We start from the raw sequence: 101,512 nt of genomic DNA on the forward strand, positions 1-101,512 counted from the left end.
CTGAGCACTGCGATCAGAGCCTCTGCCACTTATCCTTTCTCTTTTCCTTTACCAGGTCCTTCCTTTCTTTCTCTAAGTCCCTGTTATAGTATACAGTATAGTATATTGGCTACATGGACCAATTGGTCCAGATCTCTGCTCCCTTCAGCCACCAATTTCTGAAGCTTTTTACGAATATCTGGTGCTGACTGTGTTAGAAATTTATTTTTTAGGATGATTTCCTCTTCCTGTGACTCTGGTATAATGTTGGTATGCTTTTGTAAACCATCCTTTTGTCTCTGTAGGAAAGCTACTGGAGTTTCTAAGGGTCCTTGCTGTACAGCTGTGACTTGGGAGTAATTAAGAGGTTTTACCTTGGCTCTCCTTAGTCCTTCAAGAATGCAGTGGATGAAATGGTTACGGCTCCATTCATCCTTGTCACTTTCAGGGTCCCACTTAGGGTCATACCTAGGCACTGCCTGATCTCCTGTTGGAATTGGGAATTGAGGTTCACTTTTAGGTATCCAATGTCTTTGTCTTTCTTTTCCCTCCTCCCCCCCTCCTTCTCCTCCTGTGAGGGCCCAGTCTGAGACAGGGCTGTAGGGCCGCTTTTGTCTAAGTGATAATTGTCTCCAGCTGTGACTGCCTGATCTAGAACCCACTGTTTCTCCAGAGAAGTGAGGGTCTGAGATAGCAATAGCATTACATCTTTCCAGCTCAGTTCAAAGTTTTGACTGACTTCTCAAAATGCCTGGATGTACCGATCCAGGTTTTCTGTGTAATTTCCTAAATCCTTTTTTAGTTCTTTAAGTTCACTCACTCTAAAAGGAACATGAGCCCTATCCCATCCAGGAATTAACTGGAGGGGGTACAGTCCTGTGGGATGATATCTGGTGTGTGAGGTAGTTTGGTAAGGGGGAAGAAGGGGAGCTGATGGGTTTTTTGGTTCAAGGGAGTTTGGGGGCTTTTTGCAAAGGGTTACCATGGTCTGGGTATCTAGCCTGCGTTTGTTTAGCCATTCTGGGTGGTCTCTTAGGAAAAAGTACAATTGAACGTATGGAACTTCGGTCCACTTTCCCTCCTTTTTACAGAACATATGTAATTGAAGAATGGTATTATAATTAATGCTCCCTCCTTCTGGCCATCTTTCCTCATCTCCCAGAGGATATTGTGGCCAAGCCTGGGTGCAGTAAAACTTGAATCGCTTTTGCTGAAGACTTTCTGGATCAAGATCTTTCCAGTGTTTTAATAAGCAGGCAAGGGGGGATCCTTCCTGGATCTTTGAGGCTTGATTTCCCTTCTAAAAAGGGAAATAAGGGAAAATTGGTCACCTTAACAGAGGTTTCTCCTTTTATCTTGGCGTCCCCAGATGAGGAGAAACTCTAGTGGGAGAGGACATCCCTCTCTCCCTTGCTCCTTCCACTACTGCTTGTGGGTAAAGCCGTGGGGGATTTACAGATAGATATCTCAGTTGCACCCACCCCCTGAAGATGATCTTTGACCAATCTCTCATCTATTTGACTTGCCTGTTTCCCCTGCGACCCAGGTAGGCCTAGTTCTCCTCTACCAGCTGAACCTTTGTAATTTAAAAAAATAACTCTATCAAAGTAACCAAGAGGGCTTGCATGGCCAGAAGGAGGACCCCTGTAGAGGCATGGATGGGGACTCCTGATGAAGTAGACTTTTGTCCCCCTATATATCCTGTGAGGCATATATGCTTTCTATGAAAGGAGAGAGAGAGAGCATCTGGAGGCTTTTGCTCCAGTAAAGGGCAAAAGGTTTTTTGCCTTTTAACTGTTTCTTTTTCTTTCCCTGAAAGCAGGCTGTGGAACCTGCTTAACCAGTTAACCTGATGCTTGACAAAGACAGTTAAGCCTAAAGTGGAGACTAGCTCTTTCTGGTTCCTGTAGGGATTTTCCCCAAACTCCCTGAAGAAAAGCTCACTGCTATTTAGAGCAAAGCAGGGAGGGGGACACTCATCCTGAACTGCCTGGGAAAGGGGAAGGAGAGGCTGAGGGTTGGGGAAAAAGAGAGTTTCCAGGCTCAGTGCATGAGGGATTATTGATCATCCCTGCTGTCCAGGTCGATCCTGCCCAAAGGCAGTACTGGAGTACTGGAAGCGAGAGGTGACCTCCACTCTCGGGCCACAGAAACCATGAAGGAAGCCTAAGAGATCTGATTGTTTGCTGCAGACATGGCTGGAGGGGTCCAAGACTTAGCAACCTTTGGAACCTCAGGGTGGGTCAGGAAGTTGTGTCTTCAGCCTTTGGGTGACACCGGGAGTGCCCCGGCCAGAACACCTTTTGTGGCTTGAAGCCAGACTTTCCTTTCCATCAGCTGTTTTCGGACCTCCCCTTAAGCTGGTCAGATCTTGAAAGAGAGAGTTAGCATTTAAGGAGAGGAAAAAAGAAAAAGCCTTGGTGCACTGAAGTAGAGTTCTGCCCACGTAACATTGGCAGTGTGGCATAATCCCCCACCTGGCGTCCAAGTTTCCTCAGATTGCCTGCCGTACAGCTGTAGTGGGCTCAGAGCTTTTCCTCAGTTTCCCAAGGAAGAAACCCTCCTTAACAAGACAGAGAGAGAGGGAGAAAAGGTGGACTTGAGAGTTCCATCGTAGCTAGGACGTGGTGGGGGGTCTCTCCTGGAAAACAGACTCCACCATGATGTACAGATGACACGCGCAGGAATTTCAGGTGCTCAGGGTTCTTGAGCCTGCTCTGAGAATGAAAGCACAGACAGACTCTAACAGCAGAGGTCAGAAAGATTTTATTTGCAGGAATTTAGTTGGAGAAAAGAGAAGAGAAAGACTGCATATTGGAGAATGCAGGGGGATCCAGAAACTGGTGATCCCATGGGCCAGGGTGGGGAGTGGGGTTTTATAGCCTATTTGCATTGCCTGATGGCAGAGATGCCTTTCAGATGCAAACAGGCATTTCCTAGGGAGGAGAAGTGTCTCCTTGACCACTTATCACCTTTTGGGACCTCCCACAGTCCATCCTTCAGTCCTTCAGCCAGAGTGCTGGACACTCAGGGTCACATTCCTAGGCAGTCTTTCCCAGTTTGGCACAACCTATACCGACCTCAGGTGATGGCTGTTCCCTTTGTGCATTGCCAAATATGATGCACGAATGACATCTGCAGGAATTTCAGGTGCTCAGGGTTCTTGAGCCTGCTCTGAGAATGAAAGCACAGACAGACTCTAACAGCAGAGGTTGGAAAGATTTTATTTGTAGAGAATTTAGTTGGAGAAAAGAGAAGAGAAAGACTGAATATTGGGGAATGCAGGGGGACCCAGAAACCAGTGATCCCATGGGCCAGGGTAGGGAGTGGGTTTTATAGCCTATTTGCATTGCCTGATAGCAGAGATGCCTTTCAGATGCAAACAGGCATTTCCTAGGGAGGAGAAGTGTCTCCTTGACCTCCTGTGGTTTATCTTTCAAGGGGACAGCAGTAATGCCCCTTTATCCCTTTGGAATTTTGCGAATATGTTACCCATGCAATAGGAAGAATTGATTTGTAAATTGCTTGCAGTGTCAAATCAATATTCATTCCTAAACAAACTAACACGATGGCAATTTCCCAAGAGGAAGAAAAGGAGGACAAGTATCTTTTGTTTTTTGTTTAAGTATAATGAGGACAATTATTGGGACAGTTATTGTTTTGAGACAAGGTCTTGTGTTGCCCAGCTTGTCTTGAATTTTTGGACTCAAGTGATCATTCTGCCTTAGCCCCCAGAGTAGCTGGCACCAACTATTTATTTATTTACTTATTTATTTATTTTTGCAGTACTGGAATCTGAACTCAGGGCCTCACACTTGAGAGGCAGGCACTACTACTTGAGCCACTCTGCCATCCTGGTTTGGGATTTTTTTGAACAGGAAAAAGAACACATGAAATTTATTACATTCCTCTTAAGACAGAGAGTATTAAACTCCAGGACAATTGATTTTGAAATGCCAGAGGCTTCTTTCATGAGAAGTAAAATCCAGATCTTAAAATTGGACTGAAGTTTTCATTTCTCACAAACTTCTGATCTGAGAGCTCCTACTTATCTTTTTAAAAATAACATCCTGTTCTTTTGATAACCATTGAATCTATGAGGAAGTTTATTATAGTTTATGTGGCTTCTATCTGGCTCCATTTCTGAAACTGGGAGTTTTAGGTCCCAGGCTCAGATTCCAAGGATTAGATGGTGTATCTTTAGCATCAGATTAGATGTAGGGAAAGTGCGGGATTCTTAGAACATATATGACTTAATATGGTATTTCAGGTTGAACATTGTTCTCTTTGTCTGAGGCTTCTTTTCAATTGCAAATATGTGTCGGTTATTCACACCCTGGCTCAGGGACAGCGCAGACCACCCCTGCCTGGCCCAGGGACCACCCATGCCCCTCCCCACTCATCAATCATTGGTGGCTAGGAATCACCAGGTTCTTCCCTTCCCATAGGTTATCGAAGGTTTTTAAAGCACCTGGAGAGAGGAAGATTTTGCTTCTGGCCCACTATGGCCTTTTGTAACTCCTCTCCTTGTCTTTAATAAACGCCATTACCTCCCTCACTACATCCATGTCCTGACTGGATGCTTCCACATAGGACACAAAGAATTTGGAAATCTTCTGATCAGACTGCACCTGCCGAAATGTTCCAACAATTCCACATGTCAGGTCTGACCACTCATCGTTATTCCCAAATAGAGACAATGATGGTGAAGGACAGAGAAAGATTTATTCCATGGCACAGGAAGCCACATGGAGAGGTGAAGTAAGCACTTAGCACTTCATCTCATCTTCTAGCACGTCATCTCATCTTCAAGCATTTTCTGGGTACCGGCATGAGCTTTAGGTATAAATACAAAAAAGTTAGGGTAGGAGGCAAAAGGTATCTATAATTAAACAGTCCCTGTCATGAGTGTATTCCAGTGGATTATCTCAGCCCTGGTTTGGGGAGAAGTTCCAAAGAAGTTGTTACCATTGTCATCACTTGAGGGGAGCAATGTGCTCAGAATAAACAACATTGTTGCCTGGCAGGTGGTCTGTCCTGAGGAGGGGCTGCTGATCCTTTCCTTGGGGTCTGTTTTCTCCATCCCTATGTCTCTCTTTGTAAAGGTGTTATCAATAAGTCCTGTTCTTTCTGGATTCCAAGGAGAGCAAGAGAGAATAGCTCAGAGGAAAGGACAAAGATTCAAAATGGAGGTAGGAAGTTATGGAAACAGCCAAGATGCCCCACCACTGACGAATGGATTAAGAAAATGTGGTATCTATACACAATGGAATTTTATGCAGCCATGAAGAAGAACGAAATGTTATCATTTGCTGGTAAATGGATGGAATTGGAGAACATCATTCTGAGTGAGGTTAGCCTGGCTCAAAAGACCAAAAATCGTATGTTCTCCCTCATATGTGGACATTAGATCAAGGGCAAACACAACAAGGGGATTGGACTATGAGCACATGATAAAAGTGAGAGCACACAAGGGAGGGGTGAGGATAGGTAAGACACCTAAAAAACTAGCTAGCATTTGTTGCCCTTAACGCAGAGAAACTAAAGCAGATACCTTAAAGCAACTGAGGCCAATAGGAAAAGGGGAACAGGTACTAGAGAAAAGGTTAGATCAAAAAGAATTAACCTAGAAGGTAACACCCACGCACAGGAAATCAATGTGAGTCAATGCCCTATATAGCTATCCTTATCTCAACCAGCAAAAACCCTTGTTCCTTCCTATTATTTCTTATACTCTCTCTATAACAAAATTAGAGATAAGGGCAAAATAGTTTCTGCTGGGTATTGAGGGGGAGGGAGAGGGAGGGGGCGGAGTGGGTGGTAAGGGAGGGGGCGGGGGCAGGGGGGAGAAATGAACCAAGCCTTGTATGCACATATGAATAATAAAAGAAAAATGAAAAAAAAATAAAATAAAAAAAATAAAATAACCAGAGAAAAATGGAAAAAAAAAAAAAAACCAAAATGGAGGCAGGGATGCCAAGCTTTTCTCCTGCTTTCAGCTAATTCATGGGCCCAAGTAAGGAATTGGTTCTTTTTGGCCAAATCAGTTTAAGTACCTGTTACAATTCTTCCATGTTCTCTGATCTTCTTTTTGGTAGTACTGGGGTTTGAACTCAGTACTTTGCACTTGCTAGGCAGGTACTGTGCCACTTGAGCCACACCTCCAGCCCTCCTCCATGTTTTATTTATTTATTTATTTATTTGGTGGTACTGGGGTTTGAACTCAGGGCCTCATGCTTGCTAGGCTTGGTAGGCAAGCATTCTACCACTTGAGCCACTTCACCAGCCCTGTTTTGTATTGGTTTTTTTCAAGACAGAGTCTCATGAACTGTTTGCCTTGGGTTGGCTTCTTCCCATGATCCTCCTGATCTCTGCCTCTTGAATAAGGTAAGATTACAGGAGGGAGCCACCAGATCTGGTTTATTTATTTTTTATTTATTTTTGCTCATGCCCAAAATCTTCCTCAAATATCTCGTAGCCCTTAACTGAATAGTCATATTTAAAGAGAACCATCAACCAGCTGCTCTGGTACCTGGGCCGGAACGAGCAGCCCTCACTATGATGTGATTGACAAAGAATCTAGCTTTGTTTTTTAGTTTGGTAACACCCAAACATCAATATCTGTAGGTATTTTTTTCTTTAGAGGATCAATTTCCCCAGGTGTCCCCAAGGCCAGAATCTGTCAGGTTTTTCTTTTTTCTTTTTTTGGTGCACTGGGGTTTGAGCTCAGGGTTTTACACTTGCTAGACAGGTGTGCTTACTATTTGAGCCACTCAACCAGCCATCGCAAGGAGAATATCCATCCTTGTGGTGTGCTTTTTTCAAAACAGGGTCTCTTGGACTATTTGCCCAGGGCTGCCTTTGAACCACAATCCTCCTGATCTCTGCCTCCTGAGTAGCTAGGATTACAGGCATGAACCACTGGCACCTGGCCAGAATCTGTCAGTTTTGCCAGGATTTTTGGTGCCATTGGCTAGTATAAGAATTTACCAAGACAAGCAAGTTTATTAGGACACAGAGAAGCAGCAGGATCTGAGCACAAGGTAGTGCTGCTGCTACACCAATATGAGGGATGGGCAAAGCAAAGGTACACCCTCAACAGAAGGGTGGGTGACTCAAGAAGGAGCACTGTGCTTGGGGTCCCGCAGCCTCAAGGTTTTATTAGGATCTGCAGAGATGGGGTTGTCAGTCCTAGAAAACTGAGTGATGTGTTATTAACTCACAGAGACTAGGCTATGTGTCATTAAATCTTCCCATGACTAGGGATGGGTTTTAGCTTTGGATGATCAGACTAGGGCTGTTATTTTCTGAGGTCTCCAGGGACTGCTGGTCAGCATGACCCTGCTGTATGTGACAAACCATTCTGTTAACACCAGCATTCTAGGATGTGGTTCTTTGTGAGGACCAAAGCCATAGTTCTCAGCCATCAGGTTTCCTAACTCCCTGTCTTGTTCCCATCATTCCCTCCCTCAAGGATGTGGACCCTTATAAGGGAGGAAGGTTGTAGATCTCATAAACTGCTTCCTACTGAACAGGGACATTGACCTACCTTTTCTTCTTGCTATCTAGCAGGAATGACAGCTAAGACTGAGGTGGTGGCATAGAACTATGTGGTGGCCTATCTTAGAGGTCCTGGAGGTTGATATTTATCTTGTGGTATTGGCTGAAAGCCCTGGCATACATCATTTACTGGGGAGACTTTGGAAGCCCAGCAGTTGAATTTGTTGTGGGTTATTGTCATTACCACCCATTATAAGAAGAGGTTCCCATCAACTGTGGTGGTAGCAGCCATTACTTGTGGGGGGTTCTCTGAAGGTCCATTGCCGTCCAGTCTAGGTGAATGTGGACTTAGAAGCTAAAGGGATATCAAAGAAAACACTAGCAAGATCCAAAATAATGTAAGATCCCATTTAGCAAAACAGTGGCAATGCCTCTCTTGCTGGGGCCTATGATTTTTAGCCAACAGGTTTCTGTCTTGGCTTATAGCACCAAACATGGGTCCTTTCCATGGAGCAGACCTAAGATCCAATTGGAATGTGGCTGGTTGCATCCATACTGGTCATGTCACTATTGCTCTGGTGGGTACATCCTGCAGGGCTATGCTTGAATTTTTACTTATTTTTATTTTTTGGCAGTAGTGGGGCTTGAACTCAGGGCCTCATGCTTGCTAGGCAGGCACTGTGTTATTTGAGCCACTCCACCAGACCTCACTTGGATTTTTAAAAGGTCACCTTTACACATTTTTTTTCTTTTGGTCTTTCATGAGTCTAAGAGTTACATAATGTTACATTTCACTAAGATAACAAAACTTTTAATTGACCTTGGATAGAAAAACTGCCTTAGTACAAACAAGAAGAAGAAAGAAGGAAAAATTACAGAGAGAAAATTACATGTTAATCCTGTAGTTACAGTTTAGGATACAAAAGGCAGATTGATGGGAAATATTAGGTCTTTTTATACACTGGTGAGAGGAGGAAGAAGAAGAAGGAGAATTAGAAGAATTAGGGGGCAAAACGGGCAGTGAGATGGAACAGAAGAGAGTTGGGGAAGATCTAGGATGTCCTGAGAATTTAAACGCTCTAGGAAATGAGCTAGATACATTCAGCATGTATGCCATAAAAGCAGTTTTGGATCCTGTGAGGGGACCTCAGACCACTTTGAGGACTTATGGCAGAAAAGGTCGGGTTGGAGTATGGCATTATACTTGAGGGTGTCACTTAGAGGTCAGACCTACTGGTCTGGCAGCTTGTAGACTGGCCAGGCTACATTACAAAGAAAGACCAGGCATTTCTTTTTGAGAGTCTAAGGATCAAATTTTACCCAGTGCTGAAAAATGTAACCCAGGGTTGAGTCTTAGTGGAGTGAGGTGATTTGACCTGTGTGAGGGGGATGTCTGGTCAGAGAATCCTACAGAGAGAGAAGGGCCCATTCCCTCACCAAGAGACCCAAGGTGAAAATTCTGACAGGGACATCTCACCTAGTCAGAAGGAACTCTGAAGACTGAGTGTGGCCCTCAGACATGAGGGAACTCAAAATCAGGGAGATTAGTCCTGATCAAGAAAGAGGAGGAGAAAAGGGAAGACTCACCACTGGCACCCAACCATCCTCTAGGAATAGAGATGGCATCTATGAGGAAGGTCAGAAGGGATTTGACACCTACCATGTGTACAACTTCACTGATTCCTATTGTACGTGTGTGTTGGAAGTGGGGACATGAAACCAAGAAGAGAGTCAGACTCTTTATCCTTGTGGGCTATAGGCAGGCAGAACCCTTTTTCCCTGACTTTTGGATCCCGCAATAGAGTTACCCTTGCCAGACACTAGCAATTATCAGAGGTAGGTCATTCCAGTGAAGAGTCTGTGTAAGGCTCAGGTCTTTCACCCCTAAGAGCAATGCTTTCTTTTTTTTTTAATTAATTTATTTTTTATTATTCATATATGCATACAATGCTTGGGTCACTTCTCCCCCCTGCCCCCCTCTCCCTTACTACCCATCCCGCCCCCTCCCTCTCCCCCCCACCCCCTCGATACCCAGCAGAAACTATTTTGCCCTTATGTCTAATTTTGTTGAAGAGAGAATATAAACAATAATAGGAAGGAACAAGGGTTTTTGCTAGTTGAGATAAGGATAGCTATACAGGGAGTTGACTCGCATTGATTTCCTGTGCATGTGTGTTACCTTCTAAGTTAATTCTTTTTGATCTCACCTTTTCTCTAGTTCCTGGTCCCCTTTTTCTATTGGCCTCAGTTGCTTTTAAGGTATCTGCTTTAGTTTCTCTGCGTTGAGGGCAACAAATGCTAACTAATTTTTTGGGTGTCTTACCTATCCTCACACCTCCCTTGTGTGCTCTCGCTTTTATCATATGCTCAAAGTCCAATCCCCTTGTTGTGTTTGCCCTTGATCTAATGTCCACATATGAGGGAGAACATACAATTTTTGGTCTTTTGGGCCAGACTAACCTCACTCAGAATGATGTTCTCCAATTCCATCCATTTACCAGCGAATGATAACATTTCGTTCTTCTTCATGGCTGCATAAAATTCCATTGTGTATAGATACCACGTTTTCTTGATCCATTCGTCAGTAGTGGAACATCTTGGCTGTTTCCATAACTTGGCTATTGTGAATAGTGCTGCAATAAACATGGGTGTGCAGGTGCCTCTGGAGTAACATGTGTCACAGTCTTTTGGGTATATCCCCAAGAGTGGTATTGCTGGATCATATGGTAGATCAATGTTTAGCTTTTTAAGTAGCCTCCAAATTTTTTTCCAGAGTGGTTGTACTAGTTTACATTCCCACCAACAATGTAAGAGGGTTCCTTTCCCCCCCTCAACACCTGTTGTTGGTGGTGTTGCTAATGATGGCTATTCTAACAGGGGTGAGGTGGAATTTTAGTGTGGTTTTAATTTGCATTTCCTTTAGAGCAATGCTTTCTTGATGGGGGCCCCATCAGGAAGTTGTCTGGTCAGAGATAAGGAATTGTGCTCAAATCTGAGTGCAACTACTACCAGAGGCCCAAATGTGAAAAAGATAAAGGTCCCCATATGGGCCACCAAAATGTTGGGGACTTTTGGTGCCTTTGGTTGGTAAAAAAAATTGTCTAGAAAAACAAGTAGTAGCAAGTTTATTAGGCTAAAGGGAAGCAGCAGGTAGCTGAGCACAAGGGTGTGTTGCCACTGTGCCAGTATGAGGGTTGGGAAGATTTGTTTATGGAAAGCAAAGCAAACGTACTCCCTCAACAGGAGGGTGGGCAGATCCAAGAAGAAGCGCTGTGCTGAGGTGGTCTGAGACTTCAGCCTTTTATTGGAATCAGTAGGGATGGGGATGGTTAGCCCTGGAAAACTGGGGTATGTGTCACATCGTTAACTCTCAGAGACTAAGGTATGTGTCATCAACAATTCTCCAAAGTGGGAGTTGGGCTGGAGATGTTGCTCAAGTGGTAGAGTGTCTGCCTAGCAAGTGGAAGGCTCTGAGTTCAAATCCCAGTACTGTAAAACAAAAGAGAAATGTGGGAGGTGACCTTGGGCGATCAGACTGAGGCTGTTATTTTTTGTGGGCTCCAGTAGCTGCAGAACAGCAAGACTCTGCTGTGGGTCACAAGCCATTCTGTTATATGTCAGCCATCTAGGATGTGATTCCGTATGAATGGCGAAGTCATAGTTCTCAGCCATCAGGTGTCTTAACTCTGTCTGGTCCCGTCAAGTTTCCCCCTCCCAGCCCCTTTTCACGGTGTGCTGGGATGGGGCTGGGTGTTGCCTGGCTTACCAAGTTGTATGTGTGTAGAGGTGCTAGCTCTGTAGGCATCCTAGTTTCTTTAAAATTCTAAGGTCATTCTTCTATTGCACTCCTTCTTTCAAAGAGAATGGGGTCCCAATTCTTGTCTCTTAGCATTAAATTCTACCTCCAGAACCAGTTTGGGAGGTTTTTTTGTTTTTGCTTTTGTTTTTTGTGGTGTGCTGCTGATGGAACCCCAGGGCCTTCAGCATGCAAGGTAAGTGCTCTACTACTGAACCACATCCCCAGCACCCAGCCCCTTGCTGGCTTCTTGTTGCCTAGCAACTGCTCTCTTGGGTTTTGGTTTCTGGATTAGTGAAGTTGGTTATGGTTCTTCTCTCATTCTGTCAACTCTTTGCTTCTAAAAGAGTGTCCTTTTTCATGTGGTGTGGCTACTTTTGCTTTCTTTGTTCTTGTGGGTCTGTGCCATTTTTATTTCTTTACTGTCACTTCAGGGAGGTTTGGGGCATGAGGAGAGATAAAATTGAATATCCAATTCTCAGGATTTCACCAAATGAGCTTAAAATTGCCTTTATATTCAAAGAAATGAAGCTAGAATGTGTCCTTGAATTAAGATATACTTGTTTTTGAGAAGGACTGCTTTTGTAAGTCTTTTTTATTTGACATTGGTTCAATTATTAACTCACTCAAAAATATTTTCAAGCATTCAGTGTAGGCAAAGACTGGACAAGAGGGTGTTGGTCCACACCCTCATGGAACTGAGATTCCAGTTGCCAGAAAGGAGAGGCACAGAAGGAGAAGAGAAAAACAAGTAAATATTATAACTGTGGTAAACATTAAAATGAAAACAGGGGCTGGTAGAGTGGCTCAAGTGGTAGAGTGCCTGCCTAGCAAGCGTAAGGCCCTGAGTTCAAGCCCCAGTACTGACAAAAAAAAAAGCAAAACCCAAAAGTCAAAGAACAATTCTGCTCTCCTTTCCTATTCATGTCAATGCTTCTACTGGCTGCTCTGCTCCCTACCTCTTGCTCATTCTGGTTGGCTCATTCCAGTTGAGCTTTGCCTCTCTCTCCAAATTCCCTGATGGCCTCCATGTAGCTAAATCCAATGGACTTCCAGATCTCCTCTTACTTGATTTCCCAGCAAGTAAGATAAATGGACTCCCACTTTTTTGAGACATTTATCCTGTAGTCTTTATGACCGAACACTTTTCAGAATCCTCTTTGCATCTCTGTGGAAAACCCACGAATTCTCAGGACGCATAGTGCTGTACTATGGACTCTCATTTTTTCCACAATGCCACTCAACAAATCTAAAATTTTCACTTTACTTAAATTAAGCACATTCACTTGTTTTTTGTTTTTTGGTTTTTTTTGTAGATCTGGAGTTTGAACTTAAGGCTTCATGTGTACAAAGCCAAAACAGGCAGGTGCTCTACTGCTTGAGTCATACCTCCAATCCATTTTGCTCTGGTTGTTTTGGAGATGGGGGTCGCTGGACCTTGAATTTAGATCCTCCCCACCTCAGTCTCCCAAGCAGCAAGGCTAGGGTTTCAGGTGTGAACCACTGGTGCCCAGTTAACATATTCACTTTTACCTTTCTTTTGGGACCTCATTTGCTTTTGGGAGGCATATTTTCACAAAATTAAGGGGAAACAGTAAATCATACAATGAGTTAAATGCAACTGATGATAACTAACATGACTGAGAGTTTCTCTGCATCAGCTGAGCTGCATCATCCATGTGGGAATTTAAATTTTTTTGTTTTAGAAATTTCTTTTTTTTTTTTAATGGGACTTGGTCAAAATCATGTGTAATAAATCCACTAATAAGGCCGGATGCCAGTGGCTCACATTTGTAATGCTAGCTACTTGGGAGGCTGAGATCAGGAGGATCACAGTTCAATGCCAGCCTGGGCAAATAGCTCACAAGACCCCGTCTCCAGTCTTCCAGTCCAAAGCAAAATGGACTGGAAGTGTGAATCAAGCAGTAGAGTGCCTACTTTGCAAGTGCAAAGCCCTGAGTTCAAACCCCAGCCCCCCCCCCAAAAAAAAGTCCATTAATAGGCAGATTTACTGTACTCTTGGCAAAGCCCTAACTTACTGTCTCATGTGGCTGAATATAGTCCATGGGGTAGGAAGGAACCATACAACCAGTACTGGCCAATCTCACTTTGAATGTGTAGTAAGCACTCAAAAAAGACTTCAGCTGGCCTAGCGCTCACACCACACCTCCTCAGCCTGTGGTCTTCAAGCTAGAGTGTGCCAACCCCAAGAAGTACACAGTGGTCTCACAAGGGTATAGGGAATGGCTAATCATTAAGGTATCCATTTTCACTTCCTTTATTTCTATGTGTCCTTTTCCTAAACCTGATTTGCATCAGAACTATTCTGCAGATTTTCATTGCTCTACTAGTCTTTTACAGTTGCCTCGCTTTCCCAAGATGGGGAAATGTAAAAATAGATCTGAGTTTCCAAACAGAATTACCATTTGAAATGTTTTTGAAAGTGAATGATTCTAATGATTGAGTAATGAACCCTTTAGCAAATCAGGTAGTTTCCAATTCTTTGCTTTCAATGAAATTGTAGGAGAATCTAATTGAGTTGGCAGCTTAAATATTATTAAAAATAATTTTAATGATAGCTTACAGTGTGATTCTTGACATAATTCAGAAGTAATTCAAAGAAGTGTCATTGATATAATGAAAGTCTTTCCAATACCATTTACTTATCTATTGGAACAAGGGCTCTTGGCCCTTACAATGATGAAAAAGAAAAAACGGAAAGAATTGAAAGCCAGGTGTCATGGTGTATGCCTCTAATATCAATCTTGGGGAGGCAAAGGCAGGAGGATCATGAGTTGGGAGCCAATCTGGACTTCACAGAGAATTCCAGGCCACCCAGGCACTAGTGGCTCTCCCCTGTAACCTCAGCTACTCAAGAGACAAGAGATCAGGAGGATCTTGGTTTGAGAACAACCTGGGGAAATAGTCTACAAAATCCAGTCTCGAAAATACTCAACACAAAAAAGGCTGGAGGAGTGGTGAAAGTGGTAGAGTGCCTGCTTAGCAAGCATGAGATCCAGAGTTCAAACTCCAGTACCACAACACACGCAAAAAAGAATTCCAACAGGGTGATGGTGGTTACACCTGTAATCTTAGCTACTCAGGAGGCAGAGATCAGGAGGATCACAGTTTGAAGCCAGTCTGGGCAAACAGTTCCCGAGATCCTATCTTAAAAAAAAAAACCCATCACAAAAACAGGCTGGTGGAGTGGCTCAAGGTTTAGGTCTTGAATTCAAACGCCAGTACCACAAAAAGAAAAAAAAAAGGAAAAGAAAAAGAAAAGAATTCCAGGCCAGCCTGGGTTGCATTGTAAGTTCCTGTCTTAAAAAAGAGAGGGAGAACCAATACCGAACGTTGTCTCTCTTAGCAATATGATTCAATGATACATAAATCAGTTGAAGGCCAATTAAAAGTTGTTATTCTGATAAAAGTGTATAGTTATATTTAATAATTATCTGTAACCTTTATAATATATTTATATGACTTTGATCAATTTGTAATAATAGTTCAATCCAGAAGAAAAATTTGTGGTCTTTCTTTGATGTTTAAGAGTTGCAAGAGAGCTAAGCATGCCCTCTTACCACTGAGCTACACTCCCAACCTAAATGAAAAATTTAAACACTTAGAATGTTATAGTCAAAAAAATTTTAAAGAGCTAAAAACATTTTTTAAAGAGCTAATTTTTAAATATATATTTGTCATTTGGGCATGGTGGCATGTACCTGTAATCCTAGCTACTTGGGAGGCTGAGGAAAGAGGATCTCCAGTTTAGGGACAGCCTGGGCTGCATATCAAGACCCTGTCTCAAAATAAAATGTAAAGGGCTGGGAATGTAGTTCAGTGGTAGAGCTCTTGCCTAACATACACAGGCTCTGCATTCTCTCCAAGGTACACACACACACACACACACACACACACACACACACACACACATTTGTGTAAAAGAAAAAATAAAATAAAAATTTTGTTGCAGAGAAATGCAGGTTGATTAAAACTTGCAAAATATTAAAATTAGGAGGCCTCTGGCCTCTCCATCATGAAAGCTTGTTCTATCAAAGTCAGTCCTGTGAAGTTGGGGTGCTTGCCCCCAACCTGCACTGTGTGGTCTCCAATGGACAAGGCTGACCAAATCTGTTCCAAGAGGTGAGAGATTGTTTGCACATGCTAGGCGAGTGCTCTACCATTGAGCTACATCCCTAGCCCTTTTAAAAAATAATTTTTTGTGTGTGATACTGGGATTTGAACACAGGGCTTCATGTTGGCGTTCAAATAATTGAACTCAAAATTTTAAAAAGTAAGGTTGTGGAGTGGCTCAAGTGGTAGAGTGCCTGCCTAGTGAGCATGAAGCCCTGCATTCAAATCCCAGTACTGCCAAAAAATAAAAATAAAAATTTGAGTAAGGATCTTGCTAAGTTGTTTAGGTTGCCTAGAATTCATGATCCTCCTGTCTCTGTTTCTCCAGTGCTGGGATTACAGATATGCACCACCATGCCTGGCTATCCAAGAGATTTTTGTGTTTGCTTAATTTTTGTTTTGTTAGAACTGGGGTTTGAACTCAGGGCTTTACGCTTGCAAAGCAGGTGATCCCAAAGCAGGAGCTCTACTGCCTGAGCCACACCTCCAGTCCATTTTGCTCTATTTAGAAGATGGGGTCTTGCAAATTTTTGCCCAGGCTGGCTTTCAACTACAATCCTCCTGATTTTAGCCTCCCAAGTACCTAGGATTGCTGGAGTGAGTTACGTGACCCACTGGCTCCTGGCTGTATTTGCTTTTGCTTTGTCTTGGTTTGGTTTGGTTATTTGCCTCGTATAGACCCGCAGTCCTATACAAGGGTTTTCTACAAAGCTTGATCTGGGGCCATCCCCATTCCACCCATCCTTTCTTCCAGGCTGCACCGGGGATGCAAAACCTCCCTCCTTCTTACAAATGCCCAACAATCAGTTTCTAATCACAAGCCCTCGGCCCTCGTACCAACAAATCATGGTCTTCTTTTTTTTTTTTTAAACAAATTTTCCTTGAGCTCATGCAGCACCGCGGGGCCTATCAATTAGGGAGTACGCTCCCACAGAACCGTGAAGAACAAGACGTTCCTCCTTCGCCCCAAAAGATCCGGCTGATACCACCCGCTGGGTTAGGAGAGCCCCGACCCCCCCCCCCCGCCCCCGCGTAAAACCGGAAGCCGCTTCAGATCCTTGACTGACCTGCTCACTATCTGCAGGGGCCCAACACTGTGACCCTTGAGCCTAAAAACCCAGAATGACCGGCGGCTCCAGTTTGTCACTCTGCTGGGCCTTTCGAATCCAAACTCCCACATTATACTATGGTCAAGCTGAACAGTTTAGGTATCATTTAGCGTAGGCCTTTCACCTCGCACTGGATGATTAATTGTTCCCAAGGCTCAGCAGCTCTTCTCTCTTCTCCCTAGGGGGCTGGAATTAGGGTCAGGGCAGGCAGGTGTAGGATTCAGCACAGTCACACCCCTTAATCCTGGCAATGCTGAGCCAGGCTTCCATCCCAGTCCCACTGATCCAGCAGCTGTCAGATGGTGGGTGAAGATGGCAGAGGAGGAAGGCAGTGTGGATGAGGAGGATGTGTTCCTGGCATTTGCCCAGGGTCCCTCTCCTCCTCGGGGTCCCCTGCGTCGAGCTTTGGACAAGGTCTTCCTTATCTTCCTGGTGTTCTTCCTGTCACTGCTGATGCTGGAGGCTGCTTATAAATTGCTGTGGCCGCTACCATGGGCAAAGTTTGGGGACTGGCTTTTGAGGACTCCTCAGGAGGAGGAGGAGCTGGAGTTGTGATCATCTTTTACAAACATCCTCTCTCCTTGCCACAGAGGTGAGAGGGGGAGATGGGGAAATGGACTGCCAGGGGCTGTGTAGCTTAGGTCTGCAGTCTAAAATACCTGAACCTATACTCTGGGTAGTAATTTTGAAAAAATATCTACTCCACATATTTTAAAAATGTTTAAATTGACACAAAATGTTTGTACATATTCATTGGTACAGTGTGGTATTTTGACCCATGTGCAATGACACATTAGGGCAGTTGCATATTCATCACCCTGAACATTTATCATTTCTTTGTGTTGGGAACATTCAAAGTCTTCTCTTCTAGCTTTTTTTTTGGCAGTACTGGGGTTTGAACCTATGGTCTTGCACTTGCTAGGCAAGTGCTCTACCATTTCAGCCATGCCCTCCAGCCCCCTTCTAGCTATTTTGAAGTATAAAGTAATTATTAACTGTAATCACCCTATTGTGCTATAGAACACTAGAACTTAATCTTCCTATCAAACTGTATTTTTGTAGCTTTTAACCCTTTCTCATCAGCTGGCAGTCACTATTCTACCCTCTTATGAGTTTCTTTTTCTCTCTCTCCTTCCTTCCTTCTTTCCTTCCTTCCTTCCTTTCCTCCCTCCCTCTCTCTCCCTTCCTCCCTGTTCTCTTTCCCTTTCTCCTTCCCTCCTCCCTTCCTTTCTGTGGATCAAACCCAGGGCCTAATATGCTTCTTACTGAGCTGCATTCTCAGCCTGAGATGAAGGTCAACCTTTTTTAGCTTCCACATGACTGAGAACATGTGGTATTTGTCTTTCTGCACCTGGCTTTTTTCACATAATATAATGCCCTCTAGTTTCATCCATGTTACTGCAAATGATAGGGTTTGATTCCTTTTTATGGCTGAATAATATTGTGTATACATATACCACATTTTCTTTATCTGTTCATCTATTGATGAACCCACGTTGATTCTACATCTTGGCCTATAGTCATCCCTTGTTGGATGAAAAGTTCAAAAATATTTTCTCCCATTCTGCAGAATATCTTTTCTCTCTTGCTTCCTTTGCTGTTCAGAAGTTTTTTACTTTGATAGTACATATATTTTTAAGTAGGTTTAAATTTTTTCATCATAAAAATGTTTCAAGGATGTAATTCCTGGCACACTGAAAACATTTGCATTTTAAAATAAATCGTTTTTTCGAAACTACAGGGGAATTAAAATATCATAACTTGGAACCCATCACCATTCATTTTTAAATAATAACAGCTTTCCTTTCCTCTCTTCCTCCTATCCTTTTATTGGGTGTGTGTGTTTTGGTGGAACTGGATCTTGAACTCAGGGCCTCATGCTTGCGAGGCAGGCACGCTTACCACTTGAGCCACTCTGCCAGCCCTAATCTATATTGGGTATTTTCGAGATTTGCCGGAGCTGGCTTGGAACCGCGATTCCCCTGATCCCTGCCTCCTAATACAGGCGTGAGCCACCGGCGCCCGGCAGGGTTTCTTTTTCTTTCTTTCTTTCTTTTTTTTAAGAGGGATAAAGTCTATGGGGAAGGGAAGGGAAGGGTGGGGATACCTTTACCATAGGTATTTACTCAGGAAGACCCATTTTGGGAAACTGGGATCTGGAAGTTCCATCCCTCGTATCTCTCAAGTCCCAGTAGCATCTTTGGAGTTTTCTGTCCCCAGTTAGCCGCCTCTCACGGAAGGATGCGGGAGGGGAATCTCAGCGACCCGGAGAGGGTTAACCCGCTGGCTTCCCCGTCAGCCCACCTGCAGCCCCAGCCTTGCCTTCACCAGCCCCGTTGCCCCCCTAAACCGGGGGAGACGGGCGCCACAGTCGGTTCCTCCCCCTTCGTTCTTTCCTCAGCGCTCCCAGAAGAGGGGACGACGCGGCCTCTTCGAGCCCCCCCGCCGCCGCCCGCTCCGCCCGGACCCCACGATAAAGCGCGGCTGGCTCCTCGGCTCCCACCGGCTCGCTTGGTCACTAAGTTCCTCGGTGCAGCTCGAACGGCAAAGCATCCACAGTAGCAATAATAACACATTCGTGCAGCGCGTCGTGCTCGTTTCTGTGATTTCTAAGTGCGGCGGCGTGGCCACCAGCAGTTAGAGGTAGCTGCTGGACAGCGGCGCGCCGCGCGCCGCCCTCGGAGGGAAGGCATGAAGCAGTGGGAGAAAGCAAGGCCGGAGGGCTTGTCAACAGCCCGGTAAAGGAAAGATTTTATTTCCCTCTAAAGACACTCTTGCCCTCCCTCAAAGCCCTGCACAGTCTTAGAGATCCCAATTCCTTATCCACTCTGCTCGTTTCCCCCTCCAACCTCCCCGCCTTGGAAAGGTGGCTCAGTCCTCCTCATAGGATATTTGCGGGCGGTTGGAGAGGCGGAAAGTTTCTGATTGGCCGAATCTCAGGAGCCGCGGGTGAAAAGAGCTCCGTCGTCTGTCAGCCCGAGTCCCCGTGAAGCCAGTGCCGTACGGCAAAATGGCGCACCCTAGATACTCTGGAACGCCCTGCGGGGACAAACCAGCCCGTACAGGTCAGAGAGAAGGAAGCCGCAGACTATGGGGGCGGACCCAACGCCACTTCCGGTCACAGGAGTCGATTCCGTACGATGATATGGCCGCACTTAGGCGCAAGTAGGCGGAAACTCTTTGACTTCCGGTCCGTAGTGGGGCCTGCGGTGGGAGGGGGGAAGGAAGGCGGAGGGAACCATGCGAGGTTCTGAAATCAGCGGCGAGGGTCGCCTCGAGAGACCGTTTCTGAGGTGGGGGCCGGACCGTGCGGGGAGCAAAAGTGGGGGTGGGAATATCGAGGTTGAGGTGTTCGGGAAACCTCAGCGCTGAGTCTGAGGGGCAAGCTGTGGTACCTTGCTGTCCCTGAATGGGAGTGGGGTGGCCGGGGGCTGAACTGGGGGAGGGGACTTGGCGGGAAGCTCAGGTGCCGGCCCGGCCCAGCCCGATGTTGGGACCCGAGAGGAATTAGGAGAGTCAAGCTGGGGCTCGCAGTCGAACACAAGTCGCCGAGAGAATGGGGAAAATGGGGTGGGTAAGAGGGAGGGGACTTGAGGTGAAAAATCTCCAACCTAATGTCCTGGTTTGAGGCAGCCCATCACAGGGCGAGATACGGAGAAAATTCCGGGAGGGGAAGAGGGAATGCGTTGTTGTGAGGGAACCTTTTCTCCTCAGAGCGTCTCGGAGTTGGGGTGGTGATTGGGGTGGGGTGTGGGCCTACTGTGTTTGAGGGCGAGGGGGCACACACCTGAAGTGGCACCCACAGGGGTGTGTTGTCTGTGGAAGGGCCTGTCGGAAATTTGGGACCGGAATGGGAGGTGCAGTTGGGATGGGGAGTAACAACCAACTTGGCAAATATGAGAAATAGTGGGGAAATGCAACTGAAAGACCGGAAATGGACGTGGGGGGTGGAGCAGGGGTGGGGACTTAAGGTATTGGGGAGGTTTGTTACCCCGCACTTGAAGGGGCAGAAGAGCACATAGAAGTAGGAGTTGCCGAAGCTAGGCAGTGAGGACACCGTCGGACAGAACCAGGCTGTGTGGAAACCCAAGGGAACCGGAAACTAAGCTGAAGGGATGGGGCTATGCTGGAGGGGCCTATTCTGAGGCCCCATCCCCTTCCAGCAGGAATTCTGAATTCCCCAACACTTCCTCCCTCCGGGGGCTTTGATTCCCCCCATGGCCACCGCTAACAGCATCATTGTGCTGGATGATGATGATGAAGATGAAGTACCTGCTCAGCCAGGGCCTTCCCACTCACCCCCCAGTCCGGCCCTACGCCGGGCAGAAGCCCCTGGCTCCTCTGAGCCCCATGGGCCGGGAGGAAGCAGTAGTTCTGGCGGCAAGAAATGCTACAAGTTGGAGAATGAGAAGCTGTTTGAAGAGGTGAGCTTTAGGGGAGAAGATACTTGCACCCCAGGGAGGGGGATCCTGACTGGCTCTCCTGTCCTGTCTTCCCCACTAACCCCACTTCACCTTTTTCTCTCAACCCCTTCCTTTGTCCTTTCCCCCTCCCTTCCCCTGAACCCTCCAGTTTCTTGAACTGTGTAAGGCACAGACATCGGACCACCCTGAGGTGGTCCCATTCCTCTATAACCGCCAGCAGCGGGCCCAGTCGCTATTTCTGGCCTCAGCGGAGTTCTGCAACATCCTTTCTCGGGTCCTCTCTCGGGCCCAGAGTCGGCCAGCTAAGCTCTATGTCTACATTAATGAGCTCTGTACTGTTCTCAAGGCCCACTCAGCCAAGAAGAAGCTGAACCTGGCCCCCGCTGCCATCGCTCCCAGTGAGCCCTCTGGGAATAACCCTTCCACAGACCCCTCCTTAGGCTCTATGAATGCTGAAGTCACTGCCTCTGAGGCCCCAAGGACCCGTGGTTCCCGAAGGCAGATCCAGCGCTTGGAGCAGCTGCTGGCACTCTATGTGGCAGAGATCCGACGGCTGCAAGAGAAGGAGTTGGATCTGTCAGAATTAGATGACCCAGACTCTACATATCTGCAGGAGGCCCGGTTGAAGCGGAAGCTGATCCGCCTTTTCCGGCGTCTTTGTGAGCTGAAGGACTGCTCTTCCCTAACTGGCCGTGTCATAGAGCAGCGCATCCCCTACCGGGGTACACGCTACCCAGAAGTTAACAGGCGCATTGAGCGGCTCATCAACAAGCCAGGGCCTGATACCTTTCCTGACTATGGAGATGTGCTTCGAGCTGTAGAGAAGGCAGCTGCCCGACACAGTCTTGGCCTTCCCCGACAACAGCTCCAGCTCATGGCTCAGGATGCCTTCCGGGATGTGGGTATCAGGTTACAGGAGCGACGCCACCTTGATCTCATCTACAACTTTGGCTGCCACCTCACAGATGACTATAGGCCAGGTAGGAGGTTAGTGGGCTGTCCTTCAATGACCCTGTAGGTTGAATGTGTGGTGGAGGGATCATCCCTCTAGTCCCTTTTAGGGTTTGAGCTGAGTGCTAGTACTATATCTTAGTGCTCTGACTGTATTTTCCCACATAGGCATTGACCCTGCACTATCAGATCCTGCATTGGCCCGGCGACTTCGAGAAAACCGGAGCTTGGCCATGAGTCGGCTAGATGAAGTCATCTCCAAATATGCAATGATGCAAGACAAAAGTGAGGAGGGAGAGAGACAGAAGAGAAGAGCCCGGCTCCCCCAGGGCACCTCTTCCCACTCTGCAGAACCCCCCAAAGCTTCCTTGGATTCTGGTGAGGTGTGGAAGGGATACACCCTTCAGAGAGACTTTGTCCTCCCCCTACACTGGCAACCAGGGATTTCAGGGTGGTTAATGAGGGAGGATATAGAAGGAATGTAAGAACCAAATCCTCTGGGGCAAGAGATTCCTTACAGAAACTCCTTTGTGTCCCCCAGGGCCCTAGTGGAATGGCATCCCAGGAGTGCCCTCCTACCTCCAAGGCTGAGACTGATGATGAAGATGATGAGGAAAGTGATGATGATGAGGACGAGGAGGAAGAGGAGGACGAGGAGGAAGAGGATGAGGCCACAGATTCTGAGGAGGAGGAGGATCTAGAACAAATACAGGAAGGTCAGGGGGACGATGAAGAAGAGGAGGAGGAGAGAGGAGGTATGTAAGAGGAACATTCTCCTTGTGTCAGTTCTGTTGAGCATGAGCCACCTGTTGAGAATCTTTCCTTCCTCCTCTTACTCCTCGTTTCTTTGCAGCAATATCCACCATCCCAGTCCTCATGCCATCCCTCTCTTTTCTTCTTTCCCAGGCGACAGTGGAGACAATAGCCCTATGTCCACACCACAGATCTCCACTGAAAAGAACCTGGAACCTGACAAACGAATCAGCAGGTCTTCAGGGGAACATCAAAACAAAGGACTCACGGTGTCTCCAGCTTCACTGTTGGAAGAACCCCGGGACCCCTCCAGCACAGATGCTGAAAGCACTGGAGAACAGTTTGAAGAGTTGCCCCTAGAGGAAGAGAGTCCTGAGTCTCAGCTCTTTGAGCTAGAGATTGAAGCTTTGCCCGTGGATACTACCCCTTCCCCTGAGGAGAGGGACATTTCCTCTTCCAGGAAGCAGTCAGAAGATCCCCTCACCACTGTTTTGGAGAATGGAGCATCCATGGTCACCTCCACATCCTTCAATGGAGGTGTCTCTCCTCACACTTGGAGAGATTCCAGTCCCCCCTGCAAGAAACCTCGGAAGGAGAAGCAAACAGGATCAGGACCATTAGGAAATGGGTAACAATAAGAGGAGGCAGAGGGAAGCCAAGAAGGGATTTCAGGGGGCTTTCTGAAGGAGCCTTGAGGGACTGAGTCTGCTGGGAGGGACTGGATTCTCTCTCCAGCCTCAGGCTCCTCATACCCCTCCTTGCATTTATGTTTTGTTCTCAGCTATGTGGAAAGGCAAAGGGCAGTGCATGAGAAGAATGGGGAGAAGATATGTACTCTACCCAGTCCACATTCCCCCTTGGCTTCCATGGCCCCAGTTGCTGATTCCTCCACAAGGGTGGACTCTCCCAGTCATGGTCTGGTGACCAGCTCCCTTTGCAGCCCTTCTCCAGCTCGGTTGTCCCAAATCCCCCAGTTTCAACCTCCCCGGCCCAGTGCTTACAAGGTAAGGAGGAGAAGGGGCAGGCAGTTGTTTTTCATTCTCTTGTTTTAGACTCTGTCTCAATATTGCATCCATCACATCTTCCCTCTTGCTTTTTTCCCACCCTAAATTTATGGTCTTTTTAAACTCTTTCCTCTTTTCCTTCACCTGTACTCTAGACTTCTGACTCTTTTTCTCTCACTTCCCTGCAGATGAGTGTGGCCACACAGTGTGATCCAGAGGAGATCATCGTGCTCTCAGACTCTGATTAGCTGCCTCCTGCTCTCCCTGCCTCCAAAATGTTTTGGGGTACCATTTGGAGGATGGTGGGAAGCCATCCCACTGAGAAGGGATGGACTGTGCTAATCCCTTTTTGGTGGTCTTTCTTTTAAAAAACCAGAAGCTTAAGTTTTACACAAAAACGTTAATAAACAATAAAAGTCTTTTCTTATTGTTTTCCTGTCTTTTCCTTTTGCTGTCCTTTGTGTCAGCTGTTCCCTGGATCAGGATTGACCAAGATTCTGGGGTAAAACGATCTGACCTTTCTAGCCTGGACACCTCTCTTGAGGTTTCCTTGAATCCTCCACCAGGCACCTAAGAGCTTCAGCTCTCTTAACGCGCCTTACTTTCTCACTTCAAGCGGTAGGAGTTAAAAGGCCAATCAGGGGCTGACTCAAGGTTATTTGGCCAATCCAGGCCCGGAGGAACAGGGCGGGGCTTCAGGAGGATCGTCAGAAGCTGGGACAGGAGCTATTAAGATCCCACGAGCTAGCTAATGGCCACAACTCAGGACGGAGTGTGAGGAGCTAAGGCCAGGACCCGTCGCCAGTGGGAAAAGGCAGGCTTACAGAATTAAAGGGGAAAGAAGGTTTCGGCCAAATCAAGACCTAACTAGTCAGTGAAGGAGGGGACCTGGTACCTTTAAGATGGAATGATGCTACGGTTTTTTAAAGGAGAAGTGATTATGTCGGCCGAATATTACCCAAGGGCACGGGCGGGGTGTCCTCCTGTGCCTTTAAAGTCGGAGGTTCAGGAGGCGGAGCGAGTGCGGAGGGCGGAGGGAGTCGGCGCAAGATGGCGGCGGGAGGGGCCCAGGCTGCAGCTCTGGCCGCCGAGTGAGGGGCGGGGGGGGCCCCGGGGCGCGCGGCCCGGTAAGCGGGGACGCGCAGGGTTGGGGGGCGCCTTCCGGGTGGGAGAAGAGGCTGAGGTAGTGCTTGGGGTGGAGCGGGGGGGCGGGGTCCGGTGAGGGCGGGGGTAGACAAGGGGCGGGGTCGAAAGGACCTGGAGGGCGGAGCACAAGGAGGGTCTTGGTGGGGGCGGGGCTTGGTGTGCTGGGGGCAAAGGAGGCGTGGTCTGTGAGACAGCTTGGGGGCATAGCCGAAGAGGAGATGGAGCCAGGGCTGGTTTTCAGTAGCCGAGCAGATTAGTCCCCCTCCCAAGAAAAGGGTGCAAAACTCCAAAAAGATAAATTTTGGAAAGCCAGGCTCTCAGGCAAATGGTAAATAGGGTGTGGCTCCAAGGGGAGACACCTACTCCCTAAGAACGCCTTATTTCTAACATCCAAGAACACTAAACTTGGAGTCAGAACACCTGTTTGCCGACGCTGTCCTTTAATAGCTGTATGACCTTGAATGATTCAGTTTTTCTCAGCCTCAGTTTCCTCATCTGTCAAATGGTGCCGAGAAGCATACTTATCCTGTTGTGGGGAGTTACTTAGAAGACTGGCGTGAATACGCTTTTTAAACTGTAATGGGATGTGTTTTTACAAAATGTTACCATTTCTTCTCTTTTTTTTTTTTCCCAGAGACCCCCCCGGCCGCCCTCCTCCTTCCTTTGTTCCTGTGGCTGGGGGGGTATCCCCTCTCTCCACAACATGGAGCCATCTCCTATGTCGCCCAGTGGGGCGGCACTCCCCCTGCCTCTGTCGCTGGCCCCACCCCCACTGCCCCTGCCAGCAGCTGCGGTGGTACACGTGTCCTTCCCTGAGGTGACCAGTGCCCTCCTGGAGTCCCTTAATCAACAGCGGTTGCAGGGTCAGCTCTGTGATGTGTCCATCCGAGTGCAGGGACGGGAGTTTCGGGCTCATCGGGCTGTCCTGGCTGCTTCTTCTCCTTACTTCCATGACCAGGTCCTACTCAAGGGCATGACCTCCATCTCACTGCCCAGTGTCATGGACCCAGGTGCCTTTGAGACTGTCCTGGCATCTGCTTACACTGGCCGCCTCAGCATGGCTGCTGCTGACATTGTCAACTTCCTCACAGTGGGGTCTGTGCTCCAAATGTGGCACATTGTGGACAAGTGCACTGAACTCCTCCGAGAGGGCCGAGCCTCAGCCGCTACCACCATCACTACTGCTGCAGCCACCTCTGTTACTGTCCCTGGTACCAGCGTCCCATCAGGGAGTGGGGGCACTGTGGCCCCTGCCATGGGTTCAGTGCGTTCCCATACCTCCAGCCGGGCCAGTGAGAATCAGTCTCCCAGCAGCAGCAACTACTTCAGCCCGAGGGAGTCCACTGATTTTTCATCTTCTTCCCAAGAGACATTCGTAGCTTCTGCAGTGGGCAGTGGGGAGCGGAGAGGAGGTGGCCCTGTATTCACAGCCCCAGTGGTCGGTAGTGGGGGTGCCACTTCTGGGAAACTACTTCTGGAGGCAGATGAACTGTGTGATGATGGTGGGGATGAGAGGGGGGCAGTCGTTCCTGGGGCTGGGCTCCGGCGGCCTACTTACACACCTGCCAGCATCATGCCACAGAAACACTGGGTATATGTTAAGCGGGGTGGAAATTGCCCCACACCAGCATCTCTGGTTCCCCAAGACCCAGATCTAGAGGAGGAAGAAGAGGAGGAAGATCTGGTGTTAACCTGTGAGGATGATGAGGATGAGGAGCTGGGGGGTGGCTCTGGGGTTCGAGTAGGGGGAGGACCTGAGGCTACTCTCAGTATCAGTGATGTTCGGACACTGACTGAACCTCCAGACAAGGGGGAGGAGCAGGTCAACTTCTGTGAGTCTTCCAATGACTTTGGCCACTATGAAGGTGGAGGTCCTGGGGGAGGGCTTGATGAATCAGGGGGGCCCACCCCTTCCTCCTATGCCCCCACTCATCCTCCACGTCCCCTTCTGCCCTTGGACATGCAGGGCAACCAAATCCTGGTCTTCCCATCGTCTTCATCTTCCTCCTCCTCTTCCTCCTCCCAGGCTCCAGGCCCGCCACCAGGGAACCAAGCAGAACATGGGGCGGTGACCCTGGGAGGCACATCAGCGGGGGGCCTGGGCGTACCCAGTAGCGTTGGTGTTGCTGGCGGGGCCCCTGGAGGGACCGGAAGTGGGGAAGGGAATAAGATTTTTTTGTGCCACTGTGGGAAGGCCTTCTCCCACAAGAGCATGCGGGACCGGCACGTGAACATGCATCTCAATTTGCGACCCTTCGACTGCCCCGTATGCAACAAGAAGTTCAAGATGAAACACCATCTGACCGAGCACATGAAGACGCACACAGGTCTCAAGCCCTACGAGTGCAGCGTCTGCGCCAAGAAGTTCATGTGGCGAGACAGCTTCATGCGTCACCGGGGACACTGTGAGCGCCGGCACCGAATGGGCGGGGGCGGGGCTGGACCCGGAACCGGACCCGGACCCGGGGCGCCCGCTGGGCCAGCCTTGCAGCCCAAAAGAGAGTCCTCCGGAGCAGGCGGGGGCAGTGGCGATGAGGCGAATGGGGCTACGCCCCCGTCCAGCAGACGCGTCTGGTCCCCACCCAGTGTCCACAAGGTGGAGATGGGTTTCAATGGGGGTGGAGGAACAAACTGAAGAGTTAGGCAGTTGAGGTAGCTTTTGGAGAACAGGGAATAGGAAGCACTTTCTAGGGGTGCTGTGGTCCCTGGGTTTTCTCTCATCACACCTAGCTGTCTTCCTTTATCTTTATGGACTTGTACATACTCTGGAGACGGGCCAGTGAGAATCAGTCTCCCAGCAGCAGCATCACCAGCCCCTTCCATTCCTCGGCCCCTTCCTTCCTCTTAAAGTATCTTTCCAACTAAGTAAGACTTTCCCCTCTGATGGGTACACCAAAGCCCTGGCTCCACAGAGTAGGGTGAACATGGTGGTGGGGGGAGGAGGGAATGTTTTGAGTATCCTGGAATCAGGTTGTTGTAGTCTGTGTCTGAAGTCTGTGTTCGTGTTGTGGGGATGAGGCCTTAGAGTCTCACTATTGTCCTAGAACCTATCCCCTTTTGCAGGATGTGCACCTGTTTCTATACTATCTCACATGCCTCCCATGGGGATCCCCAATTCGATTTTCAGGAGGGAGTGGGTGGAGACAAGGGACTAAATCGTAGTACAGGTTTTAATATTTTAACAGTGATTAAAATATTTATTGGTTACTTCACTTGGCTTCTTGACAACCCCTCTGTGTTTGCTGGGGACCTGGCACAGGTTGGGGAAATTGGGAGTAAGGTTCTAGGCTGCGGGAAGGAAACCGGAAGCGAAGCCTAGGTATGGGAAGGGCATTGGTGCTGCCGGGTGGTCCAGGGGGGCGTGGCAGGTGCCAAAGAGAGCTGGAAAGGATGTTCGGGATCCCTGCACGGCTCTTGGGCAACGCGCACGCCTCCCACGTCCCCTCACCTATCCAGAGCAGGGGATTTCCTGTGCCCCTCCTGCTGGCCTTTGAAAGAAAGTGAAAGTGAAAGGGGGAAGAGGAGGCTTCAGGGTAGAGAAGATCTCAGCGCCATGAAGTCCCTGTCCCTGCTCCTCTCTGTGGCTTTGGGTGAGCTAACCCTGGGACTTCTCACTCAGGATCCGGGTGGAGGAAAAACGGAGAGACGTGGTCCCAGCCGGCGTCTGACGCCGTGGGGAGGGTAACTCCACATCTTGGCCTCCCAGTCACTGGCGCCCCTTTCCCCCAGGCCTAGTGAACGTCGTCTCGGCAGGACCCGCAGCCATTGAGTGCTGGTTCGTGGAGGATGCAGGCAGGGGTAGTCTGGCCATGAAACCCGCCGCACTGCTTCTGCGCCCGGGACCGGGGGGACCGCCGCCCCGACCGGACCTTGACCCTAAGCTCTACCTCAGCGTGGACGGTGAGTCTTCTGGGACTCATCCCTCTCCCCAACTCCCTCCATGGAAAACCCCGCTTTACAAACTTTTTATTTTTCCGGAGAGAAGGAGCAGCCCCTTCTCTTTCAATCTCACACTGAGTGACCATAGGCCTCAGTTTCCCACTCTGAAAATGAGTCAGAATTACCGCTAAGCTCAGTACGGGGTGGTCTTGCAATTGAAGTTCCCCAAACGCTCCCTTCCAGCCCCTTTCCCGGCGGTCATTCTACAGCTGTACTCCCTTCTCCGCTCCCACAGACCCCGCGGGCACCCTGCGGTCTGCCTTCAGGCGATACCCCCGGGACGCCGCCGCACCACACTGCGAGTTGAGCAGCTTCATTCCGCTTCCCGCCTCTGCGAATTGGGCCAGAAGCCTGACACCGGAGCAGAGGTGTCCGCGAGCCCTGGACGGGGCTTGGCTCATGGTCAGCATATCTAGCTCGGTCTTCAGCCTCTCCAGCCTCTTACGACAACAGCCGGAGCCTCAGCAGGAGCCTGTTCTCATCACCATGGCAACAGGTACTGGGGAAGGGAGATAGAGATGGATGGGTCCAGATCAGCCAGCGACTCCCTGTATGGACTTGAGCAAGTCATTTCTCCAATCGGGTTCAGTTTCCTTTTTGTTAAGCGTGGCACTCGGCTAGAATTAATGTGTCTCTACCTCTTCTTGTAGCCTGAACTGTAAAACAGTGGTTTGGGGGCGGGGCTTCCTGGTCCTCCGAAGGGCGGGGCTTTGCTGAGACTGGACCTTGAGAAACGTTTAAGGTGATGGGGTAGGGAGTGGTTCAGAAGCTGGAATTCTGGAATTTTTTTTCCTCTACTTCTTCTAGCTCTGTATCTTGTATCTCTCACCTTTGCAGTTCACCCTGTTTCAAAAACCAGACTTCGAACCTCACCCAAACCCACACTGGCGCTGTGGCTATAAGCAAAGCAACAGATCTTACACTAAAGCACATTTATTACCTTCCCTTACAGCTGCTTTCCTAAGATGCGCGGGCATGAGCTCACTCTTTATGGTTTGAAAACAGTGGGCTCTAGATGGCGGAAGGGACCTGGTGGGAGACTGGATGTTTCCTTCTGCAAAGTTTGAGTGTCCATTTTGCTGGGCACAGGGAGGAAATGGGTGAATAATGCTGAAATGGGGTTGATCCAACCTGGATATCTAGAGGCTCTCACTTCTTGTTGTGGAGGCCAGATATAGGCAGAGAGAATCCTTGACTTCTGTCAGTCTCCCTCAATTTTATATAAACACAGTCTGGTAGATAGCAGGAGCCCAAACCGTGTCCCTGCACCCTTTTGTCCCCTGTACCCTTTTCCTTCATCTTTCAGAATCACCCACAGGACCAGGAGAATGGACTCTGAAACTCTCTGTGCTTAACACACTTCCATTCTTAGTTCCCTGGTCAGGATCAGGGCCCGGGCAAAGGAACACTGCTTGTTGTGGGGACAGCAGCTCTCACCAGAGGAATATTTCCTCGAGCTGGCTTCACTGTGAGGTGGTGGTCAGAATGTCCTTCTCTCTTTGAGTCTGTTTTTGCAACTATAAAGTAGATATTATTTCCCAGCTGCCTCTCCATTGTTGTGACTATCTCAGGAGCTACTGTATTAATTTACCCAGATTCAATAAATATTTACTAGCATTAAGAACAAGTTAGGGCCCAGTAGTTCTTAGACCGGGCTGCAACTAAGAATCTTGTTTAGAAGCTTCTAAAATATACCAAAGCCTGAGCCAGGCATGATAGCACATTTCTGTAATCTCGGCACTCAGGATATTGAGAAAGGAGGATCAAAAGTTTAAACCCAGTTTACTGGGTTACACAGTAAGACTCTGTCTATAAATAAACAAACAAACTGGTGCCTATGGAGGAAATACAGATAGGGGGCCCAGGGGTTGCCCAGGTGGGAAGATTGCATCTCACAGACCACTGGGGTAAAAGCAAGTTACTATGTTCTATCTTCCTTGTCAAACATTTCTCCTTAATTAGGGACTTAATGAAAGCTGTTGCTTTGATGTAAAACTATAAATGAAAAAAGTGAGATCATTGATAATTTTGCTAATATACACTTATATAAAGTAACTCTTACAGATATGCTTTTTTTTTTCCAATGCTGGGAAATCCAACCCAGGGCATCCAATGCTAGGCAAGTGCTCCACCACTGAGCTACATAGCCTGAAATATAATTTCTTAATGTGTAATGTTTAATTCTCACCATTCTTTTACAATATTGTTATGAAAAATGTTAAAGATACACAAAAGAGCTGGGAATGTATCGAAGTAGAGTGCTTACTTAGCCAGCCCCAAGACAAGTAAGTGAATATGACAAGAAAAAAAAAGATCACTCAGACATTTCTGAAATGAAGTAGCAATGGAACTGACCTTGGAGGACGTGGAACATTTAGATGAGGAAGAAAATGAGAAGGACACTGTAAACTGAAGGAACCACATGACTAAAGCAAAGAGATGCCTGATGATTAGTGCTTCTATTAGGCACAAGAAAAGGATTGTATGTAACTTTTTTAGGGTACAAGAACTCTAGTAAAGTGGTTTGGTGGCATGGTTATCTTGAAGACTGGGCTGTATTCTACAGATGATAATGAAGTCTGAGAAGTTTTTTTTTTTTTTTAAGAGGGAGCCATTTTTCCAAAAAGCCTCTTATTTACCAAGAATTGGTAATGGAAGGGGTGGGGGTGGGAGTGCAGTGGTGGTTCACACCTGCAATCCTAGCTACTCAGGAGGTATGGATCAGAAGGATCACAGTTCAAAGCCAGTAAATAGTTCTCCAAACCCTATCTTGAAAAACTCATCACAAAAAAGGGCTGGTGGAGTGGCTCAAGCAGTAAGAGTGCCTGCCTAGCAAGTGTCAGGTCCTGAGTTCAAACCCCAGTGTGGCAAAAAAAAAAAAAAAAAAAAATTGGTAATGGGACTAAGTGAGGAAAATACAGACTAAAAGTGATTTTTCCCAAGATACCCAGCAAGTCCATGACAATGATGAAGATAATGAAAATAGTAACTAACATTTATCAAGCATCTTCTGTATATGCATAATCTTATTTATTCAATTGTCATGTTGCAAATGAAGAAATCTGAGACACAGAGCAATTAAGTTATCTACCCAAGAACATACAGTTTATAAAAAGTAGGACTTAAAATTGAACTTAGGTTGGAGGCTGCAGGTGTGGCTCAAGTGGTAGAGCACCTCTGCCTAGCATGAGGCCTTGAGTTCAAACCCCAGTACTTGTCTAAAATAAAAATTGAACCTACACTATCTAGCTCCAGCCTGTGTGCTGTGTGCCTTTAGCTGTTGTCTTCTTTGGTAGCTGCTGTTGCTGCCTTTTCTTCATCTTCTCCTTCATCTTTTTTTGTCTTTTGAGACAGGATTTCATTGTGTTGTCCAGGCTAGTCCCAAACTTGAAATCCTAAGCAGAAATGATCCTCTTACTTCAGACTCCCGAGTAGCCAGGCCTACAGGCATGTGCTACCATGCCCAGGTGGCAGTTAGGATTTTAATTAGGCAAGTGACCTGATCAGATTTGTAGCCAGCCACACTGCCTATAGTGTGAAGGAAGAATTGAAGGAGAGACTCATGGCAAGGAGACCAGTGAGAAGGCTGTTTTAATTGTCCAAATGTAGGTTGAGGTCAACCTGAGTTGGAAATAGATGTTATGTTTTAGGGCTTGGTGGGGATAGTACATAGCATGTTATTTTTGTTAATTTACTTGTTCTTCATTAGATTATAAGCAATTTGATAAGCATAGACTGCCTATCTGATTAATCACTGTGTCCTATCAATATGCATTGAACAGCCTAGATGTTCAATAAATATGTGTTGAATTAATAACAGGAAGGAGTTTGAATGACTCCAGGTGTTTGCCTTAGTGTCTGGGGAAGGGGAGGGGAGGCTGATGATGACCATTCATCAAATACAGAGGTGGGCATTGGAGTTGAGTTCGGGAATGTTGGCAGGGATGCTGTTGAGTTGGTTGGGACATAAGTCAGTCTGACGCACTGTTAGGTGCAATCACAGCAAACACTTTTTGTAGAATTCCCATGTTCTAAGTACCTTTCAGATATAGATGTCTTGTTATCTAAAATCAGGAACTGAACAGATTTGTGTAGCAACAGGTATTAAATAATTTAACCTGAACAAAACTCTGGTAGTTAGGTATGCTTATTATCATCCCTATTTTAGAGATTAGGAGGGGCTGGGGATGTAGGTCAGTGATAGAAAGCTTGCCTACCATGTTTGAGGCCCTGGGTTTGATCCCCAGCATTAAAAGTCGAGTGGTGGTGGTGGAGGGGGTGAGTTCAAGTATGATATATTTGATATATTGTTAAGAACTTTTATATATGCCACAATGTACAACCACCCAGCACACACCACACACACATGGGCAGCATCATCAGAGCAGACTTCAAAGATTGCAGCCCTCACTGCCCTTTCCACTCCTACACCTTTCTGCTCACTCAGACACACTGGCTCTCAGTGCAAAGGGATGTACAAATAGGACTCAGAGATGGTGTAACAGTAATGAGGTGTCTTCTGAAGGGTGAGTAAATTGGAGTTTGGTCCACCCTTTAACTTCATTTCTCTCCATTTTTTCTCCTTTTTCTCTCCCATGTCTGTCTTCCTCCCATTCCACTCTTTCCCAGTGGTACTGACTGTCCTTACTCACACACCTGGCCCTCGAATCCAAATGGGACAAGATGCAGTGCTGGACTTGAGCTTCTCCTACATGCCCCCCACCCCTGAGGCTGCTTCATCTCTGGCCCCAGGTCCCCCTCCCTTTGGGCTGGAGTGGCGACGCCAGCACCTGGGTAAGGGGCACCTTCTCCTGGCTGCAACTCCTGGTCTAGGTGGGAAGATACCAGCGACCCAAGAGGGGGCAGTGGCTTTTGCAGCTTGGGATGATGATGAGCCATGGGGCCCATGGACTGGGAATGGGACCATCTGGCTGCCTGCAGTGCAACCTTTTCAGGAGGGCACGTATCTGGCCATTGTACACCTACCATACCTGCAAGGACAAGTCGATCTGGAGCTCTCTGTGTACAGTAAGTGGGGGACAGAAGTTTCTAGGGGTAGAAGAATACCATGATACAGTGAAGATGATGAAGAGGGTGCCTGAGTGAGGGGTAATGTGAGAGGTGGAGAGGCCCTGGGAATCTGAGGGACTTTGGCATGGGGATTTCTGTGAAGCACCAATGGGGAGACAATGAGTTCTCCATCCTTGGAACTCCACCCACATGCTGTGAGAAAGCCAGAGGGCAAACTGAGGGCAGATGCTGTGAATTGAGTCATTCAAACTTCTTTCCTATTCTTTCCCCAGAGTCCCCTAAAGTGTCCCTAACGCCAGCACCCCTTGTATGGGCTGCCCCAGGGAAGACACCCCCAGAGTTGCTCTGCCATGTGAACCACTTCTACCCTTCTGAGGGTCTAGAGGTGGAGTGGGAGCTCCGAGGTGGCCCAGAGGGCGGCTCTCGGAAGGCTGAGGGGCAAAAGTGGCTCTCATCCCTCCGCCACCACTCTGATGGCTCTGTCAGCCTCTTGGGGTACCTGCAGCCACCTCCGGTCACCACCGAGCAGCATGGGGCACGCTATGCCTGTCGAGTTTACCACTCCAGCCTGCCTGCCTCAGGGCGCAGTGTGGAGGTCACCCTGGAGGTGGTAGGTAAGAACCAGAAGTGCCATGGAGCTGGGGGTGGGGGGGGCACTTTGGGAAACACTTCACGCACTCTCACTCCTTCTACCTTCTAGGTTTCTCTGGGCCCTCACTAGAGGATGGCATAGGCCTCTTCCTGTCTGCCTTTCTCTTCCTCGGACTAGTCAAGGTGCTGGGCTGGGTTGGTGAGTGTGAACCCTACTCTTGACCATGACTCTCAATTCCAGGAGACAGTCCCCACCTACTCCCAGATGCCGACTCTCATCCCTCTGCCTTCTCTAGATCACCCCCACATCCCATTCTCTCTCCATCTTTCCACAGTTGCCTACCTGACCACTTGCAAGGATTTGAAAGAGAAGGTAACAATGCTCCACTTCTCCTTATCTTTCCCTTCTCAACCCTTCCCCAACTCATCAGTCATGGAGGGAGAGGCTGCTGGTGTGGAGGGCAGATCAACTTAGAATTCACACAGACCTAGATTAAATCCTGCCCTACATCCTAACTGTAATGTCCCTTGAACGTGCTACTGATCTTCATTTCAGTTTCTTTGGGTATGGGGACTTTAAAAAGTCAGCCATGGTGTCACATGCTTATAATCCCAACATTTGAGAGGCTGAGGCAGAAGAATCCTGAGTTCAACCTGGGCTGTAGCGATCCTGTCTCAAAAAAAAGTAAACAGGCAAATTAGTTTAATAATATATTTAATCTTATATATTCAAATATTGTCATTTTAACATATAAACAATGTAAGACACTATAAAGTTGGGATAAAGTGATAGGGTGCTTGCCTAGCATGCTTGCAGGCATGAGGCACTTGGGTTGATCCCATAGTCTTTTTTTCCTAAATCTTCACAAGCAAGTGTTTATTGTCATCACAACTCCTTCCTCCCTTTCTTTCTTCTCCTCCCTCCTTCCCTTCTTCCCTCCCTCCAGGAGATTAAACCCAAGGACTTGAACATACTAGGCAAGTCCTACTCTAACACTGAGCTATATCCCTAGCTTCTGTCAGCACATCTAAATTCAGACTAGCCACATTTCAAATGCTCAGCAGCCACATATGCTCACATATGCTCAGCAGCCACCAATACGGTGGCTATCACGTTGGACTGCTAGGAGGCTTAAAGGAAATAGCATATTCTCTTTTAGAAGATGCAAGAGATAAAATACTCAGCACAGCATCTGGCAGGTAGAAAACGTTAGCCCCATCCTTCTCCCACTCTCTGTGCTCACAGTGTTGTTTCTGGATTGACCACGCCCACCTCACCCTAACTCCTAAAGCCCCTAATCCCTCACTTCCTTCTTACTTCTCTTCCAGAAAACACAGTGAAGGCACTCACACCATCCTGTGGACACCATCATCATCTTTGGCCCAAGCTACTGTAGTAGCTCCCTGAAACAGTACTCATTATCTGCTCCTACTGCCTTGAAACTTCCTCCACTCAGTGGCTGAAATTTTATTTTCTTAAAAAAAAACATCTTATGGCTCTACGGCAGTGGTTCTCAAAATTTCCGGTCAGGACTTCTTAAAAATTATCAGACAGCCTAAAAAGCTTTGTTATGTGGGTTATACTAACTACTGATATTTATTTACCAAAACTTGAGACACCAGAACACACAAGCACACATTCTCTTCATTGAGAGTCATGGTGTCAATACACATCATATAGCTTCTGGGAAACTCCACTTGTACACTCTTCATAGAATTATAACGAAAAAGGCAAGTAATATCTTAACATTGTTAGGGAAAAGTCCTGGAGACCTCTAAGAGAACAGTCGTGGAGAACCGCTGTTCTAGGGCCAAATTCATTCTCCTGGCCCGACCTGTGTGTCCCTCGCACCCGACCACTGCCTACCTATTTAGCCCTGGGATGCTCCCCTGTCCTCCTCTCAGACGACAACTAGGCCTTTCCTCCAAGGAACCAAACGCCTGGCCTGCCTCCGGGATCCCGACGCTCTGTCCCCCTACCTGCTCCACCCTCCCCCTCCCGGGTCGGCCTCGTAACTTCCCTGGGCCTGCTACGTGTCACTCTCATGCGGGTCACCAAAGCTGTAATTACGTGATTGTGTGAATCGTTAAATGCCTGTCTCCCTCCCCGACTCGAGGGCTGGGACAAGCCGCCTGTCCTCCGCTGGACGCCACGCGCCAGCACAGGGCCTGGCGCCCACTGGAGGGCGCTCAGCAAACAGCTGCTGGACACGACCAAGGAAGCGGCGGCGCGGCTTAAGGACCTTTGAGGGGCAGGACGGTCGTCCGCCCGGCGATCGGGAGAACAGGTCTAGTGGTGTCGGAATAAAGTGTTCCAGTGCTTCCAACCGGTCTCTCATTCTATCCCCTTTCCAAACACAATGAATCTTCCCCTCCCCTCTACCCTTCCAATCACCCGGCCTCCCAAACGCCTCGGAGGGAGACCTGTCCCGTTGGGAATCAGTGCAGACGCCAGAGCTTGGAGACGCCCAAGTAGATGGTTCTCCAGAACCCAGCGAGCTCAGAGCCCAGCCGCGAGCGCCGGAAACCCCAAGCGCCTAGCCTGAGCCGGAAGCGGCACCTTCCTGTCCCGCCCCCTGGCGGGTGGGCGGGAACGAGGGCTCCTCAGAAAGCCCGGAGTGGATTCGGTTCACTGCACTCGTGGGTTGGGGTGGGAGCGTAACCTTGCGGGGTGGAGTAACAGGGTCCCTCCCCGCCTAAAATACTTACCGCGGGAGTTTTATTCTTGCTCTTGTTGGGGGTGGGGATTCCAAATTCCGCTCCTTCCCTCCCTCGGAGGCCGGAGAGACGAATCTTTGTCCAGATTGAATGTTGGGTGACGTAGGCCCCAGAATCCCGAAAGGGGGTAGCAGGGGACAGTGGAAGTGGGGATCTGGACCCGTGGGTCCCGGCCCCTGGGTATCCTGCGCTCCTCTAGTCCGCCACCCTGGCTCCTGTCCTCACTTCCTTCCCCTTTTGGCTCCTGCTCTCGGAGCGGGCGGACGCGGGGGGGAGCGGAAAGGGCGGGAGGGCCCGGGAGCCCGGCGGAGAGGGGGGCACAGGGGGGTGCGGAAAAGTCGGGGAGGGGATTCGGTCCGGGGACTCGGTTGGGGGCTGGAGACCGACAGGAACAGCGGTCCGGGACCCGCGCTGCCCCCACCCCTCCCGAGCAGGTCAGAGCTAGAGCACTGGGTGACCCTGCCGTACCCGTGCTCGTGATCGCCTCACCCCCGAAATGTACCCTCTTTTCCACCCCTTTACCCCCTCCCGCAGACTTCCTGCAGGACTCCCATCCTGTTACCTAGACCCACCCGAGTCCCTTCCCTGCCCCGCTCCCCCACGCCCGCCTGACTCTCCAACCCCTCACCCCGTCTCTCCCCAGGCGCCCCCATGGCCCGACCCCGCTGATTCCTTCACTCGGCCATGCTCCCTCGGCCCCTACGGCTGCTTTTGGACACGAGCCCCCCCGGGGGAGTCGTGCTGAGCAGCTTCCGGAGCCGAGACCCCGAACAGGGTGGGGACCCAGGTGGCCGGGCCGTGGGCGGGGGGCAGGAGGAAGAGGAGGAGGAAGAAGAAGAGGTGAGATGCGGGTGGTGGGAGTAGGGGGCATAAATATTACAGAGACTTTCCACCTCTCTCGGTATCTCTGGGTCCCACCATCTCTTCCTCCCTGCCTCAGTTATATCTGCGCCTGTGGCTGGGTATCGGCCTGTCTCCCTGCTGTGGGTCCTGGCGTCTCAGTGGTTCTGTGTGTCAGTGTGACTTAGGACCTGCCCCGCAGGATCCTGTCCTGTTCCTGCCTGGAATGTCTGGCTGGGCTGTGCCTGCGGGGCCCTGGCCCTGTCTGCCTCTGCCTGCCTGAGTGTGTTTGCCCCTGGGCAGTTGTGTCTTGGTCCCTGTATCCCTCCCTGTTTTTGTTTGGCGGGGAGGGGTTTGTTTCCACAGTAACCAGCTCCTCTCACTCTGGGATTGGGGAGGGAACCTCAGATTTCGTGACCCCTCCCTCCCCCGCCCATCCCCTGGTGCTAGTAGAGGTGGGAAAGCCAAGGTTCTGGGACCTGGAGGGGTGATCCCAGGCTAGGTACGGTGTGATCATCTCTATCCCTAGGGGCCAATAGTGGTGGCTGGGGGCAGGATTTGGGACTTTAGGAGAGGCTGGATATTAGATTTGGGGCCAGAGGCTCTGGACTCCTGGGTCCAGACCCTGGGTAAAGGCAAGGCGACTGGCAGGGCTGGTTTTTCGGGATTGGTCGGGGGAGGGGCTAGGGCCACGTGACTCTGAGTCTACCCCACCACCACCACCACCACCAGCACATCCCTACTTCCCCTTCTCCTTCCTGTACTGGGATTGGAGCCGCCACCTTCTAGGGGATCCCCAGGGCTGAGATAGTGGAAGGCCCACCCTAGAGGATCTGGGGAGAGGGGCCTAATGGGAAGGACTAAATCTTCGGGCTTGTCAGGTTTTGGTGGGGGAGGGCGGGGCATGTGACTGTGCCTGTGCCTGAGGTTTCAGCTTCTCAAGGTCTCTGCCTTTGGCTTTCTGCCTCTTTGGCTTCCTGCCTCTTTGGCTTCCCTCTCCTGCCCTTTGCACCCTGCTTCTCTACTGTGTTGGGGCTCAGCTCTGGGGGGAAGGGGCCTCAGGGATCTCCAGGATAAGGGTTTCTGCATTCAGTCCAACCCTCCACTGCAACCCCCAAGACTCTACCGGGCCCTGAGGCGGCTGGGGGGGGGCTGTCTGGGCCCCAGTGGGGGAGATCTGGGGTCACCAGCCCCCCCCACCCCTCGCACTCGTTGGTACTGTCCCCTGCCATCACAGGTGAGGGGTACAGAGGGGGAGCAGGGCCTGGAATAAGAGGGCTGGGGACCATGGGTGGTGGTGTGGAACTGTCTGACTTCCCCTTCCTTGCTCCTTCAGGCCCCTGTGTCTGTCTGGGAGGAGGAGGAGGATGGTGCCACTTTTACAGTCACAAGCCGCCAATATCGGCCTCTTGATCCCTTGGTGAGATCATGATTTTGGCTTCTTACCTCTGATCCCTCACTGCCCGGTTCCCCTTCCTCTGGCTGATTTTCTGGCCAGAATGCTGGGTTGGAGGTCTGGATTCCAGGATTCTGCTGTGTGACTTAGGCCTGGTCCTTTGTCCTCTCTCTCTCTCTCTCTTTCTTCCCCCCACTCCTCCCCCCGGTACTGGGGGTTTGAACTCAGGGCTAACACCTTGAACCATTCCACCAGCCCTTTTTTGTGATGGTTTTTTTTTTAGAGGGTCTCATGAACTATTTGCCCGGGCTGTCTTGGAACTGTGATCTCTGCCTTGTGAGGATTACAGGCGTGAGCCACCGGTGCCCTGCTGTCTTCTCTTAATCTCAGCAAAATGAGCTGGGTTCACTCCTAGGACTGGGTTTGTCATAGATACCCTGTGGCAGATTTGAAGAAAAAGTCAGTGACCAGCCCTCTGTGTCCTCCAGGCCCCCACTCCGCCTCCACGTTCCTCCCGACGACTCCGGGCTGGCACCCTGGAGGCCCTGGTTAGACACCTATTGGATGCCCGGACATCAGGGGCTGACATGACCTTCATATCAGCCTTCTTGGCCACACACCGGGCCTTCACCTCCACGCCTGCCCTGCTTGGGCTTGTGGCTAACAGGTCAGGATCATAAGGGACCATGGGTGTAGAAGTGTCTGGATTGCCTAAAGCTGGGACATTCTTGCAACAGTCAGAGCCATAGGGAGTTTGTAAAAATGTACAAGTAGATTCTCTTCCCTTCCCCAGACTGGAAGCCCTTGAATCTCATTGTACCGATGAGCTAGAAAGGACAACAGAGTGAGTGACCCCTGACCCTCATCTCAGTCCCCTCTGTCAAAGCTTCAGCTGGACCTCTGACCATTGGCTGGCTCCCCTTCTCCCAGGGTAGCCATCTCTGTACTGTCAACCTGGCTGGCCTCTCACCCTGAGGATTTTGGCTCTGAGGTCAAGGGTCAGCTTGACCGGCTTGAGAGCTTCCTGCTTCGGACAGGGTATGCAGCAAGGGAGGGTGTTGGGGAGGGCAGCACTGACATCATCCGAAACCTCCGGTCCCGGGTGGACTCCCAGGCCCCTGACCTTCCTAAGCCCCTGGCCCTCCCCGGCGATCCCCCTGCTGACCCCACGGATGTCCTGGTGTTCCTCGCTGACCACTTGGCCGAACAGCTGACCCTGCTAGATGCGGTGAGACCCTGACCTTTGACCCCATGCCCCTGACCCCTTACCTCTCCTTGACTCCAGATCCTTCCCTTGCTTCCAGTCCTTCCTAATCCAGCTCCCATCCTCCTCCTTTTATTGTTTTGACCTTTCCCCTTCTCCCCTTGGTTGTTACCCTTCAAACCCTGTGCCCCTGTGATTCCTTGGCCACCTGAGATCCTCAGATCCCTGATGTTAGAAGGCTCATCTCACTTGATTATGAACTTTAATCTCTTGATCTCTGTCCTGCAGGAGCTATTTCTCAACCTGGTACCTTCTCAGTGTTTGGGGGGATTATGGGGTCACAGAGACCGGCCAGGACATTCCCACCTCTGCCCATCTGTCCGAGCTACTGTCACACAATTCAACAAGGTGGCAGGGGCAGTGGTTAGCTCTGTCCTGGGGGCCATCCCAACTGGAGAGGGGCCTGGGGAGGTGACCATACGGCCACTCCGGCCCCCCCAGAGGGCCCGGCTCCTGGAGAAGTGGATCCGTGTGGCAGAGGTAAGAGAAGATTACCCTATGGGGGACTATGATGTGGAGAGGGGCCCCACAGCCTTGGCTTTCTTCTTGGGCTTCCACAGGAGTGCCGACTGCTCCGAAACTTCTCTTCAGTTTACGCCGTTGTGTCAGCCCTGCAGTCCAGCCCCATCCACAGGCTTCGGGCAGCTTGGGGGGAAGCAGCCAGGTGGGAGGACATAGCACTGGACTGAGGGTGGGAGTTCCCCTGAGGAATGGGAAGAGGGGGTGACTGAGCTGAACTGTCCTGAGGACCACTGTTCTCCCTCCCCCAGGGACAGCCTCAGAGTCTTTTCCAGTCTCTGCCAGATTTTCTCTGAGGAGGACAATTATTCCCAGAGCCGGGAGCTCCTTATTCAGGTGAGGTTCTGCTTTCTGCATTCCCAACGTTTCCTGTGCCAATCCCTCTCCCCCCATATATCCTGGTTTGTCACCATCAGGAAGTAAAGTCACAGCCCTCTCTAGAGCCGCACTCCAAGAAGGCCTCAAGGTCTGGTTCCCGGGGTGGGGTGAGTAACCAGCCTGGGATGGTGGTGGTGGAGGTGGAAAGGAGTCTGGAATGTGTATGAGGGGAGCAGTATGTGTGCTGGGAAGGGGACTGAGGGGATGAGAAAAATGAAATCTGTTCTCAGAGGCTATGGGGAGGAAAGTGCAAAGGGACAAAGGGCCCTCAGAGCACTGGCAGGGTGTCTGACCCTGACCTCCTGATCTCTGAACTGCAGGGTGTGGTTCCATACCTTGGTACCTTCCTGAAGGACCTTGTGATGCTGGATGCAGCCTCAAAGGATGAGCTGGAGGTCAGTAGGTTTTTCTTCTTTGTGGGTGTGTATGTGTTTGTGTATGTTTGCACTTCGATGACATACAGGTGTACCTCAGGGTCAGGCAGACTTCTCTCTAAAAAATCGGCTGCAAGACCTAAGCAACTGAGAGCTAGGCTCTGGAGCCAGGTTTTATTACTGTAGCAAGTTGGTTAATCTCTTTGCCTCAGTGGTTTGTGAATGGGAAACTAGTTTTACCATAGGTGATCGATGGTATCACTTACACTATCACTATGTGATAGGTGATAATATCTACATAAACCTGTTACTGTGAGAGACAAATTAATTTGCATGAAATATCATCATATGTAGTTTATAAAATAAACAGATACCCAAGAACTGGGGATGAAGATCAATATTACACCTGCCTAGCATGCACAAGGCCCTAGGTTCCATCCCCAGCACCACAAAGCCAAAAATAAACAAAATTAAACATTGTTCAAGCAAATTCCTCATCCTTTCTTTTTTTCTTTCTTTCTTTTTCAGTACTGGGGCTTGAACTTGGGGCCTTTACCTTGAGTCACTCCACCAGCCCTATTTTTTGTGAAGAGTTTTCTTGAGATAGGGTTTCACGGAACTGTTTGCCCGGGCTGGCTTCAAACCTCGGTCCTCCTGATCTCTGCCTCCTAAGTAGCTAGGATTACAAGTGTGAGCCACTGGCACCCGGCAGGTTCCTCACCCTTTCTGAGCTCTATTTTCTCATCTGTAAAGTTAGCCATATTTTCTACCTATGACATTAATTTAAAGGGTGGATGGAGAGTTTAGGGCATGAGAGATGTGACAGGAAGAGGAGGCCTGGAGGAGACAGGGAGGCTGGCAGAGCAGTGTGAGTTGAATGTGTGGGGATGTGTTTAGGGGAGGGCTGTTCTTTTCTCTGAGTACAAAGCGGGGTTAGCACTTTCACTCCTTGTTGTCCTTGCAGAATGGATACATCAATTTTGACAAGCGGAGGAAGGTGAGAGGACCACATGGGCTGGATACCAGACATCCCTATCCATGTCACAGAAAGGGGAGGAAGAGGGGAATGTTGGGGGTCCCTGAGTTTTGGCTCCTGCAGTTTGAGGACTCCTTCCCAGGAGTTTGCTGTCCTTTCTGAGTTGCGGCGGCTCCAGAATGAATGTCATGGCTATGACCTCCAACCTGACCCTGATATCCAACAATGGCTTTCGGGGCTCCGGCCACTGACTGATGCTCAGAGGTGACTGGTTAGGAGAAGTTGGGGATCTTTGGCTGGGTATAGGGGATTGATGGCACATACTGACCTCTGCCCATTGCACCCTTCCCTAGTCACCGTGTATCCTGTGAGGTGGAGCCATCTGGTACCAGTGAACCTGCTGCCCCAAGGGTGCTTCGGCCAACGCTGGTCATCTCACAGTGGACAGAGTGAGGGAGTCAATGGCTGGGAGGTGGCTTCTTGGGGGCTTTCCACTCTTCCTCAGATTCCCTCAATCTCCTGTCATTCCAGGGTTCTGGGTTCTGTTGGGGGTCCCACCCCCCTTGTGTCCTGGGATCGGCCAAGTGTGGGAGGAGATGAAGTACCTGGAACCCCTGCTCCTCTGCTGACCCGGCTGGCCCAGGTGAGTTCTCCTGACCTCTGATCACACTGACCCTGACTCTGAATATTTCATTCTTAACTTCCCTCACTTCATAACAGACCTCCCTGTTGTTTGTCCCTAGCACATGAAGTGGCCATCTGTCTCATCTTTGGACTCTGCCCTGGAAAGCAGTCCCTCTTTGCACAGTCCGGCTGCCAGCCACCTCTCTCCTCCAGCTTCCTCCCCTAGGCCTTCTCGAGGTCACCGTCGCTCAGCCTCCTGTGGCTCCCCATTGAGTGGGGGTACAGGAGAAGGGGCCTCCAGGGGGACTGGATATGGGGGAGGGGGATCTGGGCCTGGGGCCTCTGATTGCCGAATCATCCGAGTCCAGATGGAGCTGGGGGAAGACGGCAGTGTCTACAAGAGCATTTTGGTGAGGGAGCTTTGGACTGGGGCAGGGGTTGAAAAATGGTGCCTTGTTGGACTGTAAATGTCTTAGATTTGGGCAACCAAGTGGAGTTGATTCTAGTTTTAATTCTGACCTTTGGCTTTGGCAGTTTTATTTCAATGACTACTTTGCATTAGCAGGTACACTTGTATCTTGGGTGCCATACTAGACTTTCAGAAGCAACAGCAATTTTCCCACAGGGAAGCAGCCCTTTTTCACTGGGTATCATGTTGGGCTGGCTTATGGGGTACAGGGAGCCACCATATGGGGTTTCTTGTTCATTTTAAAGCATTGGACACAGGTAACCTTTTTTGGTTAAGTAGGTGGCTGAGATAGCAAGGATGGGAAACAGAGGTCATTGTGGTCTATTTATTGCTCTTTTGGTTTCCTGTCCTGCCAGGTGACAAGCCAGGACAAGTCTCCAAGTGTCATTAGTCGTGTCCTTAAGAAAAACAATCGTGATTCTGCAGTAGCTTCAGAATTTGAGCTGGTACAGCTGCTACCAGGGGAGCGAGGTCAGAGGCCAAGAAGGAAGGCAGACTTGGGAGGGGAATGGTGCCCGTCAGTGGAGTACTTCCACATCTGGGCAGTTGTGGGAGGAATGACTGTCTGTTCTTGACACCTACCTCTAAACCTGCAGAGCTGACCATCCCACCTTCAGCTAATGTCTTTTATGCCATGGATGGAGCATCTCACGATTTCCTCCTACGGCAGCGGCGAAGACCCTGTACTGCCACACCCAGTTCTGCTAGCGGCCCATCTGCCTCAGGAACTCCCCCAAGCGAGGGAGGAGGAGGCTCCTTTCCCAGGATCAAGGCCACAGGGAGGAAGATTGCACGCGCACTGTTCTAAGAAGCCCTGTTGGCTTCCAGAGGTCATGGTGTTCATATCAGATGTGGGTAGCCATCCTGAACAGTGGTAGTTACATCACATTGAGACAGAAATTCTGAAGGATGGTCCGACACCTTGGGGCAGTGAAGTGCCATTTGTTTACAACTGCTGAGAAATCCAGCCCCGTGGGAGCTGGTGACCTTGTAACCAAGTGGGATACCTGTGTTCAGCTCCCCACCTCTGGTGAATGTGGCACACAGGTAGTGATGGGAAGAGGCACCCGTTTCTGACTGCTGCCACATTCTAGCATGTGAAGGGCCAAGTAAAGGCCTAGAGTTGGGGTGGGGGAAGAAAGGCCTAGAGGTTCTGAGCCCCAGGTCAGAGGGGAATGGCAAGTAGTTCTAATGGGAGTTCCTTTTCCCGTTCTGGGGGTTACTGTCACTGTGACAACACTAAGATAATAAACCAAAACACTACCTGATTTCTACTCCCATGCTTGCAGTGCACAGGAACTGGCTGCCGGGAGTGGGAGTGGGGGTTGGCTGAAGGTAAAAGTCATGGAGCAATAAGGGGCACAGTGTTTTCTACTCCCATGAAGAGCTGAAGCAACATACTGATGAGAGTGTTTTCCTCAGAACTTTATTCTTCTCCAGTGACTTCTTGCCTTCTGGTCCCTTTAATTTTTTCTCCTTACTTCTCACAGATACATGTGAAGCAGTAACCACCAAATTAAAATGATCACTATGGAGAACTGCCCTGAGGTCACATTTATAAGAAACAATTTTAGGACAAAGAAATGAAAAGAACAACTTTGTGGACAATACATAAATTTGCTGGGAATTTTAAGTCAGTTTAAGCCACATCCAAACAAATTTTAGAAAGACAGAGGTTGAAAAGGAACTAAAAGAGATGCCAGGGCTATTTGGAGACTGACAAGTATTCACAGCAGAATATAACATTTCATCCCGGACTCAGGTTAAAGAATTGTGGATTCTTAAATTAAACTGACATTCTCAATATGCTACAGTGTAAACGTCCTCATGTTTCTTAAAGGGTTGCATATGCAGGCAAAAAGCGGGTTGGAGGCATTTCAAACTTGAGTTTCAAGAAAGGATCACCCTGCCAGTTCCAAAAACCTAGACCAGAGGGAGGGATGTAGACAGTGTATGGATAGGGTGGAAGGAGATGAAGGAACTGATAAGAGATAATTATGACCACTGGCTGGACAGAAAAGAGTCAGGTGTTTTAACATTTTATTAACTACTATAGTACAGACCCTAGAGCTGCTTCATTCCCTTCCCTCCCCTCCCCCCCACCATGGGTCAGGCCTTCCCAGGAGCCCCTGCCTTTGCTGCCTGGGCCCGCTGGAACTCCTGCTGCAGCTGGGCAAGGGTCTCCCTCTGTTGCTCTGACTGCCTCTCAAGGTCTCGAAGCTGAGATTCATATCGTTTACTGAGAAAAATGGAGGCAAGTAGAAAAGGAGCAATTAGTAGGGATTACTAATGAAGGTGTTAAATGTAAGAAAGAGATCTAAGGGAGGGAGGGGAGAGGGGGCTAAAAGGGGAGGAAGGGGTTGGCATAAATGGACAGCTGGGGGCTACTATGGAGACCTATCCTACAGAGGTTCCCAAATACTTCTACTCCAGCAATGTCAGGTGCCTCACAGGGTGGTGGTGGTGGAACGAAGACTTACATTTCAGCCGTGATATAGTCCAGCCTCTTCCCCACTGTGGCCCGAGCCTCCCCTAGCTCCTGTTTGACCAGCACAGGACCCAGAAGTTTAAAGACCACGTTGGATCCATCCAGCAGGGCCAGTTCCTGATGTAGGGAGGAGACATGTATGATAGAACTATAGCCAGTACAAATTCCGCCTCACCCGCAGGTCCATGTTCCTCACCTCCTTCACGATGTTATTTTCTGTTAGTTGTGCCTCAAGCTTCTGCCTCCCTGACATAGATTTACTCAAGTCTGGGGGATGGGAGAAAAGATTAAAAACATCAAATGTGCCACTGACCCCCACAATCTTATTCAGAAGAAAATGGACGTAAGGAAGTAGACAGTGATTCCATCAGTGGGTGATAAATACTGAGGTGGGGACGCATGGGCAGGCGGAGGCCGGGATGGGGCAGTAAAGCTTATCTTGGCATGGCTTTGGGTTGTGAGTGGACTGGAGTGAGGCCACATTGACCCTGCGCCTTTACCTTTCTGCAGCTGTTGGTATTTCTCCACTTCTCCCTGCAGCTTCTTTTGGATCAGCTCAGCCATGGCGAGGAGGAAAGCCTGCGGGGAGCAGGAGGGGAGAGCTGGGTCTCGAGCTCTGGAAGGTACCCCAGGTCTCCTTTCTGGCCCGGCCCGAGGAAGTGACAGCACTCTCGAAAGGCAGCCCCTCCGGCCACCGCAGCCTCGCCTCTTCTCGGATGGCGATTCTATCCCGGTTCCAGGAGATGGAGGGCGAAACAAGACTCCCAAACCCGTCAACCAAAACCCTAATATACTCACGTTCTTCCTTCTGTATTGAAAAGCCCGGAAGTAAACATGGAATGCTGGGAAAAGACCGCTGCTGAAGCTGCCTTCTGACAAATGCCGGGAAATGTAGTTCTGTATGTTTAATGAGCCTCGTCCTACTTAAAAGACTGGGCTCGAGACGCTTTAGGCAAGATGGGGAAGCTAATCTGGAACAAGAAACTTTTGTTTCTTGGTTCTGGCCTCCCAGTTGCCTGTTCTTCAGCACTCGGCCATAAGCGGCAGCTCGGGGGAGCCTCCTCGGCGGCTCCTCCTCGGCGGCTCACGGGAGGCGCGCCCTCACTCAAGATGGCGCCAAGAAGCGCTCAGAACTGGTAAGGCGCTGGTTGGATGAAGGCAGGAGGGTTTCCGGAAGTTTCCGAGCGGACTGTGGTACCTGCCGAGGGAGTTTTGCACGTGGACCCTTGGTGTCGGCGAGATGGAGACAGTCCCAAGGCCGGGTAGGGATGTGCCGCCCAAGAACGACAAACTTCAGGCTAAGAGGAAGGTAGAGGCCCAGAACGGGGAGTTCTCAGCCGCCGGGTCGTGGGTCGGGGCGTGAGCTGCGGAGTAAGAGGACGTGTGATATGCCCGTAGAAGCCGCGGCGATACTGGGAGGAAGAGGCCACTCCAACCGCTGCTGGGGCCTCTCCAGGGCCCCCTCTTACGAAGAGGAAGAATCGAGAGCCCGGACCCCAGAGGCCAAAGAACAGTGGCATATCAAAGAATTCTCGGATCTCCATGAAACCCCATGTCCCAAGGAGGGCCCGAGAACCGAGGAGGCCGGAGCGGAGCTTGTCGGGGGTGAGTTTGATTGGGTGTCAGGGCAGGGGCCTTGTGCTTTGAGAGAAGTTTGGGTACACAGAACCCGCTCGCTAACTGCCTCCGTCCTGCCCCAGGCCCAGGACCCGTTCCCAGGCCCCGCCCCCGCCCCTGTGGAGGTGGCCCGGAAGTTCCGTCGTATTGACAAATCCAAAAAGGTGAGGACCAGCCAGACTGGGGAAGGGCTGGAGGCAGTGAGTGGGTGGTGCGATGGACAGAAGCCGGCCCAGCTGGCTCTCCTGTGACCCTACGTATACTCAGGTTTTCTCCTACTCCTCCCCCACCAACAATGTTATAGCTCCCATATTCTAAGTCTAAAACCAGAAGCAAACTTGAGGTAGCTGAAGCGCAGGAAGAAGAAGCAAGCGTCAGAGCTGCTCGTTCTGAGTTGCTGCTTGCTGAGGAACCTGGGTGAGTAGACCCTAATCGAGCCTTCCCAGTTCCAGCTTTACATGGCTTTTCTCATTCTATGTTGGTATGCTAACTTCATATTGAGAAACTTTACTGCCGTCCTAACCTCGCTTTCAGGTTCTTGGAAGGGGAGGATGGGGAAGACACAGCAAAGATACGCCAGGCTGACATTGTGGAAGCTGTGGACATTGCAAGTGCTGCCAAGGTGAGCCTGAGGGAAGGGGTGATCATGGGTTGATTGATGGTGCAGGGCAAGAGAGGAATGGGGACTAGTGGAGGTGATTACTGAGGGGAGCCCAGTCTTTCTTGTTTCACTCTTCCCTTTCCCAGCACTTTGACTTGAATCTGCGGCAGTTTGGACCCTACAGACTGAACTACTCTCGAACTGGGAGGTAAAGTTGAATTGCAGTGTTTTTTTTTTTTTTTTTTTTTTTTTTTGTTAGTGCTGGGAATTGAGGCACGGTCCTGTGTGTGCTAAGCATGCATTGTATCCCTGAGCCACATCCCCTGCTTATAGTGGCTCTTGCTGTGCTTCCTTAACTGCTCTGGTTAACTGTGCAGTGTGTGTTTGGGTTGTTGATGAAAATGGCGAGCATCTACTTCAACATGACTCCTCACCTGGAGAGGAGCTGGTGTGGGGGCAGATCTCCAGTTATCTGAGTCACAGTGATCCCATGCATGAATACCCCACTTTTCTTTCATCTTTAACAGACACTTGGCTTTTGGAGGGCGTCGGGGTCATGTGGCTGCCCTCAACTGGGTGACAAAGAAGCTCATGTGTGAGATCAACGTCATGGAGGCAGTGCGGGACATCCAGTCAGTGTCTTCTCTGTTGTTGGTCAGTGGGGGTGATCAGCCATTTCAGCATGTTATCCCATTTTCCATTGAACCACTCCTTCTTTCCCCCCAGGTTTCTCCATTCTGAGGCACTGTTTGCAGTCGCTCAGAATCGCTGGCTTTATATCTATGACAACCAGGGCATTGAGCTCCATTGCATCCGCCGCTGTGATCGAGTAACACGGCTTGAGTTCCTGCCTTTTCATTTTCTGCTGGCCACAGCTGTGAGTGACTGGGGAGCACAAGGGCCTGTGATAGTCTTTGGGATTACTTATCTCCTCTAGACTCCCACAGAGGGAAGACGAAGAGCAGTCAGAACTCAGTCATTCTCTTTCGCTCTTAGTCAGAGACAGGATTTCTGACCTATTTGGACGTGTCAGTGGGGAAGATCGTGGCAGCTCTGAATGCTCATGCTGGACGGCTCAGTGTTATGGCTCAGAACCCTTACAACGCCATCATCCATCTTGGACAGAGCAATGGTGAGTTTTGCTGTTCTTTTTTTTTTTTGGGGGGGCGGGGGGACAGGATCTCACTGTGGTGTCCAGGCTGATCTCAAATTTTGCAGTCCTCTGCCTCAGCCTATAAGCTGTAGTAGGTTATAAGCATGTGCCACTAAGCCAGGCTCCTGCCTTAGCTTTGATTCTCTGACCATCCTGACCTGCTTTTCTTCTGTATTTGTACTTTACAAATCCTTACCCATTTACTTTTCCTATTACTTCTTGGTCTTGAGTCCTCATGTTTCCCTGGCTTAATAATCTTAGGGTAAGGTTTGTATTAGTAATTTTAGTTCTACTTCTCTTACTTCCAGGGACTGTGTCTTTATGGAGTCCAGCCATGAAGGAACCCCTGGCAAAGATTCTCTGTCACCGTGGTGGGGTCCGGGCTGTGGCAGTAGATTCTACAGGCATGTAAGTCACTTGTTTGGGGTAAGGTGTGGGGGTTACAGACTGCAATGCAGCAAGGCTGCATAGGTGTATGTCTTGCTATTGCCATTGGCCAGTGTGGGCACGTGCTATAACTTCTGTGTGCCAGTTCCTAATCTTGAGAGTGGGAATGTGAGTGGAGCTTAGGGTCAGTAAGCTAAAGAGCCGAGCCAGATAGTAAATATTTTAGGCTTTGCTTGGCCAAGAGGTAAAATCAAAGGTATTAATATAGGTAATTAAATAACAATAGAGAAAATTGTCACAAATCTTTTAAGTGGTGAAATTTTAAAATATAATGCTTGAATATAATCTTGTAATATAAGTCTGTTAAGTGGGAAGAATTGAATTCCTTTTTTTTTTTTGGTGGGACTGGAGTGTGAACTCAGGGCTTCACACTTGCAAAGCAGGCACCCTACTGCTTGAGCCATACCTCCAGTCTATTTTGCTCTGGTTATTTTGGAATGGGGTCTTGAGAACTGTTTGTCCAGGCTGGCTTTGAACTGAGATCCTTCCATCTCAGCCTTCCAAGTAGTTAGGATTACAGGCACCAGCCACTGGCATCTGGCTTGAATTCCTTATTAAATGAGGATGACATTTTGCTTAATCGAGGTTCAAGGTTAGTGTTCCAAATCATCAAACTTGATTGTGAATGATCATCTGTTAGTGCATCTTTGAAATATCTTTGGCATAGGTGATGAACTAGGTGATATGTGAGGCATCCAAGTGCTGTCAAGTTATAATGTTGTCACTGTAATTTGTACTGTGCCAAGCAGCAGTGCAAATTGATAAGGTGCCATGTACAGTCTCTGTCATTACCATTTGACTGTGCTGTTGAAGGGTGTAAGCAGCTAGTGAAGTAAATGAGTAAGTGTGGCTGGGTTCCAATATATCTGTGCACAGAGAAATTTGAATTTCATATGGTTTAAACATGTCTCAAAATATCCCTTGGTTTCTTTAACCAGTTGAAACATGTAAAAACCATTCTTAGTTTGTGACCTGAATAGAAATAGATGGTGGACTAGATTTGGCTATAGGTGACAGTTTGTTAAGCTCTAGTCTAAAGCCTTCATAAAATTGGTGTAGACATTAAATGAGTTAAGGGCTAGATGCCAGTGGCTCACACGCATAATTCTAGCTACTTGGGAGGCTGAGATCAGAATGATCACAGTTTAGGGCCAGCCTGGGCAAATAGTTTGCAAAACCCCCATCACTAAAATAACCAGAGCGAAATGGACTGGAGTTGTGGCCAAAGTGGTAGAGCGCCTGCTTTGCAAGTGTGAAACCCTGAGGTTCAAATCCTATTCCAACCAGTAAACGAATGAATGAATAAAAATAAAATGAGTTAAGACATACAAAGAACAAATAGGGAGCGCTTTCCCTCTCTCATTGAAGATGAACACATCTTCAGATCTAGCTGGTGATTTTAGGGGAAGGGTGGTGTGTCTCTTTTGGACTTCTGCTGTTTCCAAGAGAGTATATGCATTTCTCGTAGTTTTTTTTGTATTTTCTTCTAATTCGTTTCACGTATCAGGCACTCACAGGGCCCCTATTGCTGGCTGGGCTGTGTGCTGAGGTTCTGGGGATCTAAGGATAAATCTTTGAGCCTACCTGGGTGTGGTGTTCCAATTGCACTTTTTTTTTTTTTATAAATGTACGAAACAGGTGACTATGTTTTGTGGGAATGATTGGCCAGGTGATGTACTTTGTATTCACTGGACACATGACTTAATGTGTCCTGTCATTCCCAAATTTCCTTCTTTCCTGTTCCCATTCACCCAGAATTTTCCTGTAGAGTTCTTTGGCTCCTCTAGCTAACTACACATCTCACAAGTTTAGCCTTCAGTAATAACAGAAGTAAAAGTACTATTTGAACAGAGCATGGTGGCTTATGCCCATAATTTCAGCATTTAGGACACTGAGGCAGGAGGATCAAGAGTTGCAGGTCAGCCTGGGCTGCACAGTAAGACATTGTCTGAAAAAAAAAAAAAAAAAAAGTACTTTGCTGAGTGTTTTCTGGGTCCTCCCAGAAAAGGTACTCCCTTTGTTCCTACTCATGGACCACCTCTGGAGTCCTGCCTTTCTTCCATCCCTCTGGAACTGTTTCCTTCCATTCTTGCTGTCTCCTGTGGGCATGAGTGATATAGCCAAGTTCCAGGCTCCAGTTCTTTCTGACATGTCCATGGTACTGTTGTCAGAATAATTTCCTATAAGCTGCTTTCCTCTTTTTATACCACTGCTCAGGAATCTTCTACATTCAGAAAAGACTATATAACTTTACTTTTAAATTGTTTAAAAGAAAAACAGGACTGGGGGTGTGACTCAAGTGGTAGGGCACCTGCCTAGCAAGGATGAGGCCCTGAATTCAATCCCCACTGCTGTCAAAAAAAAAAAAGGGGAAAGAAAAGAAATCAGTAAACAAATGTGGAGGAAAAGGAAAAGCCCAGTGGCCATCAACTTACAAAAAGCCTTCAGGTTATTCAGACCCCTTTGGCCTCCATAATTGTATCTTTGTGGATAAGTGATTTGGTTCTGCCCTTTTTACTCCCTATCTGTGTCAGCCTGACTCTGGAGAGTGGGAAGCCTTGTGTGCAGCTTTTGTGGGCCATTGGGCCTGCCTAAGCTGTTGCTTGCCCTCTTCTGACCGACTGGACCAGCCACTACTGTGTCCAAGGCTTGATCACTTAGTTCACTGAGACTCAGAGTTTTGTCAACACCTTGGCACCAAACAGCTCTTAGAGCCATCTCTGCTTATCTCTGGTCCCTATCAGAAGCTTTTTGGACAGGCCATGGGGACTCAAGATGAAGCTGGCTTCTTCCTCAAAAAGCTTTCTGAAGCCTACCTTAGGACTGGATTAGCTTGGCTTCTCAAAGCCAAATTGCTTTTAAGGTTTAAGTAGTTCAGTAGTTTGGCCTGGAATCCCATCTCACTGCTGGACTGATATTTACCCAGGGTTTCCGTATGTGTTCCAGTGCAGTGCGTGATTCTTTGAGAGGATTTGGTTGCCAGCCTTGCAGAAAAAGCAGAGAGTGGACAGGGCTGTCCAGTATATTACTTTGCTAGTTCCTTGAGTGGGTTTTCTCAAGTCCATGTGGTCTTTACTTCATGATTTGTCAGTGTCAGAGAACAATATTGGGCTAACGAGTTATGAGTCCTCAGTTTGACTTAAAAAAAAAAAAAATCTTAAAAGTTTGTCCCCTCATGATTTATCACCACATCTCCCACAAAACCTGCAGACAAACCTCTGTTTCCATCTCACTATGTCTACACTTCTGGTGATAATGTACCTGAACCTGTTGTGTTTCTTGAAAATTACTTAGCATGGCCCAGATCCCTTCTTTTCAGGGATGTCCTCTCTGAAGAGAGCACTGCATGTTCCTTTTGTCCAGTTGCTCTGGACACACATTTAGGTACAGCCTCACATGTCTTCAGAGGGCACTGGTGTGTTAGTAGGTAGGTAGGAGGGCAGACACTAAAGAAACAAGCCTGACTTGGCTTCCAGCTGGACCACTAACTAACCTGGATTTCCTTTCTCTGACCTTCAATCTCCTTATCTATAAAAAGGATGTAAAAATAGAGTTGTGAAACTTATTGGATAATTTCATGTAATGGGAGTGGTTATTACTAGTCTTTTCCTCCCCATCCAGATGTGACAGTTGGGGTTGGCCACAGGCCTTAGAAAATCCATTCTAACAGATTAATTGATCCCTTATTTCCCCCCAGGTACATGGCCACCTCTGGCTTGGATCACCAGTTGAAAATCTTTGACTTGAGAGGGACATTCCAGCCTTTGAGTGCACGGACACTGCCCCAGGGAGCAGGACACCTGGCCTTTTCCCAGCGGGGACTGTTGGTTGCAGGAATGGGTGATGTCGTCAACATATGGGCAGGGCAAGGCAAGGCCAGCCTACCCTCCCTGGAGCAGCCCTACCTCACCCACCGGCTCTCAGGACATGTGCATGGTCTTCAGTTCTGCCCCTTTGAAGACGTGCTGGGGGTTGGGCACAGTGGGGGCATCACCAGCATGCTGGTCCCTGGTAAGTTGGCCAGGGGATGGTGTGCAAAGTGAGTAAGTCTGATGGAAGTTTGGGTGGGCCTGAAACAGCCAGGGGAGGGACAAGGGGACTGGTCAGGCTGAAGCTGCAGGACTGGATTCTTGTGACTCTTATTTTCTTCCCTCCCTCCAGGGGCTGGTGAGCCCAACTTTGATGGCTTGGAGAATAACCCATACAGGAGCCGGAAGCAGCGCCAGGAGTGGGAGGTGAAGGCTCTGCTGGAGAAGGTGAGCTGCTTCCTGCTAGAGCAGGTGTTTGGCTTGAGGGCTGGAGAGCTCCCCAGTGCTCTCATGCAGCCTCCCTGGCCTTTGTCCCTTTTTGGTGTTACCCTCTATGGTTCCTTAACCCATTCTTGTCCTTTGACACCCCTAGGTACCTGCAGAGCTCATTTGTCTGGATCCCCGAGCCCTGGCAGAGGTAGATGTCATCTCTTTGGAGCAGGAAAAGAAGGAGAAGATAGAGAGACTGGTATGGAGCAGCACCTGAGTGCCCAGACCCTTCCTCAGCTATCCCCCTCCACCCTCAGCCTGTCCCCTGAAATGCAGCTCAGCAGGTTGGTGCTACCAGTTTCCTGATTCTGAAGCTGTTACTGATTTTACTCTTGTCCCCTCCCTCAGGGCTATGACCCTGAGGCCAAGGCTCCTTTCCAGCCAAAGCCAAAGCAGAAGGGCCGCAGCTCCACAGCAAGCCTGGTAAAGAGGAAGAGAAAGGTCATGGACAAGGAACACAGGGTAAATAAGCACTGGTGGGGTGGGATGGGCTGGGCCGCCACAACTGCACGTTCTTCCTGCTCATGCTTTAGGCTTTTTCATTCAGCCACTACTCACCTTGCCCTGTGTTCTCCCTCCTTTTTCCCCAGGACAAAGTACGGCAGAGTCTTGAGCAGCAGCAGCAGCAGCAGCAGCAGCAGCAGACGCAAGAGAAAGCCAAGCCCACCGGGGCCCGGCCATCTGTGCTGGACAGATTTGCGCGCTGAGCCAGGCTCTCAGGTGGCCTGGGAACAACTTCTCCCTAAGATCACTTGTAGGGAAATGACTATATTCACTGGAATAAGCGGTAATGTGCCTCCCTTTCCCAACTGGGTGTGGAGAGCTGGCTCCTTGGATAGGTCGATATTAAAGCAAGCACATGAGACTTAATTCTAGGTTCAGAGGTATTAGTGCCCTGCCTCCATCCTCCCTATACCTTTTTGCTAGCCTTTTCAGAGCCTTCCTCCCCAGAGAGATTATCTTTTCTTTCCTGTGTCCCTGGGGATGTCCTTCCCATCCCACAGGGTTGAAGCCTTGGCTTTCCAGGTTCTTGGAGTCCTGATGAAGACACTGCACTTGAAGGAGTGGAGAGACAAGTTTTATTGAGTGACTCATTCCCCTCTTCTGCTTTGGCTGGAGGGAACAGAACAACTCCAGCATTTTTTTTTCCCCTATCCCTAGTGACCACCTTTGGGGCTAGCAGGCAAGGTCCTTAGGTATCTCCTATATCCCTCTGGAGACAGACTCAGTCTTGTATGAGGAAACATCTGCTGCAGCCAGCTAGGGCCCCTACCTTGGGCTTGGAAGAGTAGTCTTGAAGGTTCTGGCTCCGTGTTTTCTCCCGTGACTCCAGATGCTCAGCTATGAAGCCAGGCAATGACTCGACACCGAAGGATGCCCAAGACTCCCTGGAGCCAGGAACAAAAGGGTGTGGTCCTTTCTCCATCTAATCCATTCACTAGTTTCCAGGCTTCCTGCATCTTCCAGGGATCCAATTTATGGGATGTTAGCAGGAATTTCCCGTAACAGCACCGATCCAGGGGGTAGTGGGTGGCACCAGCCAGCTTGACGCAATGGGTTGGGGAGAGGCCTCCTCGTCGTGCACTAACTCCAACAAAGACGTCCTCTAGTGGCAGAGGGGGTGCTCCACTGGCCACCTTTAGAATGAGCTGCACAGCTGAGGCTGACAGCACATACCCTGTGCCAGAGGCATAGGGTGGAAAGGGGCCCCAGGTTGGAGGCCATTGCTCTTCTGACACTTGATGCCGGCTCCCAGGGGTCCGAGAGGGGTTCACCCTCCAATGTACACGGCCTAGGTACAGAAGTGGCACGGTCTCTTCCTGCAAAGCCCGGCCTTGCTGCTTTCCCTCTACAGCCCTGGCCTCTTTGCGGGTCCCCATGCCCTTCTCCATAGGGCCCCCTCTCAGAATCAGTTCTGACACCAGCTCAGGGACGTTGACGTAGACATCGTCGTCTGTCTTGAGGACGTAACGGGCCATGGGGCAGTGTTTGTCGGCCCAGTTAAGTCCACTGAGGGTCTTGAGGGTGAGGTTTCGGTAGGAGTCCTGGAAGGCAGCCTGCAAGATGTCCCCTTTGGCTGCTGACTCCCGTGCCAGGTCATTCCCTTGGGAACCACCGGTGAGGTGCTGCCCATGAGGCTCTCCTACCAGGAAAAGCGTGCGCACCCCGAGTCCCCGGGCCTCGCGCAGTCCGCCCCACGAGGCCCGAATGGCGTTCCTTTGGTTCAGGTTTGCCGGGGCCGTGCACACCAGGATTAGCAGGAAAGGAGGGACTCCAGGACCACTGCAGGCCTCCTGGTTGGGGATCAACAGGCGGGGCAGGGCCAGGGGCGGCCCGGGAGAGGCGGGGGCTGGGAGCAGGGACGCCAGCGAGAGGCTCAGCAGCTCCTCCCCCAACCCGGAAGGCCCAAAGAGGGTCCAGATGATCACCAGCAGCAGGGTGGCAAGGAGAAGTCGCTGGAAGAAGCTGAGGGGCATGGCGTGGCGCGGTCAGACGGGATCTGGAGGGAAAGGAGGGCGGTTAGAGGGCAGTTAGACCGGCTCTAAGCCACCGCGCCTGGGATGGGATGGGGAAGGGTTGCTGAGCACGCGCGCGTGGACTCCAGCACGCCCATCGCAGGGGTGTGGAGAACCGAAGGGACTGCGGACCATGCTTCCGCCGTAGACAGTTACCTTGTGGCCCCGGCCCCGCCACCGCTAAGCTCCGCTCCATGGCCGGCCACCTGCAGCCCTTCCCCCACCGAGTTCCCATCGTTCCTTTCTGCCGGAAGCGCGCAAACCCATGCTGGAGCCCCACCCCACTGCTGGGAAATAAACCTTGCCAGTTCGATTTTTATCTACACCGACCCCATCTTTTAGAAACAAGGTATCCTATCACCCGCAAATAACTCACCCGAAGTTGTACCTGCCTTGATATAAAGAGCCCTGCTAACCAACCTCAGGCGTTTCCCCACTATCCCGCCTCAGATCTAATCAGCTACTAACAGGGAAACTCCACTGCTTTATTATATCCAACAGCCGGCACCCCTCAGATCTAATCAGCTATTAACATAGGGAAACGCCACTGCTTTATTATATCCAACAGCCAGGCACTGCACAGCCACACAGGTAGGCAGAGTATAGCAGTTGGAAGCCAGCCCTGGGAAGTTACTGAGACTGTATCAAAAAACTAAGCTGGTGTGGTGGTTCCTGTCTGTTATCTGCTTCAGACAGTTTATCAAGTTCAAAGCCACCTGGGCCATGTAATGAGACCATCTAAAAAAAAAAAAAAAAAAACCCAAAACCCCAAAGGTTGGACATGTAGTCCAGTGATAGAGCACTTGCTCAGCACCTCAAAAGCAAGAATGAAAAACCCAAAACAAAACTTTCCCAAAAACACAATGGCTGAAGTCATGGCTCAAGTGGCAGGGAATTGCTCAGCAAGGCCAAGACCCCGAGTTCAAATCCCAGTAAACACCAATATTATTGTATATGAGTTGGGCCATCTCCATCTAAAGGGCGTAATAACCAACAAGGCCCAGTTGATACACTTTATCAGTGTCACCAGAAAAATGAAGAGAAGCACAAAGAAAAGTCATATAAACTATTTATTAACAGAAAGGCCCAGACTCATTTCTTCTTGGACACCCCCACAGTGCGTCCACGACGGCCAGTGGTCTTGGTGTGCTGGCCTCTGACCCGAAGGCTGTGGGGGAGAAAAAAAAAAAAGGTCATTGGTCACCAGTAAACAAAGGTTTCAAAAAAGACAGCACGAGGAACCAGTATTGATTCCTCTACCAACTAGGAGCAGGCAGGGAGCCCCAAACTCACCCCCAGAAGTGGCGCAGGCCTCTATGGGCCCTAATCTTTTTCAGTCGCTCCAGGTCTTCACGGAGCTTGTTGTCCAGACCATTGGCCAGAACCTGGATTTGGAGGTGAAGGATGCCTGTTTTATTCCCTTTATCACCTACACCTACTTAACTCTTCCAAATTGCTCCCGCCTTAGCCACACACCTGGCTGTATTTTCCATCCTTTACATCCTTCTGTCTGTTTAAGAACCAATCTGGGATCTTGTACTGGCGTGGATTCTGCATAATGGTGATCACACGTTCCACCTAACAGGAAGGACAAGGTGAGATCTACAAGGTCCTCCTTCTGTTAAGTGGGCTCAACCCCCTTCCTGGTCCTCACCTCATCCTCGGTGAGTTCTCCAGCCCTCTTGGTGAGGTCAATGTCTGCTTTCCTCAACACCACATGAGCATATCTTCGCCCCACACCCTGAGAAAAGCGATTTTGAAATTAGGGTTGAATCTGATCTTCGGTTTCCCTGATAACAGCATTATCCAAAAGTCCACAACAATCTCATACTCAGCAATTTCCCAAACCATGCCCCCCCCCCACCCACCTTTTTTAAGGCCTGACTATTAAATAAAGTTAGATGACTTTGTCCGTGGTGAGGACTGGAAAGGCAGGATCTTAATTTCTGCATTGTGGAGAATGCAGGGACTTCTTCATCAAGCTAGTATTAACACCAAAGCCAGAGTCTTGTGAATCAACAGGCTTGATCAAGGTATAAAATAGTGGGCCAGGGATGTAGCTCAGTGGTAGAGCACTTGCCTATCACTGGAGAGGCCCTGGGTTCCATGGGGGAACGTGGTGGCAAAGGATGTCAGTTATCTCTAAAATCTGAACTCTTTGGGCAAGTTAACAGTGAGATGACCACAAACTCCATATTGTCAATATCTAGTACCTAAGGAACTAACTGTGCCCAAGTCAACTCACAACAAACTAATGCTTACACCAATACCAACACCAGCTCTGGCTTCCCTTGCCATTTGAACTCATGAACCAAAATGATTTGCATGGTGGAGAATAGTATACTGAGTTAAAAAACAAAACAACCCTCTCCATTTATGTCCAACTAGACCCTCAGAATGAGATCGTATGCCTTCTTTGCATAAGTGATTAGGTTAAGATGAGGTTACATCGGATTAGATGGACCCTAAATTCAATGACTGGACATACAAGCACAGACACAAAACACAGCCACATGCTGATGGAGACAAATTAGAATGATGCAACTACAAACCAAGGAAAGCCAAATGTTACTGATAACAACCACCAGAGCCAAGGTAGGATTCTGAGAACCTCAGAGTGGGTATAGCCATGCTGACATGTTTTAAGCCAAGTTTGTGGTAACTTGTTACAGTAACCCTACACACTAAAACAAAAGGTATTTTCTCTAAGTGATCTAGGACCAAATTATCAGTGGACTCAATATAGAGATTATAGTCTCTCTTCAGCATATATGAGATTTATTTCAAACAGAAATGGGTAGATATAAAACAAGATTTCTACTTTTACTTATGTTTTGAGACAGAGGCTCACTATGTGGTCTAAGCTGACCTCAAACTCATGATACTCCTGTGTCAGCTTCCAGGGTAGCTGAGATTACAAAGCACACGTCACCAGGTCTGGCCTAACTTTAATTAAGTAATGCCTTGTAAGTGAAAGCAATAGGCATGTCTCATCAAACTAACTCCAGCCCATTCCCCATGTTTATAAATAACCCACAAACAGAAATTATCACCCCAATTGAGAAGAGAATACCAGCCTTAAAGAATTCAGTAAACAAAATGAGGAAAGCATATGGTTACAGTAACATAGGATCTATGTTGCTTCTTAAGAAAGTTAACTTTTTTGGCTCTCCACACAAATTATCAATACTCAAAGGCACCAGGATCTGCAAGAAACATAGCACAGCCTCTCATTAAGTACTTGCATATACCTTGGTTAAACAGCTTTTCTAAGCATTGTAAGTTGGCTATAAAACACAAAGTAACACACACAATTTCAAAGAAACAGGTCATGTCTAGCATAAGCACCCTCCTAACATGCTCATCTTTTTTATTCACTTCCTACAGTACAGTATTAAATATCAAGGGGATTTGACAAACTTTATAAACCAAAGCTAGGACTTCCCCTATACGTTCTTTTTATTGGTCTTGCTGAGAGAAAAGTCTATGTAGCCCAGGCTGCCTCAGCCTCTTCATTGCTAAGATTACAGGTATATGCCACCATGCCACTAATAACTCTTTTGATATACAAATCCCAGTCCATCTTTATGTCTAATTTAACATCCTCTCCAGCTAAAGCGGCTTCCTTAATTTTACTCTATATAAAACCGCCCCAGCTTCCTTTAAACTCAAAAATCATGAAACACTATCCCTAATACCATGCTCTGAACTCAGTACACCAGAAGCTAACGATGGTATAGCCCTACTTCCTGACACGCAATACATTCAGCTATTTCCACAATCATGTGATCTAGAAGGCCAGGAACCTATTAGTTTTGTGAAGAGAAAGTCTCATCTTTCATTTACCGTTTCAGTTCTTTCAACAAGCCCAAGTCATGTGTTGGTTCCCACTTCAACTGGAAAAGAGCACTGACTTCCACCACAGGCACCTGAGTCCAGTTTTCAACCATACCCATAACCTACCTATGCAGGTGAAATGTTCTGGCTTGATTGTGGACTCCTCTCTGGCTTTTCTTACCTTTTATGGCAAATGTATTAAGGGGACTAGTCGTTCTCTTTATTGATCTTTTCTTACCCCAGGAAGCTGAAGTGATCTGGATGAGACCTTTCCTCAACCTTGGCTCTTTTATTCGGTCTGTTTCACTTACATCCTCTACCCCTTACTCTATTTACCTTAATGGCAGTGATGGCAAAGGCTATTTTCCGCCGCCCATCAATGTTGGTGTTGAGTACTCGCAAAATGTGCTGGAACTTCTCAGGGATCACTAGAGACTGAAAGAGTATGGGGGAGAAATCAGGCACCGTAAACTACTGTTAAACCCAACAGTCATTAAGTCAAAGCAATAATCTCCAACAAGAACATTAAGCTTGTCACACAGGTAGCAACGATCCCCTCCCCTCTTAGGTTTTCACACAACTCCTCAGAGACCAGGACCAGGAAACGTTTATGCGTGGGAAAATACAACCTTTAGCAATAGAGCGAACACTGACCATTCCCAAAGTATACTGTGTGGTGGATGTCGGAAGTTCCCGCACACGCCTAACCCTTTAGCAACTTTCGTGTATCCGGAAAGTGACCCTTTTTCGGGCCCTGCTTCTCGGGAATTCCAAGTTTTTGGTCGTCCCTTCCCAGAGAGGCGGCCCAAGGCTCCACACACAAAGCTGCAGGCTCCCAAAATAGGACGTTCTCGGTGTCCTGACAGCAAACCTTCCCCGTCCGGGTTCCGATGTCGCCGGATCCCAACACGGACCCCAGTCTTACCATGGCGGCGGTAACGGCGGCGGCGTGTAGGCCTCCAGTGGAAGAGAGAGCGGAAGTGACGTATTGCTCTTATATAGTTTCCAGGCGGAAGAGGCGGTGCCATGTAGGTTAAGCGCTTCCTGAAACTGCTGCAGCGGGAGTTGACTTCTGAGACTCTGTATTGGTTACCATAACTTCCGGTGCAGTCTTCTTTTCAGTCGTAAAGTTCCTGGGTATGCAAGCAGCGAAAGTTCCGGTTTGAGGTTGTGATTGAGACTTCCGTATTCCAGTTTGCACTTGGGTGAAATGGTCAGAGCTGAAAGGGAAAGGGTGGAGCAGAACAATGTAACTAAAATATCTGGGAGCGTTTTCTCTCTGTGCAAGAAACTCTGGGACTTGCAGTTTTACTTCGGGAAACCGACTCTCTGAGACTGACAGCTGCCGGAAGTGAGGCAGCGGGGAATGGCCGCCGCTGCGACTATGGCGGCAGCTGCCCGGGAGCTGGTGTTGCGGGCTGGGGCGTCAGATATGGAGGAGGAGGAGGGCCCGCTGGTGAGAGCACTGGGCTGTTTGTCCTCCGTAGTCTTGTCCTATAGTCCTCGCCTCAGAAAGGCGTGAGCTGGGATGAGGCGCAAGGGTTGAAGCTTGTCAGCTACCGGTGATGCTATTTATTTGGCTTCCTCCTTGAAGTAGGACCCAAGCCTAAGCGGGGAGCAGAGTGGCTGAAACCCGGCTCCCTGAGACACATTTCAATTTCCTAGTCACATTTTTTTGGTAGACTAGAGAAACAATATAGCATGAAGGTTAAGAACATGGCCTCTGCAGCCAGACTGCCTGGGTCGTAATTCAAGTTCCGGCACCTACGCGCTGTGTGTGTCCTTGGACAATTAAGAAGCCTGTTTGTGCCATCACTTTGCACATCCATAAATGGAAGAAGATATTAGGGTCTATCAATAGATTGCCGTTAGAATTAGATGGATGAGTGTGTGTAAGATGGCACCTAGCACACAGGTAAACACTGTGTTAGCTAACATTTCTAGAAAGCCTGGGGCTCCCCAGGGACGTAGTTATAAAACACCTGAGATAGCAGAAATCTGAAGGTCCTAAATTCAAAGCCGGGCGCCGGTGGCTCACACCTGTAATGCTAGCCACTCAGGAAGCAGAAATCAGGAGGATCAGCGCAAGTCCGGGCAAATTGTTCGCGAGACCCTATCTCGAGAGAACCCATCGCCAAAAAGGGCTGTGGAGTGTTTCAAGGTGTAGGCCCTGATTTCAAACCCTGGTACCACAAAAAAAAAAAAAAAAAAAAAAAAAAAGATGGTCCTATATTCAAACGTAAGTCCTGCTCTGTCCTCTGCAAATTCCTGATTTTCCTCATTTTGACACCTTCAGTCTTTATGGATTGCCTGACTTCTTGTCATATTCCCTAAGTAGTAGGTTGAGTACATTGTGAGAATTAGAACTTTTTTGTTTTTAGACGTACTGGGGTTTAAACTCAGGGTCTCAAGCTTGCTAGACAATTGCTCTACCGCTTGAGCCAAGCTTCCAGCCTGAGAATTAGAACTTTTTGACTCAGTCCCTTTGACCTCCCAGTAAAAGCACCCCTCCTCTCACTTGAAGGACTATGGATATCCAATTATATTTTGTTTTCCCTTCTTTCCCTGTATCCCTTTTTTATTAACCTGTTCTTCTCCAGGGGGGTGGTCCTGGGCTCCAAGAGCCACTGCAACTTGGGGAGCTGGATATTACCTCTGATGAATTCATTCTGGATGAAGTGGATGGTAAGTGATGACATTGCATGGGAGCAGAGTAAAGTAGTCCCCTTTATCTTCATGAGATATAAGATCCCCAGTAGATGACTCTAGGTACCAAACCCTATGTATACTATTGTTTTTTTCTCTACACATATATATATATATACCAGTGATAAAGTTTAACTTGTAAATTAGTTACAGTAAAAAAAATGAGCAACAATGATTAGTAGTAAACTAGAACAGTTATAACAATATACTATTTAAAAATTTCCAGCATCATTACTCTTGCACTTTGGGGCCATTGTTAAGTAAAGTAAGAGTTATTTGAACGTAAGCATTTACATATATAGACAATTGATCTGATAACTGGAGAGCTAATATGGGACTAACAGGCTGGTAGCAGATAGGCTGGGCAAAGAGGTGATTCACATCCCAGGTGGGGTGAAGCAGTGTGTCATGAGAGTTCATCAAGCTACTCATAATGGTGCACAATTTAAAACTACAGGGTATTTATTTCTGGAATTTTCTGATTTAATATTTTTTGTCTATGGTTGGCATGGGTAACTGAAATAGCAGAAAGCAAAACTGAGTCTAAGCGAACTACACCTGTAATATGAGAGGCATGGGGGCCAGAAGGAAAAAGGCAGGGTCTGGTGTGCAGATGCTGAATATGAGGAGAGGGAACGGTGAAATTCAATCCTTACGATAAACTTCTTTTTCCAGTTCACATTCAGGCAAATCTGGAGGATGAGTTAGTAAAGGAAGCTCTCAAGACGGTGAGACTATCCTAATCTGCTCCCCTCCCCATTCTCTCTCCTAAAGAGGGAAAAAAAAAAATCTCTTGCTCTTGTAATATCATCTTGGTGTCTTACCTTCTAGCCCTTCACTGACTCTGTTCTGGTGTCCCTTCACTGTGGCTTCCTCCTGACTTGTTACATTTATATTCTCCCAGGGTGTGGATCTCCGTCACTATTCAAAGCAAGTTGAGCTGGAGCTACAGCAGATTGAGCAGAAATCCATTCGTGATTGTATCCTCCAGCAGAAGGAAAGGATGGTGTTTTTAGAATAGGGATTTTGTGGGGTGTAGTTTAGATAGTCTGCTTGGGACTGACATTTTCTTTCTAAGGTGTTTGTCATTTTGGGGAGAAATTGGAGAGGTACCACAGTCTGAAGATGTCCATCTTTACTGTGAGCTCCTTGACTTTTGTGGGTTAGATATCCAAGAAAGTGAGAACATAGCATCTTTGCACAACCAGATCACAGCCTGTGATGCTGTCCTGGAGGTTAGTAACCATGTCCCTTGGCCCCTGATAGTTCTGAACCCAGTCATGACCTCTGATGCCATTCTTAGGTCATTAGTCTGAGTATGACCTCAAGAAGCCATTTTTTTGGGGTGGGGCAGCACTGGGATTCAAACTCAGGGCTTCACTCTTGCTAAGCAGAAGCTCTTACTGTTTGAGCCACTCTGCCATCAAGAAGCTTTTTTTGTTTTAACTGCCGTAATTAATGTTTTTTCCTCATGACCTTTGGGGTATCTCATCATCTGCCATCCTCATGGACTGGTGGCTACTGAGGTATTTACCAAGAGACTTAGGTGGCCCACTTGTCACCTACCAACCCTGTGGCACACCAGCAACATCTGCTTTTCTCCCAGCGCATGGAGCAGATGCTGGGAGCTTTTCAGAGTGACCTCAGCTCAATCAGCTCTGAGATCCGGACACTACAGGAACAATCAGGAGCCATGAACATTCGACTTCGAAACCGCCAGGCAGTTCGGGGGAAACTTGGGGAGCTTGTTGATGGTCTGGTGGTACCCTCTGCACTAGTCACGTGAGTTACTGGTTTGAAGAGTCATAATATCCATAGCAGGTAGATGTGTTGGGGTGACCTACCCCATTTACCACATGGGTTTCCTGACTCAGGTCATCAAGTACCTTCTAAAAATTAAGTAAGTGGTTAATAACAACCACTTCTATGCCAGTGCATGCTGTAGGCATCACAGGTTAGGAGCAATCCAGAGTCAGATGTGTAGTGAGGGCACCTGAGGCTTTTGATTATCAGGAGTAGAGGTTCAGGAATAGAAACTTAATACATATGTCCTGACAATGTGAGACAATGTAAAAAGGTAGGGGCTAGATGTAAGGGGTGTAGTTTGGATCTGGCTTAGGGATGTCTGAGTCTCCCTTCTAATCCATTCCAAACCTCTCTACTCTTAGGGCAATTCTGGAGGCTCCAGTGACAGAGCCCAGGTTCCTGGAGCAGCTGCAGGAACTGGATGCCAAGGCAGCTGCAGTCAGGGAGCAGGAAGCTAGAGGAACAGCAGCCTGTGCAGATGTGAGAGGCGTGCTTGACCGGCTCCGGGTCAAGGTGAGAGGAGGGGGTGGGCAGGCCTCCCCAAGAACTTCACCCTGCCTTTTCCCAGAACAGTTCATCTTTGCCCCTCTGAGTTTCCCATAAAATCTGAAGAAATGCTAATGAAGTATTTTCTACCTTCCCTCCTATGTTTCACATTTGTCATTTCCCCTACTTCCTCTTGTATAGTAAAAGCATTGCAACTTCATGCCCTGTGTTTGTTTCCTCATGTCCAGGCAGTGACAAAGATTCGAGATTTCATCCTCCAGAAGATTTATTCTTTTAGAAAACCAATGACCAACTATCAAATCCCCCAGACAGCCCTACTGAAGTACAGGTTGCCACTCCAGGGAAGGGTATCGGGTGGCCTCTGAACTTTTTAGTAGCCCAGCATGGGCCTCTTGTTTGTTGGGAAGACAGGGAGACGGACTTGTCCCTGGACTTTCCAGGTTCTTCTATCAGTTCCTGCTGGGTAATGAACGAGCAACAGCGAAGGAAATCAGGGATGAATATGTGGAGACATTGAGCAAGATCTACCTGTCTTACTACCGCTCTTACCTTGGGCGGCTCATGAAAGTGCAGGTGAGGCCAGGAAGGGGGAGGAGGGGGCAACCCTAGATAAGAGATGGGAATTTTTTTCCCTCACTGTGGGAAGATGTGGTTTAGTCCTCTTTTTTCCTTTTTTTAATGTGGTACTGGGGTTTGAACTCAGGGCCTTGTGCTTGGTAGGCAGGTACTCTATCACTTGAATCACACTAGCCCAATCTTTTTCATTTTTTCTAGTATGAGGAAGTTGCTGAGAAAGATGATCTAATGGGCGTGGAAGATACAGCAAAGAAAGATATCGTGGAGCTGGGGACCTCGTGCTAGGCCTTGAGAGTGGGAGGACTTCTGACTTCAGCTTCTTACTTTTTTCTGGGGGACAAAACCTTTGAGAATATGATGAAAGCTATAGCTTCCCTCCCAGCAAAAAAACCCAAAACAAACCAAAAGAACATAATTTTGCACATACATAGTTTTGCATATTGATTTCAGAGGGTGTAGAGACTCTAAGGCCAATTCCCAGAGGTCAGATGAAGCAGACCCCTAGTCCTGGATACAGGATATCTAGGCTGCATCTGGCTGCCTGGGGTTCCTGGAGGTCCAGGGTCCTTGGGTCTTGTGCAGTCTCATTGTTTTCCGTAACTCTGACCCTTTTCACGATTCTTCTCGAAGCCATCCCTCCGTAGCAGGAACACTATCTTCACCCTGGGCACACGTGGTGCTGTCATCTCCCCTACTGAACTGGAGGCCCCCATCTTGGTGCCCCACACAGCCCAGCGAGGAGAACAGAGGGTATGAGGAGGAACAAGTTGGGGGACTCTGAGCATGGGGGGGAAGGAGGAAAGCCAGACCTCAGGCAAAGCTTCCCAACCTGTGACCCCAGATCAGTCCTCTTAGACATGTGAGCAGCCTTCTCCTGGCTCCTGGTCTGCTACAATGTGAAAAAGAGTTGGGAACCATGCAGTTAAGGGCAAGCAGAGGGAGGGACTGGCTGAGGGGAATGATTGTCATGAGGCAGCTGCCCATGTGGATGCAGGAGGGGAGGGCACTAATTATTGTGCTCTTGTGTATCTCCACGCACCATCACCTTTTCAGTGCCCATTCAGGGTGCTCTTTCCCTGCCTGGACTGAGGTTGGATGGGGAGGGTCTGCTGAGCTCTGACACAAGTTTTCTGAGCTTCTGGCTGTATTCCTGGGGAATCAGTATTGGATCAATCCCTTCTGTTTCTCTTTGCCCCTCCCCTCCTAGTATCCATTTGAGGCCCTTTTCCGCAGCCAGCATTATGCTCTCCTAGACAATTCCTGCCGTGAATATCTTTTCATCTGTGAATTTTTTGTTGTGTCTGGCCCAGCTGCACACGACCTATTCCATTCTGTCATGGGCCGTACACTCAGCATGACTCTGGTAAGATCCCTGTTCCTGTGTTCTTAAACCCCCGTGTCCTTAGTTCTTATCAGCACTAAGTGGGCTCCTAACTCTGGTAGTACTGAAAGCAAGGTCCCCTCATTCTAAAGTGTCTGAATCATTTACTCATAGTGCAGCTCCCTGTGAAGCCCTCGGAGCTTGGGTTCCTGAGACTGCCCCTGCTGCTGATCCATACCAGGCAGTGGCACCTGCAAACTAACACCTGACCCAAGCTTATCCCCAAGTTCTACTGTGGTGACCCTGGGATTGGAGAGCCTGATGAGCAAGGCATGGGCAACCCAAGTAGCCAGTAAACAGAGAAGAAGGGGGTATTTCCCTCTTAGGTCTCTCCCTGCCTACTGCCTTGTCTCCAAGGAAACATACATTTATTTGTCCACAGCCACTGCAAATAACAAACTAGCATTCTCTTCCAATCCTTTGCCTGTTCCTAAACTACAGAAACACCTGGAGTCCTATCTGGCTGACTGCTATGACGCCATTGCTGTTTTTCTCTGTATCCACATTGTTCTCCGATTTCGCAACATTGCAGCAAAGAGGGATGTCCCTGCCCTGGACAGGTCACTAAGTTCTGGTCCTTGATTCCTGGTTCTTGAACTCTTTATTTCATGTAATTCCGTCCTGACCCTTGGCCTCCTCCTGACCTGATATTGTTGGCCCTTACTGCTATTTGTCTGTTGTGGAGGCAGCATTGCTGCTTTCTGACCAACCCCTTGCCAGCCACCCACCATTAACCTGCTGGATGCTCCATTTCTACCTCCCGGTGTTCTTGTCAGCTGACTTCTGATTCTGATTAAGCCCACAGGTACTGGGAACAGGTGCTTGCCTTGCTGTGGCCACGGTTTGAGCTGATCCTGGAGATGAATGTCCACAGTGTCCGAAGCACTGACCCCCAGCGCCTTGGGGGACTGGATACTCGGCCCCACTATGTGAGGGAAAGCAAGGGTAACAAGGAGGTCTTGAAGGGCAGGGCTTTAAGCTTTACTGCAGGATTGCCAAGGTCACAGTTGTGTTGTGGGTTGCACTATGTGAGGGGCACCATATTCATGGTGGGCTGGATACTACTGAGAGAAGGGATTAGAAGTGGAAGTCACATAGAGGTTGGCTGGGTTAGCCAACTGTGAGGTTGTATCTGTGGAGCCAGGGGGCTGGTGTGATTCTTCTCTCTTTCTCCTAGATCACACGCCGATATGCAGAGTTCTCCTCTGCTCTTGTCAGCATAAACCAGACCATTCCCAATGAACGAACCATGCAGCTGCTGGGACAGCTACAGGTGAGGGTGGGACAAGTCAGCACCTTTACTGCAGCACAGGAAGGGCCAGATGACCTTGCTTTCTTGGGTCACCTCCTTCTTTTCCAGGTGGAGGTAGAGAATTTTGTACTCCGAGTGGCAGCTGAATTCTCCTCAAGAAAGGAACAGCTTGTGTTTCTGATCAACAATTATGACATGATGTTGGGTGTGCTGATGGTAATGATGCTCCCTCCTCATCTCCCCACCTAGAGTACTTGGGTTCCCCTGCTCTGTCAGCTCTGGGAGGGCAGATATGCTGTATGTCTTACAGTGTTTTACTGGAGCCTGGCATTGTCTGGAATGTAAACGAAGGGGAAATCCTGAAGTAAAGGACTGCTGTCTTCAAACTTGACATTTACCCTTGTCTTCCCATAGGAGCGGGCTGCAGATGAGAGCAAAGAGGTTGAGAGTTTTCAGCAGCTGCTCAATGCTCGGACACAGGTAGGGGTGTGGGGAAAAGGGAAGGGACAGTCTTATGTGCTATATTTAGTTGAGTGTGTATGTTGGGGGTGTGTAGCATCACAAATGTTTAGTAGCCATACAAATTTGTGTTTTCTATAGTGTTTGTCATAGCATTTGACCTTTTTAAAATCGGGTTGCTTGGGATTTTTTTTTTTCTTAGCAGTTCTGGGATTTGAACGCAGGTCCTGCTTTCTACTTGCTAGGCAAGTAATCTGCTACACTTGAGCCATGCCCCAGGCCCACGCTTTTCTTTTTGATTTATAAGAATTCTTAGCCAGGCATGGTGGTACACACCTGTAATGCCAGAACTTGAGAGGCTAAAAGAGGAGGATTGTGAATTTGAGGCTAGCTTGCACTACACTGGAAGACCCTGTCTCTAAAAAAAAAAAAAACAAAAAAACCAAAACCAAAACCCTAATCTTTATATAGTCTACATATTAATATTTTATTGATTATATAGTTTTCAGACCGCTTTCATGATACATTGTTTTACTTTTTTTTTTTTTTTTGCGGTGCTGTGGGTTGAACTCAGAGCCTTGTACGTGGTAGGCCGGTGCTTTACCACCGAGCTACACCCCAGACCAGGAATGTGCATTCACTTGTCATGTGTGGAGATCACACTTCGATCCCTCTTCATGTTTGCTAGGCAGGTGCTCTACCACTTGAGCCATGCCCTAACAAGCTTCTTAACTGTGTTGTTCACATCATCTGTGTCTTTAGTTTTTTGTTTGTTTTTTTGTCTAATTGATTTATTAACAGTTGAGAGAGATATTTTAAAATCCACACATTTATTACTTTGCTTCTATACTTCTGTCAAATTTTGCTTTATATAGTTTCACCTTTTTTTATCTAAATTTTTTAAAGTTTAGAGTTGTTAGGCTTTACTGGTGACATAAAGCACTTGTTATTATGTAACGATCCTCTTTGGCCTTATTTTGTCTTGATATGAACATAACTCTCCTAGTTTTATTTTGTTTAATATTCAACTGTTAATTTATTTCTATTCTCTTACTTTCAGCCTTTCTATGTTTTCTATGCTAAGTGTCTCTTGTAAATAATATGTAGCTGGAATTTTAAAAATTCAGTTATCTCTGCCTTTTAATTTATTATTTTAATCCATTTATGTTTACCAAGATTAATGTCATACTTGGAATTTTTTTCTACAATCTTTACTTTTTTTTGTTTGTTTGTTTTGGTGACAGTACTGGAGTTTGAACTTAGGCTTCAATCCTGTACTACTCTCTGAGTCATGCCCCCTCCCACCCTATCTTTAGTTTTCTCTTTGCTGTTTGTCTTCTGTTTTTCTTTCCTTTGTTTTTACTACATTGTTTTTCACTAATTGTTTATAATTTGCACTGAATTTTTTTTAGGATTTGTTCTTTTAAATTTACTTTGCACATCTAGCTTAACATCAAAACTTAATATTTAACCACTCTCTAAAACTACATGTGGACTTTAATAAAACATTTTGAAAAGTTTATTTTGATTTTTTTTTCCTTTGGCAGTACTAGGGTTTGAACTCAGGGCCTTGCACTTGATAGGCCACATATCCAGCAAAATTTCTTTCTATTTTTTTTGGGCGGGGAGGGGGGAGGGAGGCAGTACTTGCCTTTGGACTCAGTGCTTAATGCTTGCCAGACAAGTACTCTACCACTTAAACCACAATTCTAGCCCCTGGACTTTAAAACATTTTTAATGTCTCAATACTCCAGTCACTCTTCTGCCTTCCATGCTAATTATTGATCAGTATTTTATTTCTGTCCTATTAATTGTTGCATTTCATAATGCTCATGCTTATTTTGATTTTCATGTATGTTTTCCAGTTTTCTTGCTCACTATTCCTTCTTTCTTTATTTATTAATTCATTTATTTATTTGTGGCACTGGGGTTTGAACTTAGGACCTCATGCTTGCTAGGCAGGAATGCTGCCATTTGAGCTACTCCACCAACCCACCATTCCTTCTTTAAACTCACATTATCTTGCATGGATCATTTTTCTTCCTTCAGAAGAAAACCGTCTTAGAAATTCCTTTCTTGTAAGTTTGTTATCAAACTTGTTTCTGTTCATATGTAAATGTTTTTAATTTCACCTTCATTAGGGAAAGAGTTTTGCTGGCTTATTGTCAGATTCCAAGTTAACAATTACATTTTCTCAACGCCTAAAAGATGATTTTCCACTCTCTCGTGGCTTAAATTGTTGCTGTGGAGAGGTCATATATTCCTTTGTAGATAATCTCTTGTATCTGGCTGCTTTGAAAGATCTTTTTTCTGTCTTTGGCATTATAAAGCCTTACTGCAATATGTCTATATGGGGATTTCTCTTTATTTATCTTGCTTGATATTTTGTGTTTCCTGGGTCTTTTTTTTTTTTTTTTTTTTGGTGGTACTAGGTACACCTTGAGCCACTCCACCAGCCCTTTTTTTGTGATGGTTTTTTTGAGATAGGGTTTTGAGAACTATTTGCCTGACTGGTTTTGAACCATGATTCATTCTCCTGATCTCTGCCTCCTAAGTAGTTAGGATTACGGGCCTGAGCTATCCGGTGCCTGGCTTCCTGGGTCTTTGAATTTACATTTTTCATTAATTCACAAAAGTTCAGTGTCTTTTGAAACATTGCTTCTTCTTTATTCTTTATTCTCTCTTCCTGGGAATCTGACTTCTAGGTTAGACTTTTCCCTTCTACTCTCTTTTTATAAATGTATAATCAGATGAAGAAAGAAACAAGTGTCCTCACCTGGACTCTGAGGTGACCAGAAGGAATGTCAGCTCCCCTTCAGTAGTATAGTTCTCTAGACTCTGATCCAGAAATATGCACCTAATGAGTGGACTCTACAGAGAGCAGTTAAGGTCCATGATATTTGCCAGGTGTGTTAGCTTTCCATCACTGTAACAAATACCTGAGATAATTGGCTTATAAAGAGAGAAGGTTTATTTTGGCTCTCAGTTTTGGACTTGTGGTGAGGGAGACATCATGGCAGGATTGTGTTGTGATTTCACTTCAAGGCCAGAATACAAAAAAAGTGGAGGAGGGGCCTTCCAGGCCATGCTTCCAGTGACCCAAAGAACCTGCCACCAGGCCCCAACTCTTAAAGGTTCTACTACCCAGTAGCACCATGAGGACCAAGGCTTTAACACATGGACCTTTGGAGGACATTCATGGTCTAAACTATAGCACCAGGTGTGGGGATCCTGCTGCTATTCCTTATCCTTTTTAGCTGGCTGCTGATTGATACTGTGTAGGACAGATCTTTAGTCCAAGCCCAGTGCCTTATGCCCTCTTGCCACTCCTCTGCTATCAAAATGTTCTCTTTGGCTGAATAGAAAGCTTAGAGAAAGTTTATACCAATAGAAAGTGCTATCCAATAGAAATATAATGTATGCCACAAAGCTCCACTACCTCAAGTAATTTTAAATTTTCTAGATGCTACATTAAAAACAAGTAGGAGGCTGAGGGTATAGTTCAGTGGTAGAACACTTGCCTAGTATTTGCAAAGCCCTGAGTTTGATCATCTGTTTAAAAAAAATGATATGAATATTACATTTTATTTAAATCACTAAATCCAAAATAATATCCTGTTGACATATAATCAATCAAAAATTTGTAATAGTCTTTTTTGATTTTTATTCAATATATTTCCAAAGTCTGGGGTGTATTTTATGCTTATAGCTTGTTTTAATTCAGACTAGCCATTTTTCATGTTACCAGTGCCTTCATGTGACACACGGCTACTGTGTTGAACAGTGTACATATAACTGTTAGTTCAGTTTTCCTTTGTGGCTCACTTCCTGTGCCTCACATTAATATAATGTGTGTGTGTGTTACTGTATTTAGGCAACTGCAATAGATTGGATTTGGTTATTTGATCTCCATCCAAAATCATATTACAAAAAAGATGCTTTTATTATAGAAAGATCCTGTCTTGAAGCATTTCTCCCTAGTCTCATATTAGGTACCTAGCAATCTTCAGTACGTATAAGTATTTTGAGATAAGAGTGGAAAAGATAGAAGTAACTTATTTCTAAATATTAGTTACTCTTTTATTTTATTAGCTCTTACATTCTGGTTGAGAATGTTTTTAATGGTGTTGGGGATCAACCCAGGGCCTTGCACATGCTAAGCATTCATACTACCACTGAACTAAGCCCCCAGAACTGCCTCCTTTGTTTTCTTGGTAGTACTGGGGCTTAAACTCAAGTCTTCATGCTTGCAAACCAGGCGCTCTACTGCTTGAGCCACACCTCCAGTCCATTTTGTGCTGGTTATTTTGGAGATGGGGGGGGGGTCTCATGAACTATTTGCCTGGGCTGGCCTTGAAACTCCATCCTCCAGATCTTAGCCTCTCACGTAGCTAGGATTACAGGCGTGAGCCACCCAGTGTGCCTGGCTTTTTTTTTTTTTTTTTTTTTAATAGACAGGGTCTCTGCTGTGTTGCTCAGGCTAATGTCAAACTTCTGTGTTCAAGTAATCCTCCTGCCTCAGTGCCCCAAGTAACTGGAACTATACCAGTGTACCACTGTGCCCAGCTGAATTGTGTTTTTTAAAATTTGTTTTCTCTGAGCTGGGGGTATGGCTCAAGTGGCAAAGCACCTGCCTAGCAAGGCTCTGAGTTCAAACCCCAGTACCACCCCTGACCTCCAATTTTTTTTCCCCTTCCCTCTAACTTTTTTTTTTGTCTTTTCTTTTTTGGTGCTGGGATCAAACCCAGAGCTTGCTAGACAAGCACTCTACCACTGAGCTACATCCCAGCCCTCTCTTTTTATTGTAGATGATTTCAAATGTACACACCGGTAGAGGGAAAAGCCTAGTGAATCCCCAGGTACCACCACTGATCTTCAACCAAGAACAAGTCACCAACAGTTTATCTGTACCCATTACTTATTCTCCTGTGCCCATTTATTTTGAATTAAATCTTAAACATCATTATCACTTCATCTGTATCTGCATGTATACATTATCACACTTGAAAATTATCTCTATAAGATAGTTACTATTCAAATTTACCCAGTTATCTCACAAATGATTTTTATGGTTCAAATTAGGATTCATGCTGGGTCCACATGTCTGTTTTTAATCTACACATCTCTCTTCTGTCCTTGCCCCTACTCCTCCACAATTTATTTGGGGAAGAAACTGAGTCATGGAGTTTTTTGTCACGTAGAATGATGTACAGTCTGATCAGATTCTGCTGATTTCGTTTCATGGTGTGGCTAAACTGTTCCTGTATCTTGTGTATTTCCCATAAATGTGTATTTGAATGGAAGGCGTGATCAGATTTCAAGTAGATTTTTTTCTTTGACAAATAGTGTTGAGAGTTGGTGTGTACTTCCATCAGGGAGCACATAATGTCTTGTTGGTTCCCTTTTTGTGATGTCAGTAGCTATCCGTGATCACTGCCTGGATCAATTAACTGGATTTCCATATCTCTTACTGTCTAAGTAACTTCCTACTCCTTATCTGCCGGTGCTGCATCCTGAGTCATTTCTTCAATTATAAGTTTTAGTTCATTGTCTTATTCTTCAGTTATATTTAATCTATTTAAACTGTTGATTTAAAAAAATTTGTTTTGGTGGGACTGGAGTTTGAACTTAAGGCTTCACACTTGCAAAGCAGGCATTCTACTGCTTGAGCCACACCTCCAGTGCATTTTGCTGTGGTTACTTTGGAGATGGGGTCTCATGAACTATTTGCCTACAATGGCCCTTGAACCTCAAGCCTTCCAATTTCAGCCTCCCAAGTAGCTAGGATTATAGGTGTGAGCTACCAGCACCCACCTACTTTTCGTAGGAATTTTTTTTTTTTTTTTGCAGCACTGGGGTTTGAACTCAGGGCCTCATGCTTGCTAGATTGGCGGACCTTTACAGTTTCACTGTTCTGCTCTTAAGAGTATCAACACCTAGTCAGTCATGAAGCTAGAATTGGGAAAATCTGTTGGTACCAGATCACCTCACCCTGTATATTTGCTTGTATGTATGTCCAGGAATTCATTGAAGAGTTGCTGTCTCCCCCTTTTGGGGGTCTAGTGGCATTTGTGAAGGAGGCTGAGGCTTTGATTGAGCGTGGACAGGCTGAGCGACTTCGAGGGGAAGAAGGTATGAGGATGGTGGGGGTCAGTGGTAACTTGAATAAAAAGGAAAAATGGTAGGCTACAGATTACAGGGGGAGGAGGCACAGCAGGAAAGACTTGACTAGAAGAACACCAGAAAAGAGGGGTTTGATGGTGAGGATGGCTATACCTTGGGAGGACTTGGGAGGACTTACTGGAATGGAAGTTTACCTTGCCTGGTCCCTCTCTGACATTTTCCTCCTGCTATCAGCTCGAGTAACTCAGCTGATCCGAGGTTTTGGCAGTTCCTGGAAATCATCGGTGGAGTCTCTGAGTCAGGATGTAATGCGGAGTTTCACCAACTTCAGAAATGGGACTAGTATCATCCAGGTGACCTGCAACTCCCAGCCCCTGCTCCTATCTCCCATCGCTGATTACTTTCCTCTCTTTCCTGGGTCCTGCATCATCTAAATAACCCTTAAATTTTCAACTATCAGCTGCACCTAAGTTCTGGATGAGTCCTAACCTGATTCCTATCACCATCATCCAGTCTGATCCCTCCATGATTTTCTCTGACCAGGGAGCATTGACCCAACTGATCCAGCTCTATCATCGCTTCCACCGGGTGCTGTCCCAGCCGCAGCTCCGGGCCCTCCCTGCCAGGGCTGAGCTCATCAACATTCACCACCTGATGGTGGAGCTCAAGAAGCACAAGCCCAACTTCTGATGTGCTGGAACCACCACGAGGCCTGCAGTCCTCCCCATGGACTTCTGCACCCCACCCCACACTCGCCACCTGGGATCCTCTGTCCAGTTGTCTCTTGCCTCCCAGGTCTTTAATGCACTTCACCCTCTGCTGCTAGGACCCTGTCTCAACAGATGAGTCTTGTGGATCTTCCAGTGTCTTCAGGTTCCCCAAGACCACCTCCTCCTGGGCTTCTAAAGTGACTTTTTTCATTTCCCCAATTTTGTCACCCTCTTCCCCTGCTCCCACACACCTAAGGCTCTTTTTCCCAGGTAAAAGCCTTCACTGTCCAAGTCTGTGGCTCACTCATGTCACCATGTATGTGCTGAGGTGTGAAGCCTCAACTCTTGGCATTGGTGACAGGAGAGGCTGCCTTTAAGTCATTGATTTTTTTTTTCCCCACTCTAATTTCTTTTCTGTAGCCTTTTGACCTAAGATCTAAACAACTTGAACACTAACCATCCCATCACCTCCTGGCTTGAGAATTATCCCAAGGTTAGTCTTCAGAAGTAATAAATATTTAATATGACACATCTCGCTTTGCTCATTTTCTTTCTTCTTCCTGCTGGGGCCTTCGAGTGACTACGTCTTTTTTCCAAATCTCCCTTCACAGACTACATCCCTTCTGGTGGGTATCTAGAAGAAAAGATAGGGATAGTAACCTCTAACCTGTAGCTGCTTCAGGCTGAAGTCATGGCTACATTGTTTAGAGAAGGGACTATTTCTTAAGTAACCTGTTGGAGGAAGGTGGCCTCTGGTTAAAAGGATAGCTGCAATGGCTGGAAGCATGGCCTGGAGCTTAGGGGGACTGATTTGGGAAAAGCCCGATCATTCCCAGCTCTGGGCTTGCTTTCTCTCCCTCAGCTCCTTAGCTCCTCTGCTTGTGACTGTCACAGCCCCTCGCTGGAGGGCTGCATGACCTGCATCCACACGGTTAGGGCAGTGGTGGACCTGGTTCGAAATACATTCATTTTGTTTGACTCAGCCTTCCTACTCCTCCGTCTATGCACCTCATTTGAACGGCACTGGGACGTCTAAGTCTTGAGAAAGATGCTGTCAAGAAAAAAGGGGTAATGCTGATCTCTTTCCTCCGCCCCCACGTCCCAGGTAGGAGTGGTGGAAGGAAGCCTGGTCCGCCTGCAAAGCAAAGGGTGCTCAGCAAGGCAGCAGGGATCTAGTCCTGCGGCGGTGCTAGGGTTGCCTGGCTGAAGGACTCCCCTGATTGGTTGCCGCAGGAGACGAGTGGGCTGCCCCGCCTTCTTTTTCCGTTCCTTGAGGCCAGCGCTGATTGGCCTAGGAAGCTGTATCTCAGACCTTTGGCCTTGCCTTTTGGAGAATCCTTGCGCGGGAGACCATAGCGCAGAGGAGGGCGGGGTAACGGAAGAGGATAGGGTTTGAGAGCGACTCTTGATTGGTTCATACGCCTCAGGGGCGGGCCAGCTCTGAGTCCTCAACTGACCTTGCTCCTGCTCGCCGCCGGCTTTCCCCCCCTTCCCTTGTACAAGTTCCAGATTGACTGGGTCTGACTCTGTCCCATGTTTCCTGAGGCCTGCCCGGTGCTGTTGCTAGGCTCGGAGGGGCCACGAGCTCACCCCATACTCCAGCCTTGTTAATTCTGTGCCCTTCCCCAGCCCCTTCCCTCTTGTCGTGCCTTGCCCCCATGCCCATCACCCGTTTTCCAGGGTTCCTCTTGGATATCCAGGTGTTTTGCATTTGACCTGACTCCAGCCTCAGAGCTAGGAGAACTGGAGAAGGGCCAAGGATTTAGGATTTAGGATAGGAGAAGCGTAGGCTGCTTTGACAAAGAGGATGGGTTCCCAAAGAAAGGGTCCTCAGATACCCGATGTGGGGAGGGCTGTGCAGGCAGACACTGGTTCTCTATACAGTTTTGGTCTTTCCTTCCTTGTCCATCCCCAACCCCATAGGTTCAGACTTAACCCATAGGTTTTTGCAGACCCAACTGAGGGGCAGTGCTGGAGTGTTAATGGACGAGCTACAGCTTAGGAGACTCGTGATTCTGAAACCCATAGGCATTCAAGCGAAAATGGAGGAAGCAGTTTCGGAGACATTTAACTCCCCATCTCCGACCCTCCCCCCCCATCCATAAGAACCCTCTGACTCAATTACCTCTGGATAAGGAGATTTAGAACTGGGAAGCTGAAAAGGAGACAAACAACGTGAAGGGAAGCCGCGATGTCCTTAAGCACCTCTAGGGGGAAGCATGGACCAGGGGATGGAGCCGGTCTCTGTACCCCAACCCCTGAGCCCGCAGGGAAGGGGGACACGGACGAGATGACCCGAATGCCCTCTTCGCGCCGAAACTGCTGAGGGACTTTCCCTTCAGCCCCAAATCCTCTCTTCAGTGGCTTATGTGGGTCTTTGTTATCTCCAGGCTGAAACTCATAACTTCTAGGGGAATAGCACCACTTCTCAACTTCTCCCTCACTTTTTTTTTGGCGGTACTGGTGTTTGAATTCAGAGTCTACGCCTTGAGCCGCTCCACCAGCTCTTTCTTGTGATGGGTTTTTTCGAGATAAGAGTCTCACGAACTATTTGCCACGGCTGGCTTTGAACCACGACCCTCCTGATCTCTGCTTCCTGAGTAGCTAGGATTACAGGCGTGAGCCACCACTGGAGCTCTGCTCCTCCCTCACTTTTGTTAAGACAGAATACACCAGTCTCACAGACCAGAAGCATTCTGGGTCACGGTAGAATGAAACTGTATTAATATCTTCCCTCTGCTAATCCCTGAGCCCATAAGAGGGGCTTGGAGTGTCCCTTAGTAATGTAGTAGCCCTCAAAGCTGTTCAGTGATCTCTGTCCTTTAAAGAAATATCATTTCCCTCTATTTTTCTACCTTGTGTCCTCACTTTGCACACTGAAAACATCTACTAGGTGCTCAACATTCCATATGTCTCTGAAAATTGGGGGACAGGAGGTGCTATTGAATAGAGACATGTGCCCCGAGAACATGTCTCAGGCACATCCTCCTTTCTTTCCATCCTAAATGTAGTTCTGGCTACCATTTACACAAAAAGTGTGGCTTTTCTGGTTTTAGGATGTATTATGAGAAGGCAAATTGGCTGGGTTCCAAAACAAAGTGGTAAGACTTAGTGTAAAGATTCAAGGAAAGAAAGAGAATGCAAAACTGAGCCAAATTTTGAGGAGAATAGGAATCAGATTTCTTCATCTTGGACATAACGGGCACCATCATTTGTGTGACACACTAGAGTTAAGAAAGCCTTTTCAATACACTATTCAATAAACCAACACATATTTATTGATGCCCTTTTCTCATTTGTCTACTTTTTGTTCCTTAACTCTAGTCTGGGAGGCATGGAGTTAAGGAGGCAGTTTGTTATAGGGAAGGACAAATTAACAAAGGAGTAAATGACTGGAAGGACATTACAGAATGAAGGAAAAGCCGAATGGAGTCTTTGCAAAGGACAAAAGTCAGGACAGTTCTGGTGTCTAGGTAGCAAGGGTCCGTACTTCGACCTTGGATCAAGAAAAGAGAACTCTGACTGGCTTGGCTTGGGGCAGGTGTCCACCTCTGCTGAGGAAAGTAGGGTCTCTTGACTAATAGTACCCCAGGACTATCCAGTGTTGGAAGAGAGTGGTTCCAATGCCAACACAGGATCCTGCTACCAGAAAAATAGGGAATAGATGCTAGGAGGAAAATCCAAGAGATGTCCATACGCTCAAATCCTGATCCCATCCCATATTTCTGAGGGTCAATGTGTGGTCAGGCTTTTTGCCGCTGTGACCAAAATACCTGACATAATCAAGGAAGGAAAGATTTATTTCTACTCATCCATGATTGCTTGGCCCCATGTCCTTGGGCAGAACATCATGGTGACAGGAACGTGTGGTGTGTGGTGAAAGAGGTTCTTCACATCGTAGTACAGAGGAGGTAGAAAAGGAGCGGGGGGGGGGGGGGGGGAAGGGGAGGGCAGAGGAGGAGAGGAGAGGAGAGGAGAGGAGAACCAGGTATAACCTTCAAAGTCATGCCTTCAGTGATCCACTTCCTCCAACTAAACCCCACCTCCAAAAGCTTTCACCACTTTCCAAAACAGTGCCACCAGCTAGGAACCAAGCTTCCAACACATGAGCCTGTGGAGGACATTTTATATTTAAAGCACAATAGTCAATTCCATAATATCAAATCTTTTTTTGTATCTCACCATTGTGCTACATGCAGGTGTTACCTTTATTCTTTACCTTGCTTTCCCAGAAGACTATCAAGATTAAGCAGTTTTTTTTAAAGATAAACAAGTAAAAGCAAAATTATTTCTTTCTTTGTTGTTTGTTTATGTTTGGTAGAGGTACTGAGGGTTGAATTCAAGGCCTTGCTCTTGCTAGACAGGTGCTCTATCAAATGAGCCTCACCCCCAGTCCTTTTTGCTTTAGTTATTATTTATTCATTTATTACTATTTTTGGAAGTACTGGCACTTTAGTTATTTTGGGCACAAAGTCTCACATTTATGCCTGGACAGGCCTGGACACAGATCCTCCTATTTACCCTTCCCATGTAGCTGGGCTGACAGGTGTGCACCATACCCAGCTATTGGTTGAGATGGGGGAAGAGGGAATCTCACTAACTTTTTGTCCAGGGTTGACCTCAAACTGCAGTCTTCCCAATCTCCACTGCCCAAGTAACTGGGATTACAGACCTGAGCCAGTGCACCTGATGCAAAGTCATCATGCCTGGCCCCAAAATTGTTTATTGCCTTAGTTGATTCAAGCGCACGCTAGTAACATTAAGCACTATTTGAAGAGGGATCATTGAAAAAGGAACAAGTGCAATGTATAAGAAATATCTGCCTCTGTGTGTGTGTGTGTGTGTGTGTGTGTGTGTGTATACGCACACACGTGCCAGATGGAGAAATGTTTGTTCTGCTCCAACTCCAAGGTGTGACCATGACCCTGTCTGAGGTTTGCCTCCACTTCCTTTGGGAGAAGTTTCTTAAAAACACAGCTTAAACAAGCACAAATGTAATATTGTGCCAAAATCAAGCTTTTATTTTGTTTCCATACTTTGTTTTGTTTTACTAATTTAATATTGTATTTGAAAAGCAAAATGAGCCACCTGCCTGATGGAGAAACAATTTATGATGAATATGAAATTGAAAATGTGCAGCCCTGGCACAGAGTACACGTCCTCGGGGATCTTAGTTCCTTCCAGGAGCAGCAGTACTTCCTGGTGGTTACCCTGACTTATGCACCATGCATCCCATTGAAGGGCATGTTCTCCAGGTTCCTGACACTACATCCTCTTGAGAGCTTGTTTGGAGGTTCTAGCAGGGGAGTGCAGCTACTTATATATCCTTGACGGAAGAACAGTCCTCTTCTACAGGGGAAGGTTGCCCTCTTTGAGTCAGCACACAGCTTCTGGAAGGACGTACTTGGAGTAGTGAGGGAGAGAGGGGACATCTGCCCAGCCACTCAGATCAGCCAAATCAACCCTGGTAATCGGTGGGATGACAGATGGCACAGCCAGATTGTCCTCACATTCCCATGCCTTCTGTCTTTGGGACTCTCACCTTAAAAACATTATCATATCATAGCTATATGAGTCAGACAATGATGTGAATAAACATCTGTCCTGGGAATGATGACACAGCTGAGCTGAAAGGCCAATTAGTTTTCCTCCTTACACTGGCTCAATCCTGAGAGCTGGGGATGGTGGGGGTGCAGTGCAGGGAAGTGGGGGGCGCTTGTTAATGCTTTGGTTAAAAAATTAGAGAACATTGTCACAGACTACCAGATCTTTCCTCCATCTTTTCTCCAAATGTCACATCCTTGGGGGCTTTGGATAGTGGAAGAGCCTTTGATAGTGATTTCTATGGACGTACACTGGGTTTGTGGAGGGTTTCCATGCCCTGAGTCCTGAGAAAGGCTTCGGATGGGAGAGGCTGATGGGAGGTGGGCTCTGACTTTAAAGCTGGAGAGGCCCTTCCTACTGTGTGGCTTATGGGCAGGGAGCAACGTGTTCCCTTGACCTGGCTTCCTTTCCACCCTGAGACATCACTGCTTCAATACAGGGCTCTTAGTCCAGGGTCCCAAACTGTCCAGGAATGAGGATTGGGGGAAAATTACATTTTATTTTCACTATCCTCTAACTGAAATTTAGCATTTCCTCCTATGATAAATGTAGGCAACAAGCCTAGATAGATATTTGCAGTACCTGTGACCGTCACCAATAGAATTCAAAGATTCTATTTTTTTGGTGGAACTGGGTTTTAAACTCCGGGCCTCACACTTGCTAGACTTGCTAGGCAGGGTGCTCTGCCAGCCCTAGAATTTGAAGACTTTTTATATCCCTTTCCAGTTGTAGAAACTTCAAAATGTCCTGTACGTCCATGCTCACTACTTTGTAGTCAGTGGTAATGGCTCTCTCTTTTTTAAGGCAGCACTGGAGTTTGAACTCAGGGCCTCACACTTGCTAGGCTTGCTAGGCAGGTGTTCTTGCTAGGCAGTGACTTGAGCCACTCCGCCATTCCTGTCTTTGGTGTTGTGTTTTTGAGAAAAGGTCTTGAGAACTATTTGCCCAGGCTGGCTTTGAACCTTGAGCCTCCTGACCTCTGCCTCCCTGGTAGCTAGGATTACAGGTGTGAGCCAGCAGCACCCAACTCATTTCTGTTTTTTTATACTGATAACTGTACTTCAATATAATTATTTTCCTTTATAATATCATGTATTTTATTTTATGCAACTGACGACTATATTGTGAGACTCCTCAGAATTAAATTACCAGACTGCCAAAGTCATATTGGAGGCTTAAGCACTCCTAGATCTCCAAGGATATGGTCAAGTTTCCTGTTTTGTGTGATTTCACAACCATGGTAATTGCGAAGGTTGTCTTTTTGTTTAAACTAAATGTCCGCTTGATAATTTCTGCCCATTTTTTTCTTGTCTCCACCATTACTCAATTCAATTACTCATTTATTCTCCAAATATTTAGGAAACACCTCTTTTGTACAAAACTATGCTACTATGTGCAAAATAATCCTCACTCACATGAGGATCTCTCATCTCCATTCTCAGCTTTGTGGAGGAACTGGGCTGTTTGCTCACATTAGGCTGATCTCCCCAGATCAGGGGAGAGATTGCCCTGTTTGCAGGCAAAGGAGCATTGTCTGTAGAGAATTTAAAAAATAATTATAAACCCAGCTTTTTATTGTTACCATGCATCAACAATTATAAGACAATGCAAGTGACAAAATGTTCCTCCCCACAGTGCAGCCCCCTTCTACCCCACCTGGCTTGGCATACTACTCATTCAGGGAAGTTTAACCATTTTCAGTTTACACACATACATAAGTTGCCTTTCAGAGTTTCCTTTTCCTTCCTCTACTCCCCCAGCCCAGTTCTCACCTCACTTTTCTCAAAGTAAGATCGGTGGCCTCATTAACAGTCTTGAATAAGTTCTGCAAACTAAACATCTGAAGGCAGTCTCAGCTCTTCTATATGCCCCTCCTTGAGCCCCTTCATGATTGCTTCTGACACTATGTCATTCCTGTTTCTCATTTCCAGATTGGGCATTCTTTAAGAAAATTCTAGAAACGAGAAAGAAAGGAAAAAAAACTCCAGATTTTCTGGTCACTCTAAGGTTTTTTTTGAAATTGGGTTGAACTCAGGGCTTCATGCTTGTAAAGCAGGTGCTCTACCACTTAAGCCACACCTCCAGTTCAGTCCATTTTGCTCTGGCTATTTTGGAGATGGCTTCTCTTGAACTATTTGCCAGGACTGACCTTGAACTATGATCCTCCCCATATCAGCCTCCCATGTAGCTAGGATTACAAGTTTGAGACACTGGTACCACTATATTCCAAGGTTTAAGTAACTGGTCCAAAGGTTTCCCTGATGCCTGAGTTTCCTTTTCTTCCCTTCCTTTCTGGGGACTTCTAGTAATTTCACTTGAAAGTGTCACTGTCTCCATTTTTATGCCTGACTTTTCAGTAATTGTGTGTGTGTGTGTGTGTGTGTGTGTGTGTGTGTGTGGTGCTAGGGATTGAGTTCAGGGCCTCACGTGCTCTATAGCTTGAGCTACACCTCTCTCCTCCAGCTCTCTGGGGTTTTTTTTCTTTGCAACCATGGAGCCTCATCCAGGGCCTGACTCACTAAACCATGGTTTATGGAGGATTTAAATACAAAAATCAGCCTCCTCTGGATTCCTCAGTGACATAGAGTCAAACTATCTGGGTACCTATCAAAGAGAAGGAGACTCTTAATTTGTTCCCACTTTGGGCACTCTACTCAAAAGTCTTCTCTGATCTCATTCAGCACTAATGGGGCATCCTTAAAATCCACAGGATGAAACACATTTTGATAACAACAACTCACTCATGGAAATTTCCAGATGATTTGCCTCTCCTCTTTTGTTGCCAAGACATCTTCTTATAATCCTTACACTTCTATCCTTAGGCACCATATTCCCCATTTGGTTGAAATGTTGCCACTTTGACTTATAATTATAGCCGCTAATTTCATCTTCATCCAAAAGCTTGAATGCAAGACCTGCAGATTCTCTCTACAAATAACAGCAAGCTCATCTTCCTTAAGATTTCTTTGATGGGCTGAAGCAGTAGAGTGCCTACCTAGCAAACACAAGGCCCTAAGTTTGAACCCCAATACCACCAAAAAAAATTTCTTTGATAGTCTTTGCATGATTTGAAATTAAATTCTTCTAACAGTTTCTTATAATAATTTGAGTGTGGATAGCACAAATGTATTCACTGCAATGTCTGGAGACAAACCAGACATAAATACTTTTGCATTTCTATGTTCTTCAACATGAAGCCATCCTGTTTCCATTTTTCTTCTATCTTCCCTAGTTTTGGAATCAGTGGGTTTTAGGGTGGGGAACTCTTTGTAGAACTTTCTTTATCCCTGGCATTTATATCTTGCACATATGCAATAGAGCTAGATGCTTCTTCATTAGAAAAGCCTTTTTTGGCCTGATACGGAGCAGTGAAAACTACAGTGACTTTGGGGAAACAAGCTTTTTGTCCAGATCCCACTTGTAGGGGGTGCAGCTAATGCTGCCTGGACAAGCCTATTTTTCCACTGAGATCTTGGATGCTATTGCCCTTTATGTCTCCATATGCAGTCATGTGTCACTTAGTGACAGGATATGTTCTGAGAAATGCATCATTAGATGATATCATCTTTGTGAGAACATGAGCCTAGATGATATCATCTACTTTACAGGTAGGCTGTAAGTTATGTATATGGTTATATGGGGTGCCTAGTCTATATGGTATATGGAGTACAATGCAATCAAGAGATGTATCCTCTTTTTCTCCTCCTCCTCCTTGTCTTCCTTCTTTTTTTTTGCAGTACTGAGGCTTGAACTCAGGGCCTACACCTTGAGCCACTCCACCATCCCTTTTTGTGTTAGGTATTTTCGAGATAGGGTCTCACACACTGTTTGCCTGGGCTGGCTTTGAACCTCGATCCTCCTGATCTCTGCCTCCTGAGTAACTAGGATTACAGGCATGAGCCACCACTCTGCCAAGCCTTTTTTGTGATTTTTGAGACAGGGTCTTACTATGTAGCCCAGCTAGTCTCAAACTCAAGATTCTCCTGCCTCAGCCTCTGAGTACAGGTATGCACTATAGTAAATTTCTTTTTTAAATAAATAGTACACTCTAAAATAATAATAAAGCTGGGTGCCAATGATTCACACCTTTTATCCTATCTACTTGGGAGGCTGAGATTAGCAGAATTATGGTTCAAGGCCAGCCCAGGTAAATAGTTCTTGGGAACCCATCTCCAAAATAACCAGAGCAAAATATACTGGAGGCATAGCTCAAGTGGTGCAAGCATGAAGCCCTGAGTTCAAACCCCAGTGTTACCAGAAAATAAATAGAAAAATAATAATACAGTATAATAAACACATAAACCATTAACAGTCATTTGCTGTCATTATCAAATATGTACTGTACATAATTACGCATGCTATACTTTCATTTAATTTTAATTTTTCTCTTTTTGCAGTGTTTTACTTGTTGCTGCTCATGTCTCCCTCCTGGTGAGGACCAGGGTACTGTACATGAAGCAGATGCTCTGCTGGGGTGTCCACCACGGGCATCTGAGGGGACTGCCAGGCACTGATTTAATCACTTAACATACTAAGTCTCTGAAGTGTCATAGCAACCCTTTGGATAGGTACTATTGCCACTCCCATTTACAGAAGAGGAAATCTAGGTTCAGAAACCTCACTCAGGGTGTAGACTAGTGTGTGACAAGGCTGGGATCTAAATATGGCAGGTCTACTCTACAGACCACATTCTTAGCCACCTTTTTTTTGGCAGTACTGGAATTTGAATTCAGCACCTCACACTTGCTAAGCTGACATTCTACCACTTGAGCCACTATGCCAGCTCAACTCCATTTTTTTAAAAAAAACAGCCTCCAAGAACTGAACCGGGTGAAATCCAGTCTGTTTCCCATCCCTGTTTCTATCATTTTTCACTGTCTTTTTTTGTTTTGGAGGCAGGGTCTTTCTGTGTCACCCAGGCTGGCCTTGAACTTGTGATTCTCCTGCCTCATCCTCCCAAGTGCTGGCTGTTTCTATCATTTAACAGTGAAAGTGTAAGCCCCTTAGCCTGCCTACTGTCTGGCACTATTGTCTCCACAGCACCTTGTACTTTCTGTCCCTACCTTGATCCTCCATTTGCCCCTCCCTAACCTGCCCTACAACCTCTAATGAGCTGCAACTCCCTCATAACCTTAACTTTCCCTGGGAGCATTCCCGCCAGCCACTGTCTGGCTGGAACTGAAATCTAATTCTCCCTGGAGGGTATCACCTCCTCTGCAAGCTTCTGAAATGAGAGCTGTTTATTTTCTTGTAGGCCAGGGTGTTTTCCTTGCTCCTGATTCCTGCCTCCAGACTACTCCTCCTCTGGCCCCACTTCCAGCTTAAAATAACCCTCTGCCTCCAGGAGCAGTCATTGGTTAAAGTGTTCACTTCTCTCATTGCTGCCACCTGCCAGACCTCTCTTCCTCTATCAGGGGAAAGCTGGCACCCAGCTGACTGTCTGTGTTTTCACATTGAATCTTTCCACTGGCAACATTATTGAGGATGTGTTCCCCACCTGGCCCCCTTATCAGCTTGGTGACTTTGCCCTCAAGGACCCTATTCCACTACAACTCAGTCACCCATTTTCAAGATCAAATCCCTGACCTTATCACCAGAAGTGGACTTCATGGAGAACCATTCAAGCAGTCTGTTCTCAGCCTTCATCTCTGACTTCCACCCGTGAGTTTGTCTGGTCCCCCACAACTGTTGGCCAGTCCTCAGGACCTCAGGTCAATGGGACTTCCTTTCCTCTAACTTACCACTCCCTCTCCAGCCTCCACTCCTCTCATACCTCCTTTGACAACATCCTGAACTTGTTTGCCCTCTATATTTTCATGCTGTGCGCCAATCTGGCAAAATCTCAACTCTGATTGTGCCCAATATCTGTTTTCTTCAAGATTTTGCTCTGATAGCCAAGGAATCCTGGGGGAAAAAAATCACAGAACCAGGAAGTGGCCACCACTTCTGGTTCATGTTCATCAACCCTAAGGAGGTGCCCAGCATGGCTTAGTGGCCCAACCACATCACTCTAATCAGTGGCTACATTCAAGGACTGGAGGTGTGGCTCAAGTGGTAGAGTGTCTGCCTCACAAGTGTGAGGCCCTGAGTTCAAACGTCAGTGCTGCCAAAAAAAAAAAAAAAGAAATACAGTGGCTACAATCATCTCCTGGATCTTTAACTCTAAGAGACTCTTTTTCACCTCATTCTCAGTGGATGATCTCCATCTTCTGTCACAGAGAAACCTGACACCTTTACGGGTGAATCCACTCCTGTGTTCATCCTCTCCCTGGGCCTTCCTGAGAATAGAGCAATGGCTCACCAACCTAGGTGGGTCAAATTGAGTAGGTCAAGGCTGGGATGAACAAATTTTAACTAGTTTTCAGGCGATGTCTGAGGACCCCACCTTGAAAATCACTGAAGCAGAAGAGCTGCCCTTTCCCTACCTGAGGCCAGTCTCTGTGCACCCTGTTTCTCCATCACCCCTTTTATTCCTCCTGGATCTTCAACCTCCCCCTCTCGAAATAAAATAAAAAGAATAACAAATGTCGAGATCCAAAAAAGAAAAAGAAACTAGTCATATACCTGTAATCTCAGTACTTGGAGGGGAAGGCAGGAGGACTGAGTGTGAGGCCAGTCTGTGCTACATAGCGAGACTGTCAAAAGGAAAAGAAAGGGGAAAGAAAAGGGGAAAGGAAAGGGGAAAGGAAAGGAAACCCAAATCCTTTCTCTCTGACAACTACCTGTCTCTCAGTTCTCTCAATCACTTAACTGCCAGACTTTCTCACTCAAGAAGAACACATGCAGGTGGGTGCTGGTGGTTCAAACCTGTAATCCTAGCTAATCAGGAGGCAGAGATCAGGAGAATCAAGGTTGGAGGCCAGCCCAGGCAAATAGTTTGTGAGACTCCATCTCCAAAATAACCAGAGCAAAATGGACTGAAGGTGTGGCTCAAGCAGTAGAGACCCTGCCTTGTGAAATCAAAGTCCTGAGTTCAAACCCACTACCACCCAAATAGAATTAGTAAAATTCTTTTTTTCCTCACTTCCATTCACTGCTCACCCCTTTCAGACTGGTGCCTACCTTTATTATGATACTTAAATATTTTTGCAAGGGCTCGTAAAGTGGCTTAAGTGGTAAGAGTGCCTGCCCAGCAAGTGTGAGGACCTGAGTTCAAGCCCTAGTACCACAAACAAAACAAAACAAAAATATTTTTGCAATGAACTTCATGTCATTAAATTCATGCTTAGTTCTCCTCTTATTTGAACTGCCATTGCTACTCAATGTTATTGATCAATTCTCTCTTGCAACAGACTTTCTTTGGCCTGCCAGACTTGGTGGTCCTCTGGTTTTTCTCCTATCCCTCTGACTGCTCTTTCCCTTCTCCATTAGCTTATTCTGCTCTATCCACCCTACTGGAGTTCATCAGGGTAGTCAGTGCTGGATCTTCTTCTCAGGCTACACTTTTCAGGGGATCATACCTGTCACACAGCTTCAGTTCCTATCACATTTATGTTTTTCTATCTCCAGACCTGATTATCTGACTGCTCAACTGGCATCCTTACTTGGATGTCTCAAGGTGCCACAAACACAGTATATTTGAAACACAAATTGTGATCCTCCCCTATACACAGCATCTTCCTCAGATCTGGAACACAGGGGGCCTGTTCTGTACCTATACTGTATGGGGCTTCATCTGTCACAACAACCCATCACACACAACATTTATTAAATGACCTCTGTTGTTTGGGACCCGCCCTCAGTGCTGGCACAGCACAACCTGAAACCTTAAACATCTGCTCTTGTAGTTACCACCACTCAGGCCCCAGGGAAATGCTTCTGCAGTGTCTTGCTATATCCTGGGAGCAAAAGTTGACTGACCAAATTCTGTGAAAATTTGAGGTGTGCCTCTGCTGTATTTTGAGACACACATTAATTTGGAGTGTAGGGAGGACTTAAGCAGTGGGAAGACTAAATGCAGGTAAGAGAAAGTGGGACTTAGCTGCTACTGTTGTTGCAAGTATCACCTTCAGCTGCATAGGAATTGTTTTTTAACCTCAACTTTTGAAATCTCAAAAGAACCTCAGGTATGAAAGTGTCCTGTAAGTAAAGACACGATCCATTTGCGAACTTAAATTCCTACAAGGGCCATGAAGTTACTCTGCAATGTGCTAAAGTTATATTCAAAATTATTTCACATCCCACAGTAAAGTGCCACTTCCCAATAGTGTTGAGTTGCTGATTTTCTTCTCCTTGTGTCCTTAAGGTCCTGTCATGTAATGTGACATTCACAAGAGCTGCAGATGATCACTGGAGAGCGTATCACTACATTAAATAATTCCTTTTTTTTTTTTGGTGTGACTAGGTTTGAACCCAGGTGTTCACCCTTTCAGAGCAGGCACTCTACTGCTCGAGCCATACTTCCAGTCCATTTTGGTCTGGTTATTTTGGAGATGGGGCTCTTGTGAAGTATTTGCCAAGGCTGGGCTCTAACCAAGATATTCACAATCTCTCAGCCTCCCAAGTAGTTAGGATTACTGACCTGCATCACCAGCACCTGGCTGTATTAAATAATTCTTACTACAATTAAACTTATAGCCATATAGCCCAGACATAGTGTGTGAAGTGTGATCTTGATTCTCTTTGGTGGTGTGTGGATGGACATTGAATATTAGATTAGGAATAGTTTAATTTTCATCTAACTATTTTTTCTTAATCTGTGCTGCCATAAGAAAACTAATTTATAAGCAGCATAATTCATGGCTCACAGATCTGGAGCCTGGGAAGTCCAGGATCAAGAATCAGCAGATTCTGTGTCCAGTAAACCCTCACTCTCTGTTTCATAAACGGCACCTTCTTCAGGTGGTGGGAGAAGCAAACATGCTCCCCTGGATTCTTTTATTAGACATTAATCCCATTCAGGAGGGCAGAGCCCAGGACCTAATCACCAATTAAAGACATCACCCTTAATTGGGGATTAGGTTTCAATTTACAAATTTGGAGAGGTGCAAACATGCATACCATAGCACTGTTTGATAAGATATGATAAAAATGTCAAAAAGTAAGCAAAAAGCCAGTTTTGTCTAAAATTACTTGATTTTTAAATATTGGTATTTAGTAATTATAATTTTAATTTCCTTTTAATTTCAAGAGGCAATTTTGAGTATTTCAGAAGAAATTAACTTTGCCACACTGTGTGATAACTTCATGGACCTTACAGGAATTTAAGTTTGCAAACAGATCATGACTTTCATTTGTTTATTTGTTTTGATGGCACTTGGATTTGAACTCAGGGTTTCATGCTTACCAGGCAGGTACTCTACCACCTGAGTCACTTTGCCAGCTCTTTTTGGGTGTGTGTGTTGGGTATTTTCCAGATGGGGTCTCAAAAGCTATTTGTCAGGGCTAGACTTGATCCTAGATCCTCCTGATCTCTGCCTCCCAAGGAGATAGGATTACAGGCCTAAACCACCAGCACCAGCCATTATACATTTCCAAAGAGATCAGCAACAAAGTTTCATTTAGCACTGTTCCATGTATAAGCCCATTTAATCATTGTAACAACTCAGTTGAACAAATCCTCACCTTTGTACCACCTTTTTTACTTTGTATCTTAAAAAAATTTTTCTAAAGTGTAATATACCTGACTAAAGTTCATCCCATTTCTCTCTTTCCCCCTGATAATTAGCATTCTGAAGTTGTTGGCAATTATTCCCACATATATTTTATACTTTTAATAAATGTTTTCCTATAGGACATCTACTACTGCTTTATTTTAAAACTTAAATAATACAATACAAATACAATTTTTTCATTATATCAGTAAATATAGCTATAATTTATTTATTTTAGCTGCTATATGCTTTAAAGACATTTAGGTCATTTCCACTTTTTCTTTCTTTTTTCTTGTGGAACTGGGGCTTGAACTCAAGGCTTTGCACTTGCTAGGCAGGTGCTCTACCACTTGAGCCACTCGCCAACCCTTTTTAGTGTTGGATATTTTTTGAGATTGGGTCTCTTGAGCTTTTTGCCTGGGTTGGCTTTGAACCTCGATCCTCTTGATCTCTGCCTCCCTAATAGCTAGGCTTACAGGTGTGAGGCACCAGTGCGTGGCTTCCACTTTTTCTTGACAGTCCAGTGATAGTTCAATGACCCTTCTTAGCTTTGCTTCCTTGCGTGTATTGTAAGGAACAGATCAGGAAGCAAGGCTGCCAGTCATAGCAGGTGTGCATTTGCAGCCTTATCGCCAAAATTTTCCTCAAATTTGTAATATCTGTTCACTCTTCTCAGCTCAAAATCTATGTGGTTCTATTCTCCTGCAGTTTTGTTGCCAGTGTTGCCAGAGTTGTTCTAATTTGCTGATTTAATATGTGTAAAATAGTATCTCATGCTTTGACTTGCATTTCTACAGTGCTCATAAAAGTGAACATTTTTTCACGCTTATTGGTCATTTGGGTTTCCTCTTTTGTTGATTGCTTTTGGTCATTTTCTCTTGCTTTTTTTTTTCTGTATTAATCTGCAGGAGTTCTCTATAAATCCTAGATATAATCTGTTGTTGGTTATATAAATTGTTTTTCAAATTGCTATTGGTTTTGTATATTATTTTTGTGTTCTGCAATTTTTATCAGTTTTTTGGCATCTAGGGTTTCTTTTTACATATGATCATGTCTGCAAACAGTGAAAGCTTAACTTCTTCCTTTTCAACTTGGGTGCTTTTTATTTCTGCATCCAATGCAGAAAATCATTATTATTGTGCTTTTTTGTAGCTTGTTTAAGAAATTCTTCACTACTCTGACATCATTAGTATACTATCTTTTCATTGTTGGCAGTATGGGGGTTGAACCCAGGGCTTTGTGCTTGTGAGGCAGGCTGCCCATCTTTTGAGTCACACCTCCAGTCCTTTTTGCTCTAGGTCTTTTGGAGATAGGGTCTTTTGGAGATAGGGTCTTGTTTTTTGCCCAAACTGGCCTGGACAATAATCCTCCTATTTTAAGATTCCCACTGTTGCTGGACCACACTTAGCTTCTTTTTCTTTTCAGATCTAGCAAACTATTTTTTGCCCTGGCTGAACTGGAACTAGGATCTTCCCAATTTCAGCCTTTGGTGGGTGACAGGCGGGTGCCACTGTGCCAGCTATTGGTTGATGTGAGGCCTCACTAACTTTTTGCTCAGGCTGGCCTTCAACTGCAATCCTTCTGTCTCAGACTCCCAAGTAGCTAGGTTTACAGGCATGAGCCACCAGTACCTGGCACAAATAGTATTTCTTAAAATGAAATCTTCTGTTTGTTCATTGCTATGATATAGGTGTGTTAATGTTTATGTATTCATCTTTTCCCCAGCAAGGGGTGTGTTAGCTCTAATAGTTGGTTTTAGTTTCTTGTGAATTTTCTTTGTAAATAATCTATGTATAGTGATATGTAGTAGTCAGGCTATTCTTTTCTAATTCTAGTTAGTCAGATTATTTTTCTTCAGTGCTAGGGATTGAATACAGGGGCCTCCAGCTTGCCAAGCAAGCCCTTAATACTTGTGCTACACTCCCAGCCCTTTTGTCTTTATTTATTTAACTTTTTGTTTTTGAGATAAGGTATTGCTAACTTTGCTGGATTGGCATTGTACTTGAGATCCTCTTAAGTAGCTGGGATTACAGACATGCACTATCAACTAGATTTTTTAAAATTATGAATTAATATTCCACTTTATCCAATGGGGTTCTCCATACCTATTGAGATAATTGTGTGTTTTTAACCTCTTAATATGTTAACATTATAATTGTCATTAATAGCCTTTACAAGTAGATCATCTTTGCATTCCTGGAATAAACCATGTGTAGTCATTCCCTAAACATGTGAATATACACACACATGCACAAACTCCTCTAGGTTCAGTTTGCTAACATTTTATTAAGGATATTTAGTCTTAGGAATATGATTGGCCCTTTTCTCCTGATGTCTGGAGCAGTTTATATAAATAAACAAACAGTTCCTTTAACAATTGGCAGAATGCATCTATAAAACACCATCTGGGTGTGTGTTCACACATTTTTAACTTCTCATTCAATTTTTCAGAATTTATAAAACTGTTCAGTTTTCCTATTTCTTTTTGAGTCATTTTTGCTGTCTGTCATCTAATTTTCCCACCTTCTTGGGACCAAGGCCTCACCCCCTTGTCCTTGTATGACTGGCAAAACTCAAGCCATTTATTATTAGAATAAACTCTTGCCTCACACCCCCTCACAGACAGCTCATCTGATGGCTTAGTTTCCTTTCTGTGTCTAGTATTTGGGGTTTTACTTTCCTTTTGAGATGCAATCATATGTTTAGTTTTCTTTACATATTTTATTCAGTATTCCCAGGTGATAGGAGGATTTTTTAATTCCTCCATCTTGCTGGTTCTGAAGTTGTCCTCATTCTATAGACAAGAAAGCTAGGCTTCAGAGTGGTTTAACAACTTGCTGGAGGTCCCACCACTAATACTTTTAACTATTCTTGAGCCTAGATTTTCTGGTTCTGAATCCTGTGCTTTTGCTGCATTTGTTCATGCTGCCTTCTGAAACTGATGAGGCAAAACCAGAAAGGAGCACCAGTACATTAAAGGAGGTGAGAGTCTCCTAGACAAGATGGAACGGGCTGTGGAGCTGGATGCTAACAGAAAATACAGAGGAAGTAATGGTGTTAAGAAAATGGTATATGGGACTTCTGGGCTGCAGCTCCTGGAGGGAGAATCATGACCTCTGAAATCCTGAAATGTCTAACCCCCAGCCCCAGATCCTGGCATGTATATATCCACTTAACTAGGATTTGTAGAGTGTCCAATGCTAGGTCCAGTGAGGGGCAACGGTGAGCATCTATAGTCATAGTCCCTGCCCTCAGGGAGCTTATATTCAACAGGAGACAGCTATCAATCAAATAATCACCTATAAATGTAGAACTGCAACTGTGTCAAGTGGCTCTACAGAAAGTTACACCTTGGTGTGAGTTCTAATGAGGGGAATTTGAACTTGAAAGAAAGGGCAGGGAAATCTTCCCTGAGCCTTTGTTAAGGAAGCTGAGATCTGAGGATGAAGAGGAGCTAATTAGGAGAGGAATAGAGGCAAGAGGTCCTTAGGCTGTGGGTTCAGCCTACTCAAAGTCTTTTTTAGGAGGAAGATTGACTGGACTGAAGCTGGAGCAAATGGAGTGAAGAGGGGAGTGAAGGGTGGGGGAAGAGGCTGGAGAAGTGGGGCCAAATTCACAGGGCCTTAGAGGTCAAGTTAAGGACTTGGGTCTTTAACCTAAGATCAATGAAAAACCATGGAATAGATTTAAGCAGGGTGACTAAAACAATTGGATTTGCATTTTAAAAAGATCTCTTAAGTGGGTGACCGGCCTACAATTCCAGCACTCCAGGGACTGAGGCAGAAGGATCTCAAGTGAAGGCCATCTTGAGCTACATAACAAGACCCTGTCTCAAAACAAAAACAAAATAAAAAAAGTTATCTCTTCCTCAGATGTGAACAGATATTAGAGAAGGTCATTCCCAGCCTCTTCAGCTATTGCAGTGACTCAGAGGAGAACCAAGTGGTCTACACAGGACAGAATGGACAAACTTGAGATATATTACAGCAGACAACTCTGATAGCACTGAATGGTGGATTCAATATGGAGATGCTGAACTGGGGACATAGTATAAGTGGTAGACCGCCTGCCTAGCATGCACAAGGCCCTGGGTTCAATCCCCAGTACTGCTCACACCAAATACCCTTAGATCAAAATCTTTGAAGGCAAGGGCTGGGTCTTACGGTTGTTTGCAATACCCAGATCCCAGAACAGTACCTGACAAGGTGCACTCAATAGTTCCTGAAAGGGTGAACGTGATTAGCAGTCTCTCAAGTGATCCTTTCACTTCTAAAGGTGTTTAATTCCTTCTTGCATGTGCCAATTACCAGCCTTTCTGGCACATCACAGAGAGAAATATTGCCAAGTTCCAAAGAGTACATTTTGGTGCAAGTTAATACAAGAACTAAGGTCCCACTCATCCTATATCAGGAACCATAACAATAAACTTGCTGCAAATGTTCCCCAACCAAGAAATGTCCCTAAAGGAACATTCTATCAGGGTGAATGATGGCAGCTGTAAGGGCAAATGACGGTGCCAGACTGGGCTGAAGGGGGCCAATGTGGAAGGGATACTCCCATGGGACTGCTAGCTGAGTTTTGGTTGAAAGCCAGTTTCCGAGCATTCGAAGAGGACATCGAACAAGCATCTCTGTGAAAGTACAAATGGTAGCACTGGGAAAAAAATGTAAGCTGAAGAAGAAACGAGCAGTCCGCCCAGGGATGTTTCTTCCTAAGTTTTTCTGAGATGTTTTTGTGGGTCTTATCTCACATAGCCATTTTCCTTTCTCCACTTTCTCCTCCTACCTCTCTTGGCTTCTTCTGGTCTTGGTCTCCTCCACTGGCATGTCTTTTCCTTGGACATGTGCTATACCTGTTTTCACCTTTCACTAAGAGGCCATCTGAGCACATGGCAGAGCAGCCCCTGTTGGACTTTATTCCTGGACTAAAATGCAACAAGTGTTTTAGTCTAGGGTGTGGCGAGGCCAGCCAAAAGTGGGCAGGGGGAGATGGCAGCATCAAGCAGGGGTGCTGGTGTAGCCTTAGCACTTGGGCAAGAAGAACCCAGCAGCATTTGGGGATAGTGATGCGGTTGGGGTAGTGAGGTAGTAGGATTTGATGGAAGGACTTCTCATGGAGATCTCTGGGGATGCAGTTGTCTCTTTAAAATGACCCTGTCAGCTAGGTACTGGTGGTTCATGCCTGTAATTCTGACTACTTGAGGGGCTGAGATCAGGAGAATCTGTGTTGGAGACCAGCCCAGGAAAATAATTAGAGAGACTCCATCTCCAAAACAACCAGATCAAAAGGAGCTTGAGGTGCGATTTAAGTAGTAGAGCACCCACTGTGCAAGCCAAATGACTGAGTTCAAGCTCTAGACCCAGCAAAATCAATCAAGGAATCAATCAATCAAGATGACCTTCTCAGGAAAATCCCAGGAAATTGGATCTAGCCACAAAAACTACAGGTCCAAAGGAATGTTTAAGTTTCTCAGATGGGGGGCAGGAGTTGAGAGTGTACAGGGACCTTTTATTTTCTTAGTTAACTGAGAAGTATTGATTTCTCTCTCCCCCTAGCCTTCCCTCTGCCTCAGGGCTCCCCACTCCAGGACCACACCAAGGGTCCAGGAAAGGGGTCCTGAACTGTTGCCAGGAGGTACGGTGACCATTCCAAGGTCACTATGAGGAGACTGCTGCCTGCGCTTGGCCTGGAACTTGGCTGGTGGATTCTGACTCTGGGTTGAGCTCTCTGCTCTTTGAGGCTTTGCAGTGACAATACCCTCATTGCAGTTGGTGACTACCAAGGCCTCCAACCTTGAGCTCAGTGCCTCCACTCCCTGCCTGAGGCCAAGACCTCTGAGAGCCACACTGTAACATAGCCCACCTTGGTCCTCTCATCTCTTTTCTCTCATTCAATCCTGCCTTTCCCAGCTCCAGGAAGAGAGTGTCAGAAGAAACAGAGAGAGCTCTTTACTGGGAGCCCTTCAGAGATCAGCACTGTGGTCTAGAATGAGGTGGATCTGGCAATTCCAGTTTCCAGCAGGCCTGGGGGAAGAGTCTGTGACCACCCCATGTGGTTACTCTGGGCTGGAGTGGAGCGGGAGCCCAGCTCCATGATACCTCTTACAGGAGGAGAGAATTTATCACCAAGGCTGCCCTTCTGCTCTCCCAGAGTGCTTCAGGGTGTGAGTGTGGAGGAGTTGTTGCTGCCACAGGAGCCTTGGTTGCCTGCCCTGCCCACTGTGTGCAGCTCTGTCCTCCTCAGTATGTGTGTCCTGGTGTTAAGACAGATCAGTGCTCTGAGTGAAGTCACAGCCACCAGGGTGAGATTGGTAAGGTCTGTCCTCACTGAGGCCCTGGTGGTAACGGGACCAGATTGGAGCTGTACTAGAGTCTGTGTCTACAGTCTTGTCCTCAGACTTTGCTGGTGCATCAGCCCTGAGCTCTGTCCTGAACCCTTGTCATAATGGCCACAGTGGTGGGCTGCTCCTCTCATGGTCCTGCTGCTGGGGTTACAGGTTGGAATGGTGGCAAGAGCCCCTGCCACACTATAGGGCAGAAGGAGGGCTTCTCACTGGGCTCAGTGGCCATAGCAGGCCACTGTGAACATCTGGGGGAGATGCAGACCAGGGGCCTAGCTGGTGTGGGATGATGGGGACAGCAGGGGAACTGAGTGATGGAGCCTCTGGTAGACCATGAGTCTGGGGTGTTAGCTAAAGTGACACCAGTGGTCACTGCCTTCCTAGGCTGGGCATCTGTCTCCCCTGTGAACATGATAGGTGCTGGGTCAGGCTGCCATTCTGGGTGAAGTGCTTGCCACATTTGGGGCTGGGATGCTTGTTAAGTGTGCCTTTTTGTGGTGCATGAGGCTAGGGTGGTACCCTAAGACCCATCCAGGGGTGGCAAAGATATAGTGTTGCTTGCCTGTGTGTGCAGTGGCATATTGCAGCAGGTTGAGGCTCCTGGGGCAAGCCCTTGCCACACTGGCTGCCATGACATGGGGACTCAAGCACATGGGTGCTGTGACAGACTGTGGACTTCCCACACTGGGGTCAGGAAGAGGGCCTCTCACCCACGCAGCATTGGGAGAGGTGGGAGCCACCACATTCTAGGCAGAAAATGGGTTTTGCTTGGGGTTGGGGGAACCTGGTAGAGGAGGTAGAGAAGGGTCAGTGTGACAGCTGAGGGGTCAAAGGTGCCTCAGTAAGCAGATAACTGGGGATCTGTCCTGCCTTCTCTTCCTCCTCCTTTTCTCTTGGCCTGAAGGGGAAGTAGAAACTGAGGTGAGAGCAGCATGGGGAGGGGAAAGCAAAGGGGACAAAGGTGGGGGAGCAGAGGCTAAGCCCCCCAACCACATACCTGAAGCAGTGGTTGGGGGTGCCAGTGACCCCTCCCTCCCTTCTCCCTGAGGTATTCTGTGGGTTTGGAGGGGGAGCTAGACCACAACTTTCCTGTGAGCAGTTTACCAGGGAATTGAGGGCTGACAGATAAGGACAGGGCTCAGAGTTAGGCCTCTAGGGGCAGGGGCTCTTGGAGGGCATTCTGTTTAAAGCTTTGGAGGCCCTGGGCTCCAGGGCTCAGCTCCTATGTTCAGACACAGAATCTGCTCTGCTGAGAAGTCTGAGAGGTAAAATGGAGGTGGTGGTAGGGATGGAGGGTAGAGGAAAGAGAGGCTCCCTGCCCCCAGCAAAAAGTTTTCTCTTCTTCTCTCCCAGCTAAGTCTGACCTCTTCATGAGGGCCTTCCTGACCACCTACCACTGGCAGAGTCTCTGGCTCTTGAGGTTAGAGACCCTTCCTCAGGGAACACTTGCTATTCACGCTGTAAAGAAAGGAGGTGGTTGAGCGCTACCTCTCAGTGGTAGAGCGCTTGCCTAGAATGTGGGAGGCCCTGGTTTCCAACCCAGTGGGAATGTGGCTGGGTTTGGGGAGGTGGGAGAATGGGCAACATTTCATGAGCATGGGCTACAGTGGCTCTCAGCCTTTCGTGCACATCAGAATCACAGAGGACTTATTGAAACACCATTGCTGACCTCAGTTCCAGAGTTTCTGATGTGTCAGATCTGGGATGAGGCCCAAGAATTTGCATTTCTAACAAGTTCCCAGGTGAGTGATTCTGCATCTGGGATTCACACAGGGAGGACAGGTCTGTCAGGCATGTTACTTTGCTTGTATTATCTAATTAAATCCTGACAGCAGTGTATTACGCTTCCTGTTTTGCAGGTGAGAACACCACAGAAAGATCACACAGCTTTCCCAGGCAGAATGAAGATCTGAATCCAGTTCTGTCTGACTCCAGCATTGACCTTCCTCGGTACCCTCCTTCTGCACACTGTTAGCTATTCTATATGTGCCTCCTTCCTCAACAAAATAGTAAAGTTCTGGTTGATATACTTAGTATCTCTCATCTTGACTAACCCAGGAATGCAATCTTTTTTTTTCTTTTTGCAGCACTGAGGTGTGAACTCAGGGCCTCACACTTCCCAGGCATGCACTCTGCCACTCCACCAGAAGGAATGCAGTCTTGATTGACAGGGACTGAAGGACTTGAGAAGGAAAGAGCTGGGGTGTGTGTGTGTGGGGGGGGACTTGAAGGGGGCCGGAAGAGACAGAGTTGGAACCTCCCCACCCCAGATTTAAATGCCTCCACCTCTCAGCACTACGGAAGGGGAAGCCTGGCCTGGCAGAGGTGATTTTTGTGTGTGTGTGGGGCGGGGGGTCTCCCACATGCTATCACCTAGATACAAAGCCATGTCTAGGAAGTTCACAGTCACTTGCAGCAGAGAGGGCGCGGGATGGGAAAAATGTGAGGAGTGGTGAGAAGGGGTGACTGGGGAGCTGAGACAGAGGGATCCCAGCTGTTCCAGAATGAGGAGAGGGGACAACAGAGACAGAAGACTGCTGTAAGGTCCGCTGGGGAAGAATGAGGAGTAAGGGCAGATGCCTGGAGCCAGAACAGAGGCCTGTTGGGTTAATTCCATACACTTGGGTTTCCACTTCGGTATCTCACCGGGCTCCTTCCTCTTGCTTCTCTACCTTGCAGCTCCATGATCAAGGCCCACCTGCCTTCATTCCACAGGCAGGGAGCGCGAGGAACCCCGGCTACTTGGGATCCAAAAAAAGGGAGTCAGCATAGAAAGGGGCTCCTAATAGGGGGAAGTGGGTGTGGCCCATTTCTGCAGGCACGGGGGCTCCGGATGGGCACCAGTCACCAAGTCTGTGGTACTTTCTCAGGGCTGGAGAATAGCCGTTCGCATTAGCCGTTATTGAGGCCAGGGGAACAAACGAAAATCCCAAAGGAGGGGTAGAGTGCCCTCAGGTCGGCGGGCCGCCTAGTCGGCGTAATCTGGAGGCCAGGCGGACTTTACCTGCGCCTCTAGCTGCTCTGCTAGCGACACTCAACAGAGCAAGCGGAGGAATTGGGTTGGGCTGGGGGCACCAAAGGCAGCGAAAACAGTAAGTGAGGGGCAGAGGAGTTGGGTGGAGGTGGGAGGGTGCAGTAGGTCCTCCAGGAGAGTCCGTTGGTCCTGCCCGGTTGCGCACTGTCCTGCCCGGGGGTGTGCAGACGAGCGCAATTGTCCCCCAAGCCCCTTCCGTGGCACTGGAGGCCGGAGGCAGTGTGGCTTTCCTCGATGCCCCCAAGCCCTCCGCTCCAGCCGCAGCCTGGCAGGGAACAGAACTACAAATCCCCGGCGGCCCTCAGCCACAGCCCCGCCGCCCGGCGGCACAGGATGGGCGCTCCTGGGAACTGTAGTCCCCAGCCCGGCCGGCTCTTCTTCGGAAGCAGCGGAAGGTGGGAGCAGAATGCCCAGCAGAGGCTTCTTCCAGCTATAGAAACCAGCTTTTCCTGATGACAAGAAGTATTTGCCTTGCGAATATCACTGTCCTGTCAGCACCCCTAAACGTGTGTTACTTTGGAGTCACCTTCAATGTCCCCTTGGCATTGA

General features: G+C 47.4%; 10 protein-coding genes across 20 annotated transcripts; 7 read left to right on the forward strand and 3 right to left on the reverse strand.

Annotated features, from left to right (window-relative positions):
- Positions 1 to 16,830: 16,830 nt before the first annotated feature.
- On the forward strand, positions 16,831 to 17,073 carry Smim40 (small integral membrane protein 40). The gene has a single exon (XM_074081700.1). It carries the CDS (start codon positions 16,831 to 16,833, stop codon positions 17,071 to 17,073), a length of 243 nt encoding a protein of 80 aa, XP_073937801.1.
- Positions 17,074 to 19,679: 2,606 nt separating this feature from the next.
- Positions 19,680 to 24,077, forward strand: Daxx (death domain associated protein). 5 transcript variants are annotated; one of them, XM_020164103.2, is made up of 8 exons: positions 19,680 to 19,811; positions 20,685 to 20,942; positions 21,091 to 21,922; positions 22,062 to 22,276; positions 22,435 to 22,648; positions 22,800 to 23,274; positions 23,428 to 23,650; positions 23,839 to 24,077. In XM_020164103.2, exons 2-8 carry the CDS (start codon positions 20,736 to 20,738, stop codon positions 23,896 to 23,898), a joined length of 2,226 nt encoding a protein of 741 aa, XP_020019692.1. In that variant the 5' UTR covers positions 19,680 to 19,811; positions 20,685 to 20,735; the 3' UTR covers positions 23,899 to 24,077. The 5 variants fall into 5 exon arrangements, with proteins under 5 accessions (XP_020019692.1, XP_020019691.1, XP_020019693.1 ...); XM_020164102.2 differs by having other exon boundaries at positions 19,687 to 19,811; positions 20,682 to 20,942; XM_020164104.2 differs by having other exon boundaries at positions 19,687 to 19,811; positions 20,682 to 20,942; positions 21,289 to 21,922.
- Positions 24,078 to 24,684: 607 nt separating this feature from the next.
- Zbtb22 (zinc finger and BTB domain containing 22) lies at positions 24,685 to 28,008 on the forward strand. Its single transcript, XM_020164156.2, has 2 exons — positions 24,685 to 24,777; positions 25,431 to 28,008. The coding sequence occupies exon 2, from the start codon at positions 25,500 to 25,502 to the stop codon at positions 27,429 to 27,431; it is 1,932 nt and encodes a 643-aa protein (XP_020019745.1). The 5' UTR covers positions 24,685 to 24,777; positions 25,431 to 25,499; the 3' UTR covers positions 27,432 to 28,008.
- Positions 28,009 to 28,146: 138 nt separating this feature from the next.
- Positions 28,147 to 36,684, forward strand: Tapbp (TAP binding protein). Of its 3 annotated transcripts, XM_020164157.2 has the most exons (8): positions 28,147 to 28,386; positions 28,526 to 28,696; positions 28,971 to 29,231; positions 33,365 to 33,763; positions 34,039 to 34,380; positions 34,467 to 34,556; positions 34,693 to 34,730; positions 35,687 to 36,684. In XM_020164157.2, the coding sequence occupies exons 1-8, from the start codon at positions 28,350 to 28,352 to the stop codon at positions 35,696 to 35,698; spliced, it is 1,350 nt and encodes a 449-aa protein (XP_020019746.2). In that variant the 5' UTR covers positions 28,147 to 28,349; the 3' UTR covers positions 35,699 to 36,684. The 3 variants fall into 3 exon arrangements, with proteins under 3 accessions (XP_020019746.2, XP_073938549.1, XP_073938550.1); XM_074082448.1 differs by lacking the exon at positions 34,467 to 34,556 and having other exon boundaries at positions 34,599 to 34,730; XM_074082449.1 differs by lacking the exon at positions 34,467 to 34,556 and having other exon boundaries at positions 34,039 to 34,376; positions 34,599 to 34,730.
- A 685-nt stretch (positions 36,685 to 37,369) lies between these two features.
- Rgl2 (ral guanine nucleotide dissociation stimulator like 2) lies at positions 37,370 to 45,721 on the forward strand. 4 transcript variants are annotated; one of them, XM_020164158.2, is made up of 18 exons: positions 37,370 to 37,509; positions 37,719 to 37,915; positions 39,252 to 39,335; positions 39,800 to 39,978; positions 40,105 to 40,155; positions 40,242 to 40,539; positions 40,804 to 41,055; positions 41,136 to 41,239; positions 41,346 to 41,430; positions 41,511 to 41,579; positions 41,793 to 41,867; positions 42,811 to 42,843; positions 42,965 to 43,086; positions 43,176 to 43,271; positions 43,354 to 43,465; positions 43,566 to 43,856; positions 44,272 to 44,386; positions 44,512 to 45,721. In XM_020164158.2, exons 2-18 carry the CDS (start codon positions 37,760 to 37,762, stop codon positions 44,721 to 44,723), a joined length of 2,334 nt encoding a protein of 777 aa, XP_020019747.1. In that variant the 5' UTR covers positions 37,370 to 37,509; positions 37,719 to 37,759; the 3' UTR covers positions 44,724 to 45,721. The 4 variants fall into 4 exon arrangements, with proteins under 4 accessions (XP_020019747.1, XP_073938546.1, XP_073938544.1 ...); XM_074082445.1 differs by lacking the exon at positions 37,719 to 37,915 and having other exon boundaries at positions 37,377 to 37,509; XM_074082443.1 differs by lacking the exons at positions 37,370 to 37,509; positions 37,719 to 37,915 and adding an exon at positions 38,335 to 38,417.
- A 270-nt stretch (positions 45,722 to 45,991) lies between these two features.
- Pfdn6 (prefoldin subunit 6) lies at positions 45,992 to 47,433 on the reverse strand. Of its 2 annotated transcripts, XM_020164162.2 has the most exons (5): positions 47,202 to 47,433; positions 46,904 to 46,982; positions 46,600 to 46,670; positions 46,396 to 46,520; positions 45,992 to 46,154 (listed from the first exon to the last, which is right to left on the reverse strand). In XM_020164162.2, exons 2-5 carry the CDS (start codon positions 46,965 to 46,967, stop codon positions 46,025 to 46,027), a joined length of 390 nt encoding a protein of 129 aa, XP_020019751.1. In that variant the 5' UTR covers positions 46,968 to 46,982; positions 47,202 to 47,433; the 3' UTR covers positions 45,992 to 46,024. The 2 variants fall into 2 exon arrangements, with proteins under 2 accessions (XP_020019751.1, XP_073938552.1); XM_074082451.1 differs by lacking the exon at positions 47,202 to 47,433 and having other exon boundaries at positions 46,904 to 47,167.
- Positions 47,434 to 47,500: 67 nt separating this feature from the next.
- Wdr46 (WD repeat domain 46) lies at positions 47,501 to 55,389 on the forward strand. The gene is made up of 15 exons (XM_020164159.2): positions 47,501 to 47,712; positions 47,802 to 48,008; positions 48,104 to 48,184; positions 48,325 to 48,437; positions 48,555 to 48,642; positions 48,768 to 48,829; positions 49,149 to 49,253; positions 49,348 to 49,498; positions 49,618 to 49,753; positions 50,083 to 50,182; positions 53,919 to 54,232; positions 54,383 to 54,477; positions 54,623 to 54,718; positions 54,868 to 54,981; positions 55,110 to 55,389. The coding sequence occupies exons 1-15, from the start codon at positions 47,644 to 47,646 to the stop codon at positions 55,224 to 55,226; spliced, it is 1,848 nt and encodes a 615-aa protein (XP_020019748.1). The 5' UTR covers positions 47,501 to 47,643; the 3' UTR covers positions 55,227 to 55,389.
- Positions 55,390 to 55,575: 186 nt separating this feature from the next.
- Positions 55,576 to 57,292, reverse strand: B3galt4 (beta-1,3-galactosyltransferase 4). The gene is made up of 2 exons (XM_020164161.2): positions 57,192 to 57,292; positions 55,576 to 57,019 (listed from the first exon to the last, which is right to left on the reverse strand). Exon 2 carries the CDS (start codon positions 56,994 to 56,996, stop codon positions 55,857 to 55,859), a length of 1,140 nt encoding a protein of 379 aa, XP_020019750.2. The 5' UTR covers positions 56,997 to 57,019; positions 57,192 to 57,292; the 3' UTR covers positions 55,576 to 55,856.
- Positions 57,293 to 58,092: 800 nt separating this feature from the next.
- On the reverse strand, positions 58,093 to 61,934 carry Rps18 (ribosomal protein S18). The gene is made up of 6 exons (XM_020164106.2): positions 61,798 to 61,934; positions 61,209 to 61,307; positions 58,690 to 58,776; positions 58,512 to 58,613; positions 58,329 to 58,420; positions 58,093 to 58,203 (listed from the first exon to the last, which is right to left on the reverse strand). Exons 1-6 carry the CDS (start codon positions 61,798 to 61,800, stop codon positions 58,128 to 58,130), a joined length of 459 nt encoding a protein of 152 aa, XP_020019695.1. The 5' UTR covers positions 61,801 to 61,934; the 3' UTR covers positions 58,093 to 58,127.
- A 111-nt stretch (positions 61,935 to 62,045) lies between these two features.
- Positions 62,046 to 76,924, forward strand: Vps52 (VPS52 subunit of GARP complex). The gene is made up of 20 exons (XM_020164163.2): positions 62,046 to 62,328; positions 63,473 to 63,557; positions 64,254 to 64,306; positions 64,483 to 64,558; positions 64,746 to 64,813; positions 65,185 to 65,360; positions 65,747 to 65,897; positions 66,119 to 66,219; positions 66,332 to 66,464; positions 66,666 to 66,723; positions 67,084 to 67,217; positions 67,675 to 67,830; positions 68,290 to 68,408; positions 68,654 to 68,777; positions 69,026 to 69,121; positions 69,209 to 69,316; positions 69,515 to 69,580; positions 75,580 to 75,691; positions 75,917 to 76,035; positions 76,226 to 76,924. The coding sequence occupies exons 1-20, from the start codon at positions 62,239 to 62,241 to the stop codon at positions 76,370 to 76,372; spliced, it is 2,172 nt and encodes a 723-aa protein (XP_020019752.1). The 5' UTR covers positions 62,046 to 62,238; the 3' UTR covers positions 76,373 to 76,924.
- The last annotated feature ends 24,588 nt before the right edge of the window (positions 76,925 to 101,512 follow it).

The sequence above is a fragment of the Castor canadensis genome, chromosome 8 (assembly GCF_047511655.1).
Source record: "Castor canadensis chromosome 8, mCasCan1.hap1v2, whole genome shotgun sequence".
In the NCBI taxonomy this organism is placed as follows: Eukaryota; Metazoa; Chordata; class Mammalia; order Rodentia; family Castoridae; genus Castor; species Castor canadensis.

What these genes read in the sequence shown, in the direction of transcription:
- Tapbp (XM_074082448.1), top strand. Translation starts at nt 28,350, where the DNA reads ATGAAGTCCCTGTCCCTGCTCCTCTCTGTGGCTTTGG. An exon ending in GCTCCTCTCTGTGGCTTTGG is followed by an intron (nt 28,387 to 28,525) that starts GTGAGCTAACCC and finishes CCTTTCCCCCAG; the next exon opens with GCCTAGTGAACGTCGTCTCG. An exon ending in GCAAGGATTTGAAAGAGAAG is followed by an intron (nt 34,731 to 35,686) that starts GTAACAATGCTC and finishes CTTCTCTTCCAG; the next exon opens with AAAACACAGTGAAGGCACTC.
- Daxx (XM_020164105.2), top strand. Translation starts at nt 19,759, where the DNA reads ATGCGAGGTTCTGAAATCAGCGGCGAGGGTCGCCTCGAGAGACCGTTT. An exon ending in AGAGGAGGAGGAGAGAGGAG is followed by an intron (nt 22,649 to 22,799) that starts GTATGTAAGAGG and finishes CTTCTTTCCCAG; the next exon opens with GCGACAGTGGAGACAATAGC. An exon ending in TCAGGACCATTAGGAAATGG is followed by an intron (nt 23,275 to 23,427) that starts GTAACAATAAGA and finishes TTTTGTTCTCAG; the next exon opens with CTATGTGGAAAGGCAAAGGG.
- Zbtb22 (XM_020164156.2), top strand. Translation starts at nt 25,500, where the DNA reads ATGGAGCCATCTCCTATGTCGCCCAGTGGGGCGGCACTCCCCCTGCCT.
- Pfdn6 (XM_020164162.2), bottom strand. Translation starts at nt 46,967, where the DNA reads ATGGCTGAGCTGATCCAAAAGAAGCTGCAGGGAGAAGTGGAGAAATAC. An exon ending in AAAATAACATCGTGAAGGAG is followed by an intron (nt 46,521 to 46,599) that starts GTGAGGAACATG and finishes TCCCTACATCAG; the next exon opens with GAACTGGCCCTGCTGGATGG. An exon ending in GACTATATCACGGCTGAAAT is followed by an intron (nt 46,155 to 46,395) that starts GTAAGTCTTCGT and finishes CATTTTTCTCAG; the next exon opens with TAAACGATATGAATCTCAGC.
- Wdr46 (XM_020164159.2), top strand. Translation starts at nt 47,644, where the DNA reads ATGGAGACAGTCCCAAGGCCGGGTAGGGATGTGCCGCCCAAGAACGAC. An exon ending in AACTTCAGGCTAAGAGGAAG is followed by an intron (nt 47,713 to 47,801) that starts GTAGAGGCCCAG and finishes ATATGCCCGTAG; the next exon opens with AAGCCGCGGCGATACTGGGA. An exon ending in CTGCTTGCTGAGGAACCTGG is followed by an intron (nt 48,438 to 48,554) that starts GTGAGTAGACCC and finishes CCTCGCTTTCAG; the next exon opens with GTTCTTGGAAGGGGAGGATG.
- B3galt4 (XM_020164161.2), bottom strand. Translation starts at nt 56,996, where the DNA reads ATGCCCCTCAGCTTCTTCCAGCGACTTCTCCTTGCCACCCTGCTGCTG.
- Rgl2 (XM_020164158.2), top strand. Translation starts at nt 37,760, where the DNA reads ATGCTCCCTCGGCCCCTACGGCTGCTTTTGGACACGAGCCCCCCCGGG. An exon ending in AGGAGGAGGAAGAAGAAGAG is followed by an intron (nt 37,916 to 39,251) that starts GTGAGATGCGGG and finishes TTGCTCCTTCAG; the next exon opens with GCCCCTGTGTCTGTCTGGGA. An exon ending in ATTTTGACAAGCGGAGGAAG is followed by an intron (nt 42,844 to 42,964) that starts GTGAGAGGACCA and finishes ACTCCTTCCCAG; the next exon opens with GAGTTTGCTGTCCTTTCTGA.
- Rps18 (XM_020164106.2), bottom strand. An exon ending in AGGATGGAAAATACAGCCAG is followed by an intron (nt 58,421 to 58,511) that starts GTGTGTGGCTAA and finishes CTCCAAATCCAG; the next exon opens with GTTCTGGCCAATGGTCTGGA. An exon ending in GGCCTGCGCCACTTCTGGGG is followed by an intron (nt 58,204 to 58,328) that starts GTGAGTTTGGGG and finishes TCTCCCCCACAG; the next exon opens with CCTTCGGGTCAGAGGCCAGC.
- Smim40 (XM_074081700.1), top strand. Translation starts at nt 16,831, where the DNA reads ATGGCAGAGGAGGAAGGCAGTGTGGATGAGGAGGATGTGTTCCTGGCA.
- Vps52 (XM_020164163.2), top strand. Translation starts at nt 62,239, where the DNA reads ATGGCCGCCGCTGCGACTATGGCGGCAGCTGCCCGGGAGCTGGTGTTG. An exon ending in ACAGCCCTACTGAAGTACAG is followed by an intron (nt 66,220 to 66,331) that starts GTTGCCACTCCA and finishes TGGACTTTCCAG; the next exon opens with GTTCTTCTATCAGTTCCTGC. An exon ending in TGGATACTCGGCCCCACTAT is followed by an intron (nt 68,778 to 69,025) that starts GTGAGGGAAAGC and finishes TCTTTCTCCTAG; the next exon opens with ATCACACGCCGATATGCAGA.